Below are 144179 nucleotides of genomic sequence, written 5' to 3'. Positions count from 1 at the left end.
GCTAAGGTACCCAGTCATAATCTCTTGTGTTTGGAAATGCTGACCGCAGGCGATACAAATGAAGGATATATTAATAGGAGCAAGTAAAGCTCGACAAATAATGTTTGACACTTCCCTACATCCTCTGCTCAGCTAACTCGGTACACTTCTCCATTCAGGGAGCTTATTGTTGGGGGTACATGGGGAACAATCACAGCACAAAATGCTTCAGGTAAAATAGAGTGATAAAGGCAAACTGTTCGACAATTTGAGTGCATTGTAGGCACTAATAAATTCATAAGCGCTGGTGAAGACATAATCTTTTAATAAAGTGAGGCAAGTAAACAAATACAAGAGCTAGGTTTGTAGTTACCCTACGGGAAGAAATAAGAAACAACCAAATGAATAAAATAACTCTTTGAGTTAAAGAGCCTGCAGGGACCATTTAAATTCAAGCCAACACAGATGCCAGCTTCAGTTTTTAAAGACCAGGAAGGATGCTTAGAAATGCAATCCTTTAAAAAAAATAAATTATAATATTCAGAATAATTAATTTAAACAGCCCCTTTTCTGAAGGAATTCAGGTCCTTAATTGTGACTGTGAAGAGACTGAGGGTATTTAAGGAAAAAATAAGATACAGAAGCAAAGAAAAAGAAGATAATAAAAATACAGCCTTTAAAAATGTAAAAGAAGTCCAACCTTCCAAGGGGAAAAAACCCCAAAACCAAAACAGGTCACACAAATATCCTATTGCATGCAAAACAAAACAGATTTTCAAATGTATGTCAGAAGTTCACAGCAAATACTGTTTTAAAGTCCGTTTTCTTCTACGAATTAGTCAACATTTTTGTCGCTTTATAGTGACACTCTAATTATACTATCTTGTGCCAGTGTAACTACATTCAGACAAAAAGCTACAGTGATGCAAATGATCCTCCTCCCCCTCAAGTGTCTACGTTCAAAAATTACCTTTCAGAAAAAGACAATTACAGACAAGAAGAAAGGCAGGGGGAAAGGAGCTTTCAAAATAAAAGATATATCTAAAAATTCAGGCCCTAGCTGTATGTTGTAAAAGAAACACAGAAAAATAAAAATATAAATCCAGAGTGCTTTTAAGATTGTCAAATGGTTCAAGCAGTGCTTCCAGCATGAACTTGTTCTCTCATGAACTACAGCAAGAAGTCAAAGGTGAAAGTTACATGTCTTCCTATGTTTTGTATATATATATATATATATATAAATATATATATATATATATGGGGTTTGTGAATTTCAGAGACCTAGAGAAGTGCTTTCTTCAGCTAAAACCAGAAGTCAAGAAGTAGAATCAAACCTGTAGTAAATCAAAGGTAGAAAAAAAATGAATGCAGGACAGGACCAATAAAAGAATGAAAATTAATATAGTGGATGGAAAAGTGGAATCAAGCATGAAAAAAAAATAGCTGAAATTCTTGTTTCATATATTTTTTTCCCCTGGTCTTTTTTTTTTTTCCCCTCTTTTTCTGAGTGGGATTAGTCTTTCTAAGTATTCCATTTATTTTACCAGGCAAAATCAAACACAAAGGGAATGCAGGGCAGTCAGGAATGTAGCACTTTCACACTGAAATCTGATACCACCAAGCTGGATGTAGCCTCCGTAAAGCACTTTTTGGTCAAAGGAGGACTGATTAGCAAAATGAACTCTGAATCACATTTCATTGTGCAGCGTTCAAACAAAAAAAAAAAAAAAAAAAAAAAAAAAAAAAATCCATCATCAACAAAAAAAAAAAAAAAAAAAAAAAAAAAAAAAAGAAAGAAAACCCACCACCACCACAACAAAAGAAACCACAACAAAGGCTACTAACTAGCAGCTTGGTGGAGAAGAACAGAATGAAGATAAAATATTCATGTTGACCATGTGAATTTATTAAGCAATTTTCCAGATTTTTCCTGGATTTTTTTTTTGCACATTAACAAAACCAACTCGTTGAGAGCTCAACGTGCAGTGGCTACACGGAGCTCAATATACAGAGATAGAGCTGGCCAGATAAAAAACTGCGAGGGCCTGCCAGAGCACTATCATCCTCTAGGAAAACAAATGGAACTGCCCGAAACCAAAGGACTTGAGGCAAATCCTTCTCCCCCGCCCCCCTGCCCCTGCACACCCAGACACAGCCTCAGGCTGGCAATTCAGCCATTGAAAAGGTGCAATCCATGGAATAACAATGCCGCTGTTTGCCTCTGGTGCTGATAATGAGATGTGAGGCTTTCTGGGAATTCTGATTTCCGATCAGGGAAAGCAATGGTATTCCTACCTCAGCGATTCATTAACGACCTAGCTGATTTTAAAGAAAATTATTGTCTCTGCTCTGTGTGCTTTTATAAATATACATGGGTTGAGTGGTTACCCCAACCACGTGTCACAGTAAAAGGGACCAGAAGAAGGACATGAGGGGTGACCCGGCACTTAATTACCATCCCTCAGCTCTCTGTCCCTCCTCCCGATCCTGGGGAAAAGGAGGTCAGCGCCGTGACTTGAGGGTTAACAAACGCAGCCGCCTTCTGCCGTACCTGCCGCGCATTATTTACCATGTATTAACGGGGATCACCGTGCTTTTCAGACTGTCACTCAAGGTTTGTCTGCTAGAGCAATTCTGGGCCCCTCGCCGTCATTGGTAGGAGCTGTGTTGGCTTTCCCACTCAGGTACGCGTTCCCGCGATTCTGCTAAAATAAGCATCATCAGAAGAGGGGCTGCTCCTATCAGCCTCTTCCACGCAGCTGGGCTGCTCGCAGCAACAGGAACTCCAGGCATTTGCTCTTTACAGCATCATTAGCACCAGATAAGAGGAGCAGAGCCAGGGCTGGGTTGTTTTTGTCCTTCCCCTCTCCTCCTCCCCTCACCCCTTTTTTTTTTTTTCCTTCTTTGTGGCGGTACTGCCCAGAACATCAGAAAGAGCAGAAGGAAGCAAAACGTGGAAAAATAAAAAGAGGTCGGCAATCAAAATGTACAGGAGGAAAACAAAAGAGGAAAGAGGCAGAGGAAGAGGTGCCATAAGGAATTAGAATTAATAAAAATTTTGCACTTCGTTCCTACTGTATGGAGTGTTTCTCTAGAAAGCTTAAATATATTGCATACGTGCACCGTGCACCCATGTCTCCCAAAGTCTGGTAAACTGCTGCATTGGAAAATACTCCTGTCAAAAATAATTATGAAGTAGTCTTATTAGCTAGTTTAATATTTCACAGTGCTATAAACCCATTTAGGTTATGTATTACCATATAAATGCTGAAAGTAACCCAGGCTGGGTGTGTATTCCTGAATTTCATTTAGCTGCTTCATCATACGTGTTTGGTTATTTGCTGCCTTTGTGTGGGTGGAGTCCTATGGGAACCGGTTCTTTCACAAACTTCTCAGTGTTGCTGCTTGTGAAATGTATGTAACTCATCACACATATGAATTTACTTTCTAAATATACCTCTATGCCCTTTATTATTCATTCTAACTCAGCAAGAACTTCCTTGATTTGTCAGACTGGTAATGTGATCCTTATGTCCAAAGGTTATTTCTCATGTTTACAAACTTTCCCAGACAACCTTTATGAGTCAAAAGCAGGGATGAAACACAGCACTGTTGGTGTTAGTCCTGCCAGCCAAAGGTACCGATTGTGATGAAGAAGTTAGAAAACATAAAGCAGATCAAGAGGAATGTGGACCTTTATTGGGTAGTGTCAACACATCATCCATGGGGTTATCTATTGAGAGTGCTCTTGAGTCATCAAGTAGTTCTGCATAAATAACTCTTATTAAGCAAGGAATATTTTACTTCTTTGTGGGGTATATTTGAAAATACTGGAAAACAGCCATTCAGCATCTGGGGACCTTACAGTCTGCAGGTTCTGCACGTTTAAGCAGGACTACAAAGGGATTAGGTGATGAGATGACAGAATCTTCCAGGATTGTTTACTTCACACAAAACAGTCTTTTAATGTTGGAAAAAAATGCTGGAGGAGAGATTGCTGCTGGTGGTGTTTCACAGTTCCTTGTTTGTTGTGGTTTATTTGGTCACTAGATCAACAATGAACCTTGCTCTCTATTGTCAAAGTAACTTCAATTACAAAAGGACTTGCTATGAGGAAATGAGAGCTAGTGTTTGGGCAGATATTGCTGAAACTGCCAGCTAGCTACACACCAGTTAAAATCATCTTTGTTCAGAAGCTCATTTTTTCATGAATTATCCAGGACCTGGATAATTCACACTCAGCAGAAGGGTAAGAATTCAGCTCATATTAAGAAAATGTACCAACTTCCTGACTGACATTTGGACATGCCCAGTGTAGCTTCTGTAACACGTCAGAAAACTGGGAATAACACACAACTGAACTTCAGGTGCAAAGGAAAGGAATTTGTCTCACTGAGCTGACAATACAACTTGTTCTCCAAGTTTCAATTTAGTTTATTCAATATACTCATCAATGGGTAGAAGAGGGATGGAGCACCTCTCCTATGAGGAAAGGCTGAGAGAATTGGGGCTATTCAGCCTGGAGAAGAGAAGGCACCGGGATGACCTAATCACAGCCAGTACCTGAATGGAGACCACAAGAAAGAAAGAGAGAGACTATTTACAAAGGCACTTAGTGACAGGACAAGGGAGAATGGCTTCAAACTGCAAGAGAGTAGGTTTAGATTAGGAAAAATTCTTAACTATAAATGTAGTGAGGCACTGGAACAGGTTTCCCAGAGAAGCTGTGGCTGCCCCATCCCTGGAAGTGTTCAAGGCCAGGTTGGACGTGACTCTGAGCAGCCTGGTCTAGTGAAAGGTGCCCCTGCCCATGGGAGGGGGCTGGAAATAGTGATCCGTATGGTCCCTTTGAACCCAAACTATTCTATAATTCTATGACTAATAAGAAAAAAATTAGTAAGACACTTCATAGAAATTTTTAAAATTTTTCAGCAGTTTTGTCTATCAGTTTCCAATTAATTAGAAATCTTTATTAGGCATCTTTATTCAAGTGATGGCTGAGTGTTTTTGAGTAGAGTCAGGAGATAAACAAATCTGGGCAGTAGCAGCTGGTACTGATGGGATTGGGAAAAAATGGACACACTTAAAAAACCTCTTACTTGGAAAAACTGCTCCATGAAACTTAACTACTTTGATAACTTTCAGTTAAATACTTCTATCATTCATCTATTGAAATACACTCCATTCACCAAAACATCTGAGTAATTCATGAATATATTGTTATTGTTTCAGACTTCCTTGGATCTGGCAAGTCTGATATTATTTTGTCACTAATTTGCTCATTATTCTGACTAGGATCTTTTGGCTATTTGTGATCACCTATACTTCCTCCTCTCATTCTCTGCTAAGGTAATATTGCAGTATATGTGCCCACACCCATGCTTTTGACATGTTTCATTTCTTGCATCAGCTCCACGGTGACTTTTCAGCAGAGTTAAGCTCTGCCATAGGTCATAGGTCATAATATGTTATAAAAATAAATTCCAGGCTCAGAAATTTAGGTGTGTGTGGAGTACAGGACTTGACATTTTGAGTGTTCAACACCCAAGTACAAAGCTAGGGAAGGAGACCCGTGATGGATTTGAAACCTGATGTATTGTGAAACAGCAGGAGTGCAAATGTATCAGCGGAGAGCACATTCCTAAACAGTCTGCTGTAGGTGCCTGTGGTTCAGAACCTATCTGATGTTAATATCACCTCCTCCTGATTTTCATAATTTCTTTTGTTTCCCAACTATTAGAAAGGCTGATTTGGGTTGACAGTTCTTTGCAACAGCTGAGTCTCTGGTTAGAACAGTAATCATTGGTGTGGACAGTTCATGAGAGGGAACAAGTTAAATTAATCATACAGCAAAATGTATAACAGTGCAGAAGTCAATGGAGGCACTTTGCATGTAGAGCCGTGCTGCTGAGAGCACATCTCTCACCATTATTTATAAATGATGTGGAAGATTCCCCTCCAGCAGCTTATTGATTTAACAGCCTATAAAGACACACAATATAATACATTCTGTTGTCATCAGCCCACCATCAGAGCAAGTTCAAGGACGTAAATTCCAGGTATTACCAGCTGGGTTACTCCAGTGAATTTATACTATATGTACTAGTAAACTTTGTTCTACTCAGCTTTGTGCAAGACCAAAGAATCACTTGGGGAAATCCAGGGCAGAACCACATAGAAAGGAAGTCCCATGGCAGAGTTTTGCCCTGGAAACCTGATCACTGCCCATAGCCACCAAAGAATAGCTAAGCAAAGTCAGACCAGATAGTCCAGTGTTTAATCCTGTTTGATAGGCACTGGTTTCTAGACAGTGTTCCTGGGACCAGAATAGCATCATGTACACCTAGAGGTCACTCAAGGAGCACCACAACTAGGGGAACTTGTTTTCCTGCATATTTGTCATATGTGTGACCCACTTGGGTGCTTTTCCTGCTGCTGGAGGGTCCTGCTCTTTGTCTGTCTGCCTCGTCTCAGCTTTCCCAGGTAAACTCAAGTGCATTGTAAGGTATGAGCTCACACAGGGGTGTCAGAAGGTAAATATTGGAGTCTCTATACCTCATAATGACACCTAAAGTACATGCATTGTTTTTGAAGTATCTGTGTGTATCTGCAAAGTTAAATTGGCCAGCGTGTCCTCAGCTACTGAGGAACAGGGAGGACACGCAGGTAGAGGCATACAGAAATTGGAAGTATGACCACAAAAGGCTTGTTTCTGTAGAAAAGCAACTAAAAAAGGGCAAATTAAGTCAGTAAGTCCCTGCACCCAAGTCTCTTTTTATCATAATAAAATGTCAAAATCATCAAATTGTCACAATGTTCATGATGGTGATGTTAAATGGAGGGAATGATGCTTTTGGCAATTTGAGAACTTCCCATGATATTCATGCAACAGCAAATTAATCTTCATTCTGAAATTATGCTGAAACAACTTGGTCAAAAACACACACAAAAATTTGAAAAAAAAATCACAAGTGCATGTGAAATAATATAATTTTATATTTTATGCACACAAACCTGCAGATGGATGTATTGCTAGGAATTTCATTCTCTTGTGATTAGTTTTGAGGAACTAATTTATCTTTGTTTACAGATGGGATTGAGATTATTAAGTTAAAAGCAAGGGAAATGAAAAATCTTTTAGTATCATTCAGTTTGTCAAACAGATTTACAACATATTTCACCTCAAATCCATTCTTCTGGATGAACCATCTCTTTTGATTGAAATAGTGTTTCTTATTTTTCCTTTTTACAGGGGTAGAGTTTTAAAGTGTAAGGATGGTGTTATTTCATCTGTTAAAATTTTAGAGTCCATAGTTCTAAATGGTTGGGGTTTTTAATGGAGGTTAGAAACAGGAATTGGAAAACTTGAGCTATCAGTAAGTAGATTGAGTTTGAGAATCTATAACCTCTTGGAACAGTGATGGTAAAAAATGAGATGGCAAATGCAGTCCCAATCAAAAATTCCTCTTGTAAAAATTCCCAGAAATGGTGGTTTTTTGCTTGCTCCAGCAGCATTTGTTTACTGCTGAAAAGTAACTGCAAATAACTTCTCCCCATTCCATACCAAACCCCAGCAAAGTGATATGCAGGGATATAAGGCATATCAACTGATCCTAGAAAGTCAGTCTCCCAAAGCAGCTGCAGCAATACCAATGCTGTGTTTGTTTTGTTATGTCACAGGTCTCACAAGCCCTCACAAAATTACTCAGGACTGATCGTTTCTGTAAATAAATCAAACTTTGGTGGTTGCAGCACAGAGGCAGAAAGGCCTGAGATTTGAGAAGGCAAATTTCATTTACACAGGTTTAAAAACAAAAAAAGCCACAATGTGGAAATAGAGCATCACTACAGATGGCTGTTAGGAAAGTGTGTGGAGATATTTCTGGTTCCTACAAGCAGATGAGGCTTTTTAGTGGGTTTGACATCAGGCTAACTTGTATCTTTTTTGAAGAATGATGTCCTGTGGTTGCAGAGAAGTAGCATTTTGGCTCTTGAGGAAGCTCATCTCACCCAGGGTGGCAGCAGTGTCCCCTGTCAGCTGATAGTTGAAGTTGATTTCTGAATAGAAGGGTTTAGTCCCCAGTTTCAGATTTAGATGCCTGACTTATGCTGCTTGAGAGTCTCTTGTCACATATGTCTTCTCCTCAGCTCTGTTTCTGGGGGTGGTATTTATGCACAGTTATGTTTTTTAATACAAGCCAAAATGAACTCGGCACAGTTCTGCTGCTGTCGATTGCATTATCTGGATCTATACCCTCAGCCTGTACCCTTTGGCACACTCTACATAGGCTTCTTACAGAAGATTATTAAATGCAATTAATAAGAGCCTGCTAGCGAATCTTTTCAGCTGTAAAATATTGGAAAATAATTCAGTTTGCTTACAAAATAGTGCTATTGTAAATTGAGAATTTGGAGTCAAATTCCCAGCTGGGAATTTAAAAGCATATATCCCATTTATTTTTTCATTACTCCTTTTTTTCTGTTGTCCACAGTGAGAACTGGTCCATTGCTAAAGGCAGATAACAGATGGTAAACCTCCACTGCCATATGACTCTGCTATTATTCCATTCCTCTGCATACCTAATCTAATAAATTGAGCGTAATTGACTGTAAATGTTCACCCTACATGTGAACACATCCTAGTACATTACAGCTCTGAAAAGGAGACTGAGCAGACTCCTGGAACTGATGCTGCCCTTCCCATGTCTATTTACTTACACATCTGGAGTAGCCAGGATAATTTCCATGTGAGGTTTAATAGGGAAAGTAAGGTTCCCAGAGCACTGGCAAAACTGCACTTCCATCAGCTCCTCCAATCCAAAATTAAACAGCTTATCAGACTTATCCAGTTCTCTGGTTAAAGATACCACAAACAGTAAACAAACCGTATTGTCAAAAAATATCTTGGGTTTTTAATTCATGTAATGGCATTGTCATGGAACAGATCTCTGTGCTGTCACTTTGCTGTCCCTCAAAGAGGGGACAGGTCTGTGCCCTGTGTGCAGGAGCCAGCAAGCACATAGAGCTGAGATCCACCTTCTAACTTTTAATGGCACTCTGCAGAAAGGAGTGCTAAGGCATAGTTCCCAAAGCTAACACCCCTTTTTGGAGAGTTTGTAGCTGCACAATAACTTGTTAATTAGTCAGCTTTCAATTACATAACAATGCGTTTCTGCATGTACTCTGATTAGTGAGTAGTCCATCATACAAAAGCAGTCTGACCCCAGCATATACAGTCCCCTCCCAGGGGTGTGATTTTTACCCTTCTAATTAGCCTTAGGTTACCTTCGGGCAATCCTCCCCCCTCTCCCCCACCTCCCTGGTCCGGAGGTGATTCATCTTTGTTGACATTAGCGGGTTTCTGTCATTCTTGTGTTATCTGGCCATCATTCTCCACTTTGAGTATCAGAATTTTCAACTTGAAACACAATGACCCAAATACTTCCTTAGCTTTTGAAGTTTTGTTTCCTTCTTCAGCACTACCTTGGTGGCTTTCAAAAGAGGTTAACTTGCATGGTTTTCAGCCCCTAAATCAGTGTCCCCATGCAGGAAAACATGTAGGCATATGTTTACTTTTAAACTCAAACTTGAATCCTAGTGCTCTTATTGAAATTCAAGTACATGCTGAAGTGCATTCCCAAATGAGGGCACTTTCCTCAACCAAAAATCATCTTTCTCTGGATTAAAGTGAAAGATTCACGTGGGCATTAAGGAGCACGGCTGCATTCCAGGCTGGTCATAAGCTGTATCCTAACCAGTACTGATTCTCTTGAGAGCCCTCATCTATTTGAGCATCATTTAGTACTTACTGTTTAATATTCTCTTGCAGGCCTAGTCTAGATGACAGTGCTATTTTGTTAGGTCTTGTGTTAATGTAAAACATATCCTTATAATATCACAGCTACGGTGCCATTATCACAGTACTCTGAAACACTTCCCTTCAAGCTCAAATTCATAACTGAATCATCATGGCTTAACAAGTTACTGTGGACCAAGTGAGCCATGAAAACAATCCACATGAATGCTTTTAGTCCATGGTAAATCTGAAGCGATATGACTTGGTGTAGCTTTAAACACAAGGCAGTACCTTGCATTTGCTGCAATCAGACCAAAGTCACTCAGCTGACATCATGGAATGTGTGTAGGAAGCTGATCCTCTTTTTGTGCCAGAAAAATGCAAATCTTTAAGTCTATCAGTATAATTAAAATAGTGAAATCTTTCCAGTTATAGTATATTTAGTACAATATCTATTTAGCACATTTATATATAGCATAATTCAACCAGCATGTCTTTCCAATCTGAATTCACAATTAGTATAAAAAGAGGTTTATACCAGAATAGCTATTTTCAGAGCAAGAACTAAAGACCACCTCATGTACTTTCACCTGAAATATAGCTACAGTCAATCTAAAAGTTTTTTCTCACTAGTTAAACCAGTGTTTAAAATTTGCAAACGATTTTACTAAAAAAGAAGAATATTGTTATAGGTAGAAGCAGTTGTGATAACTTTAGTTAAGGTTATTCACAATTATCCTCTAAATTCCTGATTATTGTTGTTTCTAACTTTACCAAATATAAATTATCCAAGCTCTGATTTTTCCGTTCCTAATTTTTCCACGTTGGATGTATACTTCAGGTTGAATCACAAGCAAATGAATAAAAATATGTTGACAAATATTAGAAGAAAATTAGCTTTATTTTCTGTGTAAGAACATAAGAGATTTGTTGAAAACTCCTGTTTTTCCTTTGCCCAGGCAGCTGACTACTCTCTTTGCCTCTCCCACCTCTCTATCCAGTGCTCTTCAGTAGTACCTGTGAACCCTGGGATTTTATTTAAAGGGGTGTATCCTGGCACAGCTTTTCTCCTCCAGCAGTTTGCAGATATTTCTATTGCAGATTTGGCTGTCCCTGCTCCGGTGTGGCACAAGCCCAACCTTGAAATACTCTGTATTTGTTTATTATTTGGGAGCCTGCCAGTGTGTTTCTCTGGCACGCAAGCTGTACAAGCGAAACCAGAATGAAGCTTTATGAAATTGAGTTAATTAAATCATGTGCATTTAATCCAAGTTTATTAGCAGTGAGGGGCCACTTTTCTAGCCTATGGGCTTTCTCTTTGTTAAATTGCAAAGAGCTGTTATACCAATGGCAATAGAATTTTATGAAATGGTCATACATGTTTTTGAATTCAGAGTATTTTATATAAGTCACTACCAGCACATACTTGGCATAGGAAAGAGAACTCACTAACAGCCACCTCTGTCATACTGAATACACTGATATTTATAAGCTATCACAAACAGATAAAGAATACCTTCCTCTTCTCAGCAGTTCATTTTACAGAGGTATATTAGCAAAGGTGGGTCTGAAGGAATGATCTCAATGGCCTTACAAACTAGGTTGGGGAGGATTTTCTCTATATGTGAGCAGTCTCTTCTGAGTTAATTTATGTAATTGGTGAGGGCAGCCACTCCACAAGCCCTACATGAGTTACCATGTCAGCACTTGCTGGGATTTCTAGGGATATATCCCGTGGCTCTTTCACTCCATTAAGATGAATTACCCTGTGATCCCAATGAACTGTGGGAACATGTTTCCTTCTGAACAACTCTAGAAGACCGTCTGCACTGAAGTTGTTTTGTGCTCTTCCAAATCCCAAAGGGGTATCTTACTGTGCTGATTAAGGGGCTTTTTTTGCCTAAGCCTCAGGGCAGGTTAGTGAGCTGTGGCTGAGAGCAGCATCCTTCAGGGGATGGAATACTGCGTGGAAAAAGAGTGTTTAGGGAGAACACCTGAGTGAGTCTCATGTTATTTCAGCATAATTTGTCTAAGTAATCCTTTCATTAGTATTTCTATGAGGATATATCCCAGTAGGCCTTGTCACCGAGGGATGAACAGGTGAGGATGGCATCCTAGCAGGAGTGCAGAGGCTGCAGGGCATGGGATGGGAGGAAGCAGGCAAGGAAGAACAACAAAAGGAGGGAAATACAGCTGCTGCTTTTCTGAATGAGAAATGAAATGCATGCCAATATTGGGCAGGGTGAAAGCTGCACGAACCAAACAGTGCTCAATAAAGTATGTATTTGGGTTAACCTCTCCCTGAAAATCATGGAATTGCCTATCTTTTCCCAGCATCTTCTTGTTCCTGTACATTTGATCAGAAGCCACGAATATGAACAGAAACAAAACATGGGCAATGTAATTGTTTAAAGTCTTGGAAGTTAGGAAGCCAGAGCATTGTCTTCTTTGCACCCATGCATGCCTTTGATGTCAGCTGAATGTATACATAAGTCCAGTTTGACCTGAGTGGTAACAGACACTGCTTTCCAAGGAGGAATGCAGGGCTAAGATCAGGATAGTGTTGCTTAGTAACCTCTAATCAAAAGCCCAGGCACAAATCAGAAATGCTCTGCCCATTTGTCTTTTTGCCTTAGATGATACTAAGTGAACAGACATTTTTTTCCTAATATAAAACAGCTATTCCTCATATTTTTGTTTGTCTAGTTTTCTGCAGTGATGGCACTCACAGCAGTTTGCAAAGAGACCAGGATAAATTAATCCAATTAATAAAAAAATTACTTACTAAAACATTCTTTTGATTAGAGAGGGAGGGATGAAGGAATTCTCATATCACCAGTTTCAAGGGAGTCAAGGACAACTCTGGACTTTTACCAACAAAGGAAATGATTCATCCTCTCTTTCCCATCTAGGGTCCTCCTAATCTGGTTCCATATCTGTGCATGGCAGTTTATTGTATCCGTGCTGGGATGAGTATCAGTTGGCCTGGTAGGTTTCAACTAAAAACCCAGTCTAACCGTTTTTTTCCAATATTTTTTTTCATTAAAGTTAATAGTTGTCACCTGTCTGCCAAGAGGATACAGAGAAAACTCTTTGTGAATCTCGTATTTCTACAGTAGTAAAATAAGTGTAAGAATTTTGCAATGGAAAGGAGACATTAAATCTTGGCTAGCTGGAGCAAGCTGCCTTATTTCTGGTCTGCAAATAAGTGCAGAAATACAGAAGGAGAACTAGAAAAGTTTATCTTTTCATTACAGCAGCACCCAGATCTTGCATCTGCGACAGCCAAAATTTAAACATGTAGATAAGAAGAGTTATTCTACCTAATCCCTGCCTAACCAACTTCTGAACAGAGCAAGACAACAAAAATGGTCAAAACCTGAGCAACTGTGACCCCAAACCTCATATGGTGCAGCTGTGCTGGATGTCAGTTCAGCTATATGTGCTAGGTCTGGGCTCTACAGCCTTCCCATCACCTAAGTCTGCAAGAGGTAGCCAAGGAAAATTAAATAGAGAAGTGAGCACCCTTAACAGAAGAAAAAGGAATGACACAGGCTTTATGTCATAATATTATTTCTCAATCTCTTTGTCTCCTTTGGACTCTATGTGTGTGTAAGTTGTGAGGACAGAAAGGAAGATTTTGATTTTGTTCTTGCCTTTAAGACAACCTTTCAAAATAAATGTGGAAACACACACCTTGGCTGCATGTAATGATGAATTCTCACTAATCCCCAGGTGGATAGTGAATTTCACTAACTTGAGTAGGAGATAAATTGCTTAAAGACTTCAGAAAGTTTAAACCTTAGAAGACACCCCATCCAAAAAAGAGAGACACTCACCACCCCCAATTCTTCATTGATTAAAACTATTTTTGCTGTCAATGGAGTCTGAGGTATGAAACTCATAGGATTTATAACTTATCATTGGATGATAGAAACAGTCCGGAAAGGACTTTGAGAGGGTCTCTTGCAATCCTGCTGGCCAAAGCAAGATCGAGTATGCCACAACCACTCCCATCCAACATTTGCCTACCCTGTTTTTTCCAGGTTGAGCACTGGATTTTTCACAGCACTTCAGTGCATCCCAACATATCTCCTTGCTTTCCATGAGAAACTTTTTTCCAGTACTCAACTTTCGGTTGTGATTCAAGCCTTATTACTGAGTCCACGCAGAAGGAAAGACTCACGTCCTCCTTTGCAGCAGTGTCTCTCTTCACACATCTCCTCCCCACATTAGACAACCTAATTCTTTCAGCCTTGCTCTTTTTGGCCATGTTTCACCCAAATGCTGTCATCCACTTCCTTCTCCTCTGGGCTCTCCCAAGTGCTTGTGAGAGTCTGTGTGTCTCCAGCGCAGCTGCCCCCAGACCCTGTTGGCAGTGACCTTTACGAATTTTAGTATCCTGCTGTTTATCTTTGAGGGCACAGCTCACACTTGTAGTGTGTACAAAAGCATAGAACTTTTCTACCTTTGGTCCAAAGTCCAGGTGAAAGTGAAAGTCCAGCTCTGCTGGGAGCCAGCCCTGGCATGTCTGATACTCCGGGCACAAACAGGCGCGGGAGAAACGGAAAAACTATTGAGAGGCATTGAGCAAACTCAATAAAAAAAATAGTTAGGTTTTAACCACATGTGATTTTCTCTCCTAACCAAAGATTTGGATTTCTGGCTTGGTTTCACTGTTACAACATGGCCTTGCTTAACGTAACTTTTAAAACTGAAAATTGGTCTGATTTTTGGTGGTGTCTTAAAACATCTTTAGTCTTTGCCTAAAGAATACCATGCAAAGGGGCTTATCTTTCTTGCATTCACACAGGATGAGGGGCGTGTAGCTAACCTGAAACAGCCGCATTCGTGTGCTGTCTGACTCTGGAGACACCTGAAATCTGCATTTGATCCTAAAGGTGCTGGAAAGTTTTGTTCTTGGTCAGATCCAGCAGCACTTTGGTTGTCACAAGGTTGAATATCAGGGCTGAACAGTTCATGCTCACGTCCCTGAAACGATGGGGAGAAACTAAATGAAATTCGGCGAGGAGAAGCAGGCGGGGGGGCAGCCGCACGGAGCTCTTTAAGCAGGGCGGGTAATGGCTGCAAGAGGCGCCGTCTAAGGAGCGGGGACAGGCAGAGCCTGACTCTGTGAGACACTGACCTCCGCCGGCGCCTTTCCCAATTGCAAGCTGGATTTCCACACTCCTGCCGACAGTTGCATCAACCATTTCTATAGGGCTGGGATTCCTAATTCTCTTCCGAAGTTTGACTTGAAATGCCGGGAGATCCTGGGGTACAACAGAGCAGGAACTGAGGTATCCTTAGACAGTTCTAGGCTTGTCACAGTGCCTTTGGCTTGCTTTCACAAAAGCAGCCTTTTAAACATGTAATAATTAATACGTAATAATTTAATATGTAATAATTTAGTATGTAATAAAAGTAATAATCACAAACTGTTACGAGCCCAGACCCAAAACCTGGTTTTTTGCCTTTAATTGTGATATTAATTGTAAAAAACCCCATGATATTAATAGTAAAAAAAACATAGCCACATCAAACAAACATTTGGGCAGTACTCTGAGGCAAGTAGTGTGATTCTTGGAGCTGTCCTGTTCAGGGCCAGGACTTGGACTCTGATCCTTGTGGGTCCCTTCCAAGTCAGGATATTCTGTGATTCTATGATCTTCTGTTTTACTCATCAGGCAGAAAACATATTTGTATTTCATAAGAAATGTCTTTCTGCGCTATGTTGATTCAGGTTGAGGAGTGTGATGCTTTATCCCTGAGGATTTCGGGGCACTTTATGAACACATAAAATCGCCGTGCAAAGCCCTCTTCTCCTTTCCCCACAACCTGGCTCGTGTGTACCCCTTTATCAGCACCCATGTTAAAGATGGGCAAAAAAGTAATTTGTGCTTTCACTGCTACCACTTACACAGTAGAAGCCACAGTCTGCCACATATGAACTCATGAGCTATGTGGGATTTACTGGCACATTACCAACAGAACAAGCCAAGCGATACTGTTTGAGAGGTTTGGTGATGACCAGTGTGTGATGGGTATCAATGTGCTGGATTGACCAGTGCCTGACAGCTGCTGACAGGTGCAGTTTGTGATCTGCCTCTCTTGCTACTAAATGTCTTCGCCTTTCCATTTCATGTAAGGGAATAGCTGGTCTGAAAAGGAAAAATGTATAGGGCTAACCTGGGAGAGAGAAAAGAGCCTGCAACACCCATGGATTTCAAAGAGAGAGTCTTAAATGGAAAACCATGGTTTTTAAGCACACTTCTGGATTCACCCCTACCAGATCCTGCTGTACCATGGCTATGGGAATACAAAGTGTCTTGTGAACCCTGTGGCCTTGCTGTCAGGGGATAGCAAGGATAGGAAGCCAGGAACCTTGCTAAATCCAATCTTTGTAAAAATCCTCTTTCCATCTATGAGAAGCAGAGCTGGATCTTGGCAGGAGCCAAGTAGAGAGCTGCTAAGGAACAGATAGATGGGCACAGCACATGAACTATGTCCCTAAGGCTACATTACCTAAGCCTGGTAGCTCTTGTCACTGCAGGGGAAGAAGGGGTGTGTGGCAGTAGCAGAGGTAAAGGGCCCTCTCTGCTGCAGCAGCCGCCATCCCCTGCATCTCCCCTCTCTCCTCCACCAACTGGAAACACAAATCTGCAGCACCCATCTCTGCCACAACCTCCCTCTTCCCCAGCCTGGGTCTCTTTGCCTGTACAGCTGTAAGACCTTGAGTTTGCTCTGACCAGAAGGTACATACATGGAGTGTCAAGGCTGTATCAGTGCATCTCAATTAAAAGTCTGTTTACAAATAACTTTGGAGCATTTCCTACATTAGAGACAGTGGTCATTCTGCTGTTCTAATTATTAGGCTAAAGGATAATTCTGGTATGCGTCTTAGAACAAGTCCATGCACTGGATATATGGTAATCATAGAATGGTCTGGGTTGGAAAAGACTTTGAAGATCATTTAGTTTCATCATCCTTGCCATGGAAAGGGGCATCTTCTGCTACACCACGTTGCTCGAAGTCCCATCCAACCTAGCCTTGAACGCTTCCAAGGATGGGCTCTGGAAACCTGTATCAGTGCCTCATCACCCTCACAGTAAAGAATTTCTTCCTAATACCTAATCTAAACCTACTCTCTTTCAATTTGAAGCCATTCCCCCTTGTTCTGTCACTCCTGGCCCTTGTAAATACTCTCCATCTTTCTTGTAGGGTCTCTTCAGGTACTGGAAGGCTGTGATTAGGTCATGCCAGAGCCTTCTCTTTTCCAGACTGAAAAATCCCAATTCTCTCAGCCTTTCCTCATAAGAGAGATGCTTCATCCATGTGATCAACTTGGCGGCCCTTTGAGACTTCCAGTTCAGTCCCATACAGACTGTGTGTTTACATGACACAGGGCAGTGCCGTGTCCCTGTATTAGCTCAGGTCTCACAAGCAGTATGGACTAATTAGCCCTGTTTCTCCATCAGATACCATTATGGTATTTATGCTGCAACACTTGCAAAAACCCAGGCAAGAGACACGTTTTCAGGAATCCCTCTGAGGACCCATGTTCTCTTCCAGTGCTCCATCTCAAAGGCACTCCTCTGCCTGCATTTAGTGGTCAGAGCAAAGAGGCACTGAGCCATCTGATGAATTGGAAGTCAAAAAAGGGTTCCTACCAGAAGATGTCTGTAGGTCACTGATACCCTTGTACTCTGCCCTTGCATTCTGATGTTCCTCAAGCAGAACAGCATTTCTTTCTGCAGTGATTCTCATAGTAAAGTCGACAAAGTGAGCAAAATGAAAAAGGATGTAGATGACCTGCATAAAATCCATAGCAACCAAATATCTCTTAAGATTTTGTTTACACAGGTGAGCACTGTCTATGCTTAGCATCCAAGGACACTCCCACTCTTCTGAGATGTACTCCACTGATTTCCTTTACAGCAGTTAATAGTCTGTTCTTTGGTGCTTGATCAGGTATCCCCACAGTATTTTTGAGTGCCCCACTGATACTCTGTTACAGGGGATCTCCACAAGATAGTAGTTCTGTAAGTAGCAAGACACAGAAAGCCTGCCCTCTTCCACTTTTTTTTCCACTGTGTTTTATGGATCTTCTGTGGTAGCATATTGATTTCCTCTTCTTGTCCCATACAGCCACTGGTGCAATGTTCCCAGGGTTCTCTTTTTTAATCCAAAACCCGTCTGTACTCCCTTTTCACTTGTACTCTCTTAAGTCAACTAAGACACGTAGCTCCCTCCTGTGTTGCCTGAAGCCTCCTACTACATTCATCTCAGTTTTCATGCCTTTCTGTAGTTCTCTTGTAATGTTCCTTCTCCGAGTGTTTTACATGATAGATAGGCAAGATACACTATATCCTGTGTCTGATTTAAAGTCTAGGCATGCTCCTCACTCAGCTGCCTGGCACATTTACCAGAAAGAGGAACAGCTGGGCTCTGCTAAGCAATAAAGCACTATCTGCTCACCAGTGTTCAGGGAACCTGTGGGACACAAGATTTTTAAGATGTAACTCTGTCTGTGACATTTCTGTGTTACGACTTGAAGGGTTTAAAGAGGTGGTGATGACAGTGTGGCTGCACAAGCCTTGTCTCTGCATGGAATCTGACTGAAAACCAAAAAGCCATTTTCCAGCAGTGATAATGGGGGCATCAAATCACCGCTGGTACAAGGTAGGCTCTGTACCTGTCATTCCTGCTGGTGCCTGCTGCTCTCTAGGTATGGATTTTCTACTACAGCAAAGCTGAAATTGCAAGGCTACTGGGAAGTTCTACCTTGCAAACCCTCCTAATAACAGAGAGGAAATCTTAATAACAGAAAGTCACTAGGAGTTAATCCACAATGCCCAAAGTGCCTCAGGGAACTGGATGCTCCCCTTACCAGCACAGAGCGAACCCACACGTGACAGATCATTCCCAAACCTGGAGAATGGGATCTGCCTTCTCCCTGAGACCTGGAGAAAGGGATCTTCCCTCTGCCCCTGAAGCAGAGGAGAGCTTTCCTCTCTCTGAAAACATCTGGAATCTACATGGTGTGAGGGCCGGAATTCTCAAAGCATAAACATTGCTGACATTCACTTAAACCTGGGCTCAGAAAGACAAAAGTTGTGTTTGAAAAAGAAATTTCAGGTCAGTTAAGAACTTGAAAAAATTATCCTTATGCCTAGCTCTGTCTTGCCTAAATACAGCAAGTAATGAAAAATAATTTGGTGTTTTAAGAGCTTCTGTTCCCCCTCCATATTTTAATATATTGCATACAATTATTTATATTTAATACTAATTTTGTTTAATATTAAATTATTTAATATTTAATTTATTGAATCTTACATCTTTAATTTTCTAAATCTTTAAAATTGTTTCCATTTGGGATACTAGAAGGAATATTGCTGTAACTGAACATAATGCCTACATAGAGAAATGTATAATCAGAGCTAATTTAGCTTCACTTTACATCCATAGAGAGAACTAGGCATTTTTAATATGTGATCCATCTAAGTGAGGGGAGTCACAGCCTTTTTCAATGACCAGCTTCTCTGAGCTCTGTCACTTTTCCTGGCTCAGACATAACACTTTGACAACTGGCAAGATATTAAATATTTAGTCCTGTGTTTCTGAGCTAACCTGTCTCCTGCCTTGATTAGTTCAGATTGTGTGTGGAGTCAGATACTGGCTTTTGATGTAGAGGTGACCAGAAGAGTCGTAGTGCTCTTGCTTCCGATGTGATTCTTTTCCTAAATATTTGAGTTCTAAGTTTCAAAGTTCTCTTACAGATGAAAAGTAGAAAAATCAAACAAATATTCATAAAATCATAGAATCAGCCAGGTTGGAAAGGACCTCTGAGATTATCAAGTCCAACCATTCTTCTTTTTTTTTTTTTCTTTTTTAAATCCATACTCTGGAAAACTCCAGTCTGGGTTTTCCCCCATTCTGTACTCCAGAAAAAAAATCTAGTCCGGGTTTTACTCCATTCTGTACTCCAGAAAAAATCTAGCCTGGGTTTTACTCCATTCCATACTTTGGAAAAATCCAGTTCGGGTTTTCTGCCATTCCGTACTCTGGAATAATCCAGTCCGGGTTTTCCCCATTCCGTACTTCAGAAAAATCCAGTCCGGGTTTTCCCCCATTCTGGACTCTGGAAAAATCCAGTCCGTGTTTTCCCACATTCCGGACTCCGGAAAAAATCCAGTCCGGGTTTTCCCCACATTCCAGACTCCAGGGGAAATCCAGTCCGGGTTTCCCCCAACTTCCCCCAAGCGGCCCCGGGACCCCCCCCCGATAGAGCCACCGCAAGGTGTGGATGGGGATGGTGTGCCGGGAGGAAGGCGTGGATGGAGACGGCGTGGGTGGGGATGGTGTGCCGGGGGATGGTGTATGGGGGGGGTGTGGTGCCGGAGGGGGGAAGGCGTGCCGGGAGATTGCGTGGAACGGAGCGGTGTGGCGGGGACAGGGTGCCGGGGGATGCTGTGCCGGCGGATGGTGTGTCGGGGTCGGTGTGGATGGAGGCGGTGTGCCGGGGGATGGTGTGTCGGGGTCGGTGTGGATGCAGGCGGTGTGCCGGGGGATGGTGTGTCAGGGAGCGGTGTGGATGCAGGCGGTGTGCCGGGGGATGCTGTGCCGGGGGATGCTGTGCCGGGGCGCGGTGTGGTGTCGGGGACCTGCCGGCGCTCGCCGCGGGTTCCCGCCGGGTGTCAGCAGGGGATCAGCGGAGGATCGGTGCCGGGACATGACCTGCAGCGCAGGCGGTAGCGAGTGTCAGCCCGCAGGCTCCGTGCGCTGCTCGGCGCTGTTGCAGCTCCCGGAGAACCACCCGGGAATGCGACGGAGCCCGGTCGGGCGGGTCGGGTCCAGCGGGGCCGGGCGGGAGCGGCGGCGGTGCCAGCGCGTCCCTTCGCCACCGTGCTCAGCTGTATGGATGCTCATCCACGGGGGGGCATAACAGCCGACATCGCACTCCTTGATATCCTTAAATAACATTTCACAGAGTCACAGAGTCATTAAGTTTGGAAAACACCTTTGAGATGATCGAGTCCAGTCCTTGACCGATCTCCACCTTGTGGCACCAAGTGCCACGTCCAGTCTTTTCTTAAGCACCCCCAGGGACGGTGACTACACTACCTCCCTGGGCAGCCCATTCCAATGTTTAACAACCCTTTCGGTGAAAAAATTCCTCCTGATGTCCAACCTGAACCTTTCCTGGTGCAGCATGAGGCTATGTCCGCTTGTCCTGTCTCTAGATCCCTGGGAAAAGACACCGACCCGCCTCCGGCTACAACCAAAGAAATATGAGGAATTACTCTTTACGACCACATGGAAAACTGTTACAGTTATAAGGTTCATATAATTATAGACCATTTCTTTCGAACTCTTTGTTGTTGTCATTTCTTCCCACCCCTTCACACACATCGCTCTCACAAGTGTCACCCACATTTTTTGTGGGGTTCTAAGGTAGTTAGAACACTAAATATTGCCTTCCAATGTATTTATATTCATACATAATTTGTATCCCCCCCAAAAAACCCAAGCACAGAGAAAATAGAAAAAGAGGAGAATTAATAAGGGAGAGGAAAAGTCACTAAAGTGAAATGGAGGCATATGGGGACAGAAAAAATACTTATTAAAAATCATAGCCTCACATCTGGAACCTATAAAACATAGTCAATATTTAAAAAATATTGATTTCTTGAAATAGTCAGAAAAGTAGCATTTTCCTGAATAAAAATGTCATTTATATAAAAACTAATGAAATAATTTGGTAAACAAAAATGTTTAATTTCCCTATCCTTACACTAGATTATTTGAATTGGTACTTTTAAAATATTTAAATGAATATGAATTCATTTAAGTAGAGCCACACTTCCAAAATAGTAACTCAGTTGAGGCTATTTTTGATCCTTTATCTGACAAATTTGAGGTTCTACCAGTCATAAAAGTCCCTGCAGTGGCACATTCACTGCTATGCCATTGGGATTCAACCTGAAAAAAGATGTTCTCTGTGATGCAAAGACAATAAGATCAATGGCAGGAAAGACAAAATTAAGGCACAATACCGATTAGATTGATACAAGCAAAATTCAACTTGACTCCATCAGTATAGAACAACACAGATGGAAGGTAGACAAGATGGTGCTCCAGAGGCAATCTATACAACATGCCACATAACCTAATTATGCAAGAGCTTTTCATCAAAATCTAGTGGCATTTCCTCATAGATTTGTCCTGTAGTATATTTTGGTTTAATATTTTACAATTTGCTAGTCCATTATCTGTTGCTGTCTATGGTTCAATCATTCTAAATCTCTGGACCAAAACAGCCCATCAGACCTTGGCTCCACTGTCTCTACTTCATTGACTTTTGCTTCATTTTGGTGCCAGGTTTTCCTTTACTTCAGCTATTACTCTGACTCCTGAATTAGATTAAATGGCCCTAGGGACATTCTTCAATGTTCATATTGATGTTCTCTGCAGCTATTCATGGTCCTAATCTATCATCTACTAATTAGTAAAATTAACCTTTTGTATTCAGTACCTTCCACCTAACAAAATCCCTGACACTGCAGCAACATCCCCTGACTGCAGAAACCTGTCATGAATGCTGATATTAAGGAATATATGTTATGGCAAGGGCAGGAAACTCTCCGTATTATTCCAGTGGTCCAGCATGTCCTGCAACATGAGTTTGTTCCCAGGCATTTGAGTGGAAATGCTTTCATTTGGGGAAGTTCAGAGTGAAAGTGGAAAACTATTTTAAACAAGAAAATTCATTTTCTGCCTAGTATTTTCAATTCTTCCCCCGGTTATGTTTTTCCTGTTTCTTGTCTGTCTGTTTGACACTGAAATCTAACCCACAGAAACAAAGAGCATACAACAGTGAAATGAAGCCAGTGAAAGCTGAACTCTGGGTATAATGTTAACTATATCTCTAGGTATAAGGTTTAACATAACATTTAATAGTCCACAAAATAAAGTCTTAGGGGCATCCAAAATTAGGGGAAACTTTCAACTCAGTGACTCAGTTGACCATCTGCAAAATGGACATATCCCCCTTTGTCTGTCAGCTTGGAGATTTAAAATTATTGTGAACGCTAATGGATGGAAGAACTAGTGCACTGGAAAAAAAACAGATTAATTTATAAATGGTTAAATCAATAAAAATTAATATTGCTTTGTGTTTTGGGAGAGAGTTTAAAAAGAGTCCATAATGAAGGTCTCATCTTGTATACTTAATAAGAAGACACAGAGTCTCAAATAGTAGTGAATTGGACCAGTCACAGGTAGCCTGTGAACTAAACAAGGAAGGCCAAGTACTAAAACAAGCAAGCAAGCCCCCCGTGATCGCACAAGTTAATATCATGCAGCTTTCCTAGTATTGAAATCTTGTAGATGATTTTCCAAATGAGGTCTCCTATGTCACATGTAAATATGTGTTGTGTGTGAGCAGTGTTTAGGCATCATTTCACACACTGAGAAGCTTTTCATTTGATCCTCTCTAATACCTACACACATAAACATGTAGTGTTGGTGATAGCCCTCCAGCACATTACATTTTACATTATTTCAATGTTGTTTCTCCACACCTTTGTTTTTAAGGAGCTTTGCATTAAAGTGCTGATTAAATTGCAGATAACTGATTAAACCTATCAGTTAGCAATGACAAAACAAGTCTTATCAGTTATTAAAACAATAATAAAACTGAGCTTCATTTATAATTATACATCAGTAAAGTTCAACTACAAATGCCCTATTTATTACATTTATCAACTCACATCTGAAATCAACAGTATAGAAGTAAATAGAAGAAAAACAAGGGATCAATAAAGATGATTTTCAGTGTTATTAAATTGAAACACTTGTGCAACAGAATAAAAGCAAACTAAATTTTTATTCAACTTGTAATTTTATTTAAGAAGCAAATGCGTCTTTTTCAAAAAGTTTTGGAATCCTTAGTTTTGACACCTTTTATAACCAACTGTCTAGCCATACTATAAGCCCTTGTGATAGATTTTATCTACATCAGTGTTTACAACCTTCAGGATCCTGCTGAATGCTACATCTCAGTAGCCTCCCAACGGAAAAGGTATTTAAGCTGGATTTTTTAACCTAGTTTAATGCAAAAAAGCAGAATGTTGATGTACCAGCCTCACTGTTAGTATGCAAAAATTGAAGTAGAACTTTTGTATCTTAATTAACTAGTATGCATTAAATCCAATAATTAAAAATAATGACAAATCATAATTGTACTCTCAAAAGAAGATATTCTTTTGAGATAACTCTCCTCAGAGTTTCTGCTATCCAGTATCCATTATTTATTGTACAGTCCTTCCTCTGAATGAATGTTTTGTGGATCATTTACTTGTGTCATTTTACTTGTGAACGAGTAAATACACATAAAAATGGAATTCTTTCTCTTCTGTGCTTTGTAATTTATTTGCTCAATTCAAGTTACCAAAGTGCTTTGGTTACACTTGCAAAAGCTCTTTATGAAAACAAAAGTGGCAACATTTCCTACATCTCCCTGCCAGAAAACCATCAATCCCATAGGGAACACTTGAGTCTTGTTTAAGAAGAAATGGAGAGACGTGCAAATTTGCCTCCAGAAAAGATTTCTCAATGGCACCTCTTCTATGCACAGCTTTGTGACATTATTTAAAGTTACTTTCAGTACTTGAGTGCTGAGCAGTGGCAGTGACAGCAGCTTGGAAGGGTTTGTCTGAGCTGGCAGAAATACAAAGAAGTTGGTAAAATCTGGAGATTTGGTTTTTTGCTCTCAATGATGGGATTTATTGAAGAGTTCTGAATCCAAGAATGCATCCTTCTGGTCAGAAACTAGCTCAAGAAACACACGGCAGCAATCACAGTCAAGAATAAGATTCAGAACTTGCTCATTTTGAACACAAGCTCTTGGTTTTCAGGCTCTGTTATTATTGGGACAATATTCATGTTTTCCTTTCATCATTGGTCGGTACTGCTGGAAAAGTTCTGCATACCTGAAATCATTTGGGTTGTTTTCATAGTGTTTCCAGCCAAAGCAGATGACAAGGAAATAGAGGTTAGAGTAATTTGTGTAGCTCCTCTTGGAGACTGTTCGACATCTCACCTTGACTTTCTTCTTCCACTTTCCTCAGGACAGAGTTGAGTTCATGTCCTATTCCTCTTATCCAACCTCCTTCTGCAATCCAAAGCCTTGTGCCCTGAGGTGGCCCCTCTCTTCCTGTCCTTTCTGGATTTCCCTCATGCTGCATTTTTGTGTCAATTGGACCTCCTGCTGCAATCTGCTCCCACAAAGGAGGGAGACAATTATCAAACACAGGGAAAAGTCTCGCACCAAAAGGAGTGGAAAGGGTTGGGCTCTTCTGCTCTAGAAAGGTAAAAAGAGGATGAGTGAGAGAACTGAACACAAAGCAATGTCTAGAGTAGAAAAGGAAGGCAGAGAGTCCATATGTTCTAAGATGTTCTGTGGTGCAGTGAGACCTGACTGATATAACCACCAGTTAATGAAAATAGGTCACAAACATAAACTTAAGAAAGAAAATAATGTTTCCAGTATTGTTGGGCGGTGAAACATACTGACACTGGAAGCCACTCTGACCAAGGATTTAGAAGGAAGCGAAAGGACTGACCATTTGCAGCAATAATAAAGATGTCCAGAATTATAACAGTTAATGCAGGCAAAGTGTTTTAAAGCTTTAAAAATCCTTTTACTGTGCCCTGATGGAGACATGAAACGACCTCTGTCAACTGTGTGGTTTTTGCACCTTCTTCTGACATGTCTGGTACTATCTGCTATTGTAGACAGACTACCAGACCAGATGGATCACAAATCTGATCCAATATGGTAACTCCTTATGTTCTTCAGTGAAAATTTTACCAAAAGCATATCAGGAAAGCTTTGGGAAAATCTCAGAAAATTAACACAAAAAATATCTAAAAAATTGCCACCTTCTGTCTGCTAAAAGGATGTCAAAGAATAATCATTTTATTGCTGTCTAATCCAGTTTGCTCTCTGCTTTTACAGGGCAACTACAGTCTTCAAACTGAACACTTCCTGAACTCTGTTGTTTTTTTAGGAATTGCTTCCATCTGTCTTTGAATAAACTAGCTCTGATCTGTGATCTGCACGTTAGGTTCTATCTACAAATGCTTTTCCTGATCACCTTCTGAAGCCTGGACAAAGTGTTTTGAAGGTAGATATATTTCAATACTGAAACAATGTATGCGAAGAAATTTTTTGACACTTCAGTATAACAGGTGTTAAATTAATATTAAAAAAACCCGAACAACCAAACCCAACAACAGAACAAGGAATGCATATTTGAAACAGGAGGAAAGCAGGCATATTTCCCAAGATATTTGCTGATCCCCTGATCACAGCTCTCATTCCAAGATGGTAGCATTGATCAAATAACATTTCTCCTGGTAAAACTGGTAACAATTTCCCTTAAACCACCAATTACTCTGAGTTCTGCAAGACTCTCATCTAGGGTATTTTTTCTCTATCACCAACTCATTCTGTTTTAATAATGGCTAAATTGTTGAGCCCCTGTAGGAGTGCTGAGTGTGTTGCATGCAGACAAGACCTGGCTCATAAAACACTCTCAGGCACAGGACATGTAAGTGTGCTCAAGCAGCTGTTCGCTGTCTCCCTCTCCCATCCAGTAGCATTTTACACACATTTTGCACAAAGAAATGGACGCACTGAAGAATCAAGTCAGTTACCTCCCCAAAACAGTGTCAAAACATGTTCTAACCACACACATTGAAGGTTAGCTGCAGCTTCACAGCGGGATGACAGGGGTCTGGTGCACAATACCTGAGAGGCCCTAAGAAATATGTTATTTCCCAGTGGATTTTTTCCCCCTAGAGGACACAGACACTTCCCTATTTGAAACGAGTCTAACAAGAAGCCTCATGACATTGTCTCCCTTACACTCCACACTGAAGGTCAATCCCACTGGATGCAGATTTACAAAATTTCCTGGGACATCAGGTCTCTATTATTTCCCCTCCCACTTGTCCCTGCAACACTACAGTACATCAGGACAGTACTGTTGAGTATGGAACAACTGGCACATTCTCGGCACAGCAGGAAGGTTTTCTTCTTACACTCTGATCCGTGGGTCCCAAAATCAGACAAAAGCTGTGACAGCATGCTGTAACTGTAGACTATGTATTTTTACATGGCTACAACTATATTCTGTGGCCATATCTCTACCAATATACCTTAACAGTTGTGACATGTCCTGTCTGTGATTTAACACAGAGGCTGCAGATCCATTCTATCATCTGATAAAGGGACTGAGCCCTAGATTGTTTTCTCCTGGTTATCTATCACACCCTTATCCTTTGTTAAGGTCTTGCAGTTCAGGTTCTCTAGGTACAGAGGTGTTAAGCATCTCAAATGCCCTTTGTGAAAGAAGGAATGTTATTCAGAATGTTTGCTAAGGAAGAAAGCTCTTGGATAATAAGATATACGTGTCTTGTCTTTTAAGCATAAATCCTAAATAGAAAGGTAGTGTTGTTTTCCTGTTTGATCTTGCCACAGCCCTCTGTTAAAAAAAAAATCAATACATTGATTCAGAAAAATATAATAACCTGACATACCAGAGCTTGCCTTTGTGAGTCAGGTCATAGATAGGATTGATAAAATAATGACGTATCTGAATTACTAAGTTATAATGGCCAGTCTTCGCGAACGAAGATTTTGGGAAAGGTCTTTTACCTTTCAAGCCTGCGCAATGGATTTTTTAGGTGAGACACAGCATGCGTTGAACTGAGCCCACCCTTTAATCCTAAGGTTCATCTGCTGGGGCCAAGCAAGCTTGGACAATGGCAGTGAGGTCCTCAGGACGTAGGTTTGTTTAGAGTGACCTTCTCGTAGATGGATGGCCTCACAGGGCTAACGAGCTCCATCTGCCCGGGGGACCGGGAATCGAACCTGGGTCGCAGCGGTGAGAGTCCTGCATGCTAACCACTAGGCCACCAGGGGTCCATTACTAAATTAGTGCACAGCAATTCTACATAAGGAAGACCTACAGACTTACATGTTAAAAAAACTGAGAAGGGATTTGGGACCAGACTTACAAGGTGGGTTTTGGCTGGGACACCCACTAACTGCCAAGTCCAACAGTTAGAATTGAGTGGGGAGGGAGGAGTCAGATGCTGAAATGGCAAGCCAAGATCATACATCAGAAAAGGCCAGCTGTGCAGATCTAGAGATCTGGGATAAAAGGATCCAGAGGAAACAAAGCAACCGAAGGGCAAGACACTGTTTCTACCCCTCTGAGTTCGGCTGGCTGGGAGCAGGAGCTGTGCCTGGGACTGCAGGAGGCAGGAGCCAGGGATGAGGAGCCCGAGGATGGCAGGAACAGGTGGCTGGGCTGAGCAAGGAGGAGGCAGAATCAGCATTAAGGCTGGAGCCTGAAGGCTGGCAACTGAGAAGCACAAGTCTATAAGACAGGAGAGGCCACACTGAGCAGGGCAAGGCAGCTCACTAGGCTGCTTCAGCCAGCTGAGAAGCAGATCAAAAACTCAGAAGCATACCTTTGCTGGATGTACTTTTCAAGGTCTCATGGTCATCAACTGGCCAGCTGCAAACTTACTGCAGGGTGAGGATGCTGCAAAAATGGCATTTCCATTTCTTGTGGACGGTAGGATAAACTAAGTAGCCAGATTTACCAAGAGGAGGTACAAATAGGATTACCTAAAGGCAATCTGGAAAAACCAAGACACCCTTAACAGTTATTCACCTTGGAAAAAAAGGCAGTAGCTACTAGAATGATTTATCTCTATTTGACAGCAAGGATTCTGTTTATCAATCTATACCCATTAGTGCATATGACACAGTAATTCAAAGAGCAAAGGAGTGATACAGAAATCAGGAAGAACACAAACTAATACAGAGTTTCATCTGCACAGGAATTAAAAATGAGTAAATAAACTGAAGAAGTCATTATCCAAGAAAGATGTGAAATACAGAAGATAAAAGAATGAATTTAGCAGTGAACAAGGGCTTATAGGCAGTTGCAGTTAACAGGGTCTCAATACTGAACAGCAGTAAAGAAACTGGTTTGAATCACCAGCTGGTGTAAGCTGTCACCACTTGAGCTGTTTCCTTTTAGTGGCATCAGTTTATACCATCCAAGAGACTTACCCCTAAGAATATAAAAGAAGATAAAGCACTGTGTGGCGCTAGCTTATCTAAGCAGAGGTCAAGAAGGCCACAAGTGTACCTGTTTTAAGCATATCTCCATTTTTGTAAAAGGGTGAAGTCCTCAGTCAACAGTCACAAGAGGAAACCAAACAGGGAGTGAGGAAAGGTCCACTGAGGCATTTAACGCAAGAAAAGCCCATGAGGTGGGTAGGTTTGGAAGTGGATGCATCTTTCAGAAGGGATGGCTGGATAAAGGCACCCACACTGCACAGCAGAAATTGAGACCCCTGAGCCAGCACGGAGCCAAATCACCTCCAGAAAGAATGTGGCTGTGCATTTGGCATTCCACCCTTGTGGGTCAGTCCTGCTGGGAGGTGGGCGGGGTTGGCCCATTTAGAAGCACCACCTAACAGTGACTGAGCCTCTGTGAGCTGAGCTTGGTCTCTTTTAGAACAAGACTATCTTCACAAGGTACAGCATTGTCCTTTAAGCAGGAATTTAGTAGTCTCTTCATTTGCTGGCGGCAACACCCTGGCATGCAGATTTTAGTTACTGAAAATGAGGGTAAAGGCCCCATAGGGTGCCTGGGAAGGCTGCTGGGGAAGTAGGGGATGTGAAAGAGCCTCAAAGCTTTGCTCTGTTTTTGTCAACCATTGGGAATTGAGGTGCCCAGGGAGGTGGTGAAGTCACCTTCCCTGGAATTGTTCAAGAAATTACTCAGTGTGGCACTTAATGCTGCGTTTTAGTTGATATGATGATGTTCAGTCAAAGGTTGGACTAGGTGATCTTGGAGGTCTTTTCCAGTCTTAGTGATTTTATGATTCTTTGACTGTCTGTGAGACAGCAGGATGCAGGGCTCAGGGAGTTGCAGACTCCCTCCAGAGGGGGTGTGGTGGGATGACACAGCTGTACTGTATGCTTTGAGCACTGTACCCTTTTTACAAGTATTCATTTAATCTCCTTTTTGGCTGTTTATGATGCTTCTACTGCTGCCCGGAGTATGGTGATCAGGTGCAAATACTGTACATGGGTTAAGCTCCAACTGTGAATGTTATTGGAAAAGAATAATCAAATAATAAAATTCTATTATAATAAAGATTAGGTTTTAAAAACTATTTTTCACAGTGGCTTAAACTAGGAATTAAATAGTGATAAATTAAGAAATTAATAATGCTAAAATATGTAAAAAAATAAAAATAATTAAATAATAATTAAATAGCTACTCTGTTGTACAATGTGGTTGGATTTTGCTGGCATGAACTGAGATGTACAAAACAAGGTAATGAAGGGAAGGTCTCATCCTTGTTGTCATGTCCTGTCCCCCCACTCCAAAAATCAATTGTTCCTTCACATGGAAACTTCCCATAACAGCACTGTCGGGGTTTACAGGCACAAAGCCCTGAGAAAAACAGTATGAAAATAATGGCATAAGAAAACTAAAGGGCAGATTTTGCAGAGGCTTTGGAAAATACTGCCCCAGCAGCTTCAGAGAAAGCTATAACAATGCTAAATGCTATTAAAAAGTTATAACAATGCTGAGTGCATTAAAAAAGTAGCTATTTGCAGCTTTGAGGTACCCAGTACCTGTGCAGCACAAGTACCAGAGGTTTGTGATGGGGTGATATGGGGTGATAAAATTTCTCGAAGAACTGCTGAGGGTTCTTAATGGAAACTATGGATGTCTGGGCCATGACATAGTGGGAAGTCGAGATCCTGACAGGAATGGAGGAACAGTGAAATACAGACCCTGCAGCTCAGGTGAGCAGAATTCCTCATGCTGGAGATGGAGAAAGCCCACATTGCAGGGGAATAATACATGTTACACCTACAGATAGAAATGGAAGAAGGACAATTTGGGGACCTACAGACATGGGCAAAATGAGTGAAAACAAGATGAGCAAGAGTAGTCAATATGAATTCATTAAGGTTAAATGATGCTTGATGAATCTGATTGGCTTCAATGCTAAGTAAGATGAATTGTGGGAGAAGGTAAGAACAACATTCTCTGTACAGACTTTAGAAGGGCTCATGACATGGTCTCCCACACTAATCCTGTACGGTGAAAAGCACTGCTCTGTCTGGCTGCCTGGCTGGAGAAAGAAGCTCTGGTTGGCAGGACAGGATAGATGTTCCAACTGGCTGGCCAGGGCAAGCTGCTCTGGCTGCTGGCTGGGGCAAGGGTGGCCAACTGGACAGCTGGGGTGGATGCTCCGACTGGATGACTGGAGCTGAGTGGCTCTGGCTGCCTAAAGAGTCTCCAGCCAGCTGACCAGAGAGTCTCTGACAGGTCAGCTGGGGCTGAGTGGCTGTGGCTGGTTGGCTGAATAAGCAGGTTCTGGCTGGATGGCTGTGGAAAAAGGGCTGTAGCTGTCCATTCGAGGAAGAGTGACTCTGGTGAGCCAACCAGGGCTGAGTGACTCTGGATGGCATGAGGACCTCACTGACTGGCCAGGGAAAGTAGCTCTGGCTGGTTGGGCTTGAGTCTCTGCCTGGCTGGGGCTGAGTGACTGGAGAACAGGCTTTGGCTGCCTGGCCCTGGGGTAAGCTGCTGTGGCTGGCCAGCTGGGCAAGGTGGTCCAGTTGGCTGGTTGGGAAGTGAGGCTGCCTGTGCGTCAGCACTTGATTCTGGAACTGAGAAATAATGAGTTGTTTGAACAGAATTATTTTTTGGTGATCTAGCAAGATTTGATAATTTATCCAAATAAAATGACAATTAAAACACTGTGTTAAATAAAAATAAAATACTAATTTAATAATTAAAGAAAATAAAAGTATAAAAGTGAAAATCGCCTCTGATGACTTTTTTTTTTTTCTGTGCTGGATTTCTTGGTCATTTTCATGCAATGCTTGTAGATAATGTCCCACAGTTTAACTGTGTATTAATTGTCATTAAATTAATAGCCCTTTTTGTCCAGGAAGACAATATAAATGTGTTTGCTCTCTGGAATTACTCCCATATGCTATTGGACTGTCTAATCAGCAATGTTTTAAATATATACAGTAGAATAAACCAGTTGAAGGAGAAGCTGTGATCTCAGTTCTAGGTTGTGCAATTCTGGACACAGTAATTACAAGCTGAGGTGGCAGAAATCCTGCATCTCATCTGACACATAGGCAGCTACTCCAAATGTGCTTCCTCAGCTGGAGTGAATCCCTTGCCTGAGCTCCTGAGTTCTCTGTAGTGGCTTATGGTTTATGAGGATTTTTCTGCCTGGTGGCCAACTGAGTCCTTCTCCTACTTTTATTTACCACTGAGTATCTCTCACAGTCTGAATTTTTTTCTTTTTTGTTTTGTTTTGTTTTGTTTTTATTTAAAGAAAAATAAATTTGTGCCAGGGAATTTTCTAGAACTTTTATCTCCTTAGCTGTTTTGATAATTTGGATTTTTTTTTCAAACTGTGTCTTGCTAATTGGAGGCAAGATTGCTTTTTCTTCCCCTACAGAAAGAAGCATCACTGTTTCCACCAAAATTTTGTGTAACAGAAAATTATGGTCACACATGATGGTGACACCTGCCCAGCCTTTGTCCATGCTCTTTTCTGGGAATACATAGTGCAGTTTTGTACCCCTTCCCCATGGTCATGATGACAAAATAGTTCATCATTCTTGCTGTGCTGTGGTATCTTCCCTGGTTTGCCCACATCAGATCTAATGTGCCACACTGAGTGCAATGCTCCGTACATAGTCATAACAAACAGATGCTGATCATCATCACCACATTCTTACTTGATGTAGGGTCTACTGACAGGGTCATCTTAGGATGAGGGGTTTGGAGAATGAATTGTGTGGCCAACTTGCATTGAAGCTGTGATCTCCAAATTTTCATGTTCTTCTGCTGCTTGTTTACTTTCCATTTCTACATATGTATTTGGTGTCTCCATCCTAGTTCTTCTGATGGAATATCACCTTGATTTTAATAACTTTTGAATTCTGAACCCTTTCACTAAGATCTCAGTTCCTCCCTTGCTGATTTTGTGAAATTTTACCTTTTATCATTCAGAATTTAATGCAAGATTGAATAAAGGCCACCCTCTGACAGATTCTCTCAATCTAAGAGCTAATAACATTTTTCCTCCCAACTGTACTAACAAGGATGCCTGCACAATGATTCCCCAGGTTCTTCCATTTCCCATATTTCAAGTCATGTGCCATGGTTATGCTTCCCCAGTCCTCTAGGAAATCTCTAAAGGTGATTCAGAAATGGTTTGGGCTAGTTTCCAAAGTACTTGAGTAAATTTCATTAGGTTCTGCTAGCTTTAATATGTTTAATTAATCAAAATTTTCTTCAACCTGCTCTCCCCTTCTTTGAACACATTAATTTTTTTTCACCTACATTTTGTTAAAATTAATCCTAAAATCCAGTTAACTGCCTGAAAACAGAAAGAAAAAAGGCAGCAAAACACTCCTATGCATCTCACCCCCTGGGTCCCCTTTCCCTCCCATTGTTCCCTGGCAACCAGTGCCTCTGGGAGATGCTTCCGGTGGCTGCCTGCACTCTGTGCCTGATTATGGCATCCTGAACTTCCATACTGAGGACTGTTAGACTTCCTGGTCTGTGCTTCTCCTTTGTCTCTTGTAATTGCTCAGAAAACAGGTCTCCAACCTCCAGAGCTGGAGTAAGAGGGTGCCTTGATTCCAAAGCCCATGGAGGATGTGCACTGTGACTTTTAGCACTGCTCTTCCTCATGCCAAAGGCCTCAGGCAGCCATCCCACAGGGGCATCCACAACTTCTCTGGGCAACACGTTGTATGGTGATTTTAATTGTCAATTAATTGGCATTTATCTGGGAATTTCCCCAAAATGACAGTCAGTCTGTCCCACAGCCAAAATCAGTGAGTGATCTGATCTTCCTGTCTTCTTGACTCACCAGCTTTCTTGCTCTTGTTCTTGCTGTCTTCTCCCCTGTCCCATTCAGGGGAGGGAGTTTGGCTGCTGGCTGGGACCAGCCCGTCACACTGTGTTAAATAACATATAACTGTGTGAACCCCGGAATCCAAAGAAATCCAAATGGGAAAAAACCTAAACAAACCCCTCACAGAGAGGAGGCATGTACTCCTCGTCCATCCAGCCGACTGAGCGCTGCACATCCATGGACTGGCTTTGTTTATCCCAGCCATCTGCACAAGGGAAGTCTGCTTCAAATGTTGGCTCTACTGAAGGAAGAACAGGCATGAGCAAAGGAAATATATTTGCATCACCAAACGTGATCAGTGGTTTGGCACAGCACAATATATTATTTGCTAATGATTTTTGTACACTTGGTTTAGCCTAAAGGATTGCATTATGCTTTGGTTCACACTATCAAAGTAACTGTAACATTAGCAAGAATTAATGAGCTATGTCAACACTGGTAAAGGTTTGGACAGTGTCCAATATGCAAACACAGTTCTCAGTAGTCATCCAGCAGTAATTTCAGAGATGGCCATAACAATATTCTGATCAAATAGTTATGCAGGGAGTAAAACAATTTTCTTTTCAATGGTTCCTCTCAACCATTTCTTTGCTCCTCTGGTTAAAATAGTGCTGAAAATACCAAACTAATGGAAATAATCAAGAACTTAGCTAAGAATTGTTTTGGCCACTTTATGAATATATTCATGGTGGGTACTGTTGTTCATCCACACCAGCGGGGACAAGCATTTACACATCACTGTACTCTTTGGAAAAACCACACTGATTTCTTCATATGACCATAAGCACTTTTGCCTCATTAAAACATTCGTAGTTAATAGTGAATATTAAAAATAAAATAACAGGATAATATAGTTAGTAAATTGTTCCAAATAGTAGCTCTAGAGCAGCCAAAGGCAAAGGTTGGGAGTTCTTTCAGTGGTGAGTCAGGTTTGCTGCTGAAAAAATAGCCCAACTTTTTCAATGGCATTTGTCTAGTGGCAGAGTGTATTTGATATTCCTACATGTATTGTTGAGGAATAGAAGTAGCAGCATGGAGCAATGTAACTTAAGAACTATTAATGGGCTTGAATCTACTGTTCAAGGTCAAATACTGAGAATAGCTATGTATCCTTTCCTCTCAAAGGTATGTGAAGAATGGTACCTCTAAAAAGATACAAAAGAATCTCTATTATGTTACCTGATTACAAGAATACCTTTTGTAGCTCAACTTCTTTATTCTTCAGCTTTACATTCTTTTATTTCTGTAAGAAACATGAATTTTCAGCTGCATAAAGAATGAAAAACAGAGGCTGTAAAATTCAGAAACTGTAGGGTTGATTGTACTTCCTCTTTTTTATATATATCCAGAGCAATTGCATCAATGAATAGAGTTAAACTATCTTAAAATTTGTGAAGGGGTGGAGAATTGAAGAATAATCTTAAGGTGAGAAACGTTAGGAGCCTGATATTTTCTGACCCTATCCATTATGTCAAGAGCACTTTGAATTCTAACCTTGTTCTATACATTTGCAGCCCATCCTGATTTGATATTACCTACAAATTTAATAACCCCCAGCCTAGGATGACGGGAAGATGATGGTTCTTTAGGACTTTCTTGGGATTACCCTGGAGCAAAGGTACCAAGTCTGACATTTAATGCTGGCTGTCCTGTGGCCATGATTGTTTCTAAACTATGACAGACATGAGAGAGGCAAAGGTATAGGAAGAGAGAAAGCCTTCTGTAGAATTTGCAAGTGAAACAGGAACTGTGAAGGAGCTTTCTAGTTTGCAGGTTCTGGTGCTCATTCATTTTTTGCACCACTCATGTCATAAAATATCTCTTCCCAGAAAGCCTTTCTTCATCTCCCTCTTCCTAAGGCAAGAGTGAGCTTCTTGGTCAAACTGCAGCTCTAAGTCCACGTACAGAAGCATCTTTTTCAGAAGGCACATCCCTTGCCCTCTTCTACAATGGTAGAGGAGTGGTCACTCCATTTCCTACCCATTTCTCACTTCACAATTCTTCAAATTCTAAGGCCTCTTCTGCATATTACATTTTTAGCTTCATGTCCTCTCTTTTCTCTCTTTTTTTTTTTCTTGCTTCAGGATTCCCTCAGCACCTTTTTTCATCTTCTGCCAACATCAAAACAGTCTTCCTGTCACCTTTTTTCATCTAAATCTTTCTCCCGCTCCCTTTCTCTTTCCTCCTCCTGTGCTTTTCAAATTGCCACCATTTGCTTCCTCTATTTCCATAAAAATATTTAGTTGCACATGAAGTATGAGGGAAGGCTGAGAGAACTGGATTTGTTCAAGTCAGAGATGGCCAAGCAGGAGATCTAATTCCTCCCTGCAGATACTTAATGGGTTAAGATTGGACCAAAGTCTTCTCAGAGGTGCCCAGAGAAAGGACAGCTGGAGCATTCACAATGACAGTGGGTCAGACACTGGTACAAGTGCTCAGGGAGGCTCTGGAGTCACCAACTGTGGAGGTTGGTGACTTATGTATAAAACCCAACTGGATAAAGAAAGCTCGGAGCAGCCTGGTTTAACTTTGACTTTAACCTTGCTTTGAACAGGGGTTCAAAGTCCCACAGAGGTTTCTTCCAGCTTGAATAACTCTGTGATTCTATATCATTAAGACATAACTTATTGTCAGAAACCACGTGAACAGTGTGTGACCAAAAACACCTTTATCCAAGACACCCTGTTTTCTGTGTCAACTGACAGTAGCAAATAGTGACCAACATCTTACTCTTTTCAGCTTTAATAGTAATGAGAAGTCGAGGTTATTTTGAATAAGAGAAAATTCATCAAATGAAAATATTTCTGTTTACACAGAAATGAACAACTAAAAATCAACAAATTTTAATATATTTAGGTTCCAAATAAAATTTAAAATTTTACAACCTCATATGGCTCTCAGACTAAATAGCCACAAGTATCTTCTACAGGATTTTCCTCTACTGTCTTTTCAAAGTGCTTATATCACACACCAGTAGGATTATCCCTTTTACTGCACATGATGTGGGGAATCCATTCCAAAATTTTAAGTAACCAAAGAACTTCCAGCATCTTTCCTGAATCATGCTATGATTCAGACATATATGAGTGTGCTTAGCTGAAAAAAAAAAGAAAATAAAAAATAGTTCTAAATTAAAGAAAATAGGAAAATTGTCTCTCTGGAAAACTTGAAATCTAGTATCATTCCAAAATGTTCATACATGCCATGAAAGTATTCTGTGCTTTCTGACTACCTCAAGTCTTATCCAATGGCATCAGTGTGAGAACATAATTATTTTTCTTCATCTACTACTACTTGGTATTATCAGAAGCAAACCATGCCTTGAGAGGATGTCTGCAGTTCCTTTTAAGTACATCTAAAAGGAGGCTTTTCAAATTTTGACTTCTGTGGACTTTAATATCAAGTCATAATTTTATCCCTCCTTGTAAGTTGTATAAAGTGTCCTGGTACCTAGAAAACAGTATTTAATATTGTAATATTTTTCATACTTCTACTTTGCAATGTCTTCAGCTTTACTACACAAAATTGGTGCTGCAATACTGATAAATAGAGTTTAGATACAATAGACTTAGATCTGAGGTTTTTCGTTGTACTGGATTCAAATCTACATCAATGTTGTTCCAGAAATTTGCTACTTTCAGTCTCCATTGCTGAAGTATGTACATAAAACATCCATATGCTGGAAGCAGATGTAGCTGAGGAAAGTAGCCCATCTACTTGGAAATAAATTCACCTTGGGTATGTTGTTCTATTGTCCTGGTTCTCCACCATCTGTGTCAAATCCCTCCACGACAACAGCTACTAAGGAGCTGGAGAGGCACCATCTCTTCCTTTTCATGTGGCTTCACATGAAATGAAACTGGCTGAACTACAGGAAAGAATGCAGTTTCTTTCTACAAGGGAGAGAGAACCTTCAAAGGAGATGGGCTCTGGAACTCAGCCCCACAGATTGCACCTCCGTCAGGGCTGTGGTGCACATCACATTTTTCACTGCATCGGTACTTTTCCATCCCTTCAGTTACTGAAACCCTAGCCAAAGTGAAATCCAAGCACTTAATTTAAAACAAACAATTTATCTGTAATTGGAATGAAGAATACAGTTTGTTTGTGAGGAACCTGACTCGAAATAGACATGTTTAAGTAGTATAATGCTGTTACCTTGTATCTTAGATGAATAAATAGTAGAAAATCAAAAAGGAGAGAAAAGGGTACAGAATTTCACCTTCTCTTGGGGCTGTATAGAACAAGAAAGTTGGCTTTCCCTTCAACTCCACTGACCACAGTCTTAAAAGTTTTCCATTATTTCTCCCAAGATATATGCAACTTTAGTTCCACTCCTCAATTTTTCCCCTCCCTCCTCCAGGAGTTCAGGTCTGTGTTGCTCAGAGTCCTTCCCTAAGGACCTCCACAGGCTGCGAGTTTGTCTCTGTTGCTGCTGCTTCTGAATCCTGAACAGATTTTAGAACTAGAACTCTGAATTATCTGTTCGTAAACATTGGAGGAAACAGAGCTGAGCTGCCTCTACCTAAAAGCAGAAGTTTTCTGGCTGAGTACCCTTTGTCAATGCAAACTATCATCAACTGTTAAGGACAGATGTCGCATAAAAAACCAAAATTGAGTAGGGCTTTGGCAGAACTATTGACTCTTACAGTAGTAATGATAAGATAGGAGCAATGCAGGTCACTGTTGTAAATGTTGATGCTCTTTAAAGGCCATGTAACAGAAAATCTTTATAGATTTTTCTTATTTGTAGACTATACAAAATGAAGACAACACTTAAATGGTGGTAAATCTTTTCATGTGATCGTAAAAGTATGGCAAAACTCCAAACCACAGAATCTAGCTATGCGAAAGAGTAGTACCATGAAAATAGCTCAAAGAGAGGTCTGGATGATGGGGCGAAACAGTTCTGAGCTTCCATCCTTTTCCCACTTGATATGCTTGAGGAGTTTTCCATCCACTCACTAGTTTCCCACACAACCATATTCTTACAATATGTTAGCTTGGGTGACAGTGCATGGAAGGGAAACATTCATTTATTTACACATTCACAGCAAGACAAGGGCATGCCCATGTGCTCAGGATATTGTTATTTGACATGACAAAGTACAGCTTCAGGCCCTTCCCTGGGAAAAGCTGGCTGGAGCCTAGTCATGCAGGTGCAAAGGTGTCCTGAGGAACAGCACAGGCAATGGGACTCATTAGCACAATGGCCAAGGTCAAAAACAGTGCAGTCGCACACGCCACAGACCAAGTGAGATTCATCACATGGCCTAGGAACTTGTGACTCTTTGATAATAGCAAACTGATTCACTTTAATGAGGTGGATGTAAATATCAACTCCTTTGCACCACTGTATATCTTACTACGAAAAGATTCCAACTGAGTTGAGTGGAATAATTCCTTTGACAAGCTGCAGGTGTTGGGCCTGGCTTGTATTCTCTGACTGCTTGGGGTTGCTTTACCCTGCTTGTCTACAGTAGATCTTACAATATAAATGATTTAATTTTTCAGTGGGAAAAAAACCCACCCCAACATGGGACTGAAATGTCTTCTATCATCCAATGAAAGGAAAGGATAAAACATACAGTACACAGAGGCGCTTTATATGATTATAGCAACTTGAATTCTGAAAGAAAGGAGGCTCAGAAGAGATTTCTTTTCCTTCTCAGATAGAGCTTTTGTGAAACATTGTCCTAAACAAATAAAAGATTTTTGCTCAAATGATCTACCTTGCTGTTTTCCTTTCCTTTGAAGAATCCTGTGGTACAATAGGCAACCCATCAGGAATAATTAGATTATACGGCAGCATCCATGGAAACAATGCAGCTTTTGAAAAGAACTCCTACAGAAGATCTTAGAAATCACATCTATTATGGATATCTTTTCCTATTTCAAAGACATCAGAGCTCCAAATTATGGGAACTAACAGTGGGGCAAAATCTGACTGCTCCATGCTTTGTCCCTTTGTCAATAATTATTACTACAAGAAACAGTCAAGTAGTCATTGTGCTGGAGAGAACAATTGGGTGTCAGGAAGAAATTGACCATGTTTTATTCCAAGTTTTGGAAATCAGTAATGAAATCTGCATAGTATGTTTAGTAAACTCACACCTTTCGTATTCCTCAGTATTTTCTAAAAGGACATTTGTGGACATCTCAAAAAATAAGAAGGAAAAGGTATCTGACAAAAGTATCGCATTTTGTCGCCTCACACCCACACAAAAACTGCAGACCTCAGCCTTATTGTCCTTATTTTTAGGACCCAGTGTACCTCATCTGTTGTAATGTGTTAATGATTTCAAAGCTGGAATTGTCTTAAAGGTGATTAAATTGGAAGGAAAAATGTCATGGGTTTGTACTGTTGAAAACAAGGGAGAAAGATGCTGGTTCTGTTTTTCAATAATAGATTTTGAAAGTTTAGAGGAAGCAAAGAAATTCGACCTGATGTTCCTATGTATTGTGCTGTAGATGATCTGTATTTCACACATCTTTCTGCATTGTTACAAGTCTCATTGTCTCTCTGGATTCCCTTCTGCCCCTGATCTCATTGTCCTTGTGGGGTGGGTGAGTGTGCCCGTGTATCAGAAAAAGGAGTTTTGTAATGAGTCACTTTCTTTAAAACAAATGAAAAAAGCAGCAATAAAAACACCCACACAACTGATTGTGCCCTATTGACTAACTACAGTTTGAAGTTTCAAAAGTACTTAGGTACCTTAGGAAATAATGTTTTTCTTAACCTCGATGAGATGTCACTGCCACACAGCCTCATGCTTTTCTCCATAAAAGGTCCAGGAGCAGCAGTACAAGAACCCTTCAAATGCTCTCACAATCAACTTCTATACCTTAACTGGTGGAACAGAATTTTAAAGGTGTTACAATTGAAAAAGTCATCTACTAGACCAGATAATTTTCTGTATATACTGGGTTAAGTCACATGTTAATATTATTGGGAACGGGAGGCTGGAGACTTCTGTGGGATATCGCTGGGACGTGAACTAAACCCACAGTCAGTCAGGACTTCATAGGACATATTACTGTGAGAAGGTAATAGCACACCATTCTTTATCAAGGCAGAAATTGAACTGAAAACCAGACATACAGCAGAGGAATGTGGTCAGATGAAAAATATAGGGATAAATATTTGCTAGCGAAGCTCCATGCCATATCATTATTATATGCATGAACCTCTAAGAAAAAAAATAATTCTCTCTTTACATGTTGGTTCTTTGCCCTACTCATTGTGAAAACTGGAAGAGAGAAATGACTCTCCATTTATCCTGAAGATCATTATTATTACCTTCATCATCATCATTATTATTTTTACAGCATCTATCCTTAATACAATGCAGCTGTGCAGTGTAAGGAGATAACACACAAAGCCAGCACTGTACTTCATGTACTTTTCTAGCAACAGTATTTTTGGTCAGGAATGGGATTTTCTCCTAGTTCATGTGGTTATTTGGTGTGTGCCTTTCCATCTCCATTTCGTTAAAAAATCTTTCCTGGAATGAGCAGAGAAGAATATGGAGGTTGCAGCCTTGCAAGGCACAGTGTCTGTAGTAGCAGTATAAGCAGACTGTGAGGACTCACTTCTATTTCCAATAAACTCAAGGCCAGGAGGGGTATCCATCCACAGTTCCCACTGAATTCATCTGGAGTGTTAGGGGCTGGGCAGCCCTGGCAAATTAAATCCATAACTAGTATCACTATTCCGAGCTCAGTGATTGCTTTTGAATAAGAAAGGCCAGTGCTAATGCCTTAGATATCATCCTCCTAAAGACTCTTCCTGTTGAGTTAAAAAGAAATCTGTTTCCAAATTCTGCTTGTCACAAAAATGGGGAATTATGGAAACCATGGGAGCTTAAAAATAACAACAGAACAAGTACATCAAAACCTTAAGAGCTAGGTAAAATGTAAGGCTGTGTTAAGGCAACACAAATATTTTATTTAAAAATGCTGTTCATTGTAGTACATGGAGTTTCCACTGAGGTGTGCTAGCTCTCCAAAGATCATCACCCACACCCTTTTCTTAGGCAACTGAATGTGCTGTTATATCCTCAACAATGTCCACTTCTGTGTCTCGGATTGCCAACCCTTTCATGCAACCGTTTTACACACCGCATGTTTTCCATAGAGGAAATCTGCTAAAACAAAAGATGATTTCTCTATTTTTAAACAAGACAGCGCAATTAGTTCCTGCCCGAAACTAGCTGTCTTTGTGAAGGGCTGACATGGATATTAGCTTTGAATTCATCAAAATGGTTGTGTATGTTATTCTGTGAGAATTCTGGGCCGTCTTAACAGTGTGCAAGAGGAGTTTTTCATGCTGTTTTGACATTTGTCTGCTTCCAGGAGCCATTGTGTGATGTTGTACCATCATTATTGCTACCACCATAAATGTAAGATCCTTCTGGTTTTACATCAGACTGCTTTCTCCATAATTCAGACCTATTTAAACACCAAGCACACCTATTGATATAGCAAAAAACCAGATAACACAGTAGGGCATTTTTAAATAAGCCACATAATCAGAAAAGTAACGGAGATCCAAAGGTTTAACAAAGGTGAGTCAGGGGATGGGTGGAAGGAATTTCACTTTGTCAGCTTCTTGTTATTTGCAGATCCTTAAAAACAGATTACCTATGATTTTAAGAACAGTTCATTCTAGTTGAAGGGAATAATGACACAATAATTTTCAGCCTACAGGTAATCACTTTATGAGTTGAATGCTGTGGTAGCTTTCCATCTCAACACAAAGCTTATGAGCTCCCAGTGTTGCCAATATGGAATGTGAACTTACCAGTCCATCATCAACAGGACATGTTTTTCCCTGAGAGACTGTCAGATCTTTAAAAGTGGCTTCAGTATGACATATAAAAAAGGGGGCAGAAAGGACTTAGTAATGTGGCTGGAAGTAGTTAAACCTTATAGTAATGTAACTATTAGCATGAAGGTTGACTTGAAGAATAACACTGTTCTGTCTCAAAGCATTATGTAGACACACAGGAAGGATTCACCTCACTTAATGTCATCTACCTACAGCGTGGATATCTGAAGTCCTCTATGTACTGAATGGAAAGAATCCAGCACACTTCAACTAACCCACCATAGGTGTTCACTCAGGATGAGAGGAGATGCCTTGATCTCTGTTGATTAGCAAAGGAAGCCTCAGGGACTCAGTCACGTGTAGGCATCTTGCATTTTACAAAACAAGTGCCTTCCAGACTGTCTGTATTTCCCCAAACTCAGAAAAATCAAATGCAAAGGATGACAGCTAGACCAGTCTCTTCCATTAAGTGAAGCAGAAGCTATGAATCAGGCTTGTTTGGCCTCAAGAGTCCCTCAAGAAGCCTGGGAAGGGTTCTTCTAATTTATGCTTTTCCCTTCCTCCACTATATTGCAGCAAAGGAGCTCAGCTTAGGGAAAAAGCAGCATGGTCAAAGTACCCTTTCAATTAATCAGTCATGGACTTGGTGGGTTGCCCATAGTGGTGGGGTGCTGCAGTCTGGAGCTTGTGTTCGGATCGTATCAGCACTGGTAGCCTAAAAATCTCTCAGCAGCAAAGCTGTCTGTGGGCAACTGAAAAAACTCCTCGTGTTGCCACCTTCCTCACTAAGTGGCAAATCAACAATCCCTGGGTTGTAATCTTAGACACAGCCAGGACATCACTTTACCAAGAAATACACCTCCAATTAATTTTGACAGTAGGGAACTACATTCAGAGTACTGCTCAGGTATCATGGAGCTGGAGCTATGAGCACATGGGAAAGATGCTATCTGGAGGAGAGGAGATCCAAAAAGATCACTTTCATATGACAATTTGATTTGCAGATTGAGATGCCAAAACAAGCAGATTCAGACACTTTTGCATTTGCATTGCATTTTGATGACTCTACAACAGGGCTTGTCAATAATTTTTTTTTTTTTAACTGAAGTCTGCTGTTGCTTTTACTGAGATCTGTCCAGCAAGAACCTCAGCTTTCTAGCCTCAAAGCTGGAAACTGAAGTGGCACACTCTATCTGCTCTTCAAGAGACTTTGGAAATGATAGATCTATTAGAGTCTAAGAGACACAAGAGGACTTGGATCTTGAATCTGTCTTTTAAACATCCCTGTCTTCAAATAAAACCCAATAAAGACTGTGAAAGATGCGTTTAAGGGATGGACAGTGAGTCAAATGGGGGCATGTCAATCCAGACAAAGAGCAGAAGAGTGATGTTTGCCAATGGGTTGCACAGTTATTAGATGAAATTATAATGTTACAATAAATATGAGAAAGGGCTAAAGAAGAGAAATTATGGGCTCTTGCAGTAATTTTAGAGGGAAAATGGTCACTGCTGGGTTCATAATTTGCATAGATTTTTATGCAGCTATTCAGTGTTTCAGCACAACAGGGGGCTCGAAGGAAATCATGCACAACCTTTGCCGGCTACAGCTCTAAAGAGCCACAAGGTTGGGTCACTGCCTTTCAGTGTAGGAGGACAATGATTTGTTCAAAGGGCTTTTGCTACCAGAAAAAGCAAAGCTACTGTGGATGGGAATCATCAGGTTGCCCAGCTCTACCCAGACAAGTGGAGAAATGCCTGTGTTGGGAATTCCACTGACCGTCTCTGCACACATTTGCCCGTGCCTTTAGAGCAAATCTTTCAGCAAATCCAACGTTAACAGGCTCTTGGCATATTAGCAAGGTAAGGCTTTGGGCAAAGTAGAGCAATTTCTAGGGTAACAGGCTTCGAGGAGTGGCAGAATGACCAGCCTTCATTGCCAGAGACGTGCTGCCATGACTAAGTAGCAGCAGCCATGGTGTGGGATGGCAGCAGTCTCTCCTAGGAACAGCAGTGATTTTACAAACTCTCTCATCTCGATAAGTGCTAAATGGGCAGCAAATCTGGCTCTCCAGGGCTCTCCTCAGCGTGCTGTTGCATCACTCACTTTTCCTTCACTCCTTTTCCTTTGGTAAAAGCTACCCTAATCCAGCCTGCCCTGAGCTCCTCTTTGCAGAGACAACAAAACTTTTATGACCATTTACTGTACTCTGAGGAAGTCATGTTCATCCTTTGCAAAAGCGGCTAGAGAATCTCATTGAATATCCTTGGGTGCAATGGGGTGGATGGAGACGGGGTGGATGGAGACAGGGTAGAAACAGAAATATTTTTAAAAGGGGGGTAAAAGGTGCTGATATTGTGAAAGGGGCAATTTGATATCTGACCATTCACCTGGGATCTCAAATTCAGACACCTCAAATAACCAAATATTTGACCCAATTTTCAGTTCTCATTGCATAGATTGGCACTGCTAAAAGGATTCTTGATTATCAAATATGAGCACCAAAGTACCACTTCTGCACACGTAAAAGAGGCTCCACTAAGTCTACCTATATCTGCTTGGAGTCTTTCAGAACCTTCAGTAGAGTTAAAAATTAAATGAAATCTAAAATATGGTTTTTTTGTTGTTTGTTTCTTTATGCCATATAATAAATGCCTAAAATACTTTTTAAAGACAATGTTCAAGAGTGCCTGGAACCAAAATTTTGGCTGAGTCTCTTTATGGAGATGGCAGGAAACCACAAACTTTAAATCCACACTGAACTTTCCCAAAGATGGAGCATTCAAACTGATGATTTTGATACAGATCCATGTGTAATCATAAGGTCAATGTTTGATTTTGGTGTGTGTGGGTTTTTTATTACATTTTTGTGAGTGATAGATAACGCCATGATAATGCAAATAACATTTGCCTTATACTGAGTGCATTTTATTGTATCTCAGTCACTGTTGACTATTATCAGACCTCTCCTTTTTTTTGTTTGTTGTTGAGATAAGAAAATCGTGCTCGTCTATCCATTTCAGGGCATGAGTGGATCAGAAAAGAAAGCCCAAACACATTTGCCTTTTTTTTCAGAGGAATTATAGACAAAGGGTTAATTTTGCCAATGAATTATAAATTCCTTTTCACTTTCCACTTTCCCATCCTGTACTTTAAACTCTTCCCACCTCCAACAACAAAGAAAATCAACTGGAGAAGTGTTTCTGGAGATATAGGTGTATTTCTTCATGCTAACATGTAAATCTGATTTTCTGTGTCAGGTCAGGTCCCAATCGGAAAAGACTTTTCACATCACCCAAATTCTTATTCTTTTGCACTATCCATGCTTTTATTTTGTGGACCAATGTGCATTCCTCAAGCTATGCTCAGTAGCATACAAAAAGCCAAGGGAATCTGAGTTCATTCCTTCACATCACTAACAATCACAGCAGGCTAAGTAGTCACAGACCAGATTTTCCTGGGTCTAGTGTCTTTATTTTAAGAGAATTTACTGTAGCATTAAAACAGATGTAAGAACAATTGGAAATGTCATTGTTATGAGACAACCAAGTAAAACCAGATATATAAATGGAAAAAAGAAAGTTCTTAATTTCCAGCAGTGATGAGCTCATGCCCAGAACAAGGAAGGAGTCATGTCTGTCCTTAATACTAATTGTCACTGTAGATTTTCCTAGCTTTTACATGGGCAAAGGTCTGAGTGGTGAGAAGTTATAAATTAGAAGAATGGCTAAATTACTAGATGGCATAGGTGAATACAACCACTCATCTGAGGCTATGAAGAAAATTAAAATGTTTTGTGTTGCACCCTGCGTTGAATGATTAAGATACTTTGGGATGGGAAACTAAAATGAATGTATGGAATATATGCATCCTTTCCTCTAACTATAGAAACCCTCATCTTAATCTGAGTGTTAGTGGTACTTTTAAAGGATTTGACTATATATATGTAAATGTTTGATCCTTCATGATGCTGAATTCCATTACACCACCTTGGTTTTGGTTGGACTGGGGGAAAAGACACCACATTTGTGGAATTGAAGCCTCAAGACATAGGGACCCTATTTTTACATCTTCTAGTCTGTAGAAATTCGACAGCAACATCCAGTCTGAAAAACATGAGAGAAGCTGAAGCCTGGCTAACCTACACTGGGTTAAGCAGTTCCAAAAAGCTGCTCATTGGGCAGAGAAAGATCCAAAAGCTGAACCGTTCCCAGTGAAAAAAGAATGACGAGTGCATGACAAAGATACCTGAACATATTATTCATTTTAAAAGGATGCAAAACCAAAAGAAAGACAGTTAATATCAGAAGAGAACAAAGAAGATTCAACAGAGCCTCAGTAAAACAAGCTACAGTTGGCTAAGGAAGAACATCAAGCGAGACCACAGAGGCTTTTGGTTTCCTGAAGAGAATCTCTTGGGTCGTTCACCTTTTCATAAATTTGAGCTAGGTAATAGTAGTGCTGTCTTCAAAGCTGAGGGGGTTGAAGGGTAATTAAAAGTGAGTTCTATTAGGACTATTTAATACAATTAGGAATCTATTTTTAAAAGGAAGTTTCTCTTCATGAAAAGCCTCTTTCTTCAAAATAAATGGGAACAGCGATGTTATTCAGAGTGCAAAATTTCCTCCTAGGAATATTTCAAGAGAATAACAGTAATACACATCCTGTAAAACAAGAATTGCACATATGGATAAGTTTGAGGAAGACTGAACTTTATATCATTGACACAAGCAAAATAACGACAAGTACACGTGCTATAGTTTCTTTCAAAACTATATGTCTTGACCTGCATATGTAAAAAAAGGACAAGTACAGGATTCCACCAAAATAGCTGTTTATTGTACCCCTAGAAAGTCAAATCCACATGTCTTATCCAGAGATCTCTTATAAATGTAAATCATCTGACTATTTCTTTATTATACCTCAGTGCTAAATTTAATAGCTTTGGAAGATATTTGAGAGTATGGTTTGCATTATTACTCTTTGTCTTTTTTATCTCTCTTCCAGAATAGTATTGATAATAAAAAAGATTACTTGAGTTTTTTGACTGTTTATACAGAATATGTAAAACCCTGCACAGCTGAAGATAGTGTCTACTCAGGCTCGCCATTTAGGTCTTCTGGTTTGTATTTGTCTAGGTGATATTTATGAGAAATTCTTACAGACACAGGATGAGTCAATGAGGGGGAAACATTTTGTTTCGTTCTGCGGTCAGTTTTCCAGACAGCTTAAAAGTACTGCAGAAATGTGAAGCCATAGCATTTTAAGAGCAGGGTGTGGAATAGGACTCATTAGGGCCTAAAGTCAGCCAAAGGGGCCCAGAGAAATAAAAACACAAACAGAAAACCCCAAACCAAACCAAAAAGATACTAGAATGATGGAATCATAGTGTTGGCTGGAAGGGACCTCTGGAGGTCATTTAGTCCCAAGCCCTGCTCCAAGCAGGATGATTGCCAGCGCTAGATCAGGTCATCTATGGCTTTGTCTGGCTCTGAAGGGTCCCAGCATAAGCTGTTCCGTGGCAGCACCACCCTTTCAGTGAAGAAGATTTTCCTAATGTCCATTTCAAACCTCTCAAGCCAGAATTTGTATCTTTTTGCTTCTTGATGTGTATTCTGCCACTACCATAAAGAGTTTGGCTTTGTCATCTTTGTAACTGCTTTTAAAGTCACTGACTGCTGTTTGCCATTAGTAAGCCTTCTTTTTGCCACACTGAGGAATGTGGCTCAGCCATCCACCAGTTTATGTCAGGTGCTCTATCCCCTGACCATCCCGAAAGCTCTTTTCTGGACTCTGTCTGATTTCTCCGTGTCCCTTTTGAACTTGGGCATCTAACACTGAACATTATTCTAGGTGCAACCACACAAGTGCTGAGCAGGGTCAGGTGCCTTCCCCTGATCTGCTGGCACTGCCCCTCCTGGTTGCCTTGTGCACAGTTGGAGCAGAGTTGTCCTCTATTCACTTGGCATCAGCCATGACTGCAGCTCCTTTCTGTCAATTGTCACTTACCCAAGCCTTTGCTGATCTGTGGGTTTACCTCCCACCACCTGCAGAATCTTGTTCTCCTTGGTGAACCTCAGGAAGTCCTCCTTTACAAACTCCCAGGTGTCACAGAGGGTCTTGGGACAGAAACTCTCTTATTTATCTATTTGTATATTATTCAGCTAATTGTGGCCTTCCAGTAGCTGAAGGAACCCTACAAGAAAGATGGAGAGAGACTGTTTACAAGGGCACGTAGTGACAGGACAAAGGGGAATGGCTTCAAACTGACAGAGGGAAGGTTTAAATTAGAAATTAGGAAGAAATTCTTTACTGAGAGGGTGGTGAGTTGCTGGCACAGGTTGCCCAGAGAAGATATGGATACCCCACTCCTGAAAGTGTTCAAGGTCAGGTTGGATGGAGCTCTGAGCAACCTGGTCTAGTGAAAGGTGTCCCTGTCCATGGTAGGGAGTTGGAATGAGATGATCTTTCAGGTCACTTCTAACCCAGACCATTCTATGATTCTATGATTTATGTATTCCTGTAACAGCATAGCTACCTCACAAACCCTGTCTCATTATCTCCACTGACAGATGAAGAAGATGCACGGTCAAGTAAGAATATTCCAGCAATATTGACCTTTAGAAAAGTTTGAAAACCAAAACGAATTTCCAAGGACCTGAGCAGAACGACCAAGACCTAACTTCAGACAAACCTGAAGTCTAACAGTATATATTAAGCCTAGACAGTGAGCAGGCTACTAAAAGAACATTAGACCAGGAAGGGAAAATCACATATATGTTTGCAGAATGGACTATAGGGATTAGTGGGGATTATGAGATCCCCATGTTATTTCTTTCAGTAATAAATAATGCTATAGGATACACATAAAGAAATGCATTTCCTCCTTTTTTCTTGCAATACTGACATTATTTCACATATAAAATGCTATGCAAAATATTTTCCCTCTATTTCTCAGTGCTATAAAATGATTCTTACTTTTTTTTTTTTGATTATTCTACATTGCACACTTGGTTCAGTTATTGATCAGCACTGTGTCTGAATACAATTATGAAATGTTTTGACTCATGTATAGATTATTTTGGTTGGAAGGGACCTACAGTGATCATGATTCCAAGCCTTTTCACCAGCTTTGTTGCCCTCCTCTGGATGCATTCATTGAATGATAGCATACCAGGTTGGAAAGGACCTCAAGGATCATCTAATCCGACTTTTCTTGGCAAAAGCACTGTCTAAACAAGATGACTCAATGCCCTGACCAGTCAAATGTTAAAATTCTCCAGTGTTCGTGAGTCTATCTTGGGAAGATTATTCCAATGGCTGATTGTTCTTATTGTAAAAAATTTTCCTCTTGTGTCCAGTTGTAATCTCCCCTGGAGTAGCATGTACTCATCACTCCTTGTGTTTCGTCCTGTTAATCACAGCCCAATGATCCCATCTATTCTCTGCAAGGCTCTCCAGGAGAGCCAACAGCACCTCCCAGCTTAGTATCAGCAGCAAACTTGCTAATGGTGCTTTCAACTCCTGCATCCAGATCATTGATAAATACTTTGACCAGAAATGGCCCAAAAATTCACTACAGCCCTTTGAGCCCTGCTTTTCAGCCAGTTCTTCACCAAGCACACAGTGAATCCCTTCATTCCATGGCTGGAGAACTTGTCCAGAAGGATGCTGTGAGAAACAATATCAAAAGCCTTACTAATATCCAGAAAAACTACATCCAGTGCCTTGCGTTCATCCTCTAGGCAGGTGACCATCATAAAAGGATATCAAATTAGTTAAACAGGGCTTTCCCTTTGTGAACGCAGGTAGACTGTGCCTGATGATTGCATTATTCTTTAAATGTCTTATGTTTAAAGAATATATCGCCTTATTTTGCTCTCATTACTATTATTATCTGTAACAGGCACAGCCCCTATGTCATGTAGCAGATTTCTCATTGTGTTAGATACTGTGCAGTGAGAGAATAAAAGGCTGTCAGTGTTTGGGAACAAGTTTCTTGTGTCACATGGTGTTGTTTCAGCTCCTTAGTAGGAAAACTGACATTTTTCTAGGCTATAAGACAGAAACCAAATAAATTTCCTGGAGAGCTACAAAACTTATAAGAATAAGATTTCTTAGATATTTGTTTTCCCTGACCAAAATATGATCAGTGTGAATATTCTTGGAAAATGAACAAAAAGGGACATGAATTTCAAATACATTCAAGGAAATGCTCATGAATGCTTTTTTCCCCCCTCATACTGTCGATCTGACTTTATTCACATCTACAGCTTATTATATTGCTTGTGCAGAGCTACATTTAGAATGGCTATAATTCCATCGACTTCGGTGGAGTTACACCAGGCATGAAAGCAGCCCACCCACTGACTTTACATTTTGAAAGCAAAGCAGTTCAATTGTAACAGGCACCACATTATGTCTTTGCTAAATTCAGAGACATTCTTCCACCCGAGGGCTCCCCCTTCTTTTTATGCACCTTGCTCCTTTCTTCACTTTTTATTACCACACTGCTCCCTCAACATGATTGAATCTGCATTTTATTAAGATTACTGCTACTGTTTAAGAAACACCATATCTCACTGCATCCTGCTGTGTTTTAATATTTCCTGGTTTATTCCACTTGTATTTCCTTTAATAGATAAGTATATATTTTCGTATGCAACAAAATCAAACTGCTTTAAGGAATAAATTGATAAATTGGCATCTAGAACACCACTAAGCATCCTAACTCTGTGCCAGGCTCAGAGGAAATATCAGGGCTGCCAGTTACATTGGCTGAAGAGTCAGACTGTAGCCAGCCAGGAAGAGATTGTGTCTGCTGGAAATGATTACTGTCATTATTTAGACTTGAAGTGGTGCCCGCTGCTTCCTTTTCAAACATAGGCAAGGTACAAGAAATCCTGCCCCAAAAATCACACAGTACAGCTTGAAGCATCAAGCCATCAGAGAGAGACAGTGATTTCTGAGGGGGAGTGAGGAGAGGGTGAAGGAGGGACACACATCCCTTAAGTAATGAAAAAAGCTTCTGAAGTTCCTTTTACAAAATACATGTGCACACATATGTATGTCTTTGTACAAATATATATATATATATATTTATGTTTTAAAGATGCAACCTCTCTCTGTCATACTGGAAAGCATCCTGACCATACAGTGGACCCCATTTGGCAGCCACAAACCCCAGGGTAGCTGAGGGAACCTGCAAGGAGAAGTCATGCAGTGATAATTGCAGTCTCAGGGCTACACACCTACAAGAGTCCTATGACAAGGCAGCATTACTGAACATGGCTACAGATGCTGCCCATGGGTTGAGACTGTGCTGCATCAGGGAGGGACTGCTACTGCTGTCAGTCAAATGCAACTGCTACACAAAAGTATTGTTAAGTAAATATATGACTCCCCTACCACCTCCCATGCTTTTCTGTCCCAAAACCTGGAGTTTTGCAGGCAGAAATAGAAGCCTCAGCGACATCCTGGAGGGCGGCTACTAAGATGCTGGGATAAACTTGGTCATGAGGGTCCTGTAGGATCCATGGGTTTGCTCAGACTTTGTCCAAAGCCGTGCTTGCAGACTTGCAATGTCAAAGGCTAGAAAATCTGTCCTTGACGGCATTTTCTGAGCTATCTCTACTAGTCAGTAGCCTGCTATTCCTTTCTTCCTCTGTTCATGTTCTCTTTTCATCCTGAAATCCTGCCTAATATCAATCAAGGGCTGCAAATGTCTCTCTGATACTTCTTTCTTTATTCACTATTGTGTAACATGGAATAAAAAGAAAAAAATCCAACCAAAAAATAAAAAGCAAAATAACAAAACTTACTCCAAACAACAACAATAACAACAAAGAAGAACGAACCAAATCAATATCCCCAACCCTCCTTTCTGCCCCTGTCTACCCAAGCTGTAATATGTTGTAGTCTGAGGAGAAGGAGGTTTGGCCAGTGAAAAGAAGAAGGTGTGGTACAAACTTAACAAATTCCCTGAAAAAAACATTTACTTGATTAGTTGCTTCTTCTACTTCTTTATGCCTGTCAGATATTAAAACAACCCCATCATATTCAGCCTATCAACCTTCTGGCAGAGAGGATCCAAAGGGTAAAGGAAAAGCAAAGAAATAAGGACATACAAACAGAGTAGGAAAGGACTTGGATGAGTGCCCTGTAATGAAAACTGGTATCACTGTAAGCCAATGTAATAATTCATCTCAGCTGATAGATCAGCTAACTGCTAATATATTGTGAATACAATAGACAGTCTGGGCTCTGTAAGATGAATGTTTTTCTGCATGCAAGCTGCAACTGAAAGGGCTATTTTCCACTTTCATTAATCTAGAATAAATAATGGTTATAATATTACATATCTCTTGCCTTATCTCTGACAGTTCCTTCGTGCTGAAATAGGAGATCGCTGCAGCTTGCAATACAGCTTCTTGGTGTGTTCTGTGTGCGAGACAGAAAGGGAGTCATTCATGCTGGAAAATATCTGGCAAAATTTCAAAGTTGCTTCCCTTTTTAATCAGTCTTGAATGCTGCTACAATATGTTCCTGGAATTTTAAGTACAGTCAGATATGTGTTTCTGTTTGCTGTTATTGCGTTGTTTCTTTTCATTGCTGCACAGTTTCCAGTTGTTGTCTATAAGGAAGCCTAGTGTGAGATTCCAAAGGGAAGTGGAGTAAATTTTGATTTCTGTTTTTTTTGGAGTCTCTCTATAAATGTGTAGGCTGAGTAGTCTGCTGTGATATGTGACCTATGAAGCACCATGCAATACATAGAACAGGGTCAACTTAACTCCTGGTAGTCCTGGCATGACAGGCAGGGTGACATCAAACATAATAGTCTCTAACACTTGCTGAAATCTATTTGCATTTGACACTTAGGTGAGAGTAGAAGGTTGAAAGAGACCTCCTCGGTCATTGAATTCTGTCTCCTGCTATCACTGGCAACCATATCACACAATCCCCTTGGCGCCCACGTTTCCCACTGCAAGCTTCTTGTCCTCACCTTGCTCCTGCTTCTGTGAATAGCTCAGTGTTGCTGCTGCTGAACATCACTCAGCTCTGTGCACACACAGGCTTGTCACACATTATCGGAGGCCTGGACCTTTGTTCAGGAATGTGTTTGGGGTTAGCACCTTCTTTGGATGCTTACTGTCTGGATCACAAATCCAAAGGGAAGTTGCTGAGAGGGCTGGGAGCTGCAAGGTGTCCCCTTTTGTGAGCTGCACCACACATCTGTGATGCAGTTTGCTTCTGTGCATGGCTAGTGCAGAGACCATCTTACCTCACTACCTGGAGGAAAGCACAACACCTGTACGAGGGATTTTCACAAAGGCAACAAGGGGAGTGACTGGGTGTGGAGTCCACAGAAGGCTTCATGATATTCCCCTCTGTGTCCCTGCAAAGAGATGCAAACTTGTTTAAAGTCTGGCACTGATGTGAGGCAAACACTTGTAGAGTCATGAAAGAAATTGGCCCTGTGTTGTTGCTTTCTTTTGGAGGGCTGACACCGAGGCAACTGCTAAGACTGATGGGGTTCAGCTCCTCCTTCCCGTGTAGTGACAGGACAAGGGGGAATGGCTTCAAACTGTCAGAGGGAAGGTTTAGATTAGAAATTAGGGAGAAATTCTTTACTGTGAGGGTGGTGAGGCTTTGGGACAGTTTGGCCCGAGAAGCTGTGGCTGCTCCATCCCTGGAAGAGTTCAAAGCCAGGTTGGATGGAGCTCTGAGCAACCTGGTCTAGTGGAAGGTGTCCCTGCCCACGGCAGAGGGGTTGGAACTAGATGGTCTTTAAGGTCCCTTCCAACCCAAACCATTCTATGATTCTGTGACTCTCTCCAAAATAAGCAGACTTGCAGCTTTATGTAAAACATTTAGGCTGAAAAAGCTGCAGGATATAAGTATTGTTTGCTTTTAATTCCATTCATGTCTCCTTTAAAAAATGTGTGTCCTTTCTTTACAGTGCAAATTCCATGACAAATTATCAAGACTATAACCTAAATAAAACTGGATAAAATGACATCTGATCAACATGCAAATGATAGAAAAGATCCACATAAATTGGCAACATGTAGCAACAATGGATTCCTCTTTTTCTTCAATTGAGATGTAAAAAACATTTTTCTCTTGATTTTTTGTGTTCTTTTTTTTTCTATAAGGAAAATGGATACTTTAGCAGTACCTGAGTAAAAATATTGCAAAATGTAATAGCAATTTGTTTGAAAATGTTCAGATTGCACCTTTATTATGTTTACTTTAGCCAGTTATCGTTTGCATTTTCTGATGGTTGTTTTATCCAAATGCTCTTCCCCTTCCCAAGAAAACCCCATATAACATGTAGAAATGTACAATGCAATAATTTTTTCTGCCATAGTGATTGAAAAAGTTTTCTTCTGCAGAAAGCAGCTATATTTCCACATTTGTGGGTTTTTTCATAAAGCCACCTCGTCTTGCTGGAGGTAGACAGAGAGCTGATTGAGTAAAAAGGAAGAAATATATCCTGTATGCTTAATCTTTGAGTTCAGAAAAGGAATACTTTTCATACATGCACTCATGGTGCTCCAATTTTTCTAAAAGGATAGATGGAAAAAGCAATAAATTTGCTAAAACAACCAAAAGTGCTTTCAGAGAAATGAATGTGGGTAGACCTTTGATGGATAGAGGTCAGCAGAAATGAGATCAGAGAGCAAATCTGATGACACACATTTTCTGTGATTCAGATAGAATGTATTTATCTCAGCACAGAAGTAAAAGTTGCTAAAGAAAAGGGGATGTTTAAACCCAACATAAAAGGAAGGAAAAGGTAGTCTTGCTGTTAGTGCATAGAGGAGGAGGAATTGAGGAGGGCTGGACTCAATGTTACTACAGACTTCCTGCAGGACTTAGGGAAAATCATTCAGGACAGAGTCTATAAAGGCAGACTGGTACATGAATATAATCTGGGCACAGGAAGATTTACCTGCATGTGGGACACTGGAACCAGGTAGCAGAACAGTTCCTAGGAGACAGGAAGAACCTATTTTATGCTTTGTTTGCAAACCTAAATCCAATTAAGTTGACACAATGCCACTGAGGAGTTAAATCTGTGTATAAATGATGGCAACAACTTACTGGAAAGAAGGAGAAAAAAAAATCCTGGAAGTTTAATGCCTTTGGTGGTCTATGGAGAAAATCAGATATGGATAGCAAACTGCAGTGACATTATTTGTGGTCATAGTAGCCAGCAAAAATATGGTAGATGGCCATTTAAGTACTTTGATGTTGTTGAGGTTTCTCTATCCACATCTACAAGTGGATATACTTTTTATTACATGTGATGGACAAGTAAGCTCTTTACCAGATTTGCGGCTCCGAGCATGTTAAAAATTCTTTAAATTTAGTTTCAAACAATAAAATACCTACTATTCTCCTTTCAAACTGCCTCAGAAACACAGTGTTTACTTGCAGCTGTTGAAACCAAAGAAAATGTTCTCTTCTAGTTATTTTCATAACTAGTCCAAAAGTGCATTCCCACACTAAGAATTCTGAAGAGCATTATGTGTAGCTTGTAATGTACTGTTTTCAAACACAAGTATTCTCTGTGAAATAGCCACTGTTGATTCATAGTAGGTTTTGCTCATATTTGAAATATATAGATGTTTGACTGCTTCATTTGGAGAAAGCAATGGGGGCTCAGGAGACTTAAGAGTGAAGTCATTTATCTCTACTTCAAGGAAGGCTGTGAAATAGTTTGTATCGCCTCAGTGACTACAGGACTTCTGAACAAATGTAACTTTCCGGTACTGAATTCGGATTTTGATATATTCCACTACAAATTTGCAACTCTCACGTACCAGGAAAACCATTCTTTGACTTATCTACATGCGAGTAATATCAATATATCTCACTTAGTTTGTTGGTGCAGCTGGGTGGCCAGAAAAATAATTTTTTCTTCAGATTACATTGGTCTGTTTTCTGGAAAACGAATGGTCTTTATAGGTCCCCCAAAGACCCATAAATATTTGAAAACACTTTTAAAATGATCATCTGGGGCTTTTGGCAACTATGTAGAGGTATCCATTTCACGAAGTATATTCTCACAGCACCTCGCAATGGCCTGCTAATCACACATTCCCTGGCTCATTCACACACATAAAACTACTGCTGTACATTTGGATGCATTTACAGTGCATCTACAGAATGGACATTATTTGTAACATATGGGCAAAAGAAGCCATTTCAGCATGAAGAGGTAATGCCCACTCAAATCTTGACCCTTCGCCACTGCTAGAATCCCAGAAGCTTATTTTTCTGCACTTCTAATAGAATGAAACTGATTTGTATAATGTGTAAAACAAAATAGATTTCATACAAATAAATACTGTAACAGCTTTATAAAGAGGACCCTTACTGTATCAGGTTAGAAAGTATCCTGTTTGGATTTGTTATAAATTTGGTGGCTGTATCTCATTAGGCAAAGTTAATTGTACAGGTATTTGCAGTAAACTTGGGACCACCTAATTTAAAAATTAATCCATCAGTCCTGCAATCACTGGATCTGCAAGTTTAAATATAAGCAGCTCAGTAATTAAGGGACTTTAAAAAGCTTCATTTAAAAAGAGACACTATACAAGCTGTTACAAAGTGAATACAGCAACTAACTGTACCTCTTAAAAAAAAGAAAAAAAAAGTGATAGAATTTTGTGATTCAACTGAGTGAAAGACACTGTGTCTCTGTGTATTGTCAAGACCCAAAGTCGAGAATCTGCCCAAAAATCTTGGGATTATTCAGCTTTTAACAGTCATGCTTTCTGAGTATTTCCTGATTTTTAAACCCTCTCTTTTCCAATGCATGCACGACTACGAGTTTTATCAGCTCTAAAAATGTTGCCATGAATAAATGGTTTCAGTTCCAGCTGCAGCAGGGAGACTCACTCCCTCCCTCTCCTTCCTGCCAGTATAATCCTGTGAACTCCACAGCCTCCCACACCACAACAAAACTGCCTGCAGGGGAGACCAAGTTAGGAGACTCCTTGCAAAAATGGACTGTACTTATCAAGCAATTGCTCTGCTTTTAGTTGTAGGAGTGTTTACACAAAGAGGTAAAGACGTTTTGTGATTGTACTGTTTGTAATAAAAGTCTAGGAGGGAAGAGGAAACGAATGATGACCTGAGAGTCAAGGAACTGAATTCAGATGTTTGAGATGAGTTAGGTTCAGTTCTTTCCTTTCCCTGAAAGCTCTTAAAGACTCTGGTGAAAACTATTTGATCACCTCATTTTCTAATCTATTAAATAAGGATAAAAGGCTGCTTTTGCCTGCCTAGTCTACTTAGCAGCTAACTGCTTGAGGAGGCGATAATATCTCATTATGGGTGCATTTAGCATACAGCTTTCTGAGATCCTAATCTCACTGAGTACTTCTGACATAAAAACATTAGGAAATCTTCTTTTGCAAATCACACTAGAGGCCGGGTGTCATCTGTTTTCAGATTTCTACCCTTTAGCTTTTACAGATGCAGAGTTCAAGTCTGAGCTTTAGCCAAGCACGACTTGGTGACACCCCCCTTCCCCCTGTTGCACCTTGGCTGCCTGCTTGGCTCTGACAAGTTAGTGCTGTCCCAATTTCTGCACGCGGCTTGTGGCTCCAGAAGACTATTAAGGCAGCCAGGCACACTCAGCCAACACCCAGGCAAACTCTTTTTCCTTAGCCATGAAGGGTTAGACTGGAGAAGGAATCACTTGGGTACTTCTCTGCTGTGCTGTCCTATAAGCACATCCTCCCCCACCAGGGAGGTGAGGGGGGAGGTTCATACAGTTTTTTAAGGGCGTAAGGTATTTCCATTTGCATTATTCCAAAGCCTCAAAAGCAGACAGAAGCGCAGCCTGAAGTGGTCATCTATCGGTGAGAACTGTTGATTCTTCACTTCTGACTGGTTCTCATGCACACACAAACATAAAGCAACAGCAAGAAAATCTGCAAGCCAAACCAATGTTCCCTTCCCTGGTGCCAGCTTTGCCAGCCTTCAGCTGCAACAACAGAAGGCCTCGATGCCACTCAGGTGTCTGTTCTGCAGCGGCAATCTGTGTCTGTCAGCCAGAGGATTTGCACCAGCATCAGCAAGAAGGGAAGCCTACTCCTCTTTTCTGTCTGCCTGACTTCCAGTGAGGGTTTTGGTGTAGATCTGATGGAAGTTGGGGTCTTGCAGGCTTTGCCTGGAGAAACAGTTCAAAGCAAGTTGAAAGCAAGATGCTGCTCTGTGCCACTGGCTGCCATGTCAGATGCAATACTGCAGACACCATTTACTTCTGAGTCATTCTAAAGCCAAGAAATTCTTTCCTGATGTGCCCTCCTTTGTTTATCTCTATCTATATAATCCCTGTGGTGGCAACAGGACTCAAAGGTCTGGGGCAGTTTATTTAGATACTGCACCAGACTGACAAACTGCTGTTCTGTACCAGAAGGAAAGGAAAAGATGAAAGGACAGATGCTTAGATATGACACTTCCTAAATGTATCCATATCATTTATTATTTAAAAGATTTTTACCCAGCTTGCTGAAAACTTGCTGAGTAGTTTTTTTCTGGCTATATTTCATTTATCTAGTCATATAGGTCACCTGAAAATAAGAATACCTGTCTAGGAATCTGACTAAAAATTTGTCCTGTTTGACCTAGATACCAAAAGAAAATTCCTTCAGTAAAATAATTTAATTCACAAACTAAACAATGTCAAAATGTTAAATGCAATAAAATGGAAACTTTTTCTTCATGCTGCAGTAGGAATGGAGGGAGGAAATTGCAATGCATTCTAGGTACTCTCTGCTACCCGACTATAGTAACTTACTCTTATTAGATGAAAAAGTTTGAATGGTTTCATCTGACTTAAGTTACTAATTAAGATGACAAAAACCTCTCTAGCAATAATTTCTTCCTTTTTGTAAGCAAAGACAAGAAAATTCCCCCAGGAGAAAATCCTGTCCATAATCCCATAGCAAGTTCTCATAGCTGCTATCACCCTGCTAATTAAATACTCTTATATGTCCTTGGGTTTTGTTGATCTGGGGTATTGAGTCTTCATTTAATTAGAAAGAGATATGATGGAAAGATTATTTCTGCCCCTAAAGCTCCTGATCAACTTTTATGTTCATACCAATGTAAGTTTATATATATTATACATACCTATATATACACACATCTATATATGGACATGATTAGAACACATTTATTTAACATAATATTATCTTTTCTTTCCCCCAGGCTTTCTGTGTAAATGATGAGAATTAAGTCCCTTTTCATACAGCTCTGCTTCAACTTTATACCTGCCTGTGTAACAAAAAGCTGTGTTTTGTTTCAAAAGAGCTATTTAAGACTGGAATGCCACATTTCGGTATTTTCACTTCTTCTCATCGCAATAGTAAAGAACCAGTTCCCAATGTGTTTAACACAGGTCTGAACTCCTATGACAGTCAATATATGTTTAACCTCAAGAACTACATGTTGTTGCAAAATGTAATTTAGATTACTAGGATTTTATGGGTGGAAAAGTAACCCAGTAAATTTTTTTTTGCACAAATAATAGTAGCAATTTGAACAGGCTTGGCTGAAAACATCTATAATAAACAGCTATAAAGCTTTACGGATTTGGGGGGTTCATCACAGTTGAAATGAGGTATGCTAATCTGAAAATGTAATGCATTTGGAAACGAAACACACTCTTCTAAAAGCAACTTTCTATTTCTATTAAAATTTTCTCCAGCCATTCATCCCTCCCACACACCCAGACAAGAACTGAGTTTGACAGCAAGGAGGAAGGGTGATTCTTGAAATTTACAGCGAATAAATTTAAAGCAGATCAAAGAGGCTAATCAAAAATTAGTGTTATTAAATATCAGGGTACCAGCCCTGTTATAAATGCATGTGCTCTTTAGCACTGTTTGTCTGAATAGCACCTTCTATGGGCACAATCTCTGGCCAATATGATAAAGAGACACTACACGTTTCTTCACCTGACCCAGGAATGAAAATCATAGGAATTCACCTCACATTATCCCTGTTGGTAACACTAATAAATATCCAATATGGATAATCCAGCAGCTGGCAATGTGATCCTAAGTTTTTATTACACAGATCACACGTTCCGAGGACCTGAAAATTTCAGGGTCAGCAGTGTGGAAAAAGCAGTGGGTCAAGGACACAGCAAGACTTCACCAAGAGCACCACTGGGCCTCTGCTGAGCACATGCCTTGCTGGAGCAGAAAAATGTGCCATTGTGACATTTTCCATAATCACATCACATCAGGTGCAGAAGCTTTCTCTCTTTACTCTCTTTATCCAGAGTTGGATTAATTTTTTTAAAAATCTGAAATCCACAAATATGTGTACAAAGATAACACTTCCATGCCTACATACCTGACAACCTACATGTATTCAAAAAAACCCCCAAACCACTTTCAAAGAATAATTTCGCCCAGTGGGGAGCCCTGAAACAAGAATTTTTTCTCAAGTTCTGAATTAGTGTCCCACCGCAAAAACAAGGCAACATAAAGTTACCAGTGCATCAGACTTTTCTTTCTTGCAAGTTCAGAAAATAACCAGAATGTGTGGTTTTCAGGGGATTTCAGTTCCACGTCTTCCAGGTCTTAATTTTTCCCCCCCTAAATTGTCCATGAATTATGCCAAAAAGCTTACAGGAAGAAAATATTTCTGAGCGGATCTTCTTTCCAGATGGCCCAATCCCGTTGTCTAGACCCTTTCAAAAATGAAAAGGCAAAGTTTGGTGTAGGTGGCAGTTTGTCCCCTCTTGTAGTGACCCTTGCTAAGGAAAGTTAAATGCTGTGGTTTGAATTTAAGACATGCTCAGTTATTTCATGTGTAGCTATATCACCCACAGTCATATTTCCTGCAGTAGGAAATAGAGGATTATGAGGAAATAATCTGATAGGCACAGCATTAAACAACTGATCCCGCTTGCAGTTTGGGATGTACAAACAGGGAGTACTTATACGCACCTTTGAGTTTCAGGAGAAAATCTGTTGTGAACAGGCAAAGCTTATGTGCTGTAACATGACTAATTTATGATCTGAAATAGATGAAGGCTAAGAGAATGTGAAATAGTAAATGGATACCAAATCAAATACTAAATGATCTATTGTGATGGACTGTAAATATACAGCTGCTGTAACTTTACCTGACATGTGCATTTGCAAACTTACCATACTCAGATGCCAAGAGAAAATATAAAGATATGGAAAATTATTTAAAGCATCCAGAGCTCCTGGTAAGTTTTCAGCCACAGAGACTCAGCCTACTTGTTGCTGAAGTCCAAGTACTTTTGAATTCCTACATAAAATGCATTGCTAAAAATCTACTTCTGAATCAGCTTTAGGAGTAGGTGAGAGATGCATGAAGGCTAAAGCAGGTTTTAACGCTGGATTATACCATCATACAACCACGGAAGCAAAGAAAGTTAAAGTCTCTCCCCTGTTCTTGAAAAATTAAGGCTGATATAACCTAGGTCTCTCATGTCTTCCTGGAGTGAAGTGCAGAAATGTGGAACAAGCCTTTGCATGGTGGATGGCTGGAGAACTGAAATAGACTTATTTTATAATGCAGCATTTGGAGAAGCATTCACCTAAGTGTAGAAAATTGTTTTTTCTACTTCATATGGGTTAGAGAGATTTGTATCGCTCTAATATATGATCTGGCTTCCAGGAAATCCTTTACTTCACACTCCATATTTTTCTGGCCAGTTTCCTGCTATAAGATAAGGTAAGATCTGAGTACATGTGAGTTAAAGTGGCAGAGTTTTTTTAACCTTTTTTTTGTGAAGGTGCAGGTCAGGGAAAAATAATCACACGCGATTTTTTCTCCTCTGCCTGTGTTCAGAGCAGACAAAGGCTGAAAGGGGCAGCACAAATGTCAAGTGAGATCTGATGCTTGAGGAGAGAAGGGAAAGTTGTAGCTTTTGCAGAGCAGATATTCCCCTTGGCTCAGTGTTCCTCCTGCCTTCAGTTATGGATCTCCATCAGTCAGGGATCAGCTGAGTCCTGGAGGTCCACATGAAGAGAGTCTACCTTAAGCTATGAGATCAACAATGGGAACCCCGCAAATACGCAGTGGACCCAGGTAAACATCCGATATGTGAGAAAGGATGAATGGATGGTTCCCTATGGAATTTAATTAATAAATTTTTGTCCTGCTGCTTCAATACCTGTCTTCCACTCCTGCCTGTCCTGATCTAGCTAAGTACAGGCCATGATTTGGTTTCTACCTATGATTGGTTTAATTCGAAATGTGTCAGTTCCTGTTGCCCGTTACCCAGGACAGTGACTGCAATGAAGATTTAAGAACATATATCTTAATTAAATTTAGCAGGGCGTGCTTCCCAAACAAAACTTGCTTTCCATCTTCATAAATCAAAACAAAGATCCAACCTATTTCTGGTGACTCATGTGCTGAATTCCACTTTTAAAGAAACCTTGCCAATAGAACTGGAATGTGAGTCATTTGCAAAAATATTTTTCTCAGTCGGTCCTAAATTTTTAAATAAACAATTTTTTAGGTTATTATACATGTTTGATTTAAGTAATTTGACACTTCTTTGGGGAATAAGAAAAATGGTCTTGTTTTTGTTGTTTTGAGTAGATTTTGTATGTGTCCTGAAATATGAAGATTTTCTTCTGTATTTCAATACCAAAGGGCAGTTTTCAAATAACTGTACCTAATTAGCATTTAAATATTGATCAGAACTTCACTATTTACAGCTTTCCATATCATGAACTGCAATGTAACTTCAGCATGATCAACTATTCTAAGATTTGTTATCCTATTTTATTTTAAAGGCTTAGACATATAAATCAGAGGAAAAAAGCATAGTATATACAGTAAATTAAGTTTCAAAGTATAGCATATTAAAGGCAAATTTGAAGAGTCATTAGTCACAGATAAATCAGGTTTAATGGATAAAGTACATTAGGATATTTTTCTAGATTCCTTTTGTACTCGCGTGGGGATTTAACAGAAAGTCATAGCACTTGAGGTTCTCCAGAGAATATTTATACTTCCTACACACAGGTGAATACTTGACCACAGGCTGAATTCTGTTTTTACTGAACAACGTGGCAAAATTCCCATCAACTTAATAGAAAGTTAAATAGTATCCAATAGAAAGGAGTTATGGGTGTCTAAGAGCTGGCAGTATTTTATCTTTAAGGACTTTTTCTCACTAATAAAAAAATTCTCTGCCCTTCCCATTTCCAACACACAGAGCTAGGTAAAAGTCTGCATTAAATCAAAGTGGTCTGTTCTAAGAGTTAACATTAAAACACTAACATGAAAGATGCTGCAGAACCCGCAGATTGGACAGTTTCTTTTAATAGTGTAATATTCTTTAGTATACTATTTCATAACATTTGGAGATTTCCAATCTGGAACTAAGATTCCCAATGATATTCTGAACAAAAATGTGGAACTTCCATAGGTTTTGTTTAGTAGCTGCCCAAGAGGTGTGTTTATCATTTATCCTAGAGCTCAGACAGGAAATTACTTTTAAAATATTTACTTGTTTCTGAACTCACTAGCAATTTTTTTTTCATATTTAACAGTAACATGTGGAGCTCCACTGATCCAATTACTGTTCTCAAAGTAGTGGTATGAATTTTTAAGATGTAATGACATTACAATGCGATATCATGGCTAAAAGTAACAACCCTATAATGCTGAAATATGGTTACCAAGGCCATTAATGCTGTGCATGACATACATTTGCAAGAGAATAATGCAAAATGGAACAAGTAGAGTGAAAGGGATACTAGAAAAATTGGGGAATGGAGATCTTTCCTTAGAAGAGGTATGTTTCTGAGCCAGAAATATGTCTGAACATATATGTGTGTGTACCACATTTCTACCTGTCTTTCATAGACAGCCCCAAGCTCCCTCTGCCCCCACCAAGCTGACTGGATGCACACCAAACCTTATCCAAAAGCCACAGGAGTTCAGCACTGTGTCAGAGGCTGCACAGCCAGGCTCTCAGCAGGGCTTGTGAACCCTGGCCCTAGAGCACCTTCGTGAAGCTTCTCTGCTTTGACTTCAAAGCCTCCTCAGTCAGCCCAGGACACAAGCAGAGTAACCCTGGATCTGTCTGCAAAAGGCTTCATTGGTAACCCTGTCTGTGCTTAGTCTGCTTCCTAGCTGGGCAGGGAGGGTTGAGGAGTGCTGACTGTATGGATGTCACGGGATGTTTGAAGCATGTCAGAATGAGCAGCAAGAGATAGAGGTAGTCAAGCTAAATGGGAACATTAGAATAAAATAGTCTTCTCAAATCTAGTTAGTCTGGCAATTAGAAGGCTCCTAACTTACAAAGGGGAAGGCTTTCAGATGATCTTCTAATCAGAATAGTGATGAGCAAAGAACTAACTACTTCTAACACTGTATATGATTACAGGAACTGCATTTAATAATCCACATAGTTCTTTCCAGGCATGTGCTCCTAATAATTACACAAAGCAGCAAAAAATTGTGTAAAATCTGTAGCACAAAGCAATGGGAAATCTCCTCACCTTCTGTTGAAGAGAACATGGATGAATTCTTCCTCCTCGAGGTTTGAAATGCTTAATGATGCGAGCATCCTGTAAGCGAGCGTCCTGTAAATAGAAATGCAGAGTAGACAACTTTTCAGGTATTCAGGGCTTTGCTTCAGGGAAGTGTTCACTCTAATGGATGGCCATTTGTCTCTCCAGAAGCTGTTTGGTCTCAGAAAAACTGATCTGGTAGTTTTCTGAGAATACATCTTGAGAAACTTTTAGTGCATTCATTTCAGATCTGATTAATGTTTGTGTTGATTCAGTTTTCATTTGAGCTAGACCTGGGAAATTTACAACAAATGATTAGAAATAGTATGAGTTTCTGGAACACATTACTATTTCTCTCCAGGTTTAATTTGAGTAAGATTTACAGAGTTATCCATTGTTTCTAGTTTTAAAACCTAAATTAAAAAATATCAGCAAGTGCATTTAAAAAACCAAACCCAAAATATATTTCATCTGCCATTTTCAAAAGTGCTCTGAATTCTGAATGGAAAAAGTCTGCCTTCTTTTCACTAGAAGAAAATCTTTCCAACAAACAAATCAATGATTCATCACGTAAAATACACTCTTGTCTATAAGCAAGGGCAGCATCTTTGATGCATTGACTTGTACATTGTACTGATTCCAGGGTATGGATTCTGTAGCATTACTTGCTGACTCAATAGTTAGGGAAATACTTATTTGAGTCTTACATTTTAGTCCTGAGAAGAACTTTCTCAAAAAGTTTTAAAATTAACTTATTGGAATAGTTTTAATTTGGAAATGTTATAAGCTCTAAAGCATCAAGTCCTGTATCCTTTCCTAAGATGGTTTTGAAAAATGCTGCCATTTGTCTGGTTTTGCATAAGTATACCCTGCACTCCAGCACTTTATATTTCATTAATAGCTTAATCCTGGAAAAATAGTGAAAAACGTTATGCAAATTTGACAGGGACTTGAGAAGCAAATGCAATCTCTGTTAGCTTGTGTTTCACCTTGAAAAAAAATGCATTTTCCAGATAATGCTTTAATGTGCAAAGAATCCCTAGTAACTCTGCAGGTGCTTATGTAGGTAATATTGTAAACCTTTTTAAAGTGTTACATAAGGGGATAAAAGAACTACTTGTGATTCAGTTTTTAATACGTGTTAAATCCACAGCACAACTGAGATTGTAAAGTTTCAGCATTCCAATCAGCTAAAATAACATGCACTTAAAATCCCATATTAACAGAGAAAGTTAAACAGGAATGTCAAGGCAAATGCTTGTTGGCTTTCTTACAGACTCCTTCACTCAGTGCTTGTTCCACTGCTGTGGTTGAGATAAATGGAGACAGTTTCAATTAGTAATACCTGGAACACTTTCTCTCCTCCTTTGCAACAGAAACAAAGATTTTGATACCAAAAGAATGGTAAAGTGTATATATATTTATTGTGCTTGGTCTTGGAGTGAGATGTTTCTTTAAAATTTCATAATAATGAACAATCAGAATAAGTACAGATGTTATTATAAGATGATCTCTAAATCGTTGTCTGTATTTTAGACGTGATTAGATTGGGTTTTAAAGTAAAAATGTTTCTAGAGATACTACCTCTTAAAAATGATATTAACTATATCTCAGTCAAACTTTTAGTCTGTATATCTATTTTTTTTCCACTCTAGTTTTCATAGAATCATAGAATTGCCTGGTTTGGAAGGGAGCTCAGAGATCGTCTAGTTCCCTCCACCCTGCCATCAGCAGAGACATATTCCAGTAGACCAAGTTGCATAAAGCTCCATCCAACCTGACCTTGAACACTTCCAGACATGAGGCACACACAGCTTCTCTGGACAACCTGTTCCAGTAACACATCACCCTCACAGGAAAGAATTTTTTCAGATATATCATCTAAACCTATTCTCAATTTGAAGCCACTCCCCCTTGTCCTGTCACTACAGGTCCTTGTAAATGGTCTTTCTCCATCTTTCTTGTAGGTTCCCTTTAGGCACTGGAAGGCTGCAAATATGTCATCTCTAAGCCTTCTCTTTTCTAGACTGAACAATCCCAGGTCTCTCAGCCTTTCCTCATAGCAGAGGTGCTCCATCCATCTAATTTGTCCATCTAATTCTCTGGACTCGCTCCAACAGGTCCATGTCCTTCCTGTGCTGGGAACCCCAGAGCTGGAGGCAGCACTGTAGGTGGGGTCTCACCAGAGGAGAGCAGAGGGGCAGAATCTCCTCCCTCCCCTGCTGCCCACACTGCTTTGGATGCAGCCCAGGATATGGGTTTATCTACACTGTGCTTTGCTGTGGGGAGTGAGGGAAGTCCTAGAAAGATGACAGTGGCACCTGCCTGCTCACTGTCCGCAGTGAGGTGGGGAATAGGAACAGAACAGGAGGCCACATCTGTCTGCAAGTGAACTTCCATCAGGTTTCTACTTAGCAGGAAATACCAGGTAGCAAGGAAAGTTTAGTTAGAAATGAGAAATCATTCTGGTATTTTGGACAGATCTAGAGAGTAAAGTGAAACCAGTGAAGAATTCTGCTGTGGCCTCTGAGGTAGCGTAAAGTGGTTTGTGGTAGCTCAAGAATGAGAGGATCTCAGAAAATTCATGTTGGAGTCACTCCATGGCCACATCCAGATCAACTCCAGTCATTTGTCCCTCTGGTTTCTGTGGAGAAATCTCTGAGGATGGAGACATCACTCTAGGATGGAGACATCACTCTGGGATGGAGACATTACTCTGGGAACCTCTCCAGCATTTTTTCACTCTCTTAGTGATATTTTTTCTTTATTTCCAGATGCAGCTTCCTTCATTGCAAGCTATGAGCATTTCCTCATCTGTACTGTGCACCTCTGAGAAAGATGTTACTCTGTTTTCAGTCCTCTGCAGAAAAAGCAGGCTGTGATTTTTCCTTTGTGTAGGACTCTTGCTGCTATAGGGACCTAGGGACATTCCACAAAAAAAATGACAAAAAATGGAGCACTTCCTGTTTCCCCTGCTCAAACTGAACTCAGGAGAGGGGTCATCAAGATGATCAGAGGGATGGAGCACCTCTGCTATGAGGGAAGGCTGAGAGTATTGAGATTTTTCAGCCTGGAAAAGAGAAGGCTTTGGGGTGACCTAATGGTGGCCTTCCATTGCCTGAAGGGAGTCTTCAAAAATGACAGAGAAGGACTTTTTACAAGAGCATGTAGTGACAGGACAAGGGGGAATAGCTTCAAACTGAAAGAGAGTAGGTTTAGATTAGATATTAGAAAAAAATTCTAAACTGTAAGGGTGGTGAAGCACTGGAACAGGTTTTCCAGAGAAGTTGTGATGCCCCATCTCTGGAAGTGTTCAAGGCCAAATTGGATGGGACTCTGAGCAATCTGGTCTACTGGAATGTGTCCCTGCCCATGGCAGGGGAGTTGGACTTAGATGATCTTTAATATTCCTTCCAACTCAGGCCGTTCTATGATTCTATGTTTCTATGATAAGGCAATCGATTACCCTTATTTCCTACGGTTATTTTAGTGATGCTGTTTAGAGGATGGGTCTCTTCAGTTTCCTTTCTGCAGTACTGTCTATCAGCTCAAGTATTTAACAAGCAAGAACAAGGCTTCAGAGTAATTGTGCCTTCGAAAAGCTCCAGTGTACTCACAGAAGATTGATAAGGTACTATTAAAAGGCCTTATATTAAATAGCATGGATTAATTATATTTAGACACTGAATGAAGCTGATTTCTGTCAGAATTTTTGTCCAAGAGTAAAGGCTGAACAACACAGTGAGATGAATTAAAGATATGCCCTCAGTGGAAGAACTGTGCAGTTAAAAGTCTCATCAGCATTGTTATCAAAGTGCACAAAATAACTGCAGAAAGTTTAATTATCTTACTGATCTGCATTTTTAAACCAGAAATTTCAAAAAAAGGAAGACAGAAATAAGATAGCTTAGTTTCAGGGAGTAGTATCAGTGTTTTATTTGAAGAATAACTAAAAAGCTTTCAGTTTTTTCTCCAACTACGAAACCATTACAGAACTTGTTACTAAAGCCACACTAATAAAAAAAAAATTATTTTTCTTAAAAAAAGAGAAAGGCACAGAAAAGCTTCTAATTGATTTAAAAATGAAGACTCATTCCTAAAGTTTTAGGTGCCTATATCCCCCAAAGCCCTAGCAGTAGGATAATTTCTGGGATCTCATACCTCCAGAAGTGAACTCGGGGGGCGGGGGAGAAAAAACAAGAGAAAACAAGTTGTTGAGCAAAAGAAGCCACATACTCCACAAAAATAAACTATGGTGCTAGTGGAAAGCTGGACAGGTGACCTCCAGAAGTCCTTCCAACCAAAATTGTGCTGTAACTCTGTGATTCATACAGCCCTCAAAAATCACAGCCCACCACAATCCACTCTGGGCTATCCATGCCAAATGCTGTATGTCAATGCAGTGAGATATGTGGAATGAACTGTATTTCATGATGGTTAATATCAGGCCCAGATGTGACCTCATAGCATTGGCACAGAGGAAAACAGCAGCATTGCAAGCCAGAGGAACTTTCCATAAGGCCAGTGGAGAACCCTCTAGCAGAAGATAAGAATCCATTTTATTATTATAAAAGCAAATGAGATAGCAAGCAAGTAGGACTAGCTGCACCAGTTCCAAAATCAACACAATTAACATGGAAGGAAGAAGTACATGAGTAGGACTCAGAGCTACAAGGTTATCCATACTGAGGGAATATGAGATTTACTGTAAGTAAATCAGAAAAATAAGAAGAAAACTGATATTACCTACTTTTCAAAACATCATGAAGGTTCTGCAAGGCGTCCTTGGGAAAAACAAAGAACAGATACCTCTCACTTGAATATTACTTCACATTCAAAGCATACAAAGGCAAAGCAAACAATATTTGGGAAGATAAATGATGGAACAGCCATTACTTCTGGAAGGAAAAGTGTAGGCAGGTAACATCAGAGGCCACAAACAGCTTTTGTAAGGGCCATAATTGCACTACACCTTGGAAAATATTAGTAGTACCTTACAGCATGGTCGAGGCAGTCAGCAATGTGGTGAAAATTATGAACTAGGTATGAACCTACTGCACTGCAGCTGCCAGTGGCTTCCAGCTTGACTAGCTGTAAGGCCATTTCCCACACAGGGAACACAATTGTGTGTGGATGTCATGTCCTCAGCACTGACAGACAGGCACACTCCTGTTGCTCTGCACTACTCAGTAATTCAGACAACATCACTGGTGTTTCTGAAAAGGGTCCCAGCACAGCTGCTCTTCACCCATAGAGCGCTTACTTATAAGTTATGGACATTAATGAAACAAAATGTCAGTAGGCTTGAATACAGAAGGAGTCTTTGTGTTCGTTCTTAGCAGACTTTTTTTTGGTCATGAACCTATCAGTGCTACTGACAAAAGGAAGACAATAAATATCTGCCAGTCAGGAATGCAGAGATTACCTTTTCATTTAGAAATGCTGTGAATACTGGGGAGACTACACAGATAGAAGTTGTGTATATATATATATATATATAAAAAGCAGGAAAAATGATCATAACTTTCAGAGTTGCTGCTGCTCTGGAGATGTGGAGAAAATAAGAAAGACTATTATCTCAGAGTGCCTAGGACAGTGCCCGTTATCATTGTAAAAGGTCCCTCAGTATTAAATGGGTTTTTACTGTAGAAGACATAAGAATGCTTCTTGGTGCACTAACAATAGTGAAGGCACAGAAACACACACCCACACAAGAGTTTGTGTACAAATGTCTAGCACAAAGGCTGGAGACAGTCAACAATGCTGTCGAGTGATGAGCACTTAAAGCTTGCTGTGTACACCAGGAAATACAAGCCGAGCAGACACACTGAAAACTCCAAAGTCCCCTCCAGCAAACTATGCCTCCTATGCTTCTTTTTGCTTAGCTCCCCAGCATAAGCTTAGCACCAATATTTTTATAGATAACATTCCTATCAGAACCATTTTCACCTTGACACAATAGTACAGAGTGATGGGCTGCAAATAAACAAACATAAATTTAATTTTGCATGAGTTATAGCTTTGGATATATAGTCACCATTACCTTGTTGAGCACAGAGGAGCTAATAGTGGGTATGTTCCCAGCTTAGCTACTCCAGCTTAGTAAAGCAGCTATGTGGACCCAAGCCAAGGAGTTATGCTCACACACCGAAACTCTGCGCATAAATGAAGGACTTGCAAATGTGTGTAACTATGCTTTTTAGCAGCTCTGGCCTCGTGTGACTAATATTTCTTTCCAGAATCTACAATTCTCTTGTATTCTGTTATGTTCAATGTTAATTTTTCCCTTGATTTTAAAGTATATATTTACTTCTTGGATTGTTAAGCAGTATATTAAACTTGCAATAAATGCCACTAATTCCTACACCCACAGAAATATAATTTACTCCAATGTTTGAATCCGACCTGCACTGCATTGACAAGAAAGGTTATTTGCCAATGTTTTGAAGTCAGGCAGGGTGAGAAGGAAAAGCCTTTGCATTTTCCAAGTTTATAACTAGGCCCCAGATGGAAACAATTCGACAACAAAAGAATGAAATCTGGTAGGATATTCTTGAGATCTTGTAAGTTCAGCAGCACGTCACTGGTACTGAGGCCAATTTTCCAGAAGACTGATTTGAATTGCAGAAAAGAGGAGGAGAAGAAGGCCAAGTGGAATTCTAAGTTAACCCATAACATGCTGCAGTCTAGAATTAACTGGGAATTTTATATAAAGCAACACAAATTATATAATTAAGTCAGGTTACATGTTTGCCTCAGTCGTTAATACTGAATGATAATATATGTGCTTGTGGTTTTTTAAAGGAAAAGCCTTCAGCACTTTAAGGTAGGCAAGTGAATGATGCGAGTTTCTGTTACTGATTACAGTACTTAGAGTACTTTAGAAGATCTGTATTTATAATCCCAACGTTTATCTTTGACATCAGAGGCTTCAATCTGCAACACTTAAAAGCTTCATACATTTTGTTGCAAAAATCTACCATTGAAGCAAATAAATGATACCCCCTATCAGCCCACATATCTTTCAAAATAGATTGTTATACTAATCAGTGAGTGAAAACAAAAGGCCTTTTAAAGCCTGCCAGCAAGGATGGAATGAATTACTTCTAAGATGCAAGACTGCAGAGCTGGTAGCTTGCTAAGTAATCATTCTTGGAGACTATTTGCCTTTCACAGTTCTTAAAAAAAGTTTCATGGCAAAATTAACATCCAATTTAACATCTGTTTCCTAGCAGAGGAAGGATAGTCTTGTGGATTAAAGCTGAGGACTTCTGGACTCAGATTTCCCGGGGAGCTTTGGCCAAATCACTTAATCTCCCTCTGCTCCATTCTTCGTAAGTAAAATGGGGGAGAAAAATATTTCCTTGGGCTGCCTTCATCACTTGTAATGAAAGTTTTTGTGGTGGAGGTTGTGTCTTGTACGGGGACATACTGCTCTCGTGACTAAGTGGTTCTGAACTCAGCTCCTTTGGGCCCTGTTGTACAAAAAAATGAAGAAAAGCAATCAGAGAACACGCTGATGTATCACATGCTCAGGGAGTTACATCAGATACACTGGAGCTGTCAGAAGAAAAGGTCGGTAAAATAGGTTTTGATCAATGACTTGGGATTTTTTTTTTCATGAAACTACCAGGGCTTTCATGAGTTCTGTGACTGTTTGTTGTTGGGAAAAAACATTGTGACAGACAATCACCCTCCACAAGGACTCAGTGAACTCAGACGGAACTATCAAAACTAAAGCAAGTGAATGTAATTCATTAGGTGTGAGAAGAGCTTTCAGCTTGGATGGCTTGTTTACGTTGAAAAGACTCAAGCCTAGGTAACTTCCAGACACAAAGCCCAAACAACTGATGCTGAGTCTAGGCCACTGGAACTAGAAATAATTTTTCAAATTATTACCTTCTCCTAAAGCAGGGGATTTTCATATATTGCTTATAGTATCAAGCATCCCATTCTTAAAAAAATCACTTACTTTGGTTGAAACATTGGTTTAAAAATTTCAAACTGAAATAATTAATGGGTGAATAAGATGTGTGAATCAGCTTGAGACTGAGATAAAAAGCTAAGTATCTGAAATATTTCAAACATGAAAATACAAAAAAAAAAAAAAGGATGGGGTTTGAACCTTATCAAGTAAACCAGGTCTTTTAATTTATTTTTATAGAAATTTCTTAGTTTTTTTATACCAATAGGTAATACTAACTTTCTACAAATGTGCTCTCCTGAAGGTTGAAATTCTTGGTGGGGTGAATATGGTGCTTGATTATCTACTGTGCATTGCAAATTTGGGTCAATCAACCTGCCACTCATCTTCTTCCACTGTAAATAAATTCACTGAACAAAACTGAAGTCAAATAGGAACACTGAACAGAGAATTCTGTTCTAAAGCTACAGATGAAGATTCTGGTCTAAAGATAATCATGCCTATCTCTCATTCCCTCCTGTATTCCTGGCAGTCCATACAAAATGGCACGAAAAGCAGAAGTCTGGAAGCAGTGAACTAAAATGAGGGCAGAGGGGCACAAGGACACACACAAAGTGGAGAAGACACAGTGAGTTAAGTGAATGACCATCTCATCCCAGGAATTTTCATGTTCGTGCAGTTCTTCAAAGCTGGTTCAAGCAGAAAACAGTTAAATGGAGCATAACCAGAAATGAACTAATCAGTTGTTTTGTACTTATTACTGCTCAGGTCAGCATGGCCTTTCTGTATTTCGATACATTTTTAATCTCGCTTTTCAAGGAAAAATGATTTTACTATTCTGACACAAAGCTCACCATCCAGAATCGTTTTTTTTTAAACAAAAAGGTTTCATATTTTAGAGAAAAAAAGTAAGACTGTAACTAGAGCTAAAGAAATATGAAAATGTATTTTACACAAACATTTATACAACTGTTTAAATTCTATATTTTGAATTTTGATACTGCCAACACGTATCATCGTCAAGAATGTATTGCAGATATGTTTATAAAAGATTTTAAAATGTGTAGTCATGAAAGCTGCATTGAGATCAGTGTTTGTGCATAAAAATATTTCAGCAGGGTTTTGACCATGTGACCTGCAGAGGTTTCTTCCAACCTAAACTATTCTGTGATCTTATCAAAATAAATTTTTATGAGTCATTTGTGTCTAATCAGCGTTGAGATTCCTCTCATGTGACTCATTTTAAATCAAAAGGGCTTATCAAATAATGTAAGCTACTCACAACCAAACCATGAGCAAAGAATTCTCAAAAATAAGGTTTCCAGTGACCTACTCAAGCAGTGACAGTATTGGTGAAAATTGTAAGAAATCACAGTCAGGATGGAGAAAAAAAAATGAAAAAAACCAAAAAAGCCCCAACTAGATAAATCACCAGCAACAATTCATATGACAAAAAATGTGAAGAAATGGAGAAATCCTAAGACCTCAGAGCCAATTTTTTTCTATTTTTCTTAAAAATATTTCTGTATTTCTGTCAAATGCCAAATTATTTAGTTTCATTATTTACACATTTTGTTGATTTATGGAAAGTTATGTTACAAACAACAAACTTTGTTGGAAAAGGTTCAGATTCTGCACTTTTAAACAGTTTTTGACTAGTGTCTATTAATTTAAAATTGTGTCACTGGAATAAGTAAAATTGTTCTCCTCAGTAATTGTTTGCAATATGAAGCCACGCTCTAATAATAGGTTTATTTCTCCAGACTTTTCTCTTGTATTTACACTGTGCGTTCAATGTGATTTGAGTTATAAAACAGTTTGAGCACAGGAAAAGGTTGGCATTGGACGGCAATGAGCAGAAATCTATACAACATCTTGCACAAGGTGTTTACAATGTCATTATCTTCTTTTATCTCTTCAATTTGTTAACTATAAAGAAAAACAACAGTAAGAGCAGAAAAGATAAGACCCTGAAAAATGTAGTGGGCACAATATGTGTTAAAGACAGCTCTCATGTACATAGTTAAAGCTGTTGGCTGAAACATGCCATGAGTCATGTTCCATTATAGCAGTGAAGTGTCAGCCAACAAAATTTGAAGTACAACCCAGATATCTCCTCCTTTAGGCAGACTGTAACCTAATGAAATTAAAATGTATATAGAGAAGCTGGATGAAAAGCACGAAATAACAGAACCATGATTTGAGTCTTTCATTCTAAACAGCTGAGGAAGAAGTGAGGTCTAATGATCTGGTTCCTCTTGAACCCAAAGGGAAAGGGGACACCATTACAAAACTCAGGCTGAACTCTGAGCTTTTGCACTTGGAATTCTCCCTGGCATATGGAAACTGTTGCTCTTTATGGAGCAATAAAGGCTGGCTTTTAGGCAGAGTCCTTCCCATTTCAAAATACTTCGCTCAAACAGTTAATCCCTAACACCAGTTCCATTGAGTGTTCCCCATGATCTTTACGAATATAACTATTTGCTTACATGTATCAGAGTGTACCTTGATTCAAGTTTAAATAAAGGATAGGAAAAAATGATATTAAGATGATGAGATGGAAGTTTGCCAATGGGAGGAGTACATAGTTCACAGAGATGATGAAAATTCAGCATAGAATCAAAACAAAAAGTGAGATGCAATTAGTCTCCAAAGGTATGACTACATTTTTAAAATGTGAAAACCACTCTCCTGTGTACATTGTTGAGTGAAGAAATTCAGACCCATAAGATTAGAGAGAATATCTGTGATATAGATCCATCTACAGTTTGAATTTTCCTCCCTTTCCAAAACTCTTTATTTACAGCTGCTTTTATAGTTAGATTTCTTTATTGAATTCTTTTGAAATAGTGAAATTCAGACTAGCCCTAGGAAGGGAGAAAAAAACCCAGATTTCCTTATTTGTATGTTATTCTACTTTTTTTCCCCCCACAAAATATTGATTAGTATTAGCTTCCATTCTATAACAGAAGACTTCATATTTTAATCCCTGTTTAGCTTGTGCTCATTCGTATTTTAAAACTATCAAATATTTTCTTTAGATATAAATATTTTTCCTTAGCAGCCTCTCTGTTTATGATTCCGTTTTGCAGAAAGTCTTTGTTTCTGGGCTAACAGGCAGTTCTTGCTTGCTTGCTTGCTGTTTTTATTTCCTGGCTTTATTGATTTCCTGCTTTTTCTCTCTCTCATTCTCTGTCTCTTTCTTTCTCTCTCTCTCTCTTTTTTAATTTGAGGAATGTTGAATCACAGAAGCATCTCCTTTAATAATTCTCTCTTTTAGTCCAAAATAAAAGACAGCAACTGAAATTCATTTGAAATGTCTTCTTTTATAGTTTAGACTGCCACAGCACTGTATAGTGCATGTTAAAGAAAGTAGCTAAGTGCAGGCTTCCTGACACCCTTCCACTACCTGGAACACTGACCATATATTAAGGGCATGTACATTAAGCATAATCACATCCCTCAGCCATAGTTTCTTGTAAATATTAGGAGACAGTCACACCACACCAGACTTAAACAAGAGGTTGTTGACCAAACTATAAATAAAGAGAAGTTTAAAACAGACATAGAAACTTTAAGTCTGGTGCTTTTCTGTGCAATACCAGTTTTACCTAAGTTAAACTCCAGTAGTGTGAATTGTATCCATCTAAATTTACCTAGTGTGACAAGGAAACACTTTATTGATAGATCTAACATCCTTCTTTCTCAGAAGAGAAGGATTTCTTCACAGAATCTATACATTATTTGTACTGCAGTGGTCCCTGGAGATTCAATAATGGATGGGGAACCAGTTGCATCCAGCAGGAGAGGGCAATGTGACAGTTGTCCCATGGAACATCAGAGCAGTGAACCTTTTCCCCCAAAACTATAAGTAAAGCAGACATACTATTATGTGCTTCCCCAAGGGAGAAGAATGAATAAACATGGCCAAAGCTTTCAATCCCACAAGAGAGACATGAGGAGAAGCCAAGGCAATGTTTTCAAAATAATGGTGTGTATTCTGCTGAGGAAGAGACTGAAAGACTGTGGAGAGGTGTACCTTTTTATACTTAGAATTCTTTACAGCTGCTGTGCCCAAAAGGGAATATTACAAAGGATAGAAGACATAGGGGCTGATGGGGTGTTTGCTGATTGCATCAGTTTTGCTGAGGAATTTCTCATGGACTTTCCAGAAGAAAGGGCTTCCCATTCAATTCAACAGATGAGATAGGAAAGAGCTTTTTCTTTGGACACAGAAAAGAACATAAATAGTAAATGAAGGAGAGACCTCTAAGAGCTGGCAAACTCCTGTATAGCCACAGTTGCCAAACATTGTAATTAATTTTTCAGGAAGGGAAAATAAAATAGATTTGAATGCTCAGAGAGTTAAAAAAGGAGAAGGAAAGAGATGTCACCAACATATCCAAGTACACATGTGAGATGCAGCACTGTAGAATCATAATTATCTTGAGTGGATATGGACCCATAAGAATCATCAAGCCCAACTCCCTGCTCCTCACAGGACTGTGTACCAGAAAACAGAGTGTCATCCAGATGCTCCTTGAAGTTTGGCAGGCTTGATGTCGTGACCACTGCCTTGGGGAGCCTCTTCCAGTGACTGACAGTCCTGTCAGTGAAGTATCTTTTCATAGTGTCTAATCTGAAGTTCTCCTGACGCAGCTCCATTCCATTTCCTTGAGTCCTGTCACTGGTCACTGGAGAGAGGAGAATCCTCTAATTCCTTCAGAGAACCAGTGCGGAGGATTGCCTGCCCAACAGCTTTCCTAGCAGACATTCAGGACCAGGTTAACCGCTTGATTTTTTAAGGAATTATAGCACATGTATCTACTCAGGTGTTCCAGTTGTTATTACTTAAATGACTTGCAGTTGTCTTTATTCTGACAGATGGACTCGCACATCCTCTTGCCCTATACTTTTGTAGTCAACTCCTGTCTTTAATCTTTAATTTCTGGATTCCTTACAGTCAGTTCAACTAACAGTTGCTAAAACTGAACCATTATTTTTGCTTGTTGAATGTCTGCTCTTCTGTCACTTAAAGCAACATGCTATGCTAGCTATTAAATATTACCATATCTTGCCAGACCTACCAGGATTATAACCACTATGGCATTTTTAATTGTTGAAAAGATCTTTCTCATCCAGCTTCAGCTATTAAGTATATGATAATTATGAGTCCATTATTCCTTTCAAGCCCTGCAGAAGGGAAACAAAGGGTCTTCTCTCTGCCTCTGTTCTTTTAAATGTGGAAGACTATCACTTGCTTCCATTATAATTCTTTGACACTGAGTAGAGAATTGATCTGACTACATCAGGTTCACCACTTACTACAGCAGACTAGAAAACAGACTTTATGACATAAGCAGTTTTGATTGAATAAAAATGGTTTATCTAAAAGTTTTCTGCTTTAAAATGTGATTTTTTTTAGCTTGAAACTGTCTCAGTATACCTCCTGGTAACTCCAGTTCTGAGATCTCAGGACTCCCTGTCTTCTATGGGCTAAATTCCCTAGCTGAATTGTATCCCCTGTGGTACATCTTCCTTTTAAACTCTTGCTAAGCTATTCAAGCACCTGATAAGAGGTCCAAATCTGCAGCATATCCAGGGAGATGTTGGAAGTTAATTGGGAATTTTAGCAGCCTTGTTGATTTTGCAAGTAGTTACAGGTACTTATGAGCTATTTGATATAGATGTTCTTCTGAAACTGCTAATTCCAAGCACTCACATGTGTACTCTATTCCCAAGCAGTTGTCTGAATTTACCCATGGCAGACCTCCAGTAATTTCCACTGCATAATTAGTGACTTCTATATACTCAAGGCAGCTTGAGTTAGAGAGGTAGATTTCACCGAATCATTGGGGTTGGGAAGGACCTCTGGAGCTCATCCAGTCCAACCTCCCTGCCAGGGCAGGGTCACCTGGAGCAGGTGGCACAGGAATTGTCCAGGTGGGTTTGGAATGTCTCCAGAGAGGGAGACTCCATGCCCTCCCTGGGCAGTTCCAGTGCTCAGATACCCTTAGTGTAAAGAAGTTCTTCCTCATGCTGTGGTGGAACTTCTTGTGTTTTAGTTTATGGCCATTGCTCCTCTTCCTGTCTCTGGGCACTACTGAAAGAGACTCTTTCAGTGGGTGTCTCTTGGCACCCACCTTTGAGATATTTATATGCATGAACGAGATTCCCTCTCGCTCTTCTCCAGACTAAACAGGCCCAGCTCCCGCAGTCTCTCCTTATAAGAGAGATGCTCCAGACCCTTCATCATCTTTGTAGCCCCTTGACGTCCTAGTGCCCTTTTGAAATGTCCTCTGGATATTTTCATAACACAAAGACTAAAAAAATTTTTAAAAAGGAAACACACATTGTGAAGGACATATTTTCCTTTTCCTTTACAACTAATTCTGAATTTATTCCTTAGCAATCTTCTTCAACCCAAGGCTATCTGCCTGTTTGACTGTATCCTATGCTTAGAGATTTTCAATAATGAAATGCCCCATTTTCAAGGGAGTTTGGAATAAGCATTCCCAGAGATTTAGAAGTCATGAATGTTCAGAAGCCTTTCTCACCATTTTGAACTCCCTTGAAACATGCCTTATTACTCAAAGCTGCATCTAGTACCTTGATTGACCTTGTCTGAGCAGATTTGTTCACTTTTTTCCTCTGTTTCAATTGTCTATAGATATTTTAAGAACACACAGAGAATGCAATATAAGCATTAAGGGAGGAAATACACATTTAATCCTGAATTAAATCCCTCGTTGAAATGTTATGAAGACAATCGATATTATGCAAGATCCTCACGTGGTGTAGATTTGTGTAGCTCTGAGAAAGGGAATGAGCTCTGAAAACATATCCCCACTGAGAGCTTGGTACAATATATTTCATACGAAGGAGGGACATAGATTCTCTTAGACCGAGCTGCTGTAATGTAGTTTTATCATAAATTCTGTATCCATAGCATGTTTCAGTTTGTATCCTAAATCACATTTTGTATTCTTGGCTTCTTAAACAGGTTGAGGTAATCTCATCAGAGCTCCTCTTATTCTAAAAAAAAATCCCGCAGTGTCATCCTTCTGGCAGAGCTGTAAGAGATGAATAGAAGGTAATGAAAACGTGAGTGGCTGCCTCAGCTCAGAGGTTGGTTAAGCTTGCTCCTTTCCTGATCTCCTCAAGTGTGTTTGGTCTTTTCCTCTTGCCCTTGGGATGATTCTCCCACTTTCACCTCTCCATTCAAATTGGTTTAGGTGGTTCCCAGAAGGGAACAACAGAGCCATAAAGAGTGTGTGCTTGATCTTGGTATTCAATGCCTCACAGTGGAGTGGGTACTTATTATAAAGGGATCAGCCCTCTCAAGTGGAATAAGATGAAACTGCTGCCCTCTCAAGTGAAAAATCAAGTGCACAGATCGAAATGGTCTATTAATACAGACATTTTTGGCTCTATTTTGTTACAATTACAGAATGCCCCATTCATAATTTACATTATATCCACGAACCTCTACACTTTTTACTTCAGGCATCATACCAGGAGGACTAGAAAATGAGAAAATAATAGTTTATTGCATGGTACTTTCTATTTGGATGCGACAGTGAATCCCATTATCTTCTAATAAGCTTTCTTTGTCATAATTTATAAAAGAACATTATGTTGCAATTCACAATGAGTTTGTAGCTCTTTTCTGATTTGGTATGCTTTATTGCTGAATGTTCTACCTGAGAGTGAAATTTTGATACAACTGAACCATTACAGACTGCTCTTATACATCTGATTACATTGATTTCTTCCTTGCAAATTTACACAAATTTATATTACTATAAAGATGCAGTGCTCACACATACTTGTATCACAAAATAAAATGGCCTGTTTTTCCAGGAACTCAATTGTTACAACCTCATGATTTGTAAAATGAAGCATAATTTTAAATTTAATTAATAGGTACTTGAGTGTTTGGCACTTTGGATGAAAGGAAGCTTCGATAAGCTGAAACCTGAGCACATTTAATTATACTGTGACTTATCAGTTCTGTTTGCCATTTCACACCTGGCCCCTGTCACAAGTATTCGAGACAGTCGTGCTTTACTCCACATGTTGTCATTTAACTGCTTTATACATTTCTGATTACCTTGCCACAAACTGCAGTGTCAGCACAGACCTGAATGTGTGCTGCATGTTATGGTGCGTTTTGAAAGTACAGGATTTTAAGTAGCATATTGCAATTTTTGGTTTGGACTGGAGTGATGCAAACCAGGATCCCGAACAGGATGAATTATATCACTGTCCTATGGTCTACAGTTTGAAAGAGGGTTTGATTTTATGATAAACACATTTCTGCCATTACAAATAAAATAAAAACAGATTTACAATGCCATGGCATTTTACTAGGAAAATGTGAAAACAACAGTTTTATGATGCTCAGTTTGTGGTCTAGGACATTCCTCGGTGTTATTACAGCTCAGCAGAGTACACATTCTTATTCTGTAGGCCAATGTTATTAAAAACACAACTGGGAATACTTTTCAAATGCTGCCAGCATCCCTGTAACAGTATTTCATCAATAGGTGTTCTGGTAGTAATCTCCTTTTTTTCTGTAACTACCAGTTCCTTTGTATTACAGTTTCACCTCCTGGTAGGATCAGCTCCTCAAGGAACTACAGAGCAGCTCTGTTGGTCCAAGGTCAAGGATCTACAGCACTTCCACAGCTGCAGTTTTGGCTAGGTAGCTGTGTGGCCCTCCCTGAGCAGCACTTGAAAGGCAGGACTGTCAGTGGCAAGTGCTGACTTCTGCTCAACTGCTAATTTCATGGAATCATGGAATGGCCTGGATTGGAAGGGACATTAAAGATCATCTGGTTCCAGCCCCCCTGCCATGGGCAGGGACACCTTCCACTAGACCAGTTTGCTCAGAGCTCCATCCAACCTGGCTTTGAACACTTCCAGGGATGGGGCATCACAACTTCTCTGGGTAACCTGTTCCAGGGCCTCACCACCCTCACAAGGAAGAATTTCTTCCTAATGTCCTAAACCCACTCTCTGTCAGTTTGAAGGCATTCCCCCTTGTCCTGTCACTACACGCTCTTGTAAATAGTCTTTTTCCATCTTTCTTGCGGGCTCTAAATCAAATTTCTAAATCAAAACCCTGTACTGGATCCTGGCCCAAAGTTTGTCATGGAGGGCTGCTTGGCACTTCTGCAATGGAGGCACCTGGATGTGTAACAGACCTTAGGGTCCTGACTTATGATATCCAAGGAGGGTAACTCAAGTCTGCCACTCTGTTTGACTTTTCTTAACTGGAGAGGTCTTGGGTCAAGTGCTGATGGCTTTGGAAAGACATAGCTCTAAATTTTGAGATCTTAAGTGAGAGTTTCCAATGGTGGAATAAGTCACCACTTGCACTTTATACAACAAATTAAAGTGAGTTGTGACAGCACTTACATGATATTTTTTACTTACTAGGTCCTTTTGCTACATTTTATAGTTCCTTTGGCAGCTACACAGCTACACAAACCCAAAATGTAATAGATATCTTAAGGGGGAAAAAAAAATCCTCTGCTCTCAGAGGGCTGTTTGAGTTGCCTGTGGTTTTTGAAACCTAATACTAAGGATCCAGAGAGCTACCATAACTTTTTTTTGCATACCTTGGCACCCCATCAGTATGGATAAAATCTACAAGCCACTCCTTTGTGTCTCATATGACCAAATGATATATGAGCCATGCAAATGGCTTATGATAAGGACAGTCACCCTACTGTTGACAATTCTACTAAATAAGCTGTGCTTTGATGCTAATTAACTTCCCCAGCAAAACAGTTAGCAAATATCTTACCACTTGCCAAAAATGCCCAACCTTCATTCAGTTGGCTTCTTTAATGAAGACTGAGACACCCATGCAGAATTCTCAAGCCACAGTCAACCTGCACCATTTATTAGATCCCCAAAACATACAGGATAAAAGAAACAACTGAGATTGAGCATAAGGATTCATAATGTACTCAATATGGCTCACACTCCTTGGGCCACCTATGTGACTTGAGTCTTTTCCAAACATATTAGTAAAAAATCCTCCAGTCATCCGTTCAGACCCCAGAAGCCTTTAGAAACTCTTGGATCTTTTGCCAGATCCCAGAAACCTGTTGTTACCCTGGCTGTTTTGTTTTGATGCATGGGTTGATTCTTATCCTTCCTACACTGTTTTTCCTGCCATTTAAACATATTAATATTCAGAGGAAAAAGGAAGACAAATAAGACAGAAGAATTTATCTCTTACCTTCCAATGGATTGATCAATTCAATTCCTTTCAGTTGTCTGTCACTCTCCACTGTTTAAGGAATTTAATCTTACATACTTTTTCCATGTGATCTGATCAACTTAGGCAGCTCATGGACTACAAAGGGTAGGAAAGGGAATCTAGTCATGTCTTCTAATGAGATTAAAAAAAAATCAATTCTACATAGCAGTACTGAAATGTAGCATTACTTCACATTTGAAGGATGGAATGCCACACAGAGGGACCTGGACAAGCTCAAGAAGTGTGCCCATGGGAATCTCATGGAGTCTAACAAGACCAAGTCTAAGGTGCTGCACCTGGTTCAGGGAAACCCTGGTACCAATCCAGGCTGGGGGATGAACAGATCCAGAGCAGCCCTGCTGAGAAGGACTTGGGTGTGCTGGTGGGTGAGAGGCTGGACGTGACCCAGCCATGTGCACTGGGAACCCAGAAACCCCCCGTGTCCTGGGCTGCATCCAAAGCAGTGTGGGCAGCAGGGGAGGGAGGGGATTCTGCCCCTCTGCTCTGCTCTGGTGACACCCCACCTGCAGTGCTGCCTCCAGCTCTGGGGTCCCCAGCACAGGAAAGACATGGACCTGTTGGAGTGAGTCCAGAGGAAGCACCAAGTTGATTAGAGGGATGGAGCACCTCTGCTATGAGGAAAGGCTGAGAGAACTGATATTTTTCAGCCTGGAAAAGAGAAGGCCTGGGGATGACATATTTGCAGCCTTTCAGTACCTGAAAGGAGCCTACCAGGAAGGTGGAGGGGGACTTTTTGCAAGGGCCCGTAGTGACAGGACAAGGGGGAATGGCTTCAAACTATCAGAGAGTGGGTTTAGGTTAAACATTAGGAAGAAATTCTTCCCTGTGAGGGTGGTGAGGCACTGGCACAGGTTGCCCAGGAAGTAGTTTCTGCCCCATCCCTGGAAGTGTTCAAAGCCAGGTTGGATGGAGCTCTGAGCAATCTGGTCTGCTGGAATGTGTCCCTGCCCATGGCAGTGGGATTGGAACTAGATGATCTTTAAGGTGCCCTCCAATGCAAACCATTCAATGATTCCATGAGTCAACTGGATATCAGCAGGACAGAGATACCATGAGTGCAAGTAGGTAGGTAGATTTCTGTTTAAGCTGTCCTGTGGCCGGTATTCTCTAACAATACCATGAGAAGATACAGATCAGTGGTGTTCTAAGTGACTATAATGCTTTCATATTTTAAGGTTTCAAAAAAAAAATTATCCACTAAAATTTGATATCTTATAATAAGACACATAATTTCCAGACTAGGTGGCTGTCTGGGGACTTTACTCAGAGTAAGCTGGCAAATAACAAGCTATAGATTTGCATGTTCAAGTGTCCTAGGCGTGATGGGATAACTGAAAAGGCGTAGAAGTCAACAGAAAAGCTTTTGAGTGTTCAGCTGTAAAACAGTCAGTTATCTCACTGCTAGTTGAAGATAGTGGTGCAGACTATAGAGTGCCCTCATTGCTATAGCAGAAGCAAGGTGAAGTACAGAATAAAAATATTTAGCATTTAGCATATAAAATGCGAGCTTTATTATGCTGCTCTATACTGAACAAAAGGACTACCTTGCAGATCAATTCTTCTCCAAATTGTGACCTTTTCCAAATGTGGTTCCCTGCATGCTTAAAATGAAAATGCAGCAGCTTGGAAAAGTTGGTACTTTAGCAGCTGAAAGTGAAGATTCCTCCTGTTACTGGCCATATCTCATAATACCACAGGTAGTACGAATAATCTGCAGTTCTGTTTCCTCCAGAGCTATCAAAAGATGTAAAGAGTAAGACGACAATGTCTTTAAAACCTGTGTAGGAATTATTACACCCATTCCATCAACATATTATAAAGACTTCCCTAAAATAATGTGGCATAACTAGATGTGTTTAGTTTCCAGGCTCTGTATGGGGAAATTAAAGGATGATCTGTTTAAAATTGAAGCTAAAACTTTACAGTGAAGAGGAAGATGAGAGGGAGAGATTCATATATGCTAACAAATTTTGCTGCAATAGATTGGAAACTGAGGAAATGGGGACATGAACACAGTCTTACCCATAGCCTTGAACGTGGCTGCCACCTGAGGCAGTGTGAAGGGGGTCCACATCATATTAAATGATTGAATTAGGAATAAGGTAAATGGTTGCAAGAGTAAAATCAGTAAGTTACAGTAGACAATTTCCAATTTTATACAATCCAACTTAGGTTTTTGTCATTAAATCAAAATAATTTGGAGTTTTTTCTGAGTGCAACTGCAACATGACCAATGAGATCTAAGTTCTCTGGTATTATCACTCCTCCAGAAGCCTCCAGCCAGTCAACAAAGATCCAGAGTTTTATCAATTTCATCTTCATAAGGAGTTTTTTTCACACATATTAAAGTCAAAAAAAGGGAATCAACCAATCTTCCTTTTGTCCCATAGAGTAAACAAACGTGGGAGGGATTTTCTTTTCCCAGGAACTGAGCTTGTGAAAATTTGAGAATTCAAATTATAAAGGAGAAATGTCTTTTAAGGAGTTAAGTGGCAAGTAGGAGAAAATTATTTGAACCTCTGGGAATATATTAGTATTGTATGTTATGAAAACAGAAGAATCTTATGAGAGTAACTAAAACAGATCCTACACACCAGAGATGAGCACCACAGAATTGCTCTGAGAATCTGTCCCAAGGAATACAAACATGACTTTTAGGGCTTTTGATTCTCTAATATCAGAAAGCTCAAATTTAAGGATTTCTCTCAGACTGATCAGGATGTCATATTTACCAACACATCATCTGCTGCAGCCAAACTAAATGTAACATCACCTGTAATTATGGCTCTGAAAGATTAATTTAGACGCTGTGCACACAACCTAGAAATGAACTTGTGCTGTAACAGGTCATTTGTGGTTTGGGAAGGTTCATCTACAGGTCACTGAATACACGTAACGTGAATAATTTACGGGGTCTTTTTTTAGGTAGAGGAAGAAATAGGTTATGCTATATTTAAACCCCATGCTAAACAAAGGGGTCTTTGAAAATTTAATTGGATTTATTATGTGTAGCACAAATTTTAAAGCTAAATTTCTCTCCACATACTAGGGCATAAATTTGATTGAATTCCTAAAGGCATTTTCGGTCTCTGCTACCTAATTCCAAGCTAGTTTTCTTTCATGGTTACAGTTCAGATAATCAGATGTGATATGTGACTCCACTTGTAAACATTTCCTGAAAAAATTAGTAATAGATACAGAACAGAATCAACTGCACCGGGAAAATGCCAGTTCTTTGCTAAAATAATTTAAAAATTATTTATGACATATTTGTTTGTATTAAGGCTAAAGGCCCCAAAATCTCTCTCAAATATCCAAAAGCAGCTCCTGACTGACTTCACTGGGAATTGTGCCTGTCTATCTGAAGGCAGAGCTGGGCTGTAAGTGTTTGTGTCAGATAAAGTAATCCAAACCTAGCAGTGGGACAAAAATAGAGGTGATCAATTACATGAGAGAAATAATTTTAAAAACTTCAAATGTTAGGTAAAACTATGCTTCCTTGCATAAGAAACGAGAGATAATGAAACTGAAGTGAAACCACTACCGCTTTTCCTTAAATAGATCAAATACTGTGACTCTTTATCATTCATAACTTCCTTAAAATAGTATGTACACCAGGATTTAGACCCCAAGATAATTTCCTTCCACATAACCCACATATCTTCACAAGATAATAACATTCCAATCAACTGTTTTAAAGTTCTGGGAGCTACATATTCCAGTAGTTTACCTCTTTTATGAGAACTTTTTTAAAATCTGGGAAGAGGAGAGGGCAGGACAATTCAGAATAAATGATAAGGAGATTAAAATAAAGATCATAGTTGGTTACAAACTGTTATGACATTGGAGATGGTAATTCTCCAATTATACTTAGCTACAGGAGGTGAAAAGAGTGATACCAATCCATGTAAATCCATAGGAAGAGAGTCAGCTTGTCTGTTGTCATGAGGTTAATGGAAGTGGCAAACATTAAGGAAATCTATGGAATTAATAGAGTAAAAAGTAGATTTAAGAAGATTCACTGAGTCCAAGTTATCAAAATGAATTACCTGCAGCCCAGGTAATCACATAACATGACTGCAAATAGTCTAGGGACATATTTTTTCCTGTCCAGCAATTATATACAATTGGTGAGGTTTATCCCTTCAGTGTCTTTCTAAAAGTTTGCAGAGTGACTAATAAAAACAGGACCTGGATCTTTAGCATCCAGGGAAATCATATGTATCATAATAACAAGCAGCAATTGAAGTTGCTTCCATCTTTGACTTGATTAGTCAAGTACTTTGTCAAACCACGGATGCTCTTCTTTCACCTGTTCTTCACTTTGACACATCTCTCAGAGGCTGTGTCAGGGATACTGCTTTTGAGACTGACAGCTGTGAAAAACTGCTTATATTTCTACCATCTCTTCCTCTTTGCAAATTTTACAAGGCAAATCTTCAGCAAATTTGTCAGTCTTAACAGAACTGGTGTTTTTTAGTGGTAGCCTCAAATGCCAGACCTGGATTTTTTTTCTGGACACAAATGCCAACCTGTTTTGTTCTTACCCTATTCTCTCCTATTTCTATTAAAACTAGTGAGGGTGTAAGAGATTTAAAACACTGTTGAAAGTGGCCTAGTGTTTCTGTATAAACACATTTAAAAGCTGTGATTAACAGTTTTGATTAAAGATTCACAATACTTTTTCATGCTTATAAATCACTGTGTGTGTGCTTAATACTGTAATTAAACAAAAGACAAAGACATTGCCCCAAAAATCTTACAGTCAAGGTTCTGAGCCTGCAGCTGTATCCTTGTGAACTAATCTTCGTTCCTCCAGAAATCCCTTCTGAGCTCCACAGGGTTCTTGGAGGGTAAAAAAGTCCAGAATTAGTGGTGAGAAGTAGTAAGGTTGTGTGCTCTGTACGTCATGAACCTACAGAGTTAGGAAATGAGAATGGGGTAGGACAAGGAATAAAAAAAGGCAACAAAGCACATTTAAATAATAACAGAGGATGAAGGAGGAAATTAAGTAATGAGGACTTCAAAAGTTACTTGTAGATTAAAATGGGATAAAATTAGAAATGAGCACCTTAAGTTCACCGAGTTACAGAAAATCCTTCAAGAGAACTGTTAAAAGCTCCCTTGGTTGAAACATTTAAGAATAAGCACATGAACATGGCAAATATTTGTTGTGAGAGAAAGGACTAGAAAATATCCTTTCCATGTTTTTCAGACTAAGTCTCATAATTCATGTTCATGATCATGCTGTTCATGATCACGCTGTTCTCCTTTGCAGGACCTCATAAGGAAGAGATACACATGAAGTTCATGGGGCTTTAACACTTACGAAAGGTCAGGTACTTGCCAGAAACAAAAGGAAGGTGTAATATATGGAAAACATTGTCTCTATAGATTGCAAATCATAGTCCACAAATCAGATAACTGAGCAGGTTTGCCTTCTCAATGACTCTTGATGTTTGCTGATGATCACCACATGGCAAAGATTTCAAGTATTACATGAAACAGTATCAATCGCATTGTCCACCCAAATGCTGTCATCCAAGTGTTATTTCTTTCCATTTCTGAGAAGTATATAATCATTTCTCCTTTGCTTGGCTCCTCTCTTTTCAGTGCAGCCCTTTACATAAAAAAAAAAAAAGGAAGAAGAAGAAAAAGCCCTGTAAGCATTAGAAATTGTCCACTTCATAGACTCATAGAATGACCTGAGTTGGAAGGACCTTAAATATCATTTAGTTCCAAACCCCCTGCCAGGGACAGGGACACCTTCCACTAAACCACTTGACTAACACAGCACAGCATATGCAGGAAATAAGGCTCTATCTTTCCATATTTCTCTCCATTAAAAGCAAAAACACCACATTTTTTTATTTCAGTAATGAATTAACAACTCGTGTAATTATATGATCCATTATATATGTGAAAGTTGCATAAATTCTGTTATTATTTTTTACACATAAGAACACCCAAACCAAACATAGTTTAAACTTAAGATATAATTTCACAGATTTTTACAAAGAAACAAAATGCCTTTCACATGAGAGTTGCAGTGGATGTCAAGATGATGGCTGAAAGAAAAGTGAGAGAACAGATTCAATGAGAGACATCACATATATATGATTTCTAAGGGGTGAATGAGAAAAATCTACGAAAATGTAAGCCCTACACATTCTCTACTGTGCTTAAATTGGTTGCTGAATCCCGAACCGAGCCAGGTTCATTTTTGGAACATACAAAAGGCTTTTGGACAAACAAATGTCTGAGAAAACCTGAGCCATCCTTTAATGAACAGGTCTCTGAACATGTCTCCTGAGAGTGTTCTATTGCAGCACATTATAAACCAGAAAAGAAACGAGTTGTTGCTGAGTTGTTATGGTCTCTTCCTACCCCTCCAAGCCTGACAAAACCCATGGAAGAGTCCCTGTGTGGGACTGGCTGCGCACGGTGACCCAAAAATTAAGTGATGAGGGAACATTTTAGGTCCGGGTAGAAAGAAGTTTTATTCACAGTTTAATTCATAGTGTCCTGCAACAGAAAATAATTAATGGTACTTGAAATGTGAAATCGTGAAATGTAAAATATTAAACGACATTTTATTTTTAATAATAACCCTTCTTTCCGCCAACAGTTAGAACATTTTGCAAGCGAAATGCCAACCTGTCTCAGTCTTCCAGAACACATTATAGATGTCTTAACAGCCCTCTTCAGCAGGAAAGAGAAAAGTTGACTGAACTAATCAGAAATGCTCGTTGCTGTAATTGAAATCTGATACTGGTCCTTTGCAGGAGAAACGAGACAAGAATAGAAATGGGAAGGAAAAAACTGGGATATCAAAGTCAGCAAACTGGTAAAGCAATGACAATAACTGCAGAAACTCTCCTGTACAGAATAGTGAAAAAGAAAAAGTTCTAAATCCTGGTAGGCTCCCTAAGCTCAGTGATGACTAGGAGGAAAGAGAGGGTGCTCTGGTCATCTACAAATAACTGAAGAGTAGAAAACCAGCAGGAAAGATGTGCTGGTTACAGGGATCCAGTAGCATGTCAGTAAGATTAATGGATTAAAACTGACAGAAGGAACATTTAGCAAAATTTCCTAATAATGAGGTCTATTATACTGTAGAAATATCTCCCAAGAGAGGTGGTGGAAACCCATTGCTTGAGTCATGTGCAGTTAAGCCTGGACAAGACAGTGGAGAATGCACTCTGAGGAATAATTCTGCACTGGCAGGGATTTGAGGAATGGGCTAAATTGATTTAACAAGGCCTTTCCAGCACTTTTTGATGTTGTTTTTGGCAACAGTGCTATAAAAACAAATCAAAACAAGTTTACAATGGACCTATCTCTTTGCAAAATCTTCTTGAAAAATCCCCTAGTATTTTTTTTTTCTGCATTGGAACTGTTAGTTTTAGCATCATTTTTATATGCCCCACTTACAATTTTGCTTTCTGTTCTCAAGAGTGTCTTTCTGATTTGAAATACAACTCTTATTCTAAGTGGAAAATTACTTGTCAATGTGTTATAAAGAACCTGCTACATAAACCAAAACCAAGGAAGTCTTTTAACATAAATTCTTAAGTCTATAAATAAATTATTGTAGCACTCCATACCAAGAGTTTTTCAATAGCGTGTAAATAGAAAGTAAGCTGTACCCCTCCTGCAGTCCATCTTTTTAGAAAAGCAATTCTGTTTTTAACCAAATCTCCATCAAAATTAGTTCAGGTATTCCCCAGATGGTTCTGTCTCTAAGCTGCTGAAAAAGTGAAATAAAATAACAGAAAGTTCAGTACAGACCTGAAGTGTCTGCATCTTACTTGACCTCTCTCAGTCTGGGAAAAGGCAAGACTGTAGAGGTCTCTGTTTCCCTACTTGTCCTAATCCTGTGCTCTCCTGTTACACTCCTTGGGAATCTGGCTTTTGTGGGCTCAGTGAGAGAATGGGTGGGAAGTACCTGAAATGGGGATCATTTCTTCCCTGTGAGGATTGGAGAGAGCACAGAGCTGGCTCACACATGACCTGGTCTGTGGTTTGGCCTCTGGACACCCAGATTTGTTACTGCTCCCCTATGACTTCTCTGAAACCTTTTCCTCCCCATTCAACCTCACCTCCTTCCCTGAAATAATTTATAAAAAACAAATTCCGAAAGCATTATAATGTTGGCCCTGAAGGATTGATTCTGATAGTTTTAAAAGACCAGATCTCCCATTACAATTATTTTCAAAAAACTTAAAACATATTCTGTCACACAGATAGGTCAGTTTTAGGTCTTACTGTCTCACTTAATCAGAGGCTAGTGGTTTCTCAGATGCAATTTCATCTTCGGTGACTGTGAGATGCCTGAGTTTAGGATCCTAAGAGAAGGGAGCATGACAAAAATTAGTATTGCAAACCTGTATTGCAGGAGACTAGACACTGATCTGTTGAGGGTTTGACTTCAAAGCATAACTGGAGAAGAGGGGAGAAGAAGAAATTTTTGATTTCCAGGTATCACCTTCTCCAAGCCCAAGGATGATCCATCTACATATGCAGGAGAAAGCCAAGCAAAAGTGGCAGGAGGCCTGTATGGATGAGCAAGGAACTGCTGACAAGATCCAAACATAAAAAGGAAGGATCAAGAGGTGGAAACAAGGTCAGGTGACCTGGGAGGAACATAGAGACACTGTCTGACCTCGCCAGGATGGGTTTATTAAAGTCATAACCCACCTGGACCAGAATCTGGCAAGGAACATGGATGGCAATGAAAAGGGCTTCCTCAGATACTTCAACAACAAAAGGAAGACCAGGGAAACCGTGGAGTCACTGCTGAATGGGGCAGGGAATGGGGCGACAGAGAACAAGAAAAAGGCCGAGGTGCTCAATGCCTTCTTCACCTCAGTCTCTACAGATAAAATTTGCTCTCAGAAATTCCAGGCCCCTGAGACCTGATGGAATTCTGGAGCAAGTAAGACTTACCTTTGGAGGAGGATCAGGTTAGGGAACATATAAACAACCTGGATGTACACAATTCCCTGGGACTAGATGGGATGCACCCCATGACTGCTAAGGGAGATGGTCCATGTCACTGTGAGACCACTGCCAATCATCTATGAAAGCTTGTGGCAACTGGGGAAAGTTCCTGAGGACTGGGAAAAAGCAAATGACATCCCTGTTTTCAAGAAGAGCCTGATGGAGCATTCAGAGCACTACAGGCTGGTCAGTGTCACCTTGATTCCTAGGAAGGTGGTGGGGCAAAAAATACTGGAAACCATTTCTAAACATATGAAAGCCAAGAAGGTGATTGGGAGGAGTCAGAACAAATTTAGAGGGAGCTGGGACTCTCCAGCCTGGAGCAGAGAAGGCTCAGTGGATATCTGATCAATATGTATAAATAACTGATGGGTGGAGCAATGAAGATGGAGCCAGAATCTTGTCCTGTCATTAGGCTCCCTTGAGAAGAGACAAATGGCCCAAATTGAAATACAGAAAACTAAAGAAAACACTTTTACAAGGAGGGTGTGTAGTGGGTTGACCTTGGTGGGACGTCAGGTGTCCACCAATTCACTCTATCATTGCTCTCCTCAGCAGGATGGGGGGAAGAAAATAAGGTGAAAAAGAACTTGTCGGTCAAGAGAAAGGCAGTTTAATGGAGTAAAAGTAAAGGCCACATGGAAGCAAATGCAAACAAAAGATTTATTCTCTACTTCCCACTGGCAGGTGATGTCCAGGCCTACCTGGGAAGTAGGGCCTCAGTAAGCACTGTTGTTGCTCCCAAAGAAAAATGTAAGAACAGGTGCAATCTCCCCTCTGTCCTGCTCCTCCTTTCTCTTAGCTTTTGTTTGCTGAGAAGTCATCATAGGGTATGGAATATCCCCTTGATTAGCTTGGATCATCTGTCCTGACCCTGTGCCCCCTCAAGATCTTGCCCACCCCCAGGCTAATGGAATGTGTGTGTAATGTTGGACAGATGGCCTTGATGCCGAACAAAAACACTGGTGGGTTCTCAACACCTTTGTGCCTGCCAGTGCAAAGCATTGTGAGGGCTGCTGTGGGGAAACCTGGCTCCATCTCAGCCAGACTCGACACAAGGATGGTCAAACACTAGTGGAGGTTGCCCAGAGGGGCTGTGGAGTCTCCATTCCTGAAGATATTCCGAAGTTGACTGGACACGTCCCTGAGTAACCTGCTCTGGCTGACCCTGTTCTGAGCAGGGGGTTGGGCCAGGTCATGTCCTAATGTGTGTTCCTGCATCAGCCACGTTTGTGTCTTAGATAGAAAACCCTATTGAGAAATGGTGAATAGATAATCAAGCAGAGTATAATGTTAACACATACTTCAGCAAAAAGAAGCAATAACTGGAGAGCACGGTAAAACATTTCCTCCCTGCTAAAGAAGAAAAGTATTTGCTAAATGTTTTTCTTTTAATAGAAAACCTCTATAGAATGTGACAGAGGAACTGTTGACTCTATCAAAAATGCTTGATTGGTAGAGAAAATGCAAAAAGCTGAGTCAGATTCTGCTCCACTTCCATCTTCTTTTCTTCTCAAAAGCTTTGGGACATCATTCATTTGGATTTAACTCTCATGACAGAAGTGTCTCTAAATAATTAGCTGAGCCACAATATCCAGAAACCTCTTGCAGAGTTTGGTTTCAGATATAGTCTTTCTGGCTGAAGTTAATGCTTCAACCCATCGCTCAGATTAAGTGACATTCCCATCCTTTAAACAATATTCTTTATCTATTCACCCAAGAGGAAATCTTGAAATTTTAAAACTTCATCTATCTTTTAATTTGAATGTTTGTAGATACTGAGTTACCTTTGGCAACAGTTTTTTTGGCAAATGAAGTGAGACTTTCATGGCTAAACTTCATAAAGTTTTGACCTTTTCCTAGTATTAAATATAGCTATAAGAGCAACCTCAAATTATTTGTCTGTTATTCAATTTTTAAATCACAGACATTTTCACCAAATACCTCAAGGTCACAGGAAATCCAAGCTAACTTTGTTCTACACTTTTCTTTATTTTCTTTATCCACATTAGTGCTCTGAAAATAAAAACACAATATGGCAAGACAAGCACATTTTCAAGCCTGCCTCAACCTTTCAGACAAAGAATTATCATGCTGCACAAGAAAGTTGTATAACTTGCAGTTTGCAGGAGCAGTAAATATTAGGGCTTACTGCTCTGAGATTTCTTTGGTATATTTAGAAACTTACACATTTTAAAAAAATATTGATTCTGTTGTACTTTTGAAAACCACGTTCAGAGATTGGTATGTTTTTCAGAAGTACTAAAAATCCAGGTGAAAGAAACAATGGAAAAAAAATCATCACCTGGCACAGTTCTCTTGAAGTCAAAGAATCTGTGGCATTTTCCACTTGGTGAGGGTATGACCCAATGTTAACAAACACAAAACATACAAATGCTATTCCTCAGGTAGCTTTAGATGAGCATATGTTTCAGTCAGAAATATGGCGATATAAACATACATCCATATTAAAGTATAAAACTTTAAAGGAACTAGAGGAAAAGACATCTATTGGGACAATGAAGGAAGAGAAAGGAAAATCTCAGAGCACAAAGATAGTTAATAAGGCAACTTCATAGTATAATGGTCAGATTTATTTTTCCTCTGAAATTATCATCCAGTTCCTGTGACTTAATTTTTCCTAGCGGAGATCTTTCCCTCCATGACTACTTTCTTTTGGAACTGATTTGAGGTTCACTAATTTGAAAAACAAACTCTAACTTGACAATTCATAAATATTCCCTCAGAGTTATTTCTAGTTCAATATGTGCTTAACTTTACAATGTTTATCAGATGTTAAAATTGACAAAAAAGCGATGGTTAAAGCGATGATGGCATTGCACACTCTATGGATGTGCTTTCTGAATAAATAAACATTCTATACATTCACTTAAATGCATATGTATATGTATATAGGCTACTTTTATATAGTATTCCATGTGCAGCTAAGAATGCAGTGTTCAGCATAACCTATTTCTGAGGCTGTCAATCAACAGCTGCCAGTTTGAATGCGTTGAACTTAAATTCTGTGAAATGATATTTAAAAGAAACCATTCCCTCTAACAGTCTGGCTGCAATTTGTGTCACTGCCACTATCCTGAAACATGCTTTATTTGAAGCATGAAAAAAAAGGAAGAAAAACCCCTCCACCAAACATTTTGGTTTGCAGCAAGGAAATAGACTGTCATATTGAAGCCTACAGAGAGCTCGATGGAAGGTACACATCTGAGGATATGCAGAGGCTTATTTGTTTATGGCACAACCCCAAGCTACAAAAAGAGAAGGTCCAGAACAAATTGAAGCATTTCATGATTGCCTCTGTCTTGTGCACACTTTTTTGCTACATAGCACCTTAAATAATACACTTAAAAAGACATGAGACAAGAAATATTGAAGAGGAAAGCATAATGCTTTGAAACACCAATGAATTAGCATCTTATCTGCACAATGGCTTCACTGCTTTCAGCAAGGAACATAAATTCTAGCAAGGCAGCATCAGTATCCTATGGCTTGACAAGGTAGTACAGCTACAGATGAAAATGCTGAGAAGGTTCAAAGCCACCTGAGGAAGGGTTTCTTAGCAACAGACTGGATCATGAACGAAAGGAAAAGAATGTGATATAGCTATTTTTAATGTTTCAAACCAAACTGAGATATTTTAAAGATGCTAACCTTTAAAACCTGCATCTTTGCTATGTAACCAGCTTAAGTGAAATACTGGTGCTTCATTAAATTTAAAAATTTTACTGTGTCTGTCTTGGAATCACCCACAGCATGCAGATGTGTAAGCAAGAACAAACCTCACGAATAACTAATGTGCTACAAACAAATCATTTCACTGTATTGATTAGTCTTCACAGAAGAAGCTGTAGGGGAGAAAATTCAAATTGCTGGCAATTATGAAAGTCCAAATAAAATGTGATTCATAAGGGAGAAATCTCTCAGCAACTCATCCAGAGAAAACCCCTGAATCTTACAGGTTTGGCTTGTAGCACCATGTGGCAGATGAGGGGGAATTCTGTTTCATTGATGACTAGCTAAAAAATGAACAGTTCTGCAGTAACTCTTCTAGCAGTTGGGAAATTAAGCTTCCCAGAGTCCCACAGCACAGACATTGGGTCCTTTCCTCACCATAACTATCTCCATAATTAATTCTTTCCCCATGATTCAGAGGCCACAGACACCCATCTATCAGCAAACAGTTGTGATGGTTGGAGATGTTCCTGTCTTCTGCTACCAATGACTATTTTCCAAGCAAAATCTGCAGAAGGCAGTGAGGACTCCTCCATTTGAGTGCACTGTCAGCCAGGTTAATGCACTCTGCCAATGGGGCAGTTTGAATTACTCTGGTATTGAAGTATTCAGGTGAAGTTTATATTCTCCATTCTACAAGTTAATCTGAGGGAGTAGGAAGAAAAAGCTGAATAAAAAAGAAGCGGACAGAGAACAGTAAATGTTTATTTGCTGAGATCACCAGAATTACAGAGACTGAAAATAGCAGATTGAAAAGCAAGTTAAAAATAACTTTTCTTTCTTTTTTTTTTTTTTTAGGAGTTGCTATTTTAGTGCAAATTGTTCTGAAAAATACAAAAAGCTTTCTAAAATGAGCTTTTGTATTTCAGGTTTTATGTAACTTTTTTCCATCTGTGTGTTTTGTCATTGTTTCTGAAGTATCTTCTGGTTTTGAAAACTATGGATAAACCTTCAAAGTTGACTTGTGCTCAGTGATCTCTGGGTCGGTTTCTTTGCCTCACCCTTCAAGGCTTGTTGCACCTAAATTGTGTTATTACACTGACCCAGACTGCGGGCACTGTGTGCCTTGCAAAGAATCTGTTGAACCACAGAAACCTGGGGAACGAAGAACTGCAGAATTCCACAGCCCTGCCTTCCCCTGAGGAGTGACCCATTCCCTGTGTGTGAGAAGGTGAGGTCCCTCTGCTCAGAGAAGCAACTGGAGTGAAACTCATCACCCACCACCCACTGCCACTTGTTTAGGGACTCCCAATTGCTGACAACCTCTCACGAGACCCCTGGGATAAGGACTGAAGGCAGACTCAGGCCCGTGGCAGCAACTGCTCCAGGACAGTGAGCGGGTTTTGGCTCCAAATGCAGCTTATTCAGTGTCTGGGAAAGTAAATCAGGACCTTAATAACAGGACTCACAAATGGCCTCTCTCTGTAACAGTCCAAACCAAACTCCTGGCTAAACCTACCAACATTTTTTGCTTATTAAACTCCATTCTAGATCCAGTTTCTCTAATTCAAACCATCTCTCATTAATTTAAAAATAATCCCGGCATGGACGCAGCAAGGCAAGTTATGCTATTGTTCAACATTAACATTCAGTTAATTACTGAGTAATATGGGTCAAAGGGGATTGAACTGGGGGCACATTTGTTTTGACATTCTCTGTCCTGTTGCCACTGGGATCACAAAATTTTTTTCCTCATAAAAAATTTTGTATATATCAGTTCTACAAAAACTTTCTTGTGCACACATAAAACCTGCATGTTGTTATCTTACTGGCCATCTTCTAACAGCATGGACAATTTCACATCCTTGAGGTCCAAATCTGTCCCAGCCAATGCACTAAAGTGGAAGGGAACTTAAGGAGCTCACACTGTTTGTAGCTGCTGCAGTGATTTTGACATCAGAGACATTCCAAGCAGTAAGAAAGTAAAGATTCTGAGAAACGCACAGTTGTGATAAATCTGCGTGATAACCGGCAGAAACTTTAGTGACAGAAAGATATCCCAGAAACCAAATCTGAATTTGTGCTACAGTGGAAAATTCCATATATAAAGAACATTGCACGGCAAACAAGCTTTCATAGCTCGATAAATATAAAATAAGTTATTGCTGATTGTGGACGTTCGTTGTCTGAAAAGAGACAAAGTCAAAGTTTCAATAGGTGTTTAGACAAGGAAAAAGGACTTTACTAAAAAGACAGGAAAAATATATGTGAGAAAGAGTTGAATCTTTAACAGTGAATAAAGTTTTAGTCAAAGTCTAGGATTTAATTCACGCTCCCAGTTTATGTTAAAAAGGATAAACTAATTTGTCTCAAAGGAAGCAGATTTGAAGAATTTTCTTCCTTTCTCACAAGAAACTACCTTGGAAATCTCTTATTGCTGCCCTTTTCCTAAAAAGAACAAGCAGAAGGCATTCAGGTGGGATTTTTTCCTCACAGACTACCTCTGAACAGGTTCTCTCAAGCAGACCTTTCCGCATATTTTTTCCTTGAAGGTGAGCAGCCGGTTCTTTGCTGTGTTTAATATGTGATCTGAAAAACCTCGGTGTTCCTCAAAATGGATTTTAAAATATTTTGAATGAGTGTCACTTTAAAATTAAAAAAAAAAAAAGAAAGAGGGTGGTTTGTGTGCAAGCATGATCACTATACTTAAAGGTATAAGCATTTAGTCAGCAAGTAGGACATGTACAGATTTGACTTTAACACAGTTTGACATGGAAAGTCAGAATATGTAGGTTTAACTATAATCCTCACAACTGAAACACTGAATCAGCCATATTTCAGTTACAGGTGCTCATCAAACCCTGTTTTAGTTTCTAGAGCTTCTTTCCTATGACCAACTCACTTTTTCAGATTAGACCCCATTAGGGAAAACTGTCAAAACAGCATTTCTAGGTCTTTGCATGTATGATTTCAGTGTGTAGAGCAAGGGATAAGAAAGTTAAATGCAACTGAAAAAAGGATGGGGACAAATTCTCATTTTAGTTTGGAAATATCAAATGTATCACCTTTGCAATGAAATTAAATGTATCTGTATGTGAAAGCAAGAGAGGTCAACGCACCCTCAGACTTTGTGTGTTGATAAAAATGAAAGAAAACATTTATATCCTGATTCTGCAGAATGCATTCATGACTTGCTTTAGTTGTATAAGAGTTCCCACAGGCTCCTCCTTCTTTGTATCAACTGTATTTTAAAATACAGTGGTTTTATAGTTCAGGGATTAGGATCTTAAACTCACTCTAAATGTTTAAAGCATACCTTTACTCGCAAAACTTCCAGTCTACCAAGAAGAATGGGGTAGGTTAATTTTTAGAATATTTTCCTTCAATATTTTATTTTTCTTTTTGCATTAAGTGTATGTCTTGGCTTGAGAAGCTTTTCAGTTTTAGATGCATTAAAAATGTTGAAGCACTAGAAAGAAGAGAAACGGGGAAAGGAAAAAAAATGAAAAGAATGAAGAAAGTGAAGCAAAACCTGTACAAAATACATTACAGAGCTTCTCCACCTTTTAGACTAGTATTTCTTGGAGGAGAAAGGATACAAAGGGAAACCTTTAGCATAAATATCTCACCTGAAAACTGCAGATATACACAATGAGGGCTGAAATTTGAACACTGAGTTTTGTTCAACAGTTATTGTATTTTTTTTTATTTTCAGTCTGTGAAAGGTGAAAACTTCCCCAAGGCTCCTTTCTGGACTTGTGCCCTCAGTGAGAATCAGATACTTTGCTCTTCCTCCCCGTGCTGGTCCCTGTGCCCTAGGACAGAACCAAATTTTGCAGCTTGTTGCAGGGATCAGTTAACATTTTGGGCAGATGATTTTGCTGCTGGGTGTGGCCCTTTGCTATTCATTTGGCAACGCTTCACAAGCTCGTTTCCAAATGTAAAGTCATGGGCTTTTAAAGTTGCAAAAACCCCCCAACTCCCTTGATAGCCTTGATAGTAATTAAAGAAACGGACAGAAACCGTAAGAGAATACACCACCATCCACAGCACAAGAGCCTAGACAGCCTACATCGCAGTAGAGGAACATATCTGTGGTAACCTCTCATTGACTTATGCATTTGGATTTGACTGCTTAAGGACTGCTGTGATTGCCAAGGAAACCCTTCCCAGAGTTTTGCAGAGGCACAGGTGGTTGCAGGGGAGATGGCTCTCATCAGGAGCCATCACCCTTGCAATCATATCATACAGTTCATCAGGAGCTGTAGTGACAGGACAAGGGGAATGGCTTCAAACTGGAGGAGGGTAGATTTAGATTAGATATTAGGAAAAAATTCTCCCCTGTGAGAGTGGTGAGGCACTGGAACAGGTTGCCCAGAGGGGCTGTGGGTGCCTTACCCCTTAGAGTGTTCAAGGTCAGGCTGGATGGGGCTTTGAGAAACCTGGTCTAGTGCAAGGTGTTCCTGTCCATATCAGGGGGGTTGGAACGAGGTGATGTTTAAGGTCCCTTCCAACCCAAACCATTCTATGATTGCATGATTCTATCTTCTGCTTCTACATTACATCAACACAGTACTTGAAGCATATTCTCAGGGCACAGCTTCCTTACACAAGCAGTTGCAGGTACCACCTGGCTGTCACACAAGCACTAAAAGGTTCAGAGAAACAACACTATCATAGATGGGAAGTATTTTGCACAAATGAGACTACATTCCCACTGGAAATTCCTTAGCAAAAAGCAGTCACCTATGGGGAAAACAACGTTCAGTAATCTCTGCATCAAGAACCTTTCATGAAATATAGTAGTCTATGGGGTAATTTTTAAAAATCTGAGTCACAAATTATGTGTACCATCAGAACCTGATGATGAATACAAAGAAAGAATTATTTGTTTTGTGAACATTTCATTTACTGGCAGAGTAATTTCTTTTCCCCTCTTTGTTCTGAAATTTAGAGAGGGAGAAATGGGTATTTCTGAAGCATTGTCTACTTTTTAGGATTGAGGCGTGCTTGCAGAGCAGACAAACTTTTTCGGAATCAATGACATTTGAGAATGTCTTCCATACTTCAGAGATTCCTTTTACACCTAATTTTAGCTCTCTAAAACCTTGACATCAAGATGTGCTCCTAGGAATATTTTAAAATGGAAGCAGAAAAGTACCTGTGGGAGAATTCACCCCCCATTAGCACAAGGTCAGGAAGACCCTTGAGAGGCTTTGGTCACCATTTGGTTGACCTTGTGGAGCTGCTTGGGCAGTGCAACCTGATGAAGCACAGCTGGAAACAGCCTTCCAGGCATGCAACTAATGCACCCAACTGCAAATGGATTCTTGGCCAGACTCGGGCTAGTCCAAAGCCTCTTCCCTGTACTAAATGGCGTCATGCCGAGTCCTCAGGACAAACTGCTCCCACACTGCTGTGATGAATTGTCCAGGAGATGTTTTTCTTTGTTCACTATAGTAAAAGCACACCCAAAGAATTTCTACACGCCTAAAGTTAGGTGAAATTAATCCTGTTTTGCACTGGACAGCCTCCATTTTCTAATATTCCTTTTAGCCTGTAGTAAGCTTGGAAATGGAATGGTTGGAAAGAGAATAACTGGCAGCAATTTTGTTAGGGAAACTTTTTACACAGTGTTTGTATTTGTGTTGTTGCCTTTTCTTCTAGGAAAAAGAAATAAAATCTCTCATTCAAAAACATAGTAGAACTATGAGAAGAAGACCCTTTAAAAGCAGATAACTAAATTTAACCAAATTTCACTAAAAGCTGCATATCTGTTCTTCAGGTATTTTAAACTGCTCATTTAAACACATCACCAGTAAAGCTAAAATGTGTGTATGAACTGTTGAAGAAAGAGGAAGCAGTGTACACCTGCTATTTGCTCCATTTTGAGATGAAAAATCCACACCCTCTACTGACAGAAAAAGAAACCAAACCAAAAAATAAGACCCCATCAGGCTTTAGTCTGGCACTCTATGAGATTGAAAGTGAATCTTTTATTAGACTACTTATGGTATTGATAATATGCAAGCTGAACAAGAAATTTTGACTTCTAATTTGTTTCAGAATAGAGTTTCTCATATTAACATTTTCAGACTGTATGATGTAGCTTTCAAATATACTGCTCTTCAGAAGGAATTAGTTTCTACTCATGGAAAACACTTTTCTTAATGCATGACACTGTGAAGGTGAAAACAGTAGGAAAATACAACCTTAATGGAAGTCTACAGTAGAAGCCCTTCGATTTTGTTGAGTGCATAAAGCTTTTTTGACCTGGTCCATTATGGGTTCATAAAACATTGATTGTTTAAAAATTGGATATCTTAAAGTAAAATGAAGAAGCTGATTTGGGTCTCTTAGTTATAGTAATAACAGCTGTAAGTCACTTGCTACATAATTTACATCAAAATTTGTCAAGCCATATGGTAGAATTTTTAAATAATCTTGAGGGAAAACAAAACCACTACTTTTATTTCCAGAGTGCACCAGAAGAGTTCTGATAGGGTCTGGATCCCTGAAGGGACTGTGGATAGAGGGAAGGTCTTCTCTTCCCTTTCTGCATTCAGGTGCAGTACCTGCCTGCCCAGGCAGCAGAAATCCTTGGTCTCAAGACAGACCAGGAAATGAATGGAATCCCCAGACAGCAAAGGTGTTCTTACTTGCTTTCCCTGCTGCTTTACTAGCTTTCTTCAAACTCACATCCCCTCTACTCTTATTCTGTCAAAAGCTTATGGATCATTTTTGCTTGTCTTTCCCAAAGTTTTGGGACAAGCATATGTAAGAATGTACCATTCTGCTTTAACTTACACCTGTAAAAAGAATTTAGGAGTAACATCAGTGAAGTTGCTGATTGTAAAAACCTGAAAGAAAGATATAGTATTTGAGGCCTGTTACTAAGAAGGTAGATGCATTGACATTTCTGCCACCATAATGACCTCTTTGCCTTAGTGTTAAATTACCATTTATTGTCAGGAGATGGGGAAAGGGAAGGAGGGGGAAAAGTACCTGGAACACTATAACCAGGGTAAAATCCATTGTTTTTCTTATATTCCATGAACATGGCAGTGAGGAAGAGGTGTAGGAGGCACATAAACCAACATCACAGGCCAAGTGTCATTGTGCCATCATCAGCCTCCCTGTAGCCTATTTATCAGTCAGCCAGCTAAAAATTTCTGTGTGTACAATAAAACACAAAATCATGCTTAATGATTTCTAGTATTTTTATGTAGCTACAAGGAACAACTCTGTTGCCCTGATTAACGTTTCTCTTTATCATGCTTTTATGTAAAAGGGAATAAAAAAAATCCATTGAGATTTTCTTGCTTCTATATCAACGCTGCTTTCTGCGCAGACTGGCATTCTCTGGAGAGACAACATTTTCTGCCCCTCAACTTACACAGTGAATTTCAGAAAAGGTATTGTCATAATAAATAGTACTATATTCTTAAAGAGATGTAGTGATGTAGGGTACGTGCCTGGGCAGTACACGGTGACACAAAGGAATACACATGCAAGCCTGCAGTGTGGTGCTATCATGAGAGGCAATTTCATGAGCAAACAAAACGCCCATGGGAAGCATGGGCTCTAGTGCAGAAACCACCAGCCCTGCATGCAAAATGAAATTAAAGAGACAAGTGCAGCAAAGCCTTCCCAAAACAATGAACTAGACACAAGCCTGCTATGCCTGACAAATGGAATGAAGTTAGGATAATTCTGACATATTCATACTACCATTCATTTGCATACACTTCAGGAGCAGATATAATAATCGTTAATGAAAACAGTAGTTAAAATGACCCTAACATGGTAGGCTGCCCAGAGTCTAACCAAACAGTGAATTAATATGTAACAACGATGACTAAATGGATTATTTTAATCTTCATGTCTTAGAACGAAATTACAAATTCAAAGTAATCACGAACCAATTTAATAATTCATTTTGTGAATTTTGAATGCACTCATCTTTGCAAGCTACAGAAGCCAAAAAATTATGGTCAACTAATTCACCATGGTATTAGTTATGGTTGTTGTGATAGAACCTAATGAACAACCAACCATGTGCGTGACTCTCTTTGTGCTAGGCAGGACACAAATATCTGACTGTATATGTGCCTCTCCAGCAGGACTCCAATCCATGTTAAACCTGATAGATACAAGGTTGGATTCTCCCCATTCCTTTGTCCAGAATAGTTAGCAATGAAAGGCAGCAAGTATAATTGTAGTTTCCAGGGTATGTGGGGTTTTGTTAAGCATTTTTCCTTTCTTTTAATCTTGGCAGAGGGGCAGAAATGGATAGGGAAGCAGCAGAATAATTATCAGAGAAATAATAAGTGGAATGCATGGGAAAAGACTGCTAAGAAAGACAAGAAAGTGAGGAAAAGAACAAAAATTCAGATACAGAATGTGTCTCAGGTGGAGAAGATAAGAAGAGAAAGGCTGGAAAGAAGAGATCAGAATGATGGTCATGGAAAGCATGAGGTCTAGTCAGAGACTGATGAAGTAGTAAAAATTTAGCATCTGGACTGTGTCTTTTCTCATCTATTTCCTTTCTTTTCCAAGAAAAGCCCCATGCAAAGAGGCCCTAGGACTCAGATAAGAATCCCTTTTATGATCAGGTCCTTCAGCTAATGATCACAGGCCTCACTCTTAACAGCATGGAGTCCCCAAGGCTTCTATTTAAAGTCAGCAGGAGAAGCAAATGCTCAGTAGTTCCCAAAAAAATAATAATAATAAAAGGAGAGGTCAGACTCTGTTCTTTGAGTGTACCCACAGCAGAAATGAATCTGAATTCTCTTGCCGACAATTTAATATCAGAATTTTTAATGGACTTTGAAAATCATCTTTCTTGGTATTATTTCTTCCCTTCTAACTGCTTTTCAGCTCATGGTTCCACTCAAGTTTTTTTGACTGTCATCGCTTTAATGTTTTTTTTTCTTCAGCACTGTATCACTGTCATTACAGTAGAATTGCTGGATACCTGCAATAAAACATTTCCAGCCAGGAGGAGAAACAACCCTCTGAAGAGCACATATGAACTGAATATTTTCTTTGGTCAGTAACTCTGTTATTCCCTGAGAACCCTTTAGTGACTTCTGGAATAAATCTGTCCTTTCTGTGCCTGAGCTCCTGCTGTCAGATTGTCCAAGTGACTCCACAGACAACTCCAACATTGAGGGTTTCCAGGATTTCTGATTAGCAGCTTCCACTATGGTCTGCCATCTCATGCAGTAAATTTTCTTAGCTGTGCAAGTTCGAAGAGAGAGTGTCAGCAATGGAGTCCCATTTCCCCCCTCTTTAATTAAAGAACTTCATGCCTTTGCATCTGTATTCTCATGTTCCATAATTTCAAATATTGCTCTGTCTCATACTTATTTATGAAACACTTAAACAATACAAATGGAGGACTAATTGGGTTGCACTGGCCTGGGCATGTGAGATACCCAAAGTCAGCCACCATTAAAATCAAAAGAAGGCTGAGTTCCCAATGCTTTGCAGATTTCTTTGGTGTAAAATTGTTAGTTAACAAAATTGATCTTGTCTGATTTTGTTTGAGGAGCTGCCTAGCTCCAATGATCTGTCAACACAGCCTAGGTTTGCTTGATCTAAAATATTTAGATTTGTGATTCTAACAAGTTGACACTTCTTAGTGTTCTCTGTTCAGCTGTGACTGTCTCCTTAGATACCTCTGACACCAAGTCGAGCTTTTAATTAGTTGTATCAGTTTCTATAACTAACATTTACATGTGAAGTAGTAACTTAATAGAGAATTGTAATCATGCTTCAATATTAAACTGATGTCAGGCAGGCCACAATTCCACCCAGCATCTTCATCAGCTTGAGTAAAATCGATAAATTCATGGTTATATGCTGAACAGTTTCTTCTACTATTGCCAAGGAAATCAGATAGTGCTCATTGCATAAGTTTGCTAGCTGTTTGCAAGTATCCCTCTTTAAGCAATCAAGATGATACTTCCCATGCTGTCATTCTGTCTTAAGATTTTTATTTATTTTTGTGGAAAAGATAGGGGAGCAAACTCCAGGGGAAAAAAAACACCAAACACAAGACCACATACAACCTTCACCCTTCTTTTCTGAGAAGATTAGTGGTTGTATAATTTCAGTTTACTCATATTAAAATTTCTGGCAGTTTTCCTTTGGTGGCTCTGACAGCCCCCTGTTTTGCAGCACGGGATCTGGAGGAATGGTATGTCTTTGTCCTCCTCATAAAATTCCACCAAATGTTGGACAAGCCATTAGTTTTTGGAAAACTAACTGTTAAATCTCCACACTTCATGTCCCTGAAGAATTCATCTGCACTTGTCATGCAGCAGCCCAAGCCTGCACTGTGGGTTCTCCAAAAGGAAGAAGATGGCGTGGATGAGACCACACTGACCAGGAACACATCTCAGTCAAGAGATGGGTTTAAAGTCCCAAGTCAAAATAGCACAATGTTCAGAAGCACTCATCAAACCTAACATTACCTTGTCTGAACACTCATGAACATCATCAAAACTAAGGTCATGTTAACCTTACTCAAATATGTACATTGTTGCATAATCTCAAACATCAACCTTAAAATAGTACTTTTTGTACCATTCTACACCTCCTCAGGCTTCTTATGAAAGAAGTTTTGGATTTTATCTGTAATGCTCTAAAATTTGTTATCTGAAGTGGCTGATTTGAGACACTGTTTTTTGGTAATACATCTGGGATGTAAATTCTGAAAGCTTTTTTGTTGCCTAAGAAAACAGCCAAGTTGAGTGGACATGTGCTAGAAAACACTACATTCACGAACTTCACCCTGAAAACCCAGGAGAGAAACACAATTTTCTTAAACCCATGAAGAAAAGAAAAAAAATACCAGACATGTCAGGATCATCAAATTCCTGGAGTCTTACAAATGTTGGACCCTTTCTTCCATCCAGATTTTTTGAAACTGGGTATTCCCGTCATTAAACTGGAGTATATGTTCATCCCACATAATTATGGAATGAAATATGATCATGTGAATATAAGTCCCAAAGGCAGGGGGAAGACAAATGAGAAATACTTCTTCCCCTTCTCAATGTTTCGTAGGACCTCATGATTTGAAGATATTTCTATGCTTGGGAAGAGGAATTTATGATTAGTTTAATATTGGAAATTGACAGTCCTCATATACAGTTCTCATTTTTAAATGGAAGATAGCTGCTACTAAATTATAATTGCAAGAGGTAAAAGGAAGGTTTGGGCCAATTTATCAAAATAATTTCTCCTATTTTGTGCCAAACACAGTATTTCTTGATGTCATATAGAAGAGCACCCACCAGCTATTGATTTCCTTTGTCCCAGCAGAACCTGAATGTTCTGATCTCCTTCTGCAAAAGCACTGCCCTGTAGATTACAATTGAATGTTCTTGAAAGACCCTCAGTATCGTCTGTGCAGGTGTTTAATTGCTCATTTGCCAGCATGGAAAAAGCCCAGTGTCAAAAAATTCCATCTAAAATGCAAACTCAAAGTACTCTAAATCAGATGATAATCGTCTTTACTGAAGCTTAAAGTGCAATAATTTTTATCCAGACAGCAATGACATTATGCAAAATAACATGAATTTGGGAGCACTTGAAAGAAAGAATTACATGAATGAGGAAAAACTAAAAGAACTCTTAGAAATGCACACAGACCATCATCTCACACCACAAATAGGAGTCAGAATGACAATATCATAAATTAAAACAACCCTCAAGCAAAAACTAACAGCCAGGAAATGAGAAACAGATTTAAAACAGAGAACAGAAACCAGAAAGCATGACCACTAATGAGATTCTGCACAGCACTCACAGTAACAAAGGAGGTGACAAATGATAGCAGAGATACAGTATTAATAAGGAAGTACAAATTATATTTCCTGTTTATGCAGTCTTTCACCTTGCATAATGCCAGCACCTAGAATTTGAAAAGGGGACACAATCTCTTACTTTAGAGGGGTGGAAAGCTGGGAATGGCATGACAATCAAATTGCAACACACCTCACAGCTGCAAAGTGGAGAAAAGGGAAAAAAAAAAGGCAAGCTGAAATAGCCTGCAGAATTAAAATAGCATTATAATGCATAAAGTGATGCCTAGCCAGGACAGGAATAATGACTTCAACCAAGATTACAACAGTCAATTTAGTGTAAATATACGGCATGCTAATGTAGTGTCATACTCATTTCCTCTTTCCCTAGTGCTGCTCGTATTAGAGGCAGGATTCCCATATTTCTGTCCAGGATTTCTGCGGAGATAATGCAAAAGCAGAGAAATTGATGCATCTGGGATACCTCAGAGCAACTGCACACATGAAATACAGATAACCTGTTTCTGAGAAAAGTCAGGCCTGCATCACTTAATGTTCCATTAAGCCCAGAGCTTGTGGAGCCCAGGAGATTTTGAGTACATGCACAGACCCGTCTGCTGTAGGGCCAACACCCCCTGAACTCTGCCTGTACATGCTTCTTTGGTGGTCTGCACCAGTGCCGAGGACACATCCAGAGCTGTGACATCTCCTCAGCCTGCGCAGAGCAGTCAGACCGCTGGAGACCCACAAATCCTGGGAAAAGATTCACAGCCCTCAAAGAGGCCACATACGGGGAAATTTAGGCATCCACGGGGCAAGTCACAGGGTATCGACCCCCAGTCTGCAGGAATCTGAGTGCAATTTTGCAGAAGTCACATCTAGACAAGGCAAGTGAAGCAGCTAATTGAATAATACCTGAGAAATTTCCAGTCTATTCAATAATTAGAAAAAATACATCCACGGGATGCGAACCAAAGTTCTGAGTGGCATGATTTCTACGCAATTTGTAAATAAACTTGCAATCTATCAACACAAGGGGAATAACTTAATACTGCTTAGTGTGAACTAAACCTTTTAATCAGTGACCTAAGAAAAAACTCACTTTCTAGCAATGTAATTTTTCCTATTGTTATGAAACATGGTGCAACGGAGTTTGATAACTCTGCACACGCTCTCCTGGATTGTCACCGTTTCTGCTCTTATTTTCTTTTCTTCTGCTATCCCAGTGCTTTGGAACTCCTGCTCTATTGTTATAATGGATAATGAAGATGCACTCCATGTACAACATGAAAAAGCCCATATATGGGAGATTCCACTGAATGTGGAATAAACCCTTTAAAAAAATCCCATAAATATACAATAAATACATAAAATTAGATTAAGAAGTGTTACGCCTTATTGAACAACCGTAATAGAGAAAGGCTACAAAATAACAGGCCATAAACGGGATAAAAATACTTATTGTTCTTTAGGAAAAGGAAAGAGATTTATGCAGTCAGATGCTAATTATGAATCACAAACTCAGAAGATTTTGTCTAGGTCAATTAAGAAAAATTCACTCCAGTGTAAGGCTATTTTGACTTCAGTTAAATTGGGGCTTAATGAACCTAATTGGTGTATATCATTAATTGGTGCAAATGATTACAAATCCTTTTCTGGAGTAACCATTTTTTTTCCTTTACAACTTTGCATATACTTTACAGAAATCAAAAGGCCAGAAGTCCCGACTGAGAAAAAGATTAAGTACAGGCTTAACTTGATTCATGTGTATAAACTCATGATAACAGTGGAATTTTTTTCTCCATCTTCACAGATCAGATATTTTCCTAGAGAGAATCTTTCTTTAACCAGTTCCAAAACGTTTTCAGGACAAAAACTAATTCATAATGCTATAAATCTGTGTTTCCTAAATTGGATACTATATTGAAGTTTTGTTCCAAATTATCAACCCCACAGCTGACCTTCTGGCACAAAACACTATTCTTGTGCTATCCCAAGCCTCTATCTACACCTTTAAAATGTCTTTGCTTTGTCTTTTAATATAAACATCCCTGCGTTTTGTTAAAAGTTGATCTTTTAGAATACTGTCTAAACTGAATTATTTTGCAGCAATATGTAATATTAACTCAGAAAATGGATAGCGACAGATGTTTAGCAGGCACCAAAATCTTCCTAAACAGTGAAAAGCCTGGGCTATGTCTGTGTTGTTCTGCTAGCTCAGGATCCATGCTTGCAATAGGCAAATGTCCTCAACCAGCTATGTGGCCCTCTCGGTGTCCTGCAGTCTGGCTTTTGTCAGAGCAGAGTCTGGCTCCACTCTTCTGAGAAACTTGGTGGCTGAGCAGGGCTCTTCCTTGGGCTATCGCTGTTCCAGCAGGGATGCAGCCATCCTGAGCTTGGAGATGTCCCCAACTACCCTACCATGCTTCCTTCATCTCCAGAACATCCTCAGCACTGATGTCATAAGATTGATGGAACAGCTTTAGCTGTGTTACAGGAAAACCACGAAAGAGAAGAATATATACAAGCACAGTTCTTGCTAGAAGCAACAAGTTAATTCTATATAATATATACTGCCATCATAAAATTCTACTTATATGTCAAAGAGGTTGGGTAGAGTTAGGGTTGAGGTATATTGAGGTATATTTTCAAACTACTCTCATAATATAGCGAATGGACTCTATGTATTAAGTTGAATGCCATGTTCAGTCCCAGCAGAGGAAGTATTGAGGGACTCTGAGTTTTCAGACTGTTATTTGGAACTAAAACCAAAATAAGACAATTTAATACCATTAGCATTATAAAAGAAAATATTGCTGAAGTACTGTCCTAAACAAAGCTTCTTTATGCAATTTGAGACTTGGTTTAGAATTGACATCTCAAGGAAAACTGCACAATTTATCCTCACTCTTCACTTTTTCAACATTACCTATGCATAATAAAATTCTTACATGCCTACACATCTCAAAAGAAGTTTGTAAACTGAATTCAGGCTCTGTGCTTCAAGCCTACCCAGTGAAAGTGAAGCAAAGAGCAGGAAGGGGGCTTTGGGAGGTTCCCACTCCCACTCTGAGGAGGAATGACCCATTGCTGCTGGGTAACATCTGCTGATGCTGCTCACATGCACCCACAGCTCCCCCAGGAACCATTTTATTGCCCTCTCTGTTGCAACTTAAACCCATTGTTCTTTGTTCTTTCCCTGGCAGGTCCTGACAACAATTTATTCTTTCCCTGTTTGCAGCAGCCTTTATAGGTATTTGAGGACTGTCTTCACATCTTTCTTAAACTGTTTTCTTCCAGACTGCATTAGTCCCAGAACTGGCACTGAGCACCAGGTGAGCCCTCAAGCATCCTTCACTGAAGTCAGAGATTATTTTACTTGCCAGTATTGCTCCTATTTTCACAAAACACCATGTGCTCTTTGCTTTTCTGAAGAAAAGTCTATAAACTGGCAGTAGATGACAGAAAATGAAGTTCTCTGAAGCACTGTGATTGCTCCCATATTTTGCCTGAGCTGGTCCTTGCAGTAATACCTTGTTTGTGTTTTGGGTTTGTAAATTTGAAAACAACAGCATAAGCAGAGGTATATTCCCTGCATGGATTGCCTCCTACTTGCAAGTAATAAGAAGAATTTGCCTTATTTTGCGGATGTTGCATTCTGCTTGTCTATTATACATCAAAAATCTTTTGTTGCTGTCATATTGCTGAAGAGTAAGCAGAGCTACAACCATTCTGCCTAGGTTAATGTATGCTATATTCCTCTCCCACCACAGCAGGGTGCCTCTAAGGTAACCTGACTGCTCTCTGGTCTGTCCCCAGAGAGCAAAAGGACGTGTCTGTGTGTATTAGTGTGTGGAAATGCAGAGTGTACAAGTTTCCAGAGATGTGCTGCAGCCTCTGCACCTCCAAAAGCCTCCAGAGTCAGAAGAGTTGCCTGAATCAAATTCTCTTGTGTTGTCTGTCCTTACCTAGGGGACTTCTACCCTCTCTCTCGCTCCTCCTTGTCTTTTCAAAGTGTAAACTTAGATGGCAAGGACTGAATAGCCTGGGCAGCACACAGACCTCAGAGCCAGCCCCGCCAGCACCAGCACAGGTATGTCACTCTAAAGGGATGCACTGTACCACATGCTCCAACTGGTATAACACTCTCCTCACTGGGATACCTTCAGAAGTTGTCTAAAAACTTGTATTTCTTTCCTAAAGCAGCATTCTGAGGTCACCATGTCTTTGGATGGCAAAAATTTGGTAGGATCTCTGACTAGTCATGGACATTTCCAACTTCAGCACCGAATGAAGGTGGGGGTACAGGGAAGCTCAGACCATCACACTAATGGAAATATCTCCTCAGAATTCTCAGCTGGTCAAATACACCTCAAATCCAGTCCTACAGTGATGTTCACATGGAGAAACAGAGGTGTGCAAAGATTCTGTCCTGCAATATCCACTGAAAACATGGAATTCTCTACACTCAACCTCACTTCTTCAGGTAGGAAGAAAAAACCCAAAACCAAAGCCAAAACCAACCCAACAAAAAAAATAATAATATTTTAACTACCTTGTTCCTGGATTCAAAAGGAATTAATGCAAACCAGTTCCTCCCACAGCACTCACTTTTCTACACTCTCAAGCCTATAACATATAGTGTGTATTACATTTCATCTGATGAGATCTCTTAAAGAGATAGAAGGTCACTAAACAGTTTGAGGTTATTAATCTGTCAAGTACAAACCATGAAAGGCTGCAAATATTTGTAAAAGCAACCTTTAAACCACTAAGGATATTAAATACACAAGAGATGTAGAAAATAGTGGCAACAGGAAACTAAGAAAATAACAGACGAGCAGAAATCCATCTAATGGTATATTCAAGGATTTCTACTATGCTTGTAGGATTCAGGACTACTTTCCCAAGTTACAATTAAGCCAATTCTTGTTACTTTAATTTTCAGTTTATTGTTTTAAATTTCCTGCTTACATGAGTTCACAAATTTTACATGTAATAGACAATTTTAGAACTGCCTTCTTACAATAGGAAATGGACAACATGGATGCAGATACCAGTAATCCACACCTATATTGATAAGGCTTTCCCCACATTGTTTCTTCCTCTACAGTCATAATATGCAGGAGATGGAAGGAAATATTGGAAAGAGTTGGAACACGGGACTGTGAATAACTGATAAAAATAGAGGAGAATGCCAAAGAGCATGGAAAAGGACTATGGGTAGAAAGGCAGATTACATTTCCATGCACAAGCTTTTCATCTTGGCTTCACTCCTAAACCTAACAGTCACCACTTCTAGTCACTTTTGGAGGCTTCAGGTTTTAGGGTTTTCAATTTAATACATCCAGAATGGAGATCTACATTAGAAACTTGTGATCTAGGCTTTTTTCCCAGTATGAAATGGAGTTTCACACATATTATCCTACTGTCTGACAGGTACCAAACTGAACAAAATCCATAACAGAAGCACCAATATTCCCGTTTACATGTTTGTACTGCACAAGTGTCAGACTTTAGAGTCCCACCAGGTTTTGCTGCACAAGACAGTTTATAACTAGCCCCAGTACCTTTTCACTGCTGCGATTGCACCTTTGGTCCTAGGAAGTTATCTTAATCCTAAGAAGGGCCAGACTTGCTACACAGACACCTTCTCTAGAGTAAAACAAAATTCTGAAACATCTGAATTAAAAACATTGGTGGTCTCAAAACCAGCACCTTGAGAAATCCTGAATCTTACATCATGACAAGGGCAGTAAAGATTGCAAGGACTGACGGCAAAAGTGTGGGAAAGGACCTAGTCAGAAGGAAGTTGGCCAAGTGATTTATGCCAATCAAGCTCTACAGAGTTTTTAAAGCGGCAACTGTTGAATCTGACTTGGTCAAATTTGCATAGTGCTTTCTGTTTATTCCCAGCAAAAAGTTATTGCAGACAAAGTATTAGATGGAAACTTTATCCTCATTTACCATCATCATTACCAAAATATCCCAGCACTCAGACTGTGCCTATAGGTAGGGTGATGAGAGAAGGGTACTGCACATAAATTGCTCACTCCCCATCTTAAAGACTTTGTGTTTTGAAGGAAGGGTCACAGCGCTTGTACAGGTAAATATTTATTCCAGCTCAGCTATGTTGCTGAGATGTTTGTAGCTGCATCTAGTATGTCGGATAAAACTTGATTACTTTGTGCGCTCCCCATGCAACTGGTGATCCTTCTTATCCTCTCCTTCTGCATGATTGCCAGTTCTTTTTGCACAGTCCCCAGCAGAGTCAGCATAATTCTGTGTTAGGGGGACTCCAGTAGGGGGGCCAGCTTAATTTTTAGGTGTTTATTTCTTTCACATACCTTTTTTATTAGGGGAATACTACACCGGGCCCTCCCTGACACTGTATTATTTTGTGATCAAACACATCCATAGTTTGAGTTACTCTGCTGCACAGCAACAGAAGACATTTCTGTGTCACTTTTATGAACTCTTTCTAGAAGTATCCTCCTGAGTTAGCTACAGTATTAAGAAATACAGAAAATGGAGCTGTTTCTCACAGGAAAACCTATACACACACATTTATTAATTGCATGTGTGCCCCCCTTTTTCTCTTCTTGCAATGCTTTTGCAGTGCTATGACCCCCGTCTAGATTTTCTCTCAACTTTCCGTCTTTTTCCTTCAACTTGAGTCTGATTATTTTGAATTAATAAGTTCATAGTTTCAGAGCTTTGTTTATATACTTTTCCTTGCATATTGGAGGCCCTTCTTTAGGATGAGGTTGCTTTTACCCTCAACAACTCCTCACGTATCATGCTAACTTCAGGAAAATGGCTGCTCTTAATTGCAAAACCTTTGACATTTCTATACCAAGCTGCAGACACTGGAGTTTTCTACTCTGCAACGTGACTGTCTGTTCCTTTTCTGCTTGTTGGCTTCAGGCAACAAACACATGAGAATTTCAATTGTATTTTCACGTAATTTTCCTCTGTTTCAGACATTAGTTTTAAGACCATATGTTCCAGAGCACAAATACCTTAATTAAGATGTAGGCTTAAAACAATCCCTAAATAGTTTGAAGAGGTCTGAACAGACTTTTTTTTAAGTTAGGCAGAACTTCAAGTTTTTAGCTAAAAGCTTTCAGGTTTTGTACATCATAAAAAAAAATTATCAGACTACATCTTCTTGACGGTTTTATTTTAGACACTACTTTTAGTCTGTTGGCACAGAAGAGAATGAACGAACTTATTCTGAGAAAATACTACTCAGTAAAAGTTCAGAGTTTTCCACAGTACACTCCATCACAACCAGAGTTGAGAGAAGCAGTCACTACCATATGAATACATGGTTTCTTTCTAAATTTGATGCCATGCATCTTAATAGTATTTACCTTTTTTGTTGTTTATTTTTGGGGTTTTTTTCCCCTCTCTTTATTGTTCCTATCCATGTCACTGGACACTATTAGCTCTGATTGGAAAAGAACAGAATTGTGAAGCTCATAAAATAGATCTTTACCTAAGCAGCAGTACAGGTTGCAAGACCTGCAGCAATTTCTCAGAAGTTATTGGGAAAATAAGAAGTTAAAATGTTGCCAAGACAAGCTTAACTACATAGAGATGTGACTAGGAACTATATATGTCTTGGATGCTGAGAGGCATGAAGGTGTGATCTGTTCCCAGTACAATTTAGAAAAAAACAGAACCATTTCCTTCAACTGTTTTTTAACAGGAGAGTAAAACGAGATCTCCTCTGTCAGATCTTCAGCAGGGCTTTTAAAGACAAAAATCACAGCATTTTTGAAAAGTAAAACGAAGCCCCAGTGAAATAGAGAGATGTCATTAAATAGAGTGACTGAAAAGAAAGGCCACATGATCTCAAGTCAGTCCGCCTGTCTAGGCTGATCTACACAGCAAGCAAATGGTCAGGCTCATGGGGCAGATCAAGTCTGACCTCATGAACCTGAACACAGATATGGTTCTAAGGTTTTCTGGTTTGATTACGGTGGTAAGTTGAAGCTCACCAATAAATTAACATATCCAAATTACTGTTTCATTATAAAACAAGGCTAAAAAAAAGAGTTTTAATCAATCATTTTGCTTTTTCACAATGTATTTAAATACAATAAAATTTTTTAAGGAATTTTTCAACATTTCTTTGAAGTGTGACACTCTGAATCAAACGGATGGCATAATACTCACAACAACCACCAGTTTTCCTAGAGATTATTTCTATTTATCCGATAGCCGCAGAATTTTCGCCTCAGTTTCCTCATGTGTTGTCCCATACACTGCACTTTATATGGCCTGAGTAGGGAGAATTAATTCATGTCTCAGCCTTTTGTGGCCTGAAGATCTTAATAATGCCCTGTGGCAAGGTGCCCAATATGTGTTTTTTCCAGGGCCATCTGCTACCTATAGTTCAGCAGAGAACATGACTTGGCTACAAGATTTTCTTCACAGAGACGTGCTCACCCAGTTTTTACTGGCTGTTCTGAGGTCCATGTCAGGAACATACATTTTTAGTCCTCGAAGAAAGTAATTCATTCAGCACACCCTTTTCTAGGGGGAGCTGTCTGGCCACATGTTTTCCTTGGCACTGCGTCAAAACTAAATATCCAAGGGTAAACACCTGCAGCTTGCACATACATGTGGCTCATGGTCAAGTACTTAACAAATTAAGTTCCACAAGGAGAAAAAGAAAAGCTATGCTACTTGTATTTTATTTCTATATTCTAAAAGACAAACGTATCTATTTCAGGCTAGTGCTCAAATATCCCAAAAGGCGACAAGCAGCTCTTTAAATGAATGACACTTGACTTATGTTTGAAGAATATTTGGACTTTGACTTCGAAGCACTCAGACATAAGGGATGCACTAAAAAGGAAGAGATTCATTTTGAACAGATTATAGAAACCATGTGTGACAGAGTAGAACAAATGGTAAGTACTTGTTTTGAACATAGTTGAGAAGGGCACTATCAGTATTTTATGCACGAAGCATGCATAAACAGAAAAATGTATCCAGTAGCTTCTACCCTAACAGGAGCCCCATGTATAATCAGTCATATCTTAGATCAATGGCCAAAATGGGTATGTGAAACACTCAGGTGAAAAGGATGCCATGGAATGCCCCACTCCCTCATTTTCCTCTGAACTTATGCTGTAATTCTTCTATTCGGTGGTGTCAGAAGCAAAGATTGAAGTCAAAGCCTAGAACACCATTGTAAAATTTCAGAACAGTTTGTGTCTTTCCCCTTTCCCAAACCAAGGAAAAAAATAAATCCAATCTTATATCTTGTGTTAGTAAAGTTCAGTCCACCAAATCACTGCACTATGCAACTTTTTTTATTGTCCTCAAAGGAACCTGTGTTAAAAGCACTACGAGAAAGCAATCACAGAGTTTCACCACCTCTCATCTCACTGGTGTGCCCATTCAACTAAACACAAGGTGTCATCCAGATAAGTTGCTAATAATTTCAGATATAGAAATGCTGAATTAGTGGTTGTTTTTTTGCCAAGTTGTCCCCCTTTTCTACCTTGAGCTTCAGCGCTGATTAGGGCTCAGCTGCAGACCTCATCTCTGGCTATCTCCAACAGTAAGAGGCTGCTGTATAGAAAGGGCCAAACCTCTGCACCCAACTCAAGGCTTTTCACCAGAGTAGCAAAAATTGTTGTCCTGAGGTCAAGAACAAAATAAATCAAGCTAGAACAGGTAGGCTTTCTGCCTTGCTGGGGATTGCTGCTCATCTAACTGAAGTGGTCCTGCATGCCCTAACCTATGGTAGCAGAAGGATGCTCACCTTTCCCCGGCTCCAGCAGCAGTGGAGGAGGAAGTAGGTTCATGGTTGCTCTTCTGCACAGCCTTTTCTTGAAGCCATCTCCTTGGACACATCTCAGCAATTCCAATACTGATAGTTACAGGGCTCAGCAAAGGTGTCAAGGTCTATTCAGCAACACCTTTGGACTCTGAAGACTTTGATAACAGTATACCTTAGCCCACCAGAAGGTCTCATTAATGAGCAATCTATGCCCAGCATCCTGTTCAAGCCCAAAAGGAACAAAGAAGTAGCAAACTCAGAGATTAGTTTTTCTCAGACACTTTTGAGTATCTGAATCGACCAGATGCCAGACGGTAAGAGCAGGGAGCCCTGCTTTGTACAACACAGACACCAGGTCACATACTGGATTAAACCCTACAAGTACCTTGCAAGTTGCAACTCCCTCAATATCACCTGTTTTGAAATTGAGGTGTAGTGTAGTCACATCTTTTTTTCTCTTGAAGGAAGGACAGCTATTGATAAATAAGGGAAATCAGTCTTTGGGGCAAAATCAGACTGGCTCCAGTGGGTATATACATGAAATTTGGCTTCAAGAATGGAATTTTGATCTAATCTTTTCCCCTTTCTAATTTTAAGAAATCAAATTATTAAGGAAATCTATTGGATTTTTATTCTGTGCTAAGGTGATGCTTTCTGGTTACCAAAGTCACCACACACCTAGGACAATCCACAGACAAATGATGACATGAGCTTGTGAAGCGTAATAGCCCTGATGGGCAACAGGAATGAATGTGGAGGGTAGGGAGAATTGATTAGCTGGTGGGATGCCAGTAAATACAAAGTGCTTAATCACAGGCAGACTCAGCACCTTGATCTCCCAATCAATAGCACTTGCAGGTTCAGAGCACACAAGGAAACCTTGGGTTTAAAGAGAAGATAAAAGGTGCTCTCTCTTCTTTGTTATTTTTACAGTGTTCTATACTTGTATTTCCCATTTCATCCTAACAGTCCAAAGGCTTGTACAATTTTGTAAATGAAGCAAACACTTCACTCATTTCAGAGAGAAAATATACCAGCTGTTCAGTATCCGAGAGTAGAGCAGGTCTGGGAATAAAGAGAGTACCATGTCTCTTGTAATGCTATGATTTGAGAAAAGGGGGTTTCAGTAGGCAGCACTTTTAAACCTAAATAAGTACTTAATTGAAATAGAGGCTAATTACCCATACCCTGGCAGAAATTCTACAAAGTTTTTGAATGGGCACGGAACCAACATGTACCGTGAGAGATGCCACCTTTAACATCTATTATTACCTTCAGTAAGCAGGAGCACAGTAAAATCTGCAACTGGCCTAGGCACGAATGAGGTAGAAAGAGACACAGTTTGATTTTTCCTTTGGGCTAGGGAGAAAAAAAGGAAAACTAAAACCCATACACAAGGCTTATGTTTCAGCCAGCAACCACTGAGCTGTCCCTGCTGTGAACTGATAACTGAGAATGATAATAAATGTAGCCTGACTCTATCAGCTGTACAGACTTATTGTGCTCAGCTGAAAATAGAAATAAAATCAAGTAGTGGCAAAGATGGACCAAAATGGATTCTCAGAATATCAAGACTCCTGTGAACTTCAGCCTTTTGGTTAGTAGAAATCTTGGACACAGACCATCTCATGATAGGGTTGAAAAACATTAATCACACCTAACATTGTACTAGTTTAAATCTCAGGGTTTTAATTTCATATCTGTAAATGTTATTTGTCGACTTCAGGATTGAAAAAAAAACAAACCTGAAGCAGTATTTGCATTTTAGCATTCAGCTTGAAATGCTCTACTAGAAAACAGGGAGATTTTATATTTCTGTGATTCTATTTTTATGATATACCTTTCCTCTGTTCTTGTCATATATTACAGTTTTTGGCAAGCAACAAGCAGCTTACCCTTAGTAATTGAAAGATATTTTCCAGCCTTAAGCTGACTGCCTGCTGGCACATCTGATCTTGTGCTGCTGCTTGTGCTGGTGGAAATGAAAGGGCTGTGAGACAAAGAACCACAGCCATCTTGCAGCTGGGCTGCACAGAGCTGCTCGGGAAGTGGGAATTCTTACAAACAGCCTGTCCCATCCCAAGTCACTTCTCTATATCTTAACACTGCTTCTCAGAGCTGATAGAAAAGCTATGGGAGATTTCAACAATGGCAAGTTCATAATTCCTAAAGGCTGAAAAGCAAGAAAAGAAATACTTTTTTGTTGTTGTTGTTCTCCTAATTGACTCTTTTTTTCTTTTTTTTTTTTTTGCCTAGGGATACATCTTCATTGCAGTGTGTTTCTGCAGGCCTCCTGCAGCTGCCTCTCCCATTTTCACCCAGTTGCACTGTTTTCCATGGGTTTGTGCTCTTGTCAACATACTCCAAGCATTTTCCATCTCTCCTCTGTGTAAATCCATATAACCTTATTCTATTGCTACGTGTGGTGAAAAGTCTGTGTTGCTCAGTGTAACGTTACACGTGATATCTCCAGAGCCTTTGGAGCTTTGAGGGACCATCTGATGGCATCATTGAGGGCATTTGAGGCATCTGATGCCTGCAGAGCCAAGGCAATGGAAAATGTTAAGACTGAGACTGGAACAAATGGAAAGACTTAACAAAAATTGTGGCTGTAAACAAACAAATAGACTGAAATTAGGGATAAAGACAGAGGAAAAAGTCAAAGAGAAAAACATTCTCTTACCATGGAAACTATTGGTGCTACATATAGATAAAGGTCTGACAGCTTTTCCTTTTTAAATCCCCTATTTACAGGGATTATAAAGCTCAGATGTGGAAAGTCTCTGAAACATGGCTTGTAAGGTATCAGGAAAGAAGCTTTAAAAATACATTTAACTATTTCATGCTAAAGTATAAGACTATAAATGTTAACTAATTTTAAGAGCAATGTAAAAAAAAATGCCAGAACAACTTAGCACACTCCTTGAGTCTATGTTAGATTTTTTGATTAATTATTTAAAAACTTACTGTATCATTTCTGCAGCTAATTCCTGCTACTCAGACTCTTCACATGAGTTCAAAACGCAGCAGAGGCTATTTTTAATTAGAGACTAGAGACTGATCTAGACATCCAATTGTATTTTTCTTGTTGGGTGCTATACATTACTTGAAGATGGAAGAGGGAGACAAGAGTCACTGCAGTCCCTTTGCCACTAGTAGGAAGTTTCTAGGCAAGGAAGACTCTCAGACCATCAAACCCGCAAGTGATCTTTGACTGTCACATTCTCAAAGTAATGAAAAGCCTCTCTGAAGCAGGAATGAATATCTGCTTCCTGGCTGGATGAAAACAACTTCAAGAATACAGCTCTGCTTATAAGTGGTCGAAACACCAAGTTCAAATTCACCACCTGCAAATATTTTGCAGTATTTTCTTAAAAATAGGCATTTCTGCAAATATTTCTGTTAAAAGGCTCACTCTGTAAATGGACTATTTACAAAGAATAAACACAAAGTAGGCATTAAAACAGAGCAAATAAAAGAGGTGTCTATTTGCAAACCTAATGGCTAAAACGGGTTCACTCTTCTGTCCTCACAGGATCAAAACTGTAGTTTTATAGGAGTTTTACAGGTAGAATTTTTTTTTTTTTAAATATTTTTAGCCACTCACACCACATTTTTAACAAGGGATGACTGCATAAAAATATATATATATTTCTATTAAATTCAGCATGCTCACAAGAAGATTTAAAGGTTCATGGGCACACCTGGTGGCAGAGAGCATGGAAATGACTACCTAGGCCTCAGGGGTTAGAGTTTTGCACATAATCAGAACAGAATCAAAATGTTAAAGTCTTGGAACCCACATACTTGGACACAAATATAAATCCCTTTTCTCATTTATTAAAAAAACTGAGGATGAAAACAGACTGCTGAAATAAAAGTAGCAATTTTCCTCCAGGTTTTTATTTGTTTCAACTTAACCAGTGTTTCAATGCACCAGCAACCCTTCAGACCTAAGAAATACTTTCAAAAATGCAAATTTGTGTTCTCAACGCTGTGGTAGAAGATGCTCTGATGTGACACAGACTACTGACATCCAGGTCATCAGAGATGGGAGAAAGTGCTTTCTGCATGGATTGGAAGCATTGAACTTTCCATGAGGAGTTCCAGCTTCAAATGCTGTTCAAACCTGTCTGTATCCCAACCATCCAGCTGCGGTGCAAGAGGTGCTCATTTCTTGATGGAGACGTGCCAAGGCATACTGAGCTGGGAAAAATTGCTCTGTGCAGTACATGCTTTGGCACACAGTGCTTCTGAACATGTCACAGCGATTAAAAAGAGGGAGAGAAGGTGCACTGAACTGGCAGATGTCACTGGATCAGCGCCTGCACTGGCCTGGGTTTGTCCCTGGAGGATGAGCTGGCGGATCCCTGGATCACTGCTGGCCGAGGTGCCTCTGCACAGTGCAGTGCTGGGCAAACCCAGAGCACAGCAGCAGGAGGGTGAGGAATGAGGCAGGTTTAGACATTTGGGCCAGTGGGCTTTTGTTGGATAACGTTCTTTTCTGCTTTTCTGTTGGACTCATCATCCTGGATGATGGGACAGAAGGGACACTGGAAGTCACACTTCAAAAAAAAACTCCCTGTTGTTTCTGTTCCCAGAGTAGTTTCTGTTCCACAGCTAAAATGGACTTACAAAGCTCAAAAACTGCAATTCTTGTTGCTTACGGGTTTTTTCTACCTACTGGATAAATTTTCTTCATTAGATTCACAATCCACTTATGTCCGGGCAGGTGAGAACCTATTTAAATGTTATTGACTTTAGTGACTTTTTTCAAAAAGAAACAACTCCCTCACACACACACCCCCTTTCAGGAAAAGGGCAAATGAGTGGAATATTGCCTTAAGCTTGGACCATGCAGCAAACCTGCTGTGTCCAAGGTGGATGCAAGCTTTGGCATGGAACAAAATTCCAGAAAATTTCATCTGCATTCTTAAATCCAAAAGAAATTTAATTACACTGATAAAATCCTGCCTTGTAAATGGATCTCACCTTTTTTCCCCTCCAGCTCCATGCCCTTTTTCCATTACAGAAATTACAGCACATGCAGGAGTGAAAAACCTGTGAAAGAGATGGGTTTTTTTGCATTAGCCCTAAGTGACACAATACCTAACTGCAACAGATACCTAGAACTTCAGATACATATATAACTTTTCTATAGGTACTAATACTGTATGACTTTACCCTAAAGGAGCCTATTTTTTTTAATAAATTGCAATACTAAATAAAAGCCTGACTCTTTGCATTTGCCGTTTTGCTACAAGTTAAGTGTCAAACGTATTTTAAGTCACCTAAGTTGTTGCACATAGTTTCCAAAACCTACAGCCATAAAAAATTATAGCAATTTGATTGGCAGCATGCTTTGAATGTAATTAATACAATGAAAATAAAACATGAAAAACTGTGATTGATTCTGTGTGTGTGTGCATATTTGCATGCTCAATACAAGAATAGAACTAAATCCCAAGAGGAAAAAAGCTACTATTCACAATATTGACTATCCAACTTCACCAGAATATAATTGGCCCGCAGGGAGTACAACAAAGAGTAACAAGTAAAATACACAGAAGAGTGAAAAGTGAGAGTAGGAAGTTTAAAAATGCAATTATTTTATGGTATCGAAAGTAAGGATTGTCTAAGCCAGCTCTTTTTAATTTGTTTTGATGAAAATAGAAAATGAAATTTAAAGTCTATTTATTGTTAATGTGGTTATCAGGGGAAGAAAAAAACCAAATTTTAAAAAGGCTGAGACTTATCTACAGATACTCCCACTGCTTCTGAAAAGCCAGTTTTCATCAATTATATTTTGCAGTCACAAAGAAAACAAAACCATCTGAGCAGCCCAGCTTTTTATACTCATAGTTTCTATGGATGCTTAAGGACTACATGGAAGAAAACAGGGTTCATTTTTACAAACTTAAACAGCTCTTGGAGGGATTTAAGATGACTTCCAGGCCTCAGTCCCCTTGGAGATATTGAAGGACCAGACTGAAAGATGATTTGGTGAATGCCTTGGGGAAAGAAAGTTTCAGAAAGTGATGAGGTGTTGTATGACAGGTAACAACCTGCTCCATTCCTGAGTTCCTTATCCCTGGGATTTTAAGATTATATGTTTGTGATGGTAGCCTGCATTTTAAAATGCTATCATCATCCCTGTTACTGCAATGTTGCTCCTGCCGGGCACTACATAACAAAGAGACTTTTTGTGCCCAAGAGAGTTCATAATTAACTTAATGCTGAGAGGCAATAAGAGGATAAAATGAATGGAAGGAGCAAGAGGGAGCAGTGAGATGTTTCTGCACAAGGAATGAATGACACTCACTGCAGACACAGCACCCAAATGCCACCAAGGGTTTCATAGGCATGTCAGAGCAGGCAGGTTGGAATGAGAGATCTAAGGGAGGATAAAGCACCACCCCTTTTGACTTTTGCAGATTGTACAAAGATTCCACCTCCCTTATCCCAGCTTCAGTCTCCAGGGGATCGGGGACAGCCATTGGGCACTGGGGATGGGGGAACAAGTGCAAACGTGGGAGAAGGGGCAGGACTGGAAGAAGAGCAAGGTCATTCTCATGATAAGACAAGGGAAAAAAGGAGAGGACAAGAAACAAGAGCTGTAAAAGGGAGGAAACTGTGGCGAAAGGGAAGATAAAGCAGATCAGGAAAGACCTGCAGTTCTCCTGGAACTGAATTGCTAAAAGTTGAAAAACAATTTTTGTGTAAAATGCAGTTTGATTGCTCAAGTAGTGGCACTGTGACCGACGAGTCTAAAAGCCTCTGTCTTATTGAAGACAGGTGTGGAGATCACTACAGTCAAAAATAAACAATTTTGTGTTTACTTTTTTTTCAGATCTGAAAAGTATAAGAAATGACATTTAAAAGTACGTAAAGGGATTACTATTGCAATTGCTATGCCAGAGACTTATAAGTTTGAAAAAACAGAAAACCCAAGGTCTTCTGTGCAACCTCAGCTTCAACCCCTGGAAGTAGATATAATCTTTCCTTATAAGCTCCCAGAGAATTTTTGTCTTGTCATGATGTGCTGATTCCCTGTGTCACCCATCTGTGTGGCCTCACAAGTTCTCAGATTGAGAGAAGAACAAGCAAACTATGCAGCTCATTTTAGGAAGTATTTACAATGAAATGAGCTAAGGTGGTTGGCATACAATATTTCTTTAAGGTAAATGTTGTCAATTTTAACAACAGTAATAAATTATCCACAGGTATCTCATGTTCTGCTATTAAAAGTAAGATAAGTACAAACACTCACCCTCATACCTTAATTAAAAAACCCTCAGTGTTGTGCTTTTTCTCAAAATGGATGACATTCATTTGATTACTGTGAGCATAACTACACAGCTATAACCACAACAAATTATTCATCACTCCCACATCTTATGCTGTTAATGGCAATGTAAGTACAATCTTCAAAAGCATCCAGCAATGGCAGACTAAAGGCTGTTTCATTGCTCATCCAAAAATAGCAGAAAACTACCTTTTATATCATTCCAAGGGCTCTGCACTTTCTAGAAAACGTATGTCTTACTCTTATCTACACCTTGTCAGACAAAAGCCATATGTCTTAGAAGTTGTAATATGCCCTTTTCTTCAGACAGACTTGGTTTTCCAAACTGTTAGTGGGAGCTTATTATCTTGAATTACATTAGTTAGCTCTGAAATGTAAAACTGCCTATAATATACCTTGGTGTTATTGTGTTGCATTGACAGAAAATACTAAAATGGGAAATGTAACTGATGGATGTGGTGTTGAGCTGCTCCTGGGAGGACTAACAAGCGATGGATGTCCTAATGGAACAAGAACAATGGAGATTAAATAGAGGCCTGGGCTTTTGTCCTGCAAAGTATCTATAGAAAGAGACTATTTCTAATGTTAACTGTTCAAATAATCAGGCACCAAGGGAGCACAGGGACTACCATGCTGAGGAAGACCAAGGAATAATATGAAGGTTTGCTCCTCTACGGGTGATATATACAAGACATTTAGGATGAAGATACAAACCCCAAATGATACATGCTTTAATTGTGGATTCTATAGGGTCAGGAGGTGAGTTTCTCCTGACCTCAGCCACTCTGCTTGTGCTGTGAAATATGATGGCAGTCTGTGATTTTCATCTTGATTACTGTAACAGTAGTTTGCACCCTCATTTATATTTACCCTTCTGAATTAGCCGATACAATCTACTGGTAACAGGATTAAAAGTCACTGCAATACACAAATAGATCATTAGAGACAAATTACATTTTTAACTAATGCGATTCTTAAGGCTCAGAGGTGATAATCATCAGATGGTGGCAGACAAAAAACCCCTAACAAAATCCTTCAAAACCCATGGCTGAGCTTGCAATTAAGAAGAAACTAAATTTATTTGATGTCAGCAGTATGTTCATTGCCTCAGCTTCCACTGCAAGTGGCATGCCAGTCCCTCCAGGATCACATGGTAATGCCATATTCACCTTGAAGCCAAAGGGGAATTCCCTCTTGAGATTCTGCGCCACAGGCCCAGGTAATCAAGCAGCAGCAGCTCCGTTCCTTCCCCGTCGATCTGGCCCCAAGGCTCTTCCATTTCCTTTACTGCTCCAGTCAGCCAAACCCCTGCAGCTTGGCTCATGATCCAAGCCCCCAGCTAGAGATGCTTTTGCAAGTTCTCCCATAACCTCTCACGTTCAACATCTTACTTCTCTCCCATGGGAACCTTTTTCTATAATCTTTGTGATTTGAAACTGTGTTTCCTCTCACCACACTCCTTTTCCCTTTTCTTATAGGCTCCCTTCATGAGGAACTTCTTCTAAAGCTTTTCCCAAACATTTTTGTTGATAGAGATAACTTTCCCAATTCTTCTCCCAGTTGAGAGAATAATCATTGCTTTCTCTGGATCCCATTAACCATACTTAGGTTGTTCTCTCCATGACTTTCTCAGCCTATACTCTGCAATCTGCTTTTACTGCTACCTTAGATTCCACCTTCTGAGTGGCTGATTTTGGGCTACTGGACACTTTTATTTTTCAGCAATCATTCTAAAAAAAATCTCAGGTATCTGTGGACTGGGTAATGAAACCATCAAAACACATTCAACTGAGAAAGGAAAAGAGAGTAAGGCAATTTTGGAGCAAGAGTTAGCAAGCTCAGTCACACAAAACAGAAAGAATAATCTGAAAAGTTTAGTGGCCACATTCCCATTTCTAATCTACTATGTTTTTTACAAACATGCAGCTGTTTCAATATGTGAAAGCAAATCACTTCACTGGGAAGTCAAACAAGAATCATGAACCTCCCAGTCTATTATATTCAAGGCTCTTGAAGAAAATGTACAGAGAAATAAACCATACTTATTTAGTAATATTTTACTGGTTATACTGTGTATATTCTTTAGATTCCTATCTGTTTATTTTTTCTAGATCCAGACACCCAATCATGAAGAAAGGACTGCATATTTCCTGACATAATACTTCAGATGGGTGTGGCAGAGTGTGCAAATTGCAAACTTTAGAATTATTGTACTTTGGGTGTTTCACATCAAAATTACGACATATCATGGAATAAATGAGCAAAGTAACACAGGTTAATAGAAATTTGCATACCCCAAAAGATGATGAGGTGGAACTCAGTTGGCATGTGAGTCATCAGTGAATCCATCTTCTCTATTGCTGGTATACCAAAGCAATATCACCTGTAACTGGAATGTACTTGTGCCCCAAATAAACCACTGAATGCCCAGGAACTCTGCAGTTTTCTGATCTCTGACTTCTTATAAATTACCTTGTCTGCAAGTGTGATGTACTAATAAAACTGACTGAGAAAAAGAATTTCTAACAACAGAAAACATCAGTGCATGTAGCACAATATCGAGCCTTGGTTGAGGCTAAGACACTTCACAGGTGGTCCTCAGCTCACTTGCATTGCTAAACCTCTCCTGGAGTACCTGGTAAAGGGCCAGAGTCTTTAGAGGGTGAAAACTCTTCTTGGCCTGAGCAGGAACCTGCATGGTCAAGATTTGACAATCCAGAAGAACAAGTTGCTCAGAACTGACTGCTCCTCTCTTCTGGACAATGGTCAGACTTGTAGTAGGAAGTTAAGATCATAGTCAAAAGCTTTTCATCATAGTAAAGAATAGCATACATAAAAAAAATTCCTACAATTGATTTCTTTTTCCCCATTCTAATGAAATTCCTATTTTGAATGCACTAGATATGAATTGTCCCTATGTATTTATCCTTCTTACAAAAAAGGGATGCTGTCTGAAGCACTGAAAATGCCAACAAGCAATTTAAAATCATCTTATTCAAATTCATTCAAGTTGCCAACCACTGTGTTTTTTACCACTGGTGTGCTTTGCCAGGCATCTTCTGGACTTTCAAAATCATGAACTTGCTTGTAAGTGCATAAACAACACAGAAGTAAGGGACACAATGAGTTTTGTTGCTTTCAGGTTTCATGCATCTATTTTTATTTCTCTTTGTGCTGTGCCACAGCTCTGACTTGCAGCTGGACTAAGAGGGTGGCTGCACTGTGCTGCATTTCAAATATTCCACCATGAGAATTCCACCATATTTTTCCCCAGCAGCCAGAGAAAGCAGGTCAAGGATGTCATTTCACACACATTCATGCGCGCACGCACACACTGCTGACTCAGGAGCAGCTTTAACTGAAAAGAAGTGATAACCAGGGGGGAAGTTGCAGTTAGTTTAAATCAGAGGCAAAGGAACTAAACATCAAAAAGTTGGAAACCCATACAGCTTCAAGCCATTGTTTCACACACTCTCACAAAAGGTGATTAGATGGAAACACAGCAGGTGTAAAAACAAAATCTGCCCTTAATGACTTTGTTGGAAACCAGCTTTTGTTTGAGGTAGGTTTAGTATAGCTCTCATGCTGTTTCATGGTTAGGATATTTCCCCCTAAGGTAATGTGTCAGGTATAGATAAGTTTGTTTTAAATTCTATATAATTAAAGCATTAAATAGAATAGTGACATGTCTGTGACCTGAAACACTGTATAATAGATAAGTATATGTGGGACTGCGCTACAAAAAACATGCATAGAATAAACCAGAGGTCAGCCAAGGTCCTCTGCTCTCAGTGAAATTACCTGTTTACTCTAAATCATGCATCAGCATTAAAATTGCAAGAAGAAAGTTCCCCTCCTCCCTCCAGTACTGAGACAGATGGAACAGACCTCCAGCTGGAGCCTTTTCAATGTTTTTGTGGATGGTACTGATATATCCAGAAATTAAAAGCTGTATCTACTCATTTTTTTTTTGCTCTTGTGATAAGTATGCTAATTGGATAAAACAAGCACAGACAGTTGCAAACCCATTGCTACAAGATATACTGTTTAATATCCACTCTAGCAATGAAAGTGATTCTGTTTGCATTAGAAAGAGAAGCCAAGGAGAAAGGTCATTGTATTGTGTCTGCAGCTTTCGCTCCTAATATGTGATTCTCATTTCTCAGTAAAGGGAAAATCAATACTTCCTTTAAGTTGCCTTGGATTCAGAAAAGATAGAGCTTTTACCTGCTGTGTGGTAGTGATTTAGATGATCATGAGGTATATTATGCGATGCTGGTTTTTACAAAGCTCTGAAGTTCATTTTAACATTTTTAATTGTGCCATTGAGTCTTGTCTAAACTAGCAAAAAAGAAACATTTTAAGTGCTATGATTTTTTTAATAGAAATTTAACTCTCTGCTTCTGCTGCTTTTTAACACCTTACTGTTCTCCTCAGCTCTGATTTAGGTGGGAGATTTTACTCCCAAAGCTGGAAGATTAAAGGCAGTCATGGCATCCAGGATTTCTGACAATAACAAAAGAAGTACAGTTCAGGTTCATACATTTATTAGGGTTTACATAGCAAGAGGCTGTGCCTGTGACAGAGATGCACAAGTAATTTCCTTCCATTTTTCCTTTTTAGTTATAAGATCATATTCTCAACCAGATTAGGCTAGAAAGACTGAGAAAAACAGATAGGTCATTACTGAGAATGATAAGGAAATAAAAACATGTTTTAGTTTCATTATAGCACATAAAGAAATATGTGCTATATATTCTAGAAAAACCTGGGAAACTAGTGATACATCTATACACAAAGGAACAATGAGAAGGAACAATGGAAACGTACTGTGGAGTAGGAGCTCTTGTTGTCAGATGTGAAGGAGCAACTGGGTTCACTGTAAAAAAAAGCCTGGAGTCAGCACCTGGAGCTACAATCTCCTTCTCAACTAGGACATGGTAGCATTAGTCACCAACAAGGAGTTAACAAAGAGGAGTGTAAGGATGTTTCTCATAAGAAGAAACCTCTTGCAAAAAAAAATTCCTTAGGCTTAAAGAGATCAGTTTCATCCCTGACATCATAAACTCCATGTTCAGCACTAAAACCCCATCTCTTTGGCATACGGTTTCCATCTAGACAAAAACACTTAAACATGTCTGCAAACCTATTCCTAAGCATGTGTTGGGGAGCTTTGATGCTCTGTGCACCAAAGGAGAAAGTAACTCCACTCTGGAGGGCAGTTCCCTCCTGCAGTTGCTGGGCCATGTTGTACTATGGGCTGAACAAGGCCCTGCATGAAAGCTATTATTCACCATTTACAAGGGATCTCAGATCTGCATCCAAATCCTGATCCTGAGTCATCAGCCCTCAACAATAGGATTTCCTTAATTTCAGACTCAGATTCCAAGTTATGCATTACCTTTTCCCATACTTCCTGTGTTCTTTTCTCCCTTCCATTTTTCTTTTTTTTTTTTTTAATACGGAACACAGAATTTTAATTTGATATATGTAAAAAAAAACCCATCCAAAAAAAATTGCCATTGCCACCTGCTCCTTTCCCCTCACCATCACTCACTGAAGACACCATCTGGGAATGACTAGCAACCAGAGCAGGGAGTGAGCAGTCCATATGTTAAAATTTAAAATTTGACAGCCCTATTCTGGCCTTTCCATCACCCAGTATTTTTCTATTTTACAGTTTCAGTACTATAACTACTGTCTTCAACATTTGCGAGGACTAAACCATTTTTTTTTATTGTAGATGGATCTTTATTTTAAGGTAAATCTTTTGTTTAGGCTGAAATTCAGCAACTTCTGTCCACACTCAGATTTTTTCCTGAAATTTAATGTGAAATGGGATGAGATAATTATCAAAACCTGTGGCAATTATTGTACAGCTCATGTATTAAATTAATAGACCAGAAAGAAAAATGAGAAAGAAAGCACAGGTCTCTCTTCTTTTGCATTAGTTTGTGACAGAGCTCTGGGTACTGTTAAAAATTTCTCACAAGGCCAGCAAGAAATCTAAATACCTTATTTTCTTCTTCCCATTTTGATCCCCTTATCCCGTCTTGTGGATTTGCCTTATCATTCACACACATCCAAAGTGTAGTGAGACTCTTAACCAAAAGCAAGATAAAATTTAAAAAAAAAACCAAAAACAAATGCATTCGTATCACTATCAAAATAGGCAGGAGAAATCCAAAGGAAGATACGGTACCTGAAATTATGTCTTTTGCTTACTTACTAGCCCTGGACCCAATTTTCCACAAACTAACTCCTCTTGTAATAGTGAAACTTTTAGATGTGTACCTCTGTAAAGGTTTTTGGTGTGCATTCATGTGGGGAACATTATAACCTAGGCTTAGGCAGATGGAGGAAAAATAACTTGTGAAAAAGGCCAGACACACAAACTTTTATATGTACAAAACAAAGCCAGACTGAAGCATTCCACTGAATATCAGCAGATCTAGTACATTTATCTTTTGAATGCATACATTTGTTTAAAAAGCACAAAAAGATTCTGTAAGACCATTTATGAACATCTGAAAGAAGTTTAGATGTTGCAAGGCTTGACTACTACATACTGAATAAAACCAGCACCCAATAAGACTCTTTGAAACTGAAACTATATTAAGCATTTACTTTAAAATAAACCCTGCAACTACACCTGATAAAAGCTTCTGAATGCTTTTGTACTCTGCTCATAACCCTTTCAAGGTTATTTGGTGCCAAAGTAAATCTTGTTAATGCAACTCAGGAGGTGTTCTGACCAGGCAGACAGCACAATGGGTATCTCAAGGATGTGCATGAATTCAAGAAAATGTAAGGAGAGAAAGAGGAGACTCATCAGAATACCTGTTGGAGAAACTCAATTCATACTTCTAAAAGGTCCTCTGCACTTCTTGGGCATTATCATTTTAACATTTAGTTTGTCAGTAGTTTTCTAAATTTTAAACTTGTGTGCAGACTTAGGATTTTATTGATAAAGTATTTGGCCAAAATAGGCATTGTTGCAAGTCAATATCTAAGTGGGTAAGGATCAGATTCTGCCATCTTCAACCCTCTGGGTGTAGGTAAAAATCATCAGCTTTTGCTGCAGGGAAAAGGTTTACTTTGAGATTGTTCTAGTGGAAAGGAAGAATTAGGCAGGAATTAGCACTATACAGAGAGTTATTTCTTTTAACCACAGAGTTCTGAGATTTACAGCTGAAGAACTAATATGTTGTTTTAGTGAGAACCTATGCTATAAAAAGCACATATTTTATACCTGCCCTCCCTCCTCCCCTCATATTTTGGAACCCTACTGGCTTGGCTGCCAGCTGTGACCAGACTATCAATTATTTGGCTCCCTCACTGAATGGCTGGATCAAATCCAAGGTTTCTTATTTACAAGGCTAAAACAAAATCCAGGTCCCTTTTGTTTGTATACAGGTGCTCAATTAGGAGAGATCCTACAGGGAACAATTTTTTATTTGAACCATAAAAGACATTGATACTCTTTAATCTGAAAAGTCAGCAAAAAGGGGTGGACTGCTTCATGTCAGGAGGAAAAGTGGTAGTGGAGTCAGGAGTTTCCCTGATTCAGTGCACTTTCCTCAAAAATTACCTATTAAGCCCAGAGAAACACGAGGAAATGCAATGTTTAACCTCAGTTTCAAGTCTTTTTCAACCAGAACTGAATTCCAGAAACTTTGTCACTGTTGCAGCTTTGCTTTCTGATAGCTTTGCTGCATTCCCACACGCACCTTCAAACCACTGGGAAAGAATCCTTTCCCAGTCACTTCTGACTCTGCTCTGAGTGGGAAATTGTCCCTTCTTGGGAGTGAGAGCCACGATTCTCTGTTACACCTTCCCCCAGGTAAAAGAGGGGAGTTGTACTGCCTCCCCCAGCCATGGGAACCAGTTACCTTGGATCTGGAGGTTTCTCTCCAAGGTGTTATAAGGATCTTTTTTGAAATAGCAAATAGGTTTTACGTAGGAATTCAGAACCCTTTTCTGGGCACGGCCATTGCAACAACTGCAACTCCTGGTCCAAGAACTGCGAATGGAAGAGTTTTCCACAATTTTATCAAAGCCAAAGTATTCAGCAAAGTTTTCCTTTAACAAATTTTGAAATATTGTTTAGTATGTAATTTTCACTGAGGTGTGTTTTCTATAATTTTTTTTCTTTTCTCATTATGACATGAGATCACTAAAAAGTGTCTAAAATAATGTTATCTTTTGCAATTCTGTTTTTTTTTCTTGTATCCTGTCAGTGCAATATAACAACAAATTTTGACTTTGTGTTATATTTTATTGTACAGTGGGGCAGCAAAAGTTTGAATATTCTTCTGTTGTCTCCCTGCTGCTCTGTGGCATTTAAGCTGCTACTGTTACTAGCCAGAAACAGTTAAGCATTTATTTTTCTTTTGTATTTGAAGTTCCTCTTATGTCGTGTCACATCAAAACTTTGACAGCCATACTTTGAAATAAGCATTGCCTACTAGCATAAAAGAATTCTTAGATATTTCTCTGAATATTTTTTCATAGAAAGATAAGATCAACAGGATGATATCAACAACAAAGGAAAGCGTAGTTTTTACAATAGAATAAAAGCTAAAGAACAATCCAGTACAATCATATGAGTGCTATCATGTGTTATGGTGGAAGTATATGCTAGAGACCAGCAGCAGCACCTTTCAAGGCTCTACAGAGGGTACATAAAATTTTAAAGCACTGCTTAGATTGTCGATATAACTAGGAATATTTTCCTCTATCTTCTTCTTTCTTCTTAGAGCTGAAGATCTGAAACCAATGGGTAGAACACATTCATTGCTGGGAGGAGTGGTGCTCCTTTAGTCTCTGTGGACTTTGTCTATATCCCCAAGTAAAATCATTCATCCTCCAATTTCTGAATGTGAGGAAGACTTTCTACTGCCTTCCACTGTCTCTTTAGTATTTAGCAGTGCTTAACTGCAGCAGATTCTCAGATTAAGGGTCTTGGCAACAGTCTCCCTCCTCATAAAGATCTCCTTTGAATTCTCAGAGAAGATGCTCTTAATGGTACTTATCTTTCCCTGCAGAAACAAAGCCTCAAAAACAAAATTTTACAGGAAAGATTTATTATATTTCCAGTACCACAGATAAAGGTGTTAAAGGTGTTACATTGGTACCACAAGGAATTATTTGATTATAGCAAAGGAGATACCTCTGGTGTAAGAAGGGATTCTCTGGCATTCGTGATGCAGCAATTTCAAACTGCTTTTGAAACTGAGCATAAAAATTAATGGCTCAGCCAAGCATTGTAAATTCCTTATAACACTTTGATGATACATAGGCTGGCACATATGCTAGTTCTTTACACATAGATGAATTAGCATCTCTTTTTCAGTGAAAATCAATACAAATGGGCTTTATCCATGGAACAGGTGACCTCTTTGTTATAGAGCTTGAGAAATGTTTGTTAACAATATTGGGAGAAGGAGGAGAAAGTATTGGTCTATGCCTGAGACAACTTGCTATGACCCCAAAAGTGGTGGTCAGTTTTGGCTTCATCATTAGTAAGTGCCAACAGAGACACACCCAGTTTATTTTTACAGCTTTCATGCAAATATGAACTTCATATTCTAGTTACCTTGTATTCCCCTCCTGGAATATGCAGAGCCTGGCTTGATTCACTCAGCAAAGGCAGAACATGACCAAAGCAGATCTGACACACCCAGGTATCCATAACTCCTTGGGGTTGCAACTCACCACCTCTTACCTTTCCAAACTCCCTGAAGTTCTTTCATCACTATGTATTTGCTGGAAGATGGACAAGGGTTCTATATATAGCTGTCATAACTCTTGCAGAAAAATTTTCTTACATTTGCTTTTTGCAAGTCGACTTCTGATGTCACTGAAATTTTTGGGAGCTTTTCCACTGTCTTCAGAGGCCAGTACTTTGCTCTCTGTAAAGTCACTGCATGAAATTCAGTTGGTTGTGAAAGGCTCATACAAGATAGAATAAAAACTGCTGCTGAGGGGAGACTTTTATTCACAGAGGAAAAGCTGGAATGACAATGCTCTGATATCTGCTGCATATAGAATTGCAATTTTTAGTATTCCAGAAAGCTTTCCAGCAATTTAACACCCTTGTTGTTCCACAGCTATGGTTGCAAATTATATAGAAACAAACGAATGCTCTTTCTTTTTTTCCAGATAGTTAAATTCACAACAAGTTTTTGTTGTTCAATGTTGAGAATTCTTTGGGTTCTTTTGTATGTTCATTAACACTTGTCCACAAAATCAGTGTAGCTGATTAATCTAGAATATAACATCTATCCTTCATTGTGACTCAGGGAAAAGGTGTGTTTGAAGATTAAAACCTTTTTTTATATTCATTTATTTCCTCAAACCCAAATTGCCAGGCAGCTTGTATATCTCTCTACTGAATGATCTGATGTAAGATGTGATTGAACAATCTTTTTGGTTATATCCTACTCACTAATCTCAAAACAAGACAATACATTCTATACAGAAAGATTTTTTCTTTTATTAAATCGTGATCTTCTACTCAACAGACTCATAATATTTCTGAAAATCAATGCAGTTAAGATGATGAAAAAGCTGCAGTTTATGAAATATTAACAGTAGTAGCTACTTTCTTCTTTTGTAGGTGCAACAGTAAAAGTCAGCCAGAATTGCTTTTATTTTAGTGTTCCAAGCAAGCTATTCAGAAGCAAAGCTCAGTCTTTACCAAAGCAAAGTCTCCATTTGTTGTGAGGGTAATTAGATTCCTGCATAAGGACTAGCCATAAAGGACAGCACTCCAGATACTCCATGACAACAAGGACATGCACAAGCTGATCCTGCTCACGCTGAAGATTTCGGGAGTCACGCTGCCTCACCGAGGGCAGCATTGCTGGGATAAACCAAATTAAACAGAAAGCCATTCCCTACAAAGCATTGCTTAAAAAAAGAATATGGGTAGGTGATACTTTTTCCCACTCCAGCTTGGTTTTCCACTGGATTCCAAGTGTTGCAGGCCAAACACAGTAGCTGGTAGAGAGGGGATGGAGGCTCCCGCTCTCTTTGTTTCTGTCCAGTAGGTGTTCTGGCTTATCAAAGAACTCCACCTGGAAGCTTGTTTCTCACACTAGAAATAGTTGACCTCTCCTCTATACTTGAGTTTTAGAGATTGTATAAGGGCAGTACATAGTTGTTTTTTTTTTTCATTTTTCACTCCATGTCATCAAAGGGACTAGAAAAGGATCCCTTTTTCTTTCTTGGCACTGGTAACAAGAAAAAAATGGCAAATATTGGACACCTGGAAGTGGCTGATGCTTAAATACGATTGATTTCAACAGTACAGTGATAGACCAGCTGTAAAGCAAGTTGAAAATACAAACTCTGGGGCCGCAATGTACTGACATGTGAAAAAATATGTAAATATTTCTGCTGATTCCCTACTGGACTGCCTGGCTAAGTAAGGATTTACTAATCCTTAAAACCCTTGAAAAGGATACAAGAAAAAAAAAAATCCAATAGTCCCTAGCCATTGCCAGCACTTAACACCAGAATAATCCATTCCTAACTCTATCCCTAAACCTTTTGTTGCCCCAGACATGGATAAAGAAGGTCTAAGCAATATGAGGACCTCCTGGATGAGCCAGGGATTACTGAATCTTTGCCACCCCTTAGAGGGGGTGTCACATGCAGTCATGCAGTACCTTTATGCCAGGCCAGGTGTGCTGACCACACAACAAACTACATTTCAAGTCAAAGTTCTTCCAGACTTCCAACAAAGTATTTCCCTCCTCTCAATTTCATGCCATATGCCTGATGGATTTTTGTATTGTTCCTTCCTCAAACACTTAAGGGTATGGATACAGCTATATTGCTGTAGGTAATCTCCCCTTTATCTACCACACAAGACATGATAAATTTCCCCCTGGATCTGACTACTTTATCCTTCTCACTCCAACATGATGCATATCCTCATAGCTTTATATGTTTCTCCAAGTGAGTGAGCACTAGAGCTTCATGTTGGTAGGTGGTCTATTGGCCAGCCTGGCTTGTGACATGAAGGATTTTAATGTGGCTTTTGAGTATTTGAATAAGTATTTCTCCCTTCTTTTCACCTTGTAAGTGTGAACCAACAGGTTTGGTTCTTGCTTAAATCCCATTCTCCAACCACTTCTCCTCTTTACCTTTTCAGGTTTCTCACTTTCACAACGTAATTATCACGTTCCCAATGTCTTATAATTCAGTATGGGAATTTCTCTTAAGCATTTTTTTGCAGCTCTGACTGAATAAAATCACACTGTTGACAGAGCACTCAAAACTCCATGCAGGGAGCTGTTCTTTGCTATTTTTCACTGCTTTTTTGGTCATGGCACTTCACCAAGGAGAGTGATTCACATGAAAGTACCATGTACTAAACAGACCAGAAACATCCAAGTGACACCCTGGCTCCTCCATCACAAAACCTATCTGGAAATTTACCCTTGATCAGAAAAATGTCATTGAGCATGGTCTTAAACTGCTACTCTCCCTTCATCTGCTAATTATAGATCAGCATTGAGGACTGTTATTGACATAGGTAAATCCTACCAGGAATACACTTTGGTGGTTCTTTTAGCAAGTCAACCCTAATAAACACAGCAGAATTTGATCTTTTGTAACTCTATTAGAAAAAGGCAATCTGGTTTGTAAGGCAAGAGCTGTTCTTTATAAACTCATGCTGTTTATCACTCTTGGCATTACTGCCCTGGATTTAGTTATTTTTCTCTCAATATTTGTTCCATTATTTTAGTGAGCAACACAATTATAGTTCTAGGCTTTGATCCTGAAATGAGCTCAGTAGGAGCTTTACAAGTGTCAAAACTCAGTTAATTTCATGCCCTTTTTCACTTAAAACACTGTCCAATTAATACGAGAGTCACTGGGTATTTCCCTTGTTGACTTAAATTAAATTTAGGTAAAACATAAAGGAACCTCTTTCATTGATACTTAATCCACACTCTTTCCTTTGACTTTAAAGTGTTTTACCCTGGGTCTTACTAAAGGCACAGCCTTAGTGCATTTCCATCAGCCTCCTTTCCCCTGAACTCTTCCAGACAGTGTTTCCTTTCTTAGAATTCTTGGTTTGGTGTCTCTGGATCTTTCTGAAAGGCCACCTTTCCCTCTAGTTTTCCTTCTCCAGTGCAGTTTTTCTTCTGTGTCATCCCTGGGTACGTGACACCTCATTTGCAAAGCTGCTTTGTCCATACATTCTTCTTCCCGAAAGTCCTGAGCAGCAGGAGCCATGGTTTTATGAAGGACCAAACAGTAGGTGGGTTGGTGTTATTGAGACATCCTTGGCTTGGGAAATCAGGCTGAAATTCCATGTAGAACACTTCAAACAGGCTCCCACACACTTCTCTGCTCTTCCCATCCTGGCAGAAACCAGCAAGTGAGAGACATGAAAAGGGGGAAAAAGAACAAGGGGGAAAAGGTTTTAGGTATTATAAATGTTTGCATTGGGCTTAAGGAAGGGGTAAAGGGTCAGCTTGGTTCTTCTTTTGTCTGATATGATTTATATGTCACTGTTGACAACAACAGGCCAACTCCACATTATGGATTAACAGCTTGGCAGTGAAGGACAGAGTCATTTATTTACTTTTCATTACAGAGTTCATGGGTTTTGGACTCTCATATAGGACATGCTGGGAGATTTCTCTGTATTTTCCTAACATTTACTCCTAAGCAGACCTTGGATGAGAGGGTAGGCTTTGATTTGTGGACATTTGGTATTCCACTGTGCATTAGATATTGTATTACTTTTCATTTGGCACATCTGACTTACAGCAGAGAGACAAAATAATAAAAAAAATGTAGAAAATATTTTATTATATTAAAATTGGAATTAAACAATAAAAGAACAGAAATACTTTTTCTTTTCTTTTCTGGATGTAAGGGCTTTTTGAAAACAACTACTCAACTATAACTTTATACATCAAGTCTTTAACTCAGGCAATTGTTTATGGCTAAATCACGTGAAACTATAAAACACTTCATAAAGGTGGATCCTGACCAACAGCTGTTTTAGCAAGGTTCACTAGAAAGTGGAGTTTTAAAAACTGAAACTTGCTTTTTCATGTGATATTTTGACCTTTTAGTTTCTCAGAACTGCTTGATCATGATTTTCCTCCCTTTCCCAGCAAATGCCTCAGGAATTTAGCAGTTTGCTGGCTAACCTGGGACAGGTTGTGTGCTTCATATTCACTTAGATAATGTCAAAGGCAGTAGCAGCATTCTGGACTGATGTCAAGACAACAAATTCTATAATGAAAGTGTCTTCTTTCACGTATCTACACAAAGAGAAAGATCCTCTGTAGTTTTTGCTTTCATTTTCCCAGGATTGTTTTTACACATTTCTTTCCACTTCAGCAGAGATCTGAGTTTGAGTTTGGGGAAAGCTAGATTTTATTTTATTTTATTTAGTTTTAGAAAATATGTTTGGTTTTGAATGCTTGCAAATGACACCTTTGGATTTCTAGGAGATATCTTGGCAGTGGAAAGGACTATAAATCTTCACGCACACACTTCTGCAATCCAAGAAGAAACTGTAAGACCACCAAAGTCTGGCAGAAGAAAGTGAAATAAAAATGACTGTTCCCTTTTTTCTGCAACTGCCATTATTCAGAACACTAAATAATAAATCTGACAGATGGAAATATTTAGATTGGAGCTAGAAAAGAAGATGCAGTATTATCAAAGTGGATTCTACTCTACTTTTTAGTCTCCAATGCCTCCATTAAAAAAGCACGAGGCAGAGCTATTCTAATGGAAAACATTTTATTTGCATTTATATGGGAGAGTGGAAACCTAAGTTTAAAACCACAAATTACTTTATATTTAACGTTTCAGTACTGGGGTTTAAAGTGCCCAGATGTGAAGAAATATTAGATATTTTGAACTAAACTTATTATCCAGGGGAAAGGAGAGGAAATACAAATGGATTTGCTCTAGTCTCTAAAATACCTCAAAAGACAAAAACAATTTTGAGGAGTATATGACTGGGTGATCTGCGCCAAATAACCAAAAAGCTAAAAAATATTAGGAAATAATTTTTATTAAATTCGAGGTTGCTAGATTTCTTGTTCAGACTGACTTCAAAATATAATTTAATTATTGATGATTTACATGTAGCTGGGAAAGAAAACTGTAATTTTGGAAATTAATCTTATGAAATCTGAAACATAGTCTTACTTTTAGTCAATATCTTAATAGGAGACAATAGGAGATTAACTGACATAATTAGTAACTACAGCAGTCAATTTTATTTTAAATAAGAATCATGCTTGAAGGTCATTTTTAAGTAATTTCAAAGAAGATAGAGAGGATCTCTCCACGCAAGGGGCCACACACAGGAGGCAAGGAGCAACAGGTACAAGTTGCACCAGGAGTGGTTTCATGTTGAAATAGGAATGAAATTTTTTTTGCAGTAAGAACAATCACCCACTGGAACAACCTCCCCAGGGATGTGTCAGAGCCCTCATCGCTGGAGGTTTTCAACACGTGACTGGACAGGGTGTTAGGTAATCTTATGTAGCTCCCTTTCCCACGAAATGTTGGACCAGAGGAGCTTTTCAAGGTCCCTTCTGCCCTGGGCAGTTGTATGATTGTATGATCATCAGAGAAACTGTGGGTGTCCCATCCCTAGAAGTGCTCAAGGCCAGGTTGGATGGGGGTCTGAGCAATCTGGTCTAGTGGAAGGTGTTCCTGCCCACGCCAGGGGGGCTGGAACAAGATTATCTTGAAGGTCTTTTACAACTCAAACCATTCCAGGATTCTGTCATTCTGTGATTCTATGATCTATGCTGCTGCAACGTGGATGTTTAAGAGTAAGGCAAACACCATTGCCTATTCCTTTTCAAGGCGATGAATGAAAAATTATGCAAGCATTTCAAAATGGAAAATGTTGAAGAACACAAGCGAGAGGACTGAGTTCTATTTTTTTAGTTCTTTACCGTTTACAAAATGTATCACTGCTTTTTAAGTGGCCTTATTAGAAAACATTTGAAAGAAAAATTCTAGTAGTAGATGTTTCCAAAGGTCCCATCTTCACTCATGTGTGACATTAGAAAACATCAGTCATGCTGAAGGCTTCATCTCCCAGAACAGTACGTCTGGTACTTGCCATTCTTAGGCTGTCACAGACATTTCCTTTCTAGCAGAATTCATCTGCAACAGGGCCAGTATCTAAGAGGCTTATTAATAAAAGATTATACTGCCACTGTATTCTATTTGGTTTCATATAAATAATTTAGGCACAAAGGAATTCCCTGGTCCTTTTTACAGACTTGAAAAAAAAATGCAGTGCAATGTCAAAGAGGATTGTGGCAAATCAATCTGTTCTTACATTGTCTTACTAAAGACACATGATGAATTACAGAAATAGAGTGAAAGAGATTGTCAGAACAGTCAAATATGAGGTACAAAATGAAAAGAATTATAGAAGACAACACAGACGCAGAGAAGAAGGAAATAAGAGGAAGTGGTTGTATTGATGCTAATGTTGGTCAGAAGCTAAAAAGTGTTTTATGAAACATTTCAAAATATTCTTTCTCTTTTTCATATTACACATTTGAGTAAAATTAAATCACTTCCACAGACAGAATGCCCCAAAACACAGTAATAATTCACCAGTTTGGTTGACAAGGGCTCTCACCTGAGGCTGGAAAGCTTCTCCACAGGGATAATCCAGAGCAGCGCCTTGTATGGGTCTGTGAACTATTGCAGGGGTGGTTTGATCAGTCAGATGTTTTAATGTTCTACTACAGCTGTCTCTTCTTTTTCATTCTGAACTTGAAAACTTTCCTGATGAATGAAACCCACCAAACCTGTTTTGCAAAAAGATCCAGAACCAAATCCCATTGCTACAATTTTATCAACTCAAAATGAACTGCTCTGATTTGCACCAGTAAGGAATAGAGCCAGAAAGAGAAACCTCATAGATTACAGGTGACAGCTGGCTATTTCCTCTCTTTGCTCATCTTCTTTCTGTCATTTTAGAGTTCATCTAAATTAAACCTTCAAGCAACCTAATTTCCTATTTCTTAACTTTCCTCTCTCTCATTGCTCCTCAGCCAAAAGGAGCATTATGCAAAACTGCAGGGTTGGTCTACACCTATAGCTTTTAAAATAGGTTTCTGAAGGTCTAAACCTCCAACATGTTCTGTCCTGTCCCCATAAACAACCACCACTTATAACAGTGGTCTCAGCTCTCACACCTCCAAGTAACTGCAAAAGTATGTCACAGTTACTCTGGTACAGTCACATCTGATGAAGTTACAAATTCAATTCGCCATGAAGGACAGGCCTGAGGATTTTATTAGATGAGAATTCGCAAAGGCGGTCAGTAAAAGTTATATTCACAGATATTCACTGAATATTCTGAGTTGGAAGGGTCTCATAAAGATCATCGAGTCCAACTCTTAAGTGAATGACCCACATGGGGACTGAACCCACGACCTTGGCATTATGAGCACTGTGCTCCAAACGAATCAATCCACTCCCTCCATCTCCTATAGCAGGAATAAAGCCAGAGCCAATTACAGCAGAATCAGTTACAGGGAGTCAAAGTCATATTCCAAGAAGGTAACAGACACATTTTTCATGTACAAATCCTGCATCCATTAAAAAGGTCCATAAAAAAGTAACTTTATGCCATCACACTAACTGATGATTAACTTCATTCCACTGCTGAGGAAGACAGATGAAAGACCTAGTAGGGGCAAAATGAGCCTCTATACCACTCAAAAAAATCGTGATCATGATCTATTTAGACTCAAGCAGTTGTAACTTTCATTTATTCTCTGGTTACCATTAGAGAAGAACAGCAACAAAAATAAAGAAATTAAATAAGAGGTTTTTAACTTGCTATGCTCTTTAAAACTGCCACATGAAAACTGCTTATTGTGTTACAGGAAATGTTGCATGTTTGAATAAAAGAAAGCTACCAAATGTAAGGTCAATCTTCTATTGCTTACGTGAGCATTCTAACAAGCAGTCTAGTGATTTACTGCACTTATAATTCCTTTGGTTTGGAAAAGAAAAAGTATATTCCTGTGTAAGAAAAACAACTCCTCTTAATTAACTTTTAATCCTGCCTTTTTGCCAGGTCATCTCCTTTACATAAGCACTTACCAACCACTTCCATTGTGTTTCATGTCATGTTTTGTGCACTTCATTCTGCTAGTCAACATTACACTTGTATTACTTTTATTCTATGGTGATAACAGAGCATGAAGTTACTAATATGATGGAAATATCTTAAAGAAATATAGCTTGACTTCACTAATTTATGGTAAGACTAAAATACTGTTATTCTGTAATTAAAAACATGAAAAATCAATAAGTGATACTAAGTCAGCTGCTTTTATAAATTCATTAAAAAGCGCTGACCATCTTATAAAGAAGAACCTTTCAAACACTTGGTTTGTTCCAACATCCTTAGTTTGAGTACCCTTACTCCCATTATAAAAACAAATACAATTTTCAGTTCAGCTCTAGAAAAGTATAATTGATTCCTGTTCATAGGTTTCCAGAGCCACAAGTGCCAAAAGACTTAATAAAACATACAAATTAGTCAAGACGTGAAAAATTCAATATTAATTTTCCATTATTTTATTTAAAATGTGGAATGTATAGAAGTATTGTTGTCAATTTTAATAAGAACACAAAGGATCAAGATACTGAACACTGGTAAGGCAGCTTAAACAAACTAGATCAGTCAACATTTGTCTGCCAAATAATGTCACTAGAATAATGGATAGTTTGAGAAGCTGGTATACAACATCTATAGCATTCCTGATAATGTGACTATTCTTTATGTTTACAAATATTCTAAAAGACATTAAAAAGTTTCTAAAGGGCTGCATTTTTTTCATAGGAAATGTAATGTGCCAAGAGCACCCTGTCTGTCACTTTATCACCCATCTTTATGACAACACCTTTGCTGCCTTCTAGTCTTACCTGTAAATTTTTTCCTCTGTCTCTTCTACCTGTCTGCCTGTGGGTTCACTTCTCCATTAGAGAATTATAGTTCAAATAAGAATACATATGAATTCCCATCTGAAAAAAAAAAAGGAAAGAGAGTTACCAAGATCTTTATAAAGCCTCAGGCACTAT

This window comes from Neopelma chrysocephalum, unplaced genomic scaffold (genome assembly GCF_003984885.1).
Source record: "Neopelma chrysocephalum unplaced genomic scaffold, ASM398488v2 Primary Assembly neopelma1_60, whole genome shotgun sequence".
NCBI lineage: Eukaryota > Metazoa > Chordata > Aves > Passeriformes > Pipridae > Neopelma > Neopelma chrysocephalum.
The sequence above is the reverse complement of the archived record's forward strand: the minus strand, read 5'-3'. Positions refer to the sequence as shown.